Raw genomic sequence first — 136,788 nt, 5'->3', positions numbered from 1 at the left:
ATTTTTTGGGTAAATTTACTTTAAAGTTTCACTTAGTGACTGTATTTACATTTGAGTAACAAATAGAGTACCAAAATAATTACTTAGATAACTTGGGTTCCCAAACAACTTCTGGATTAAATGTGTCAGTAATAATTGGATAGAAATTACCAAATTGAGTGGTGACATGTTTTATCTTTGCTATCTTCACACTGTCTTTCTTAACTACTTTAATCATACTTAATCTTTAGACTATGCTTTGCCCACCTCCAGAATGCCTTCATGGGCAAGATTTTGCAAATAAAAAAAAAAGAAGGGAGCAAGGGAAGGAAGAAAGGAGGAAAGAAGGAAGGAAGAAAGAAAGGGGAAATTAGAATAAAATAAAATTAGTGGAATGAGTTTGCCATAATTAAATTCTAAAATCTTGACAGGATAATCATATTTGAATCAGAAATGCCATCAACCCAAGGCATTAGGCCCTGAAGAAGCGATAGGAAAGCCCTTCATCAGTGACACTCTCCTTTACTTGACTATGTTCATTTCTTCTGTTAGGGAGGTATTGCACCATGTGTCTAAAAGAAGCGCGTGCACACACACACACAAGCATACACACGTGGGAACGTACACACACATCAGATTTTGCTGTACAATTTCCATGGATTAAGCTGCTTTGAGGGCGGGGAGTTAGTGCGCTCCCCAGGCTCATCATCTTCATCTACGTTTTCACAGAAGCCGCAAAACTTCAAGTCCCACAATTCTTCATGTATGCACACATACATCTTTAACTCAAGTCAGTGTACTCCAAAGAATACCAATTTTCAAGTTCAACAAAGTGAGCTGAATTTTCATCAAAACTATCTTTATACCATTTCTTCCAAATTTCAAATTTGCATAAAAATAGTAAGAGTATTTGATCTTCACTACAATAACGTGACATGTGCAGAGAGAGAGATCATTGTGAGCCAATAATTTCCTTATTCTCCTACTGCACTTTAAGGTACTGCGCTTACACTTAGTTGTGTACCCACACTGCAAATGTACATGGAATCCCCAGGTCACTTTGGTCTCTCTTGGTGGAAGAACTGAGGACTTTCATAATTTCACAGGAGCTTATGTAAGAAGCCCCTAAGCCCCCACCATGGATACTTAGAGCAGTAGGATTCTATCTCCATTAGCATTCTGTCCACACATTCCTTCTTTTGGGTTTTTCACTTTTTACCTTACATCACAGATACTTAGGCACTCAATAAACACTCCCTAGATAAATACATGAATAAACACATAAACAACCTTCTGCCTGTAGAACACCATTCCTGCATTAATGGCAGATTGGAACTCTGTGTTAAATAAAATGTACATCAAATTTTATAAGATTTTATGCTTTAACTGATACTTAAGAAGTTTTACAACATTGCATAAACTCGGGAATATTTTTCCAAACCAGTTAAATTGCAACTGATCTTTGCTTAATGTTGCTCTATATTGGTGGCCTTTGGCCATTGGAAATTATCACAGATTTCAAAAGAAATTAAATAATGTTTAAGTAAAAGTTATTACTACTAAGAAAATTTCTTGAGCAAATAGGTCAGTGTTTCAGATTTTATGATGTTCTTCCTTCTCGTTCACCTTGGACTCAGATAAAAAATATTACCATCCATATTTCATGATCCCTTAATGGAAATGAGCAACTGTCTTTTAATGAGATTTTTCAGTTCCTACCCTAGTGCAAATAAACATTAAAAGCCACTCAAAATCAACAGAAATGTCAGTAGCCTTGAAAACATGTTGAATCTACTAAATGATGTGAAAATGATGTGAGCTGTCTTAGTGATAAATCCAGCAACAAAATAATAAAATTTATCAACGGATTATCAGACATCATTTTCATGTTTACTGCTACCATTTAATGTAGTGAAAATAACACAGGACTGATTGTCAAATAATGCAATATAGCTGGGAATTATTTACTAGCATACTGTTTTCCATAAATATAAAAGGATGCTTTAATATCTAAGACAAATAATCTATTTAATGGCAAAGTCTTGAGTTTTTTATCAATTCCATTAAAACTATGCCCTTTAATGTGTTTCTAGCCCCCACATATACCTTGATATTTGATGCAATTGCCCTTAACTCAGTCTTTTTCTTCACATTCATTTTTAAGCATAACAAAGTTTGTTTGAAATTATAGATTTGTAATCTGAAAGTGAAATAAAAATAATTCGAGAACAAAAATAAAAACCTTATACCATGTTCTTAGGTAATTCTTTTTCTCTCTTTGAGTCCGAGTTTTCTCTTCTACCTAAATGAGATCTAGCTGTTTAAGGAAGGCACTTCTAATTCTGAAGTCTTTGAATCTATATTTTCTCACAATTCTTTACTGAATACCCTGCTCCCAATGTCTCTTCAGTCCAAACTAGGCTTCTCATAATATTGCTGTCAAGCTCAAAATCCTTTAGTGGCTTCCTAGTGCCTAAGAATTTGATATTTATAGCTTTCTACAATCCAACCTACATGACCAACCTTACAACTTACATCTTCCATCACTACTCAGTATATTATCTTCTAAATATACAACAAACATATTTCCTTTTGTTCATTGTAAATATGCCTACCTGAAAGGCCCTTTCTCTTTTCTCTTTTTTTTCCTAAATGCTGCTCAACCTTCTAGACTCAACTCAAATCCCACCTCCATGGACTGAGCATCCCAGTCCAAAGTGCCCTCTTCTCTCAACTTCCTCCTCTAAATTCTCACATGGTCAGGACCATTTTAGTATTTATCACATAATACCTAAGGTTGTTAGTTAAGTGTTGTAGAGAGATATAAAATCCAGAAACCCAACTAGATTGTGTGTTCCCTGCCATCCAGGACCATGAATTACACAGACCTGTATAAACACCATGATGTTAAGCCTGTCTCATGTACGGTAGACATCAAAAAATATTTCTGGATTAGTATATTTCTGATGAGTTGGGAAGGAAGACGATGAAAAGCAACAGAACTACTCCTATTTGAACGATTATTCTATTGATCTAAAACCACTCATGTTAATATTTTTAATGCCTCTCAGCATTTCTTATTAATCTGAGAAGGATCCATGTTTACTTCCAGATGGATCATGGCTGTAACATAGACATATAAACTAACTTACACCTTTTATTTTAGCTCTAAAACTAGGCATTTGCCTTCAAAGAGCTTAGAATCCTCTGAAGAGTTAAAGAGACACAAATGCATAAGAAGTTAAATCATGACCAAAGATTTTAATAACAGTCAACAACAAAGGAGATGTCATAATTCCTAACACACATAGCCAGGCAAATGCACTGACATTAATTGCTGTACAAAGTTAAAGAGGGAAAGGTGATTTCAAGCTAAAGTGACTAGATGGAAAGAGGACAATTTATGTGGAGGAAGTGAAAATAAGACCATGAAGAAAGTGTCTGGAGAGAAGGTGGGAAAGGTAAGTTGGAGCTCAACTGGCGATAGTTTCAATGTCTGGATGTGGTACCTGGGGCATCAAGGAGCCATTTGCCAGGACAGTAAAAGGATCAAAAGAGTTCTGTTGACTAAGTCTTAAGATTATGTGTTTCACTGTCAGTTTATTTACAAAATACAATGAAGCAATCAGCACAGTTTTCTTGTGAGAAATTAATTTAATATTCAAATAAATAAGATAGAGCATTTGTGGTATATTTGTTGATGAGTGAAAACAGTGGGTTTTCACCCAAGTGTCAGAGTGGCCAGGGATGTAGACTCTGGAACCAGACTGATTAGATTTTCATCCCACTTCTGCTACTTAACAGCCATGAGAAGTTGCATAACTTCTCTCTGCCTCAGTTTTCTGATCTGTGAAATACAGATAATATTATAGTATCTTCCTTATGGGGATGCTGTGAAAATTAAAGTGAGTTAATATATGTAAAGCATTTATTACAGTCCTAGGCACATAATAAAATTTATATAGATTTTAGCTATTTTATCAATAATGTTATTTAAGTATTAGATACTGGATCCTTATATTAAGTTCCTATACAAATGAGTTGATAGCAATAAAAATAAAGTACTGTCCTTCAGATATGAAGTCATACAGTATGAGCATGCAATATCAATGATAGCAACAAATTTGCTCTCATAATAAGGTTCTTTTGTCCGATTATGACCCTGGGGTTAGATTTTCAGGTCAAAGTATGGTCTGTGACTTGAACCTGCTGAGTAAGTCTGAAAGCTGTTTAGGCAGGGATCAAACCCAGACTTTGACCTCTTTGGTAATGCCGTCCAACCAAAAACTGGGTGGATGGTGGTGCCACGCGTTACCTCATGAGAGCTATTAACTCTTCCAGGTCCCTTTGAGAGCCCTGCACAAGGCTGCACCTCCCTGAACACCGAGGAGAAGTCAGCTTGCTACACATTATAAATAAACACATCAAAGGCCTAACACAGTGCTGTGCCCCAAGCACACTCTCCATAGTTGTTTGTCAAATTGTTGAAGAGAGACTTAAGACATTAGAGTAACAATTAGGCTTCAGTTTTTTGCTAGGCCACCTCCTTCCCCTTCTAACTATCACATTTCATCTCGAGAAAGCAGATCTCCAAATGAAAAAAAAAGCATAAAATATAGTTTTTGAAAAACCCTTTGAAAACACTTTCCTGGCTTTTTGGGAAGTAGAAAATATTTTCTAATTTTTTTTCCCTAGAATGTCTGACAATAGTTCTTTGTTTGGAACTGAAAATATATCCTGCATTTCGTATAGAGTCAGACGTGATTCCTATTTTTACATAAGCCAGATAGCTCTGGGCAGGTTTTACTTATCACACACTAATTTGGGGGAAATTATTTTAGGGATAAAACTTGCCACTGAACTTGAGGAAATGATTTCCTAACCGAAGATAATCTATAGGTTATAATGTTGACTTGATTTTCTGAAACTGTATCTGTCATTGGCCAAAAATATTTATTTCATGTATTAGAATAGAAATTGGTTTCAGTAGACTTCTTTCTTCTCTCTCTGAACCCTTTTTAAATTGAATATTAAATAGGAAAAAAAAGTCTATAGAATTTATTATGTGGCAGGTATTTTTCTAAGGATTTTACATTAATTAATTCATTTTTTCCCTCACAACCCATTATATTAGTAACTCCTTTGCATAAATGGACTTTTTTATCCTCACAACATCTGTCACATTATTATCCAACCATTTTACAGATAAGAAACTGAGCCACAAAGAAGGCTAGCAAGTTGCTTCTATTAAGGGACAGAGCTGGGATTTGATTCCAGGTGTTGTATACTCCAGAGCCTTTGCTCTGAGGAAACAGTCCCTCGTCGAGGAATACACCCAGCACAGCAGCAAATCAGGGTGACGTCTGAGGTCATGCAAATGAATAACCCATAACTCATCTACAGGGGAGCGCGACACTGCCCCTGGTCTCATCAGCACTGAGCCTAACTGATCAGCTGCAGGCTCCTGGATTTCTTCAGACAATGTTACCAGAAGGCCCCATCTACTTGCAGAGCCATCGAAAGCTTTGAATTGTTAGGCCAGCCCTCACTTTCTACTAAATGACACTTAACCATTCCTCAGGCATGAGGCAATTCACTTATTTATTCAACAAGCGATCAACAAAGATTTCTTAAGCACCACATGCTGCCAGGCACTAGGAATACCATGATGAATCACAAGGATTCCTATGCTCGAGGACATTATAGTTTATTTGTGAACATAGAAATTAAATTTGTAAATATTGATAGGTTTTAGTATCTATAGTTGCAAATATTATCCTGAGAGTTAGATACAAGACTTCTGGGGTAGGGATGAACTATTTGTACTTGTAGTAAGAACTGCATCAGCTCCCCTGGCCCCAATCTTCCTCCCTTTTCAGATGATAGAATTAGAGCCAGATGTCACCTTACACATACCGGGATCTGTACTATAGGTGAAGAGCCCCAAAAGAATCTGAGAGTTTATGTAGAAGAGGGATGGCTGTTCCCCTCTTTCCCCTCGTGAGATAGTAAGAGAAAACTTTGCTCCCTAATATACACAAATTCACCTTTGAGAGAGAATAGGAAGGATCCTGAGTTACTCTTTGGAATGTAAATACATGCTTCCAGGGGAGGCATAAGACAAGTTTCTCTGAAATGAACTTCACACAAGGTCTTATTCCAAAACAACTCTGTGGTTCCCGATCTTATCATCTCTCCTCTCAAGGGAAGCATGTCTCTTACTATCTATTCAGTTATCTTTAAGTTTCAAGATATGCCCTTTAACCCAAGTCGCAGCAAAATTTGCCCCAAGAGCCCTAACTATGCAGAGACATAAAATATTCACTCTTTGACAATTATGAGGATAATGACCAGCACAAATGAGACACTCAGAGTGTTCTAGAAGGGTCGAAAAAGACCTAATCTACTCTGTGGTGGGAGAGAGGTGAGTCATGGAAGACATCCCTGAAGAATGACATTTAGCCTGAGGCGTGGAGAAGAAATTAAAGGCAGTCTGGCAAAAAGCAGAGCTAGTGGTGGTGGGGTGAGGGGAGTGCAGCACGAAGGGTGCAGCCAGTGGGGTGATTAAGGCAGATAACTAATTGGTGGTTTCAGTGAAATGAAAGAAGGACTGTGCTGAAATCTGGAATAGAAGTGAAATTGGCAGGTGACGACATTGGAGACATTAGTAGAGACCAAACTGTGAAAGGCCTAGTAAGCCTCAAACATTTCTTTTATAGTCTGTCAACAACAGGTCGTGAAAAGCATTTAGGTGGGGATAGTGGCATGATTTCTGGTTACTGTAAAAAGTCACTTGGAGCTACATTGTGTAGAGTGGATTTGAGAGAAAACAGAGAGAAAAATCTGTAGAGGTCGGGGGCAGTTAGCAGCAGTACACTTGTGGAATAAAGTGAGAATAAAGAAATGCAGCCAGATTTGAGAAATGTATGAGAACTAGACTAAACAGAGTTTGGTAATTGACTAGATAAGAAAGAAAAATTGAGAAAGAGTATTGCAATAATCTGAGCACATGGGTGGATAGTTGTCCCATTCACTGAGAGGCCAATACCCTGAGGAGAGGCAGGTTTCAGGGCGGAGGTTTAAAATCAGTTACTTTCATGTTGGTTTTGAAGTGCTTAAGAAACATCTAGGTGGGCGTGTCAAAGAGGCAATCACATAGGTGAAAGCTAAAACTCAGAAGAGAGACCTTGCTCAGGATCTAAACTTGGGAGTGTCAGAGTAAAGATGGCCACAGAAGCCCCAGGGGTGTGGGTCTGAGAAAAAGTTTGGAATGAAAAGAGGAGGGATAGAAACCAAAAAGGACTTGTAGTTAGTGGTTGAGTAGGAGGCTTTGAGTGAGACTGACAAGCAGTAAGTCACAAAGTTAAGAGGAAAAATCAGAAGAATCCAAGAAGAGAGAGTATTTCAAGAAGCATAGTGGAGTCAATGATGTAAATCAGATCACATTTCTTGCCAGCAAAAACCCGACAATTCTTTCCCACTTTTCTTGGAATAAAATCAAAACTCTTTGCTGTTTTCAAGATCTAACCCACATCTCCCTCTTCAGACTCATCCCCAGCACTCTCCCCTGACTCTTTCCACTCCAGCCACACTGGCTTTCTTGCTGCTTCTTGAGTTGGCCACATTTGTTCCCACCTTTGCAGGTCTCTTCTGCCTTGGAATGTCCTTCTCCAGAACTTCACGTGGTGCTTCTTCACTTCCTTCTGGTATTTGCTCTTCAGAGAGGCCCTTCAAGAGGAAAAGATAGTGCCATCTTCCCCAGGAAAGAGACAAGGCCCAGCTTTGGTCAGACACCTTTTTTGAAATCAATCATTGTAAAGATGAGGGTGGAATATTTGAATTGCCTAAGCTGGCTCATGTGCCTCCCCATGGGGCTAGAAGAATGGGAGTGTGGTGACAGTTGGCCCAATTTGAACCAGATAGATGGAGCAGGATAACATGGATAACATCCCAAAGAAAAGGATGGTAGCAAACCAAATCATATTGATGCAGGCTTAGTGAGCCGAGGAGTCGAAAGAAAGATTTCTTGGACTCTCAAGGTCTGGCAGTAGTGCTCTTTTATTTAGGGAATAGTATGGAATAGCAGAGGGACAGGACCCATGGGCAGTAAAGTGCTGCTGCCATGGGGACAGGATCCATGGGCAGTAAGAGCTGCTGCCAACATGGATTGAGGGTAGGGCTAAATTTAAGGCATAGGTATGTGAGTTATCTCTTTACAAGACAAAGGAAAGAATATGTAAAAAAAAGTCATTAAAATGGTATCACTGCAGATGGGGTCTGGTTATTGGGTGGTCCTATAACTTTAGATAAGAATCAGATCAGATTAAGTAAATGGCTGAAGCCACCTCCTTAAATATCATCTTCAGCTAAAGACAAAGAAGGATATTGGGGGGAGGAGGGGTCAGTTACATGAGGTTACCAGACAAGCACAGTCGTCTCCATTAAGAGTTTCTAGAGATAAGTTCATACCCCCTTCTTCCTGGTGCAGAGAGGGAGACACCCCCACAGATGGAGACTTCCTTCACAAATGGAAATGTCTCTCATCAAAGGGCAAGCAAATGCCACCTTTCAGAGTCTCTTTCCTGTCTGCAGCTTTCAAAAGTAACCAGCCCCAAATAATCCTCATCAATATGTCCACTCCAGCAGGAAAGGATGAGGTCAGAGCACAGGTGGAGGGACTTTTACTAGCTAGGGAGAGAAACACGTTCTCCATTATAACAAGAGGAAATGCTTTGAGTTGTAGATAGATCATATTTTTGGCTATAAAACTTATCTGTAGAGAAGGGGAAAGATGAGAGGATCAGAGGTTTGAGGACAGAGAATAGCTTGGAAATAATGTCAGAGAGTAGGAGGATAAGCTGATAAGAGAACATATAGTTGGTTCAGTGGGGAGAAGAGAGTGGTTGTTGATTAATCTGCTCAATTGTGTGATTTTCCCCATTATGTACTCAATAGTCTGAATTAGGGGTCAGCAAATTTTTTATTATTTTTGTAAAAGGCCAGATAGCAAATATTTTAGGCTTTGTGCACCATATGTGGTCTTTTTCACATATTTTTCTTGGCTTTTTAACAACTCTTTAAAAATGTAAAAACTTTTCTTAGCTCCTTGACTGGACTATAGTTTTCTGACCCCTCGTCTACATGCAGGCAAGGAAAGCATGAAAAGTAACACTTATCTAAGGTTGTGGATTCATCCAGTAGGTAAGATAAAAGTAAAAAGAGACAATAAAGTTTAGAGTATTGTGAAGAACTGATTGCAACAGAGTCTACTAGACACTGAAGTCATCAATCATTCATTCTTTATAAATAAATTCAATTAACACTGGTTAGGTGTCCATCATGTGCCAAATACAAAGCTAAGCTCTGGGAATACAATGGTAATCAAAAGCAAAACTGGTCTCTATTCTCACGGGGCTTAGCATATAGCGGGCAAATACAGAGATTGGTTTTAAAATAACACAAATAAAAATATAATTATATATTGATCAGTGTATAGTGTGTACAAATTTTGCATCATAAGAAATTCAAGAAATATAACATTATTCCACTCTTCCAAATCAAATTTAACTTGCTCTAAGTCCCAATACTATGTCAAATTTTATCCCAAATCATTATGAGTTCCTATTTCTTTAGGGTTGTACAATGATCCAGGAGTCTTTCACATTCCAAAACAGTCAACTACAGCCCTTAGGCCTTTGGAGTACACAAGTAACTGCTGTTCTATCTGTTTTCCAAACCTTTTACAGACTGATGACTGTAAAAGAGAGAGAAGGGATGGAAGAGATCTGTGCCTGCTATGCAAAGCTTGAACTTGGACATCTTTGCTAGTGATCTCATAGCAATTTCCTAGGTACAAATGTTTAGTCACTCAAGAATTGTCTACCTCTACTGAATCTGGCCAAGAAGTCAGCTGTTTCTATCTCAGAAACTTCAGTTCTTGTTTCCACCATACCCAACTCTGGTACAGTGCCACATAAGTCTAATCAATAGTCAAATATTTCTTAAACGGAAAACAACAGGAGGAAACAACACTATGCCATCAAATTTGATGACTAAGAGGAAATTGACCAATTCTTTGAAAGACAAAAATTACCAAAATTCATACTAGTTGAAATAGATAATCTGATAGCTATACATCCAGTAAAGAAATTGGATAATTAACAACCTACTTAATAACTTTTCAAAAAAGAATGCACCAAGTGCACATGATTTTACTAGTGCATTCCACCAAACACCTAAGAAAAAAACAGCATCAATTGTCAAACAACCTCTTTCATAAGTTAGAAGCAGAGGGAACTCTTTCTAATTCATTCTGTGAGAGCAGTATTAACCTATAACCAAAACGAGACAAAAGCATTATAAGAAAAGAAAACAGTCTAATATCTGTCATGAATATAAATGCAAAAATCATCAATAAAATATTACCAAGTTGTATTCAATCACGTATAAAAAGAGCTATAACCACAGCCAAGTGAGATACTCTCTAGGCATGCAAAGCTGGTACAACACTCAAAAATCAATCAGTGTCATCTACCATACCAACACACTAAAGAAGAAAAACTCATGTAATCATATCAACTGATTGAAGAAGAACAAAGTTGAAGGACTTATACTACTTGATTTCAAGACTGTAAGACTCTAAAGCTGCAGTAAGCAAGACAGTGTGATATTGGTAAAAGCACAGACACACACATCAATTGATAATAGAGAGCCCTCAAAACATACCCAAATAAATATATTAACTGATTTTTGACAAATGTGTAAAAGCAATTCCATGGAGAAAAGACAGTCTTTTCAACAATTAATGCTGGAATAATTAAACATCTATATGCAAAAAAAACCCCCAAGATTAACTAAGACACAGATCTTATGCCTTTCACAAAAAATAATTCAAAGTGGATCATAGACCTAAATGTAAAACACAAAATTGTAAATATTTTAAAAAGAAAACATAAAAGAAAATCTTGGTGGCCTTGGGTTTGGTGGTGAGTTTTTAAATATAACACAAAAAATATGACCTCGGAAGGAATAAAACTGAAAAGCCAGACTTTATTAAAATTAAAACTTTGGTTCTGTGCAAGACAATGTTAAGAGAAAGAAAAGACGTCATAGACTGGAAGAGTGTGCTTGCAAAACACATATTTGATAAAGGACTTAAATTCAAAATATACAAGGAACCCTTAAAATTCAATAATAAGAAAGCAAACACATTTAAAAATAGGTAACATACACGAAGAGACGCTTCATCAAAGAAGATACACAAATGACAAATAAGCATATGAAAAGATACTCAACATTATTTGTCATGAGGGAAATGCAAATTAAAATAAGATACCACTGCATGCTTATTAGAATGGCTAAAGTCCAAAACACTGACAATACTATGTGCTGACAACAATGTAGAGCAACAGCACTTCTCATGGTACAGTCACTTTGAAAGACAGAGAGCAATTTCTTACAAAGCTAAACATAATCTAACCATATGATCCAGCAATCATGCTCTTAGGTATTAAACCAACTGATTTGAAAACTATGGCTGCACAAAAACCTGTTTGTGAATGTTTATAACAGCTTTATTGATGACAGCCAAAAATTGAAAGTTGCCAAAATGTCTTTCAATAGGTGAATGAATAAACAAACTGTGGTACATTTATAAGATGGAATACTACTAAACAGCGAAAAGGAGTGAGTTCTCAAGACGTGGATGACTCAAATGCATATCGCAAAGTGAAAGAAGTCAATTTGAAAAGTCAGCATACTGTATGATTCTATTTAGATGACATCTGTAAAAGGCAAAACTTTAGAGACAGTAAACAGATCAGTGATTGCCAGGGATTTGGGGGTGAGGGCAGGGAGAGTTGAATAAGTGAAGCACAGGACTTTTTAGGGTAATGAAACTACTTTGTATGATAGTGTAATGATGGACACATGACGATGCATTTGGCAAAGACCATAGAACTTTATAACACAAAGAGTGAATCTTATTGTAGGCAAATTTAAAAAATCATTTAGGTCAGAGGAATCCCAGGATGGAATGCAGAATATGACAGAAGAATCTAACTGCATTACTAATGTCTGGAACAACCTCACGGAAGAGGGTGGAGGAAAAGGTGCTGACCTACATGACTTTGGAAATGAGGAGAGTCTGTAAGACCAAAGGCAAAAAGAATGGAATATAAGCACTGCACTCTAGGTGATAAAGTTGTTTCAATTCTGAAACCACTCTACGTGTCCAGTGAAATTAAACAATTGAGTAAATGGATGACAGATGGTGGGAGACATTTCTCACTGTTGCTGTAGGAAGTTACAGAGAAGCAAGGGAAGAAAATTAAGATTAGAGTTGAAGACAGAAATATGAACTCATAATTAGTGTAATATAGATACAGATGGATATGTGTAGAAATATTCATATATATGTCAATAGATACATGTGAGTATACACACATATTTCCTTGCTCAGTCAGCTATGAGGGCCTAGAATTAATGCCACTCCAATAGCAATGAGCACTCCTAGCACCCAAATCTTAGTTACTTACTTTCTTTCTTCTTCTTCTTCTTCTTTTTTTTGGTGAGGAAGATTGGCCCTGAGTTAACATCTGTGCCAATCTTCCTCTGTCTTCCATGTGAGACACCACCACAGGATGGCTTAATAAGCAGTGTATAGGTCCACACCTGGAATACGAACCCGTGAGCCCCAGGCCACCAAAGCGGAGCACACGAACTTGACCACCGTGCCACCAGGCTGGCCCCAAAATCTTAGTTTGTAATCGGATTTTAGTTAGTAATAATGTATCAATATATCAACATTGGTTCAGTGGTGAGGAATGTACCGTAAAAATGTAAAATGTTAATAACCGGGGAGAAACTGAGTGTGAGGTATGGGAACTATGTACGCACTTCAAAACCTTTCTATAAATCTAAAACACTATAACATAAAAAGGTTACTTAAAAAATAAAATACCGGAACTCTCTGTACCTTCCTCTCAATTTTGCTGTGAACATAAAATTGCCCTAAACAAAAGAGTCTATTTAACACAAAATAAAATAAAACTAGAGGAAGCTTAAGTTCTCCAGCCTGGTAACTCCCCTCTTAATTCAGCAATATAAAAGTCCCAGAAGTTTGACCATGTTCTTGATTGAGACAGGGTGAGAAATCCCTATAGACATAAGAGTAACACAAACATTATTAATATATTTTTCTGCCTTTAGCTACAAAACAAAAAGTGCACTTTTCTCTGATCTTGCCTGAAGGGGCTCCTAACCTAGTCATTGGTGGCCAGGGAAAGCTTCCCTAAGAACGTATGAACAGAAGTTAACCAGGAAAAGCAGGGCTTGGGGAAAGTGTTCCTGGTATAAGGGGAGAGCACACATCTGAGGTAGAATTGGGAAGAATCGCGGTAACTCAGAGGTACTTAACTGTGGACAGTGTGGCTAAAATGCAAAGTAGGGCAAGATGGGAGCCTGAGAAATTTTAAGCAGACACCCAATCCTATGTGGCTGAGTTGACCAAATTCAGCAATGGTCTTTACCAGAAAAGCAATAGGAATCCATTTATGGGTTTTAAGGAGGGAGAATGACATGATCCATTTTGAGGTTGGAAGATAGCACCCTGGCTGCACCACAGAGAAGGAATTGGAGCTGGGCCAGGCGAAGCATTAGGAGGTTAGTTTAAAGTGCTCCTGATGACAGAATATGGTGACTTGAAATAGGATAGCAGTGATAACTACGGAGGAAGATGAAGGATTCAATGGCTATTTAGGAGTTAAAATTGAAAGGACTTAGGATCAGGAGGAAGGCTAGGAGGTGTACTTTTACCACTTCTATTTAATATGGTGCTGTGTGCTCCTACCAGTGCAACGCGTCACAAAAAACATTAAAAGGGCATACAATTGGAAAGGAAGAAATAAAACTGTCTTTATTCACAGATGACATGATTATGTATATAGGAAACCCAATGGAATCTACAAAATAAATCTTTTGGAACTAATAAGTGAGTTTAACAATGTTGCAGAAAACAAAATCAACATATAAAGATCAATTGTATTTCTATGGTCAGTGAACAATCAGAAATTAAAATTTTTAAAAATACAGTTTAAATAGCATCAAGAAATACAAACTACTTCAGGATAACTTTGATGAAAAATGTACAAGATCTGTACATTGAAAACTATAAAACATTGCTGAGATAAAATAAACATGACCCAAATAAACAGAGATATGTTTATAGATCAAAAACCTATATATTTTTAAGGAGTCAATTCTCTCCCAATTGATCTATAGATTCAGTGCAACCCTAATCAAAATTCTAGTAAGCTTTTTAGTGAAAATTGACAAGTACAATTCAAATGGAAATACAAGGGATCTAAAATAGCCAAAACAAACTTGAAAAAGGAGAACACATTTGAAGGACTAACAGCATTTGACTTTGACTTATTACAAAGCTATAGTAGTAAAGACCATGCGGTTTTGGCATCAAGACAGAAAAATAAATCAATTGATGAAAATAGGGAGTTTTTCAGAGTGGGTGGCCAGGTTCTTCTTTCTAGACTGTCTTAGTCTGGAATCTCTGCTGAAACCTGTCCACCATGGGTGATCCTGCTGGTATCTGAAATACTGGTGGCATAGCTTTCAGCAGCACAGCAACACACCGTCACCACAGTCTGACAACCATAGGCAGGTGATGTGGTTCCCTGAGTGGGAAACAAACAGGGCTGCAGCAGTGAGAGTGCCGAATCTTAACCACCAGACTACCAATGCTGACTATTCATATGTATATTTAATATATATATATCAAATTGTGCACTTTAACTATGTACAGTTTATTATGAGTTAATTTTTTTAAAGTACTTATTTCAAAATTTTTTAAAAGACTTGATGATAGACTGAATATCCTTGATAACAAAAAAGAAGATATCAAGGATGATTTCCAGGCATCTGGCTTATACATCCAACTGAATGATGGAACCATTTCTGAGATAAGAATGAATGGAATAGAATCTTTGGAAGTTCTAAGAATGAGAATGAAGATTATAAGTTATGTTTGGGATAACATGATGCTAGATTTATGGTGGAGAGGAATATAATGAGCATGTCCTTATAGTGACAGAGAGGGGTTTCCCAGAGATTGACGGAAGAGAGAAAAAAGAGAGAATGGCATATAAGCAGCAAAGATATAGGGCTTTTTCATGAAAGGGTGGAGCTGTGCCATTGGGAAATAAGAAGGAGATGAACCATGGACCCAGCCTTCTAACCCTGAGGTATCTGTGTTATGAGACCTTTAGGAAAAGTAATTTGGAAATACTCAAGTTTATATGAATGTAAAGAAGTAAAGGAATGTTCAGTTAGTCAGTGTGTTGGGCTGAGTTTCAGACAACACAATGAAAGAGCTTGGAAAAGAAGGGAAAGGAATGATAGTGTCAAAGGAGCTGAGTAGTATTAAGGTCAGAACACAGAACATGATAAATTGAAGGTTTTGCATTAAAGGATGACAGAGGAGAATAAGGATATGAATAATTATTATTTTATAAAGCTAATGCATTATTAAAGATACAAAGGTGGGGGAGGTTATTTCTTCTCTTCTTGATCCCTGGGGATGGTGATGGCTATGGTGGCTGCCAGTGGGCCTGATTGCCTACCTAGCAGAAGGGAATTGGTAGGCATTTTGGCAACTAGGGTTCCTCATATATGAATGCTTTGCTTCAAGTCATTGCTGTAGCACGCTACAGAGAGGTGGAAAGGGGGCTGTTGAAATGGAATGTTTGTTTATTAGGCTCCAGCAAGTGCCTAGGACTGTGAGAGATGCAAAGGAAGCTTAAAAATTATAACACAGCTGAAGGTGTTCAAGGTGGACTGCAGGAAGAGCCTGAACTTAGCTTCTCCCATGGCCACAACAACTATACAGCTACTTATGGATTAATTCCCTCTGAAAAGAAACTGAGAGCTATCTGAACATCTACTCCACAATAAAGGATTAAAAGGACCACATCGAAATGGGTAGGAGAGGCAGATAAATGAGTGCCAATACCACCCCTCCAGGTGTGGTGGCACACAACAGGGGGGATCTCATCATATGGGTGCTTCTCCTGGAGGAGCTAGGGTTTGCACCCCACATCAGGTGTCCCAACCCCTGGGATCTTTACTAGAGAAGAGCCCCCAAAACATCTGGATTAAAAACGAACTGAGCTGATGACCAACGGTCCCAAAGTGCTATAGGAAACTGAGATTCCTTTCTTAAAGGACCTGCATGTAGTCTCATTGCCCAGACATCCAGGGAAATAATGCAGCTTGAAAAGTGCCAAGACTATATGTGAAGGAAAATTATTTGCTAATCTAAAAGCTTTGGCTGGAGGGGCAGGGGATGGTGGAAACACTCCCCAGGACGGAGTCCCTGGTGGACGCTGTTGTTGTGCTACCCACTTAACCTGCCAGTACCAGCCAGTGAGCTCAGATGCTGAGGCCAGCAGCTCTGGCACTATCCCACTGCCCACTTTGCTGAAACCCTGTAGTTGCAGCACACCCCTGCAGTCTGGCTGGAGCAGGCTGGCATGAACCTATGCAGCATTCTATTGTTTCCTAGCTAAAATGTGAGAGCACAGGTGGCTGCAACACTCCTCCCTCTGGCTGGGGCTGGGGAGTGAGCAGTAGTGGCATTACCCGACTCCTAGCCTAAAACCCTTGCCACCTGGTTGAGCATGAGCAGTTATGACATTTTCCCTCTCTCAGCCTAAAACTGACACAAGCTCAGAGACAAGGCACTCTCTTGCTGCACTGCTGAAGCCCACTGGTGCATGCATTCAAGTCACCCCCCACCCACACACACACACACTCTCGAGCTGCCTAGCTAAAGCCAGCTGCACATGCAATGCACACAGGGGACACCCCTTGATTGCTGGCCCCGGTGGCCAAAGGGGCTGGTGTTCCTGAGCTCAACAGGACTGTAACAATCAGAAAGACAGTTCCTGTCAGGCCACCAGCCCAGCACACTGTACAGACAACAAGACCAAAAAACAACCCTGTGAAAAAGACCTCTTTATTTAGCTTGGAGCTTCACCCTGAGGGACATGCTTCAGGTTCCCACATATCTAGAGGCTAAGGAGGTGTTCCTAGGGAATATGAGCAGGGAGACACCAACATTGCACTCCTTGGCCTCGCTATAGCTCAATGAAACTCTCCAGAAAAAAGCTTATACAGTCATCAGGAGCCTAGATATTTGCAATTATCACTCAGGGGACACCTCTAGATCTCCTGGTCTGCAAGCCAGCAGGGATTATGATTGAGGCCCCATAGGACTATATATATTTGCATACTTTAAAATCTGCTGCCTGAGGGGCTGGCTTCCAATCAGTCTGAAACTAGGTACTAAATGAGATTCCTCCCTTTGGAGCACTGACAGCTCTTGATGCACCTTCAACAACAGGGGCAATAAAAAATAAATCAGAAGGTTTAGATAGCCACAAAGGTTTGAGAGACAACCAAGAGCTAAGAAAGGGTTGAATGAGAAGGATCATCACCTACACAAGGCCACTCTTTCAAGACTGAGAGAGGTAGCAGTTTCCCCTAATACATAGAAATAAACAGAGAGCCAAGCAAAATGAAAAAACAAAGAAATATACTCCAAATGAAGGAATAAAACAAAACCTCAGAAAAAGATCTCATGATATGGAGATAAGTAATCTACCTGATTAGGAGTTCAAAGTAATGGTCATAAGGATGCTCACTGAGTGTGGGAGAAGAATGGATAAATACAGTGATAAATTCAACAAAAAGTTAGAAAATATAAGAAAGAACCAATCAGAGATGAAGAATACACAACTGAAATGAAAAAATATACAAGAAGGAGCCCACAACTGATTAGATGATACAGAAGTACAGATCAGCAAGCTGGAGACAAAATAGTAGAAATCCCCAAATCAGAACAGCAAAAAGAAAAAAAAAGGAATGTTAAAAAGTGAGTATAATTTAAGGGACCTCTGGGACAACATCAAGTGTACTAACATTCTCATTATAGGGGTCCCAGAAGGAGAAAAAAGAGAGAAAGGAGTAGAAAACCTATTTGAAGAAATAATGGCAGAAAACCTCCCTAACCTGGGGAAGGAAACAGATATCCAGGTCTGGGATGAACACAGAGTCCCAAATAAGATGAACTCAAGAAGATCCACACCAAGATAGTTTATAATTAAAATGTCAAAAGTTAAAGATAAAGAGAGAATCTTAAAAGCAGCAAGAGTAAAACAACTAGTCATGTACAAGGAAACCCCCATGAGGCTACGAGCTGATGTTTCAGCAGAAACTTCACAAGTCAGAAGGAAATGGCTTATATTCAAAGTACTAAAAAGAAAAAACTTACAACTGAGATACTCTTCCTGACAAGGTTATCCTTCAGAATTGAAGGAGAAATAAAGAGTTTCCTAGAGAAGCAAAAACTAAAGAAGTTCATCACCAGTAAACTGGCCTTACAAGAAATGTTAAAGGGACTTCTTTAAGCAGAAAAAAAAGGCCAAAATTAGAAATAAGAAAATATATGAAAGAGGAAATCTCACTGGTAAAAACAATTATATAGTAAAGGTAGTAGATCAATCACTTTTAAAACTAATACAAAGGTTAAAAGGCAAAAGTAGTAAAATCAACTACAATAAGTAGTTAAGGGATACACAAAATAAAAAGATGTAAAATATGATGTCAAAAAGATAAAATGTGGGAGGGAAAAGTCCAAATGTAGAGCCTTTATAATTCATTCAAACGTAAGCAACTTTCAACTTAAAATAGACTGCTATATATATAGATTGTTATATATGAACCTGATGGCAACTGCAAACCAAAAACATACAATAGATCATCAGGCAAAATAGATTTTGAAACAAAGACTGTAACAAAAGACAAAGAAGGGCATTACATAATGATAAAGTAGTCAATCTGAGAAGATATAACATTCATAAATATTTATGCACCCAAAATGGGGCACTTAAATATATAAAGCAAATATTAACAGACGTAAAGGGAGAAATTGACAGTAATAGAATACAATAATAGTAGTCGACTTTAACAGCCCACTTACATCAGAGGATAGATCATCCAGACAGAGAGTCAATAAGGGAACGTTGGCCCTAAGTGACATACTAGACCAGTTGGACTTAATAGATGTATGCAGAATATTCTTTCCAAAAACTGTAGAATATAGTTTCTTTTGTGCACATGAAACATTCTAGAGGATAGATCACATGTTAGGCCACAGAACAAGTCTTAATAGATTTAAGAAGATTGAAATCACATCAAGCAGCTTTCCCAACTACAATAGTATGAAACTAGAAGTCAATTGCAAGAAGAAAACTGGAAAAAACACAAACACATGTAGGCTAAACAACATGCTACTAAATAACAAATGGGTCAATGAAGAAGTCAAAGAAGAAATAAAAAAAATACCTTGAGACAGGTGAAAATGGAAACACAACTTTCCAAAATCTGTGGGATGCAGCAAAAGCAGTTCTAAGAGGAAAATTCACAGTGATCCAGGCCTACATCAAGAAACAAGAAAAATCTCAAATAAACAATCTAACTTTACACCTAAAGGAACTAGAAAAAAGAATAACAAAGACCAAAGTTAGTAGAAGGAAGGAAATAATAAAGATCAGAGTGGGACTACATGAAACAGAGACTAAAAAGCAATAGAAAAGATCAATGAAACTAAAGAACTGGTTCTTTGAAAAGATAAACAAGATTGATAAACCTTTAGCCAGATTCATCAAGAAAAAAAGAGGGCCCAAATAAATAAAATCAGAAATGAGGGGACAGGCCCCGTGGCCAAATGGTTAACTTCATGTGCTCCCCTTTGGCGGCCCAGGTTTCACCTGTTCAGATCCTGGGCACAGACATGGCACAGCTCATCAGGTCAAGTTGAGGCGGCATCCCATGTAGTACAGCCAGAGGCACTCACAACTAGAATATACAACTATGTACTGGGGGACTTTAGGGAGAAGAAGAAGAAAAAAAAAGATTGGCAACAGATGTTAGCGCAAGTGCCAATCTTTAAAAAGAAAAATCAGAAATGAAAGAGAAGTTACAACTGATACCATGGAAATACGAAGAATCACAAGGACTACCATAAACAATTATACATCAACAAATTTGGACAACTTAGAAGAAATCTTCCAGACTGAATTATGGAGAAATAGAAAATATGACTAGATCGATTACTGGTAATGAAATTGAATCAGTAATTTTAAAACTCCTAAAAAACAAAAGTCCAGGACCAGAGAGCTTCAGAGGTGAACTCTATCAAACATTTAAAGAAAAGTTAATATCCCTCAAATTATTCAAAAAAGTTAAAGAGGAAGGAATGCTTCCAAACTCATTTTATGAGGCCAGCATTACCCTCAGCATTACCAAAGCCAGACAAGGACACTGCATGAAAAGAAAATCACAGAGCAATATATCTGATGAACATAGATCCAAAAATCCTCAACAAAATATTAGCAAACCAAATCCAACAATGCATCAAATGACCATATACCATAATCAAGTGGGATTTATCTCAGAGATAAAGGATGGTTCAACACCAATCAATGTGATACACCACATTAACAACACAAAGGATAAAAATCATATGATCATCTCAACAGGAGCAGAAAAAGCATTTGACAAAATTCAACATCCATTTATGATAAAAACTCAACAAAATGGGTATAGAGGGAACTTATCTTGACATAATAAAGGTCATATGTGACAAGACCACAGCTAATATCATAATCAACAATGAAAAGAGGAAAGCTTTTCCTCTAAGATCAGGAACAAGACAAGGATGCCCACTATCACCACTTTTATTCAATATAGTGTTGGAAGTCCTAGCCACAGCAACTAGGCAACAAAAAGAAATAAAAGACATCCAAATTGGAAAGGATGAAGTAAAACTGTCACTATTTGCAGATGATTTGATACTAAATGTAGAAAACCCTAAAGACTCCACCAAAAAATATTTGAAGTAATAAATGAATTCAGTAAAGTCGCAGGATACAAAATTAATATACAGAAATCAGTTGCATTTCTATACACTAATAACAAGCTATTAGAAAGAGAAATTAAGAAAGTAATCCCATTTATAACTGCATCAAAAAGAATAAAATACTTAGAAACAACTTTAACCAAAACGATGAAAGACCTATACTCTGAAAACTATAAGACATTGATGAAAAAAATGGAAGATGATACAAATAAATGAAAAGACGTACTATCCTCATGGATTGGAAGAATTAATATTGTTAAAATGTCCATAATACCAAAGCAATCTACAAATTCAGTGCAATCTCTGTCAAAATACCAATGGCATTTTCCACAGAACTAGAGAAAACAATCCTAAAATTTGTATGAAACCACAAAAGACCCCAAATAGCAAAAGCAATCTTGAGAAAGAAGAACAAAGCTGGAGGTATCATGCTCCCTGATTTCAAACTATACTACAAAGCTATAGTAATCAAAACAGTATGATACTGACATGAAAACAGACACATAGATCAATGTCATAATAGAAAGCCCAAAAATGAACTCATGACTGAAACAGGACCACTATCTTAGACCATATACAAATTTAAATTAAAAATGGATTAAAGGCTTGAATGTAAGACTTGAAACCATAAAACTCTTAGAAGAAAACATAGGCAGCATGCTCTTTGACATTGGTCTTAGTAATATTTTTTGGAATATGTCTCCCCAGGCAAGGAAAACAAAAGTAAAAATAAACAAATGGGACTACATCAAACTTGCATAGCAAAGGAAACCATCAACCAAACAAAAAGGCAACCTACCAAATGGGAGAAGATATTTGCAAATCAGATATCTGATAAGAAATTAATATCCAAAATATATAAGGACTTTCTACAACTCAATATCAAAACAACAACCTGATTAAAAAAATGAGCAGAGGACCTAAATAGACATTTTTCCAAAGATGATATACAGATGGCCAACAAGCACATGAAAAGATTCCCAACATCACTAATCATCAGGGAATTGCAAATCAAAACCACAATGAGATATCACCTCACATCGATAAGAATGGCTATTACCAAAAAGATAAAAAATAACAAGTTTTGATGAGGTTGTGGAGAAAAGAGAACCATTGTATACTGTTAGTAGAAATGCAAATTGATACAACCACTATGGAAAACAATATGGAGGTTCCTCAAAAAATTAAAAATAGAACTACCATATGATCTAGCAATACCACCTCTAAGTATTCAAAAATACTAATTTGAAAAAATATCTGCACCCCATGTTCATTACAGCGTTATTTACAATAGACAAGATATGAAAGTAATGTAAGTGTCCATTGTTAGATTAATGGATAAAGAAGATGTGGTATATATATTTTATATACAATGGAATATTATTAAGCCATAAAAAAATGAAATTCTCCCATTTGCAACAACATGGATGGATCAAGAAGGTATTATGCTAAGTGAAATAAGCCAGACAGAGAAAGAAGAATACAATATGATTTCACTTATAGGTGGTATCTGAAAAAAAGAAAAAACCAAACTAAAACAAAACAGAAATAGACTCATAGATGCAGAGAACAAACTGGTGGTTGCCAGAAAGGAGGGGAGTGGAGGCAAGGTCAAAACAAGTGAAGAGAATTAAAAGGTACAATCTTCCAGTTATAAAATAAATGTCATAGGGATGTAATGTACAGCATAGGGAATATAGTCAATGATATTGTAATAACTTTGTATGATGACAGATGGTAGCTAGTCTTATCAGGGTAATCATTTTATAATATAATTAAATGTCAAATCACTAAGTTGCACACCTAAAACTAATACAATTTTATATGTCAACTATACTTCGATAAATAAAATAATACCCCCAAAACCACAAGCAAACTGAAAAAAGAGATCTCGTCAAGATGGTGGCATAGGCAGACTCTGAACTCACTCCTTCCCACAAACACAACCAGGTTACAACTATTCTTGGAAAAATTACCCTGAAGAGAGAATTGAAAATTGGATAAAAAGAACTCCCACAACAAGGAACAGTCTTGACCGAGGTAGAAGAGGAAGAAATTCCTTCTGGAGAGAAAAAAAATCCACCATCGTGAGCAGCAGAGCTTCACAGCTGGCCAGGCGGGAGATACTCTAAGGTACACAGCCTTCCCTGGAGAAGTGGCAACCTTAGTGGGGGCACATTACTGCTATAAGCATGCTTCAGACTCAGCACAACTGAGATGAGTGTTCTAGTATGTGCCTTCACTGGCTACTAACTGCAATGGGGGAATATTCTTGGAAAAGCTATGGGATAAAAGCCAAAAAACCCTAGCTCTTAAAGGACCCATGCACAAATTCACCTGTCTCAGAGAGCAACATAAAATCACCAAAAAGAAAGCTGCACAGTCCTTTGGTGAAAAGAGACTCACTTGGTAGGCTCTGGGTGCATCTCAGTGAGAGGTGAGACCTCTCTAGAGACTGAAACATTGGTGGCCACCATTGCTGTGACCTAGCACAGGTGTGGTGACATAGATGCTGGCAGACATCATTGAAGTTCTTCCCCTGGCCTGATAGCCCAGGGGTCTGCCACACCCACTAGAGTGCAGATTTAAGCCAGCTGAACCAGGACAGGAGCCAGCCCCACCCAACAGCAAGCTCTCAGGCTACTTGTCTGCCTGCATAGACTGGGTGCCTTGATCCTCTACAGGCAGGCAATTGTGTCCACTTCTGTGGGGCAGGGCCTGTGTGAGGACAAGGTTAACTGTGGGGGGTGTTGGTGGAGAGGTGAGGGCCTCTGCAGTTGGGTGCCTGGGTATGCTCCAGGGGGTCAGGAAGTTTGGGCAGACCAGGGCTGTGTTGATGGTGTGTGTGAACTGGTGGGGGGTGGAGCTTATCAGTGGCAGAAGACCTGTGTTTCACAAACAGCCACAAAGAGGATTGGCCCCACCTTCCAAAGCCTGAAACAATTGAGTGCTGCTGTGCTTAGGGCTAGCCCCACTCAGGTGCAATCCTAAGAGAGCTGACTTAAGCCTTGCAGGCCTGAGGCCTACAGCAATGGTAAGCCCCAGAGCCTAGCAACCAGCTACACTGGCTACATACTCAATTAACAAAAATACTAAAACAGGAGTGTGCTATTAGGCCTTGTAGCCAATGGTGCTGGGGCTCCCCAAATGTGATTTACAAACAGCCAGCCAGGGAGGAAAAGACTAGACTTCCTGGGTATCTGCAGTAAGAGCAACCCTCCCACAGCAGAAGGACATGAGTAGCCCACACAGGTGCCACTCCTGGATCATTTGGGATGATAACAAGAGGGAAGCACACTGCTGGGCCTCAAAAGGCATCTCTTACATAAGGCCAGTTCTCCAAGATCAAGAGACATAGCTGACCCACCTAATACACAGATATAAGCACAGAGAAAAAGGCATAATGAGGAGGCAAAGTAATATATTCCAAGCAAGGGAACAGGACAAAACTCCAGAAAAAGAACTAAATGAAACAGAAATAAGCAATCTACCTGACAAAGTGTTCAAACAAAAACTCATAAGGATGCTCACTGATATTCAGGGAAGACTGGATGAACACAGCGAGAACATCAACAAACAATTGGAAAATATAAAAAAAGAACCAATCAGGGGCTGGCCCCATGGCCGAGTGGTTAAGTTCGTGCACTCTGCTGCAGGCGGCCCAGTGTTTCGTCAGTTCGAATCCTGGGCGCGGACATGGCACTGCTCATCAGACCACGCTGAGGCAGCGTCCCACATGCCACAACTAGAAGAACCCACAACGAAGAATACACAACTGTGTACCGGGGGGCTTTGGGGAGAAAAAGGAAAAAATAAAATCTTTAAAAAAAAAAAAAAAGAACCAATCAGAAATGAAGAATACAGAACTGGAAATGAAAAATTCACTAGAGGGACTCAATAGCAGAGTAGATGACAGAGTAGAATGGATCAGTGAGCTGGAAGAAAGACTACAGGAAATCACCCAAGCTGAACAGATAAACGAAAAAAGAATTAGACAGCATGAGAACAGTCTAAGGGAACTCTGGGACAATATCAAGTGCACTAACATTCATATTATAGGTGTCCCAGAAGGAGAAGAGAGAGACAAAGGGGCAGAGAATCTATTTAAAGAAATAATAGCTGAAAACTTTCCTAACCTAAGGAAGGAAAGAGACATCCAAGTACAGGAAGCACAGAGAGCACCAATCAAGATGAACACCAACAGACCCAGACCAAGACACATTATAATTAAAAAGTCCAAAATTAAAGATAAAGAGAGAATCCTAAGAGCAGCAAGAAAAGGACAACAAGTGACATACAAAGGAAAGCCCATAGGCTATTGGCAGACTTCTCAGCCAAAGCCCTACAGGTTTGAAGAGAGTGGCATGATGTATTTAAAGTGTTTAAAGGAAAAAATCTACAGCCAAGAATACTCTATCTAGCAAAGTTATAATTCAGAATGGAAGGAGAGATAAAGACCTTCCAAAACAAGCAAAAATTAAAAGAGTTTATCACCAAGAAACCAGTTTTACAAGAAATGCTGAAGGGACTTAGTTAAGTGGAAAGAGAAAACCACAAATAGGGATAAGAAAATTATCTTAAAAAACCCACAACACACCAGGCAATAAAATCACTGGTAAAGGCAAAAATACAATAAAGGTAGCAGATCAACCACCTACAAAGATAATATGTAGGTTAAAAGACATACCTATTTCAAAGATAAGAGGGTAATGGATAGACACACACAAAATGAGAGATTAGATATGATTTCAAAAACATAAAATGTGAGAGGAGGGGAGTGCTTTTAGAAAGAGGTCAAGCTAAAGAGACTATCAACTCAATACAGATTGCTATATATGTAGAATCTTATATAGGAGTGTCATGGTAGTCACAAACGAGAAATCTGTAATAAGTAAACAAACAAGTAAGAGGAAAGAAATCAAACATATTGCTAAAGAAAGTCATCAAAACACAAAGTAAGAGAACAAAAGAAGAAGAAAGGAACAGAGAAGAACTACCAAAACACCCAGAAAAAAAGTAAGAAAATGTCAATAAATACATATTTATGAATAGTTACTTTAAATGTCAATGGACTAAATGCTCCAATCAAAAGACATAGGGTGGCCAATTGGATAGAAAAATGAGATCCATATATATGCTGCATACAAGAGACACACTTCAGACCTAAAGACACTTACAAACTGAAAGTGAAAAGATAGATAAAGATACTCCATGCAAATAGCATAGCAAAGAAAGTAGGGGTATCAATACTTATATCAAACAAAATAGAATTTAAAACAAAAACTGTAACAAGAGACAAAAAGGGCACTACATAATGGTAAAGGGAACAAACCAACAAGAAGATGTAACACTTGTAAATATCTATACACCCAACATAGGAGTACCTAAATATATAAAGCAATTATTAACAGACATAAAAGGAGAAATAGACAGTGGCACAATATAGTAGGGGACTTTAGCACTCTACTTACACCAACGAATAGATCACCCAAAGAAAGATCAATAAGGAAACATGGCCTTAAATGACACATTAGACCAGATGGACTTAGTAGATACATACAGAACATTCCATCCAAAAACCGCAGAATACACATCCTTTTCAAATGCACATGGAACATTCTCCAGGGTTGATCACGTATTAGGCTGCAAAACAAGTTTCAATAAATTTAAGAAGATTGAAATAATACCAAGCATCTTTTCTGACCACAAAGGTATAAAACTAGAAACCAACTACAGGAAGAAAATCATAAAAGCCACAAAAATGTGGAGATCAAACAAAATGCTACTGAACAACGATTGGGTCAATGAAGAAATCAAAGGAGAAGTCAAAAACTACCTCAAGACAAGTGAAAATGAAAATATGACATGCCAAAATCTGAGATACAGCAAAAGCAGTTCTAAGAGGGAAGTTTATAGCAATTCAGGCCTACTTCAACAAACAATAAAAATCCCATATAAACAATCTAACAGTGCACCTAAAGGAACTCGAAAAAGAAGAACAAACAGAGCCCCAAATCAGCAGAAGGAAGGAAATAATAAAAATCAGAGCAGAAATAAAACAAAATAGAGACTAAAAAACAAGAAAAAATTAATGGAACCAAGAGCTGGTTCTTTGAAAAGATAAATGAAATTGACAAACCCTTAGCTAGACTCACCAGGAAAAAAAGAAAGAAGGCTCAAATAAATAAAATTAGAAATGAAAGAGAAGAAATTACAACAGACACCTCAGAAATACAAAAGATTATAGAGAATACTGTGAAAAGCTATATGCCAAGAAATTGGATAATCTAGAAGAAACGGATAAATTCTTAGAATCATACAACCTTCCAAAACTGGATCAAGAAGAAGTAGAGAATTTGAATAGACCAATCACCAGTAAGGAGATAGAAACAATAATCAAAAACCTCTCGAAAAATAAGCGGCTGGCCTGGTAGCAGAGCAGTTAAGTTTGCACATTCTGCTTTGGCGCCCAGTGTTTGCTAGTTTGGATCCCAGGTGAGGACCTATGCACCACTTGGCAAGCCATGCTGCGGCAGGCATTCCACATATAAAGCAGAGGCAGATGGGCACAGATGTTAGCTCAGGGCCAGTCTTCCTCAGCAAAAAGAGGAGGATTGGTGGCAGATGTTAGCTCAGGGTTAATCTTCCCTCCCCCCCAAAAAAAGAAAAACCTCCCCAAAAATAAAAGTCCAGGAACAGATGGCTTCTCTGATGAATTCTGTCAAACATTCAAAGAAGATAATACTTACCCTTCTCAAACTGTTCCAAAAAATTGAAGAGGAAAGGAGCCTTCCTAGCTCATTCCACAAAGCCAACATTATCTTGATACCAAAACCAGACAAGGACAACACAAAAAAAGAAAATTACAGACCAATATCACTGATGAACATCGATGCAAAAGTCCTCAACAAAATACTAGCAAATCGAATACAACAATACATTAAAAAGATCATACATCATGATCAAGTGGGTTTTATTCCAGGGATACAGGGATGGTTCAACATCCACAAATCAATCAACGTGACATACCACATTAACAAAATGAAGAATAAAAATCACATGATCATCTCAAAAGATGCAGAGAAAGCATTTGACAAGATATAGCATCCAATCTCCAATGCTATGTGTGTTTTTTATTGTCGTTTTTATCTTCTACTTATGAGTGAGATCATATGGTAATTCACTTTCTCCCTCTGACTTATTTCACTCAGCATTATACCCTCAAGGTCCATCCATGTTGTCACAAATGGCCGGATTTCATCATTTCTTATGGCTGAGTAGTAGTCCATCGTGTATAAATACCACATCTTCTTTATCCATTCATCCCTTGATGGGCACTAGGTTGCTTCCACATCTTGGCTATTGTGTATAATGCCGCAATGAACAAAATATACAAAGAGCTCATACATCTCAACAACAATAAAACCAACAACTCAATTAAAAGATGGGCAAAAGATCCGAACAGAGATTTCTCCAAAGATGATATACGGACAGCCAGCAGGCACATGAAACATGTTCAACATCATTAACTATCAGGGAAATGCAAATCAAAACTACAATGAGGTATCACCTCACTCCACTCAGAACGGCTATAATTAACAAGACAGGAGACAACAAATGTTGAAGAGGATGTGGAGAGAAGGGAACCCTCGTACACTGCTGGTGGGAGTGCCAACTGGTACAGCCACTACAGAAAACAGCACAGAGTTTCCTCAGAAAATTAAGGATAGATCTACCGTATGATCCAGCTATCCCACTGCTTGGTATTTACCCAAAGAACTTGAAAACACAAAAGCATAAAGATACATGCACCCCTATGTTCATTGCAGCATTATTCATAATAGCCAAGACTTGGAAGCAACCTAAGTGCCCATGAAGGGACAAATGGATAAAGAAGATGTGGTATTTATACACGATGGAATACTACTCAGCCATAAGAAATGATGAAATCCAGCCATTTGTGCCAACATGGATGGACCTGGAGGGTATTATGCTAAGTGAAATGTCAGAGGGAGAAAGGCAAATACTATATGATCTCGCTCATAAATGGAAGATAAACACAACCACAAACAAACACATAGCAACAGAGATTGGATTGGTGATTACCAGAAGGAAAGGCAGGAGGGAGGAGGGCGAAAGGGGGTCATTAGGCTCACATGTGCCTAATTATAATTAGTCTTTGGGTGGTGAACATGATGTAATCTACACAGAATTCGAAATATATTATGATGTACACCTGAAAGCTATATAATATTATAATCCAATGTTACTGCAAGTAAAAAAACAGTTAAGCAAGATAGATGTTATTTCCATTTATAGATTAAAAACTTGAAGCGTAAAAAAAAAATGGAGGGGCCAGCCCAGTGGCACAGCAGTTAAGTTTGCCCGTTCCACTTTGGCGGCCTGGGGTTCACTGGTTCAGATCCCGGGTGCAGACCTATGCACCGCTTGTCAAGCCATGCTGTGGCAGGCATCCCACATATAAAGTAGAGGAAGATGGGCATGGATGTTAGCTCAGGGCCAGTCTTCCTCAGCAAAAAGAGGAGGACTAGCAGCAGATGTTAGCTCAGGGCTAATCTTCCTCAAAAAATACAAAAAAGGAAAAGAATTATAACACAACCTATGTGCTCATAGCAAAAATTAGAAAGCACTATAAAATGGTATTTAACCAAGAGCCAGATAGTGTCATACTGAATAAGTATCAGGGATACGACAATGGATGGATAATGTAGGTGAAGTCATCAGGGGAGCTTCATAGAAGGAGATGATACTTCCTAGAAGGAAATGGAGATTTTAAAGAAGTTTAGAATCTAGCTAGGAGAAAAAGATATCAACAGATAGCAGAAAAGAGAAAAAATGTAACTAAAAATCTCAGGATCAAAATATGTATAGTGCGTGTGTGTGTGTGTGTGTGTTTTGAGTGAGTATTGTGTGTGTAACCCCATATGTGTTGGAGTTGACTAGAGAAAAAAAGGCAACAAAATGAAAGCAATAATTTTATGATAGGAAGATATGAAACAAAATTTGGGATAGACCAGGTGGATACAGATTATCAAGGATCTTGAAAAGTGTAGACATGACCTGACACAGAGTGGGAAGCCATAATCCATTTGACCAAGGAGCTGAATGATCAAAGTAGCATTCTATAAAAATTAGAACTGTATTTGCATCCAGGATAGTCTGGAGAGGAGACAGGCAGTTGTACAGCTCTGTAAAAGTACCTTTGAAAGTCAAAACATTTTTATGTCTTTGTAGAGCTAAATTGAAGAACTCTCAACAACGTATCATTTTCTTTCTTTCCTTTCAAAGGAATGTTGATATGGCAAGCAAAATAGTTTCACCATGTCTTTGTCCTTTCTTTTGAAAAGGAATATTAAAGAATTGCTATGCTCTCTTAATCTGAGGAACTCAGTGTACGGGGACTGCAACTTCTATTTAGAAATTTTATTGTGGGAAGTTTTCCTTTCAACGTGCACACTAGTCATCTTCACTTGATACATTAAAAATTCATTTCCAGTTTGGTGATTTATATCTTAACATGGAGAAACTGATGAGGGATCCCTCCTTAAAAATCCAAATGACTAAAAGTTAAAAGCTAAAATCTTTAAGATTAGAATTACTAGCATTATTTAGTGAAGACTAGTGAATAACTTAAAACTTTTTCCCTCAATAGGCAAAATTTTATCTTATCACATAGTTTTTATCTCTGCTAAAGATAATGCAAGAACAAATACATTTGTTTTGAACTATGGTTTCAAGGGGAACCCAAACAGAATTTTCTTATGGTAAATGATACACTGGAGCAGATTATTAAGGTAAGTTATAGATCTTTCTAGAAGAGTTTTGCTAAGGTTGTGGAGGTCCAATTTGAGTTTAGGTGAGATTCAAACATGTTATATGTAGGGGCAGCAGAAGTCTAGGGAAATTAGGGTTAAAGAAATATTAAAGCATGTATCTATAAATATTAAAATAGATATTTATTTTAATATTTAAAGTAAAATAACTTTTGAGCTTTACATTTAAGACTCAAAGTTATCAGGGAGTGACTGGCAGGCTGATGAGGTGGACATCAGAAAAACATATTCTTCAGGATGAATCCAGGTGTAACACGTCAGTTCAGGAGTAAGGAATTGCAGTAAAGGGAAGACATGTTTGAAATTTTGAGTATGTTTGCTGTCACTCAGATTTGTTTTCTAGCTCAGTTCCTACAAATATATTTTTTAAAGATTAATATTAAAAAATACTATGACTGCTTTGACTTCAGCTTTTAAGCACTGGGTTCCATGCCTCACTGCTCTGGAACTCTCTCTCAGAATATAACCATGAAAGTTCTCCCCCAGTGTAGGAGTTTCCGAGTCTGCTCTAAGAAGGTACCACAATTTGGTGGCTTCAGCAACAAAAACTGATTGTCTCACAGTTCTGAAAGCTAGAAGTCCAAAATCATGGTGTCAGAAATGTTGATTCTTTCTGAGGGATGTGAGGGAGATTCTGTCCCTTGCCTCCTTGGGGTTTTCCGGGCTTCTAGATGGCATTATCTCTGTGTCTTCACATTGTCTTCCCTCTGTTTCTATGTTCACACTTCCTGTTTTTATAAGGACGCAGTCTTATTGGATTAGGAGTCACTCTAACGACTTCTTGATGTAATCATCTGCAAAGACCTTCTTTCCAAATAAGGTGACATTCATAGGTACTTGGAGTTAGGCCTTCAACATCTTTTGGGGGGACACAACTCAGCCTTTAACACCCACCGTCACTGACCTCACCACTCTCTGTAGTTCAGCTTTAGCACCAAAAGAGTTCAGTGCTTCTGATGTGGAGCAAATCCAAGTGTGGGAGCAGTGTAAGGTGGAATAGGAACAGAGGAATTGCTGGCAACAAATTCCGATTTTTGAAAACATTGAGTGGAATAAAATCATTTGCTGGATATCTATGGACTATCAAAGCCCACCAGCTTGAAAAGTCTGCGCCAAATTTTGCCTCAAATCTACCAGACCTAAAATACTACGAATGTTAATTCAATATTTCTCTTGTAATGTTCCTATTTTCCTCACAGACCTACATGTGACTTTTCTTTAATCCTTTATTTAAAATACAGTATGAGGAAATTGATCTTAATTCAGCATAAGATTTTGTTTACCTTGAAAAAGAAGGTCATTGCTTCAAAAGAAAATCTTGCTAAAGCCTTAATCTTCTTTTTAATCCTCAAAAGCGAAAGAAAAATCACTGTATTCATCAAAAATATGCTATTGGGAAGAGACCATAATTAAACCTAATTTATAGGAAACAGCAGCTAGGAAAACATCTGACTTTCTAGAAAGTTTGAGGAAATCTCTATACTTACATAAAGGAAAATCTCCAGAACTTAGCTCATTTTCCTCTTTTTTGCCAGAAAAGTAGACACTTACCTTGTACATAGAGGAGCCAAAGTTGCTGTACAGCAAGGTTTGCGATTTTGCATAGCTAAGAGGAATAGAGGTCAATATGGAATCCAGGTCTCTACCATTGTATGTGGCCTCACTACTTCGTGCCAAAACCACTCGAACTTACAGAGTAATTCTTGGACTCTAATAAGCCCTTCTTACATACCAGCTAGGAATACTTTCAATAGCAAATACCAATAAAGTAGATTAACAATATCTGTAAATAGATAGGTTTGCAAAGGCGAGGAGTAGTTTTTGCTTTCTTTTCTTTTTTGTTTTGCTTTGTTTTTCCATACCCTGAACTCTGGAAATAGCCTGGTGATTCCATCTTGTCATTAGGAACTGAGCTCTTTCTACTCTTCTTCTCTACCATTCTCAGCAAGTTGACTTTTTCCATTCCTTATTTTTATCACTTCACGGTTTCAAGATGGCTTTCACAGCACCAGGTCTCCTGTCTGTTTGAGCTGAAAGAAGGAATCACAGGGGCCAGTGAGCTGCCTTTTCATGTCCGTTGTTTTTACAGGGTAGCAAAGACTTTCTCATAAGCCTCCAGCTTATCCCTTTTGGTCAGATTTCAATCACATTGTCACCCTTGGTTATAAATGAGGATAGGAAATTGAGTATATGGTAAAGGGAAATAGATCGATCATCATGATTTGCTTAGACTAGGGTTAAAAAGATTGACACTGAACCAAATCATGCTTCTGTAAGCAAGGAAGAATGGAGAAAAGAGCATTGGGTCTGCCGGAACAACCTAGCAGGGTATGTCAGAAAGCTTTTGAGAATCCCTAAATGATAACCCATCAATGGAGACTGAAAAACAAAAAAAAAGATGAATAAAACAATTAGCTGCAAGAACAAATAAGGAAAAATAGGGACTATTTATCACTTTAGGAAGCACAAGAAATACCACTGGATAAAATCAAGGTCCTTATGCTAACAAGAAACATTGACTAAATTAATAAGCCATGTAACACATAACCCACGTAACAGTAGCATCGATAGAGACACACACACATAAGAATTTGCTGATCCTTAATGGACATTTGCCATAACACATTTACATGCTGAGTGGAATCATTTCAACAAGTAGCTCAATGAACAATTTTGTAATATCAAGAATGGGATTTTGAGGAGCCAGCCTTGTGGCCCAGCGGTTAAGTTCGTAGGTTCCGCTTCAGTGGCCTGGGGTTTGCTGGTTCCGATCCCGGGTGGGGATCTATGCACCGGAACATTGTTAAAATGTAGATTTCTGTTTCAGTAGCCGGGGGTGGGGCCAGGAACTGAATTTCTAACAATTTCTCAGGTAGTGCTAGTGGCTCTGATCCAGGAGCCGTGCTTTGAATAAAAAGGATCTAGAAAACAATTCATATCTTTTTAATTATTTCAGTATGGGTCTGTATGAAGTTTACTATTGGTTGAGATTTTTGCAAATAATCATCCTTGCTTTTGATGAGAAAAATAAAGATTTGCCCCCGGAATGTTAATAAAGACGATTTTAAATGGTTAGTTGTCATAAGCATCACTTTTCCTTCTTTCACGTAGCTTCAGTCTCAAGTACCAGGGACGGTGCACATTTTATTAAGGTTCTCTTAATGTCAGATGTTGATTGAGGAGTCAAATGCATTTAGATACCTTCAAGGTCCTGTGTTTCTTCATGGGTAGTATCTATATGAGCAGGTGCTGAAAGCGACAGATTTAATCACTATGGACACTGAATTGCACAGTACCTAAGAGCCAGAATTAATCTCTTTTTCTGTCTGTGTGTCAAGGACTGAATATTTGTGTGCCCCCCAGATTCATATGTTGAATCTCTACCTGTCAGTGTGATATCTCCCCGGCCCCCGTCTCTCTCTCTCACTTCCTTTCTCTCTTCCTCTCTCTTTCTCTCCTAACGACTTAAAAAATATTATAAGTATGTCAATAGTCATTTCCTCACAACAGGATTCACTCTAGCTGGTTTAAGCAAAAGAACGTAGTTTTTTTCTTAAATAGAGCATTACAAGGCTTACAAATTAATTGAGAGAGAAAAGCAGCCTCTAGGTTGAGCATCCAGGAGAAATCTCCAGAGCCACACCAAACAGTCGGGCCACCTGGGTGCTGTAGGCCCTGCCGTGATAGGAAGTGTCCTCATGGCTACACACTACACACCCAGCGGCTGCTACAATTGCATCTTAAGCCTCTTTCCCCACTTGCTTCAGTTCTGAATTCAGGTTTCTCATGAGTGCATCTCTTTGGCAGAACCTGAAACATTTCCAGAACTCCAGTGCACTGGAGTCTGAAAAGTGTTACTTTCAGCTCCAGCCTCTGAAGTTTAGGAAGGAGGTTCAAAAGATTATTGAAAAGGCAAAACCATAATATTAGCCATAAGAAGCACAACAAATTGGGCACAAATTTCAAATTCACTCAAATCGACCTATGAAATCCTAGATTTTGGCCCTTCATGGACTGTCACCCAAGTGATACACTAAGTCACACATTTGTCTAGGCTCCATTTCCTCTAGACATGTTTAGTTTTTCCCTATCCATTTTCATCCCTGTATAGACCTACCTCATAAGCCTCCTCAGGGCCACTAGGATTCACCTGACCACCATCCAAGAGTGCTGCTTGCCCTGATTCCTCATAAGAGCAGGCCAGCAATGATTGACAGACTCATGCTGTTCCAATGGTCATAACACCCTGAAGACATTGTTTAACACTCTGGTTATCTCAGTCTCCCCCGCAAATTTTAGGGGAAAAAGGTTAGGTTTTGACCTGGCTTCCATCACTGTGGTAATGGCAGAAAGCACAGCAGCTCCAGTGACTAAGTCCAATCCCAGCAGCTGTCTGGAGGGAAGATGGGACAGTTAACACCTGGGCTAACCGGAGATAAGAAACTGGAGACAGAAAGAAGTCAGTAGATAGATTATTCACTCTTCTTTCCACCAAAGGACTGTGAATTTATGAAGTCCCTCTGGAGATATTCTGTCTTACTGAGCAAGCTTTCTAATTTCTTGTAAGTAAAGCTCAGTAACACGATTTTTCATTTGTTTCTATCCCTCCTTCTTCCTCACTCTTGCTCCTCTGGGATTGCACTCCACAAGAAAGCATGCGCTCATAAAATTAAACTCAGACTCTCTTCTCAGGAACCCAGGCTAAGACAATACCTTTGCACATAGCATTCTCTCAGTGTGGAAAGACATTGACTCTTTATCAACCCACATCCAACTTCTCCTCAAAATCCGGCTCAAAATATCTCTCTCCATAGGAATCCATACTTCACTAATCATTTCATTTCTTCTTATCTCACCTCATTCACTCTATTTTTTTCCTGAGTATTTTCTGTGACTATATTAACTTGTGCTTTTCTTCACTTATTTTGCACATCCTATGTATGATCTTCCCCCTTCCTCAAGTTGTTAAGAACATGGGCTGTCTCTTTTTTAAGATATATCTTCTTGGTCGAACTTAATTCAAGGGCTGTTCAAGAAGAGAATATCCAGGGGCCAGCCCAGTGGTGCAGCAGTTAAGTTCTCATGTTCTGCTTCGGCCCCTGGGGTTCACTGGTTCAGATCCTGGGTGCAGACCTATGCACCGCTCAGGAGGCCAGGCTATGGCAGGCGTCCCACATACAAAGTGGAGGAGATGGGCATGGATGTTAGCTCAGGGCCAATCTTCCTCAGCAAAAAGAGGGGGATTGGCAGTGGATGTTAGCTCGGGGCTAATCTTCCTCAAAAAACAAAAAAAAAAGAAGAAGAGAGTATCCAGTGCAGATGTGGTGGTGGAGATGAGGTGTCTGTCTATCCTCTGGCCCCTGCCCCACCTCCATCAGCATTTCTTCCAAGCCCACGTTACCTTCCTGAGTCAACCCCAGGCTTTCCAGGGACAATCTACTGTACTCCCTTGCTGGATCCTCCCCTACAGCTGTAGCTATCCTCCTTGCATGTAGTTCTCTTTCTCCTCCTCAGCCTCAAAACACAATAGGCATCTTCTGGTTCCTATTCTTGACTACGTGGCTGATAAACAATTTATGCCAAGTTATTAACGACTAAAGGGAGAATACCTTGGATGTATTCATATATTTAAGGATATCCTATAAACAGTTGTCTTAAATCAACATGGACTTCTAAAAATGGAACCTAGACACTAATGTAGCTTAATGGAGGAAAACTTTCTAGGGAAGATGATTTTTTTTTTTTTTTTTGGAGGAAGATTAGCCCTGAACTAACTACTGCCAGTCCTCCTCTTTTTTGCTGAGGAAGCCTGGTCCTGAGCTAACATCCGTGCCCATCTTTCTCTACTTTATACGTGGGATACCTACCACAGCATGGCTTGACAAGTGGTGCCATGTCCACACCTGGGATCTGAACCGGCAAACCCCGGGCCACCAAGAAGCAGAACATGCGAACTTAACCGCTTACCACTGGGCCAGCCCCTGGGCAAGATGATTTTAATTAGTGATTACAGTGTCAGCCTTCGACATTCTTGACCTCATGCTTCACTGTTAAGTACCAAAGCACCAGGATTTTTGTTGGTGTGCTATCGTTATTTCAGTAGTTTAAAAATCTGAAATCTGAATTATTTATGCTTTGAGAAGTACCCAGAGAGTTAAATTCAGCATTAAAAGAGAGGCCTTATGGGGCTGGCCCCGTGGCCGAGTGGTTAAGTTTGCACACTCCGTTGCAGGCGGCCCAGTGTTTCGTTGGTTCGAATCCTGGGCGCGGACATGGCGCTGCTCATCAAACCAAGCTGAGGCAGCGTCCCATGTGCCACAACTAGAAGGACCCACCACGAAGAATATACAACTATGTACTGGGGGGCTTTGGGGAGAAAAAGGAAAAAAATTAAATCTTTAAAAAAAAACAAGAGAGGCCTTATGATCTCTCAAAGTTTCGGGGCTAGTAAATAAAAAACACTGAAACACTCACTCCAGTTCCACTTCTTGAAAGTATTTTTTCTTTCCTTTTAGCTTTCCTTAAATAGGTAAAGAATGAGAGCCTCCCTAAAAGAAAATTATGAGGAACAAAGACTCAATCTTCAACTCAAGATCTCAGCACTTCGAATGGGATCAGATTGATAGGGAAAACAATCCATGTTTAATGGTGGAAACCCCTTATCTAGCTGATTGACTCATTTTGTTTGTTTGAACAAAGGTTGTTTCATAGCAGAAACTAAGAACCAGGCACCTTGCAAACTGACCGCTGAGCATTAGTAACAAAAACTAGCCCACTGTCAATATTGAAGTCTTCAATAAAAATAAAATTTGTAAAAGGTTATCTTTCTATTATCACAGGGAGATGAGATTATTTGTAAATAAAAGATCCAGAGAAAGATATTTGGATTTAGTTTATATTTATCTCTTCACTATTCCTCTGACTAGTATAAAATATGAAAAAAACTTTTCTAGTGGCTGGAAAAATTTGGCCCCAAACTAGGTTCACCATAAAAGATAACACCATTGATATACATTTTTCTTAAGATCATACTGGCAAAAAAATCAAATAATTTAATTCATTTTCAATATTCAGGATTAATTTTCTTCACTTGATGTTATGTTTAGTTTGTATATTTATTTTTATTGTTTTTTTTCCCCTGCTGTTAATTCAAATTAGAAAGATAATATATGTTTAATATTTATGTTTTTGAAAGTTGTTTCATTCAATGTTACGTAATATGTTTATATATTTTACATGTGAAATATACCAAATATGTAGTTTCAATGATTTTTTAAAATTTTCAGAATTCTGAACACTGTTTTTAAATAAACCATGGATATTAATACCATGATATCAATACATTATGAAATAAATACAAAAACACCCATATGTCATTCTGCTCCAATATGTCATGATTTTCTGTGTCTCTTCTTAACAATGCCACATAAATGACCACCAGCTCTAGTCAGTTGGGTGTGCCAATGAATCTTCAGTGCATTTTTCTGATGCTCCCCACCCCAGTGGCTCTCTTCTGACCTACGCCTTACCTCTTCTTCCTGGGGGCATCTTCTGACCCTGCAACCTTGGAAAAGGGAAAAGAGCTGTTTCTTGAGCATCATCTGTGCTAACACTGCGCACATGCTTTACATAATCATCTCGCTTCATCTTCACAATTGCTCAGTGTGGTGCTTGTCAAATGCCCCATTTTACAGCTGAGGAAATGGATGCTAAACGGGGTTAAATAACACATGAAATATCACATTGCTGGGAGTCATCTGGCTCCTCTGCGCCAAGTCCAACGTCCTCTCCTTTCTGCTTCACCACAGCGGGACTCTTGGTCTCCTCCTTGTGTAATGAGCCTGCGGAAATTGATTTGCTAACACATCTACACAAGATACATTGTTTTTAAGAACTGAAAGCATTTTATCAATAATTAAATAGTATTTTATCTTCAACTAAATTAGAGGTGAAAATAAATGACCTTTATGATCTCCTCAGTCCCTGGGGATAGGGATCTACAAAATGACAAAGAAGGCAAATGCCTAGAACAGCAAAGAAATGTAGTGAAACAGCTCAGAAAAAATTCTGAGAAGCTCCTCATGAGGAAAATGGAAACCTGAAGACACAATGAACCCGTTATGCTTTCTCCTAAACCAAAAACGCAAATTGAACATCTTACTTGCACTTTGATATTGCAACATACATAGACATTTTCTGAATGTTTATTCCCTTTAGGTGACTAGGAATAATAACATCTTCCATGTGTGTAGCTCCTACTGTTTGCTAAGCACTTTGCGCTTGTCAGCAGTTTATTGAACACTGTGAACTCAGCAGGGTTCAAACTCCATAAGGTTTTATTTTTCTCCAATCACTGCTTTAAAACATGCTTCATCAAATCTCCCCTACCCGAGATTTTGTGGCAACTCCAGCAGATGCCAGTTTTCTGACCATTTCAGGTTGTAAAAGATATAATCCAGTGCTGTCCACTTCAGTTTTTCACCCAATTTAAATATCCATCTCCTCCCCGAGACCCAAGAACAGGCGTGAGGCATGGATGGAGGCAAGGAGAGAAAGTTTCTCCCCATGATCCCTGACTCATCTTCTAGGTCCCTCTCCCTGTTGAGGACAGGGAGACAGAATTCGCAAAGGGAGCAGAAAGGGTTTTACTTACCAGTTGCTGTAGTGATCTCTGCCCTCACCCATGGTAGCCACCCACCCCAATGCTGCACCTCTTGAGAGACACCTGATGATTCTTTGGAAGGCCTCTTCACTGCGTGGCCACCTCTCATAGGAAAGCAGCTCCAGTAGACCTCTTCCAATCTCCCTCAGCTCCCAGCCCCATATAATCCACCCTACAGACTTTCGCTCCTGGGGTCTCTTCTCTTAGCGAGTCACAGTTAAGGGTGGGGGTTCCATCTCAATAGTTCAAGCCTTCCATGGTGTCCACAAGACTCAAGCAACTTTCTTCTACCAGACAATGGGAGTGTGCCCTGTTCCCCTACCACTCATTTTCTCTACCCTGAGTTCTCTCCCTAAATCTCTTTCCCATTGCTCAAATAGGCACAAAGGGCAGTTCAGCAAATCCATGGCACAGGTAGGTATCCAACTGAAAAATGAGATTCCGGGCTCAACTTCTTGCTGGAACCCCTCCCCCGAATCTCTACAAGTCATTCTCTTAGAACACCCCATTGGCTTATTTTAGAAGGGGCACTTCCCAAGAGTGGAAGGAAAAAACATGGAACTCTTTCTGAGGCTGAAGATTTACAATTCAATAGTTCCCTCAAGATTAGATTAGTGAGTAGAGACTGAAAACTGGGGCAACAGAAGGAATTTGCCACTTAATAAATCCCAATCATCTGTTTATCCTCTAATTATCATCTGTTTGTTCCCAACTTTGAAGCCAAGTTGCCAGTTCTGAGACAATAAGAGAAGTTCCACTCTGTATCTTATCACACATATAGTGTATATGAATTCCACGCAACTCCGCAAGATACATAGTCTTATGCCTTAGGAAAGTGAAGCTCAAAGAATAATTAACGCAATGCTACCAGGGCAGGGAAATTTCCGTCACCTCATGTAATGCTTGGCACGTAATAGGGCTCAATAAATATTTACTGAATAAATAAATGACATGAATGAATAGCCCAAGGTCATACTTTGGAAATGGTGAAATGGGATTCCAACTCAGTTTTTTTTGACCATCAATACCTCCCTAAATAAAGTGTCCTCTTCACACAAATGCTGATTACAGCCACAGCCCAGTGTCATAACAGCTCCTTCAGTCTGATTCAGACGTTTATTTCAGTGAAATATGTCATTTCTCTCCCCATATTGGAATCTAGCCCCCTGAGGGTTCCATCCACATGCTTATGAAACCAATTAGCAGGTCCCCAGCCCAGAATGAGCTTATCTTGCCTGGGCTTGGCTTTCTATATTTTGCAGTTGCATATGGTTGGTAAAATCTCTCCATAGCAGAATCCTGAACGTTCACACAGATCATTCTCCCCTGAGCTTTTCTATTTTTAGTTGCTTAATAAGCAATATGGATCAATGTGACATTTATCATCTCTTAATTACTGCGTGTTCTCAACTTCAGTGCTATATAGGCTGGTTAGGTACTTGTAGGGACTTTAAACTCAAAAAGTATTGGATGGGGAGATGGATGGATGGATGAATTGGGTGAATGCCTGCATTTCAAGTAGTTGACTCTGTGAGAATGCATCTTGGTTAACGTCAATTTCATAAGCCAAAAAAGGAGTTGAATCTTAGAGACTTAGAGAACTATGAAAAACCATTTTGAAACAAAAGTTATGCCCTATACAAATATGGGGAATATACCAAAAGTTCCCCTAACAATGTTTACTTAAAAATTGACACGCTTCTTGCAGGTATTACAGAGAAGAAGAAACCTTTTTAAATATTTGGTTTTAGAGCTGGGTCAAGATGGAGACACAGGATTTAGGAAGAGTCTGTGGAAGAGGGTAAAGAGGCCTCTAGTACCTCTGAGGAAGATTAAGATTTGCTCTCCACTTTGCCAGGACTGGTTGAATTTCAAGTAACCTTTGCGTTTCTTGCTGAAGCTGGAGCAGATGGCTAACTTGGGAGGACAGCCACTCAAACTCTGCATGTATCTGTTTGAAGTGGGAAAGGTTGGTAACCTATTCTCCATGAGTGCTGCCTCCAAGGTCCATGGCCTGAGGCTCTGAGATGCAAAACAAATGACAGCAGAAGGAACAATTTGTATTTGCCTTCGGATAGCCTGATTATAGCTGCCCAAGGATATATAGTGTTCTTTAGTAATCATTTAAAAACAAACCAAGGGGTGAAAAGTCCAGGGAAACAGTTGTAGGCTTGGTTTGGAAGGCTAGAGGAGCACCGAGGGGCCGAAGCACCCTAGCACCACATAGCTTCCCCTTCTGAGGCAGGAGAGAGGCCTTGCTGTCTATTCTTGGCTTTGATCTGACTCTCTTATAAGTTTCTGGCAACCTCCCAGAGAGAACAGCGTGTTCTCTGCTGAGTGTATAAAGGGCTTCAAAACATGTTTGTGTGTGCAGCCCAGTAGGCAGGGCCTGCCTAGTCACTCCGTGTCACCTACTGCCTCTGTGGAGAGTCCGGGGAAGTCTTTGGCTTGGACCTGCTGTGCACGCCCTCACAATCTGGACTGACCCCTGGGTCCAGGCTGGGCACATGGCTGGTGTTTCTATGATGCCCACATAATCAGTGCAGAGATCAATTTTTAGGGAACCTGAACATTCCTGCAGACTGTGGTCCCAAAAATGTTCAGTTGCAAGGAGTAAATATAGATTGAGTTTCAGCTAACTTCCTGTTGTGGCCACAAAGGCCTCCTTTGGAAACTTGCACCTGTTTTCCAGGGTTAGATCTTCTGATTCAACATGATTACTCACCCTGGGGGAGCTGAGATAATGCAGATTAACACCAGCTCTGGGCACTGCCAGTTTGAAGGGATTAGTCACTCCCTGCTCCTCACACTCCCTTTCAGGAAAGTGAAATCTGAGCAGAAGGAAGGATGAGTCAGCCTGGCCTAAAGGACCCTTGAGGGGGCTGCTGGGCTTTCCAGTAAATAGAAAAAGGGCTGTCAGAATGACCATGAGCCCCCAGCTCCATCAGTAGGCAACCAAGGCCCACTTGTCTTGGACTCTATTAGCAAACAGCAGCCAAAATATTATGAAGTATCTTAGGGACAAACTGTCGGCTGTCATAAGATTTCATCATTACAGGCCTATTCTTGTGGATAAAGTAGGTCCATAAAAAATGGGGTCCACCATAGAACTTTCCAAAATCAAACTTGGAATTTCTCCATCTTCAAATATATTCATCACTTTCTTTAACCACTCCTAACACACCTTTCCTAGTATGTTCCTAAAAGTCAAAACATGAAACACAGAATTTGGGAAGCACAGAGTCGAGTGACAATTTTAACAGTTAGCAAGTAGGTGACCTTGGTGAAGTCGTTTCTGATCCTCATTTCCTCATTCCTATTTTATTCCTATAAAATAGGGATGGTACTAATAGCTACCACTTGTTGGCTGCTGACTATGTATCAGGCATTATGCTGAGCACTTTATAAGTGTTGCAAATAACTAGACAAAGATTTAATAATCACATCAGAATAATCACTGATGATAGATGATATAACACTCATTCATTCATTGAATAGTTATGTACTGAGTAACCACTAAATGCTAGGAATTGAGATTCAAAAGGGAAGAAATTGCAAAATATTTGAACAGGTGGTCTACCAAAGAAAACATATAAATAGCTAATAAGCACATGAAAAGTGTTTAACATCATTAGCCCTCAGAGAAACGCAAATTAGAACTACAGAGACAGATCACTACACATCCTTCAAAATAACTGAAGCTAATAAGACTGGCACACTCAATAGCGACAAGAATGTGCAGCAACCAGAACTCTCATATATTGCTGATGGAAGTGAGAAAAATGTACACCATTCTGGAAAACTGTTTGGCACTTTCTTATAAAGTTAAATATACGCCTACTGACTGGCCTTTCGATTTCACTTCTAAATATTTACCCAAGGGAATTGGAAACATTCCTACAAAAATATTTGAGCAAGAATGTTTATAGCAAGTTTGTCCATTGTATTAGTCAAGGTTCTCCAGAGACAGAGAACCAATAGGCTGTGTATGTATAGAGAGGGAAAAATTTATTTTAAGGAATTGGCTCGTGAGATTGTAGGAGCTGGAAAGTTTGAAATCTGCAGGGCAGCTGACAAGCTGGATACCTAGTGAAAAGCCAATGCTTCAGTCATGAACCTGGAGGCTGTCTGGAGGCAGAATCCCTTCTTCCTCTGAGAACCTCAGTCTTTTTCTCATAAGGCCTTCAACTGATTGAATGAGGCCCACCCATATTATAGAGGGTAATCTGCCTCCATTATATGGAGTATTATGAATTGGAGTAAACTCAAAGTCTACTGATTTAAATGTTAATCACTTCTGAAAACTACCTTCACAGCACCATCTAGATTGGTGTTTGACCAAATATCTGAGTACTACAGCCTAGCTAAGTTAACACATAAAATCAACCATCACACTATCATTTTCCTAAACTGGAAATAACACAAATGTCTATCAACGGGACAATGGATAAACATATTGTGGTACATTCATACAATTGAATACCACTAAGCAATAAAGAGGTACAAACTATTGATACATGCAAAAACATGGATGAATCGCCAATATATTATGTTAAGAGAAAGAAGCCGGACACAAAAGAGTATATGGTGTATAATTTCATTTCTGTGAAGTTCAAGAACAAGCAAGTTTAATTTCTGGTGATAGAAATAGTATTGCCTATGAGAGGTGAGGTTTACTGGAAAGAGGCAGAAAGGAACATTCTGGGGTAATAAATGTATTGTTTATTTTGATTAGAGTGTTGATTACACAGGTATATACATTTGCAAACATTCACCCAACTATGTATTTAAAGGTTGTGCATTTTGCTGTATGTAAATTTTACCTTAATTTTTTAAAAAAGTAAAGAGAGTACACTTCTTTCCTTTAAGGAGGTTACAGCCTAGCTGGGGAGACAGATAGGCAGACAGACATTTACAACGTGATATGATGAGTGAGGCGCTTAACATCTTTAGCTTATTAAGGCTTTTACATGAGTAGGTGGGGAGTGGGCACTAGTATTTCTTAAGGCGCCCCAGATGTCCTAATGCGTAGTCCAGAGTGAGAATCACAGCCTTATCAGTGCCCAGGAGGTCTGGGACTTTGTCTGCCCTTATTCACCTTTGTTCAGCTCAACAATCTTTGTTGAGTAAATTCTATGCTTCCTGCCACCAAAAAAAAAAGAAAAAGACCCTGTGCCAGAAATCATCACCTACCTTCTAATTATTCCAGCTTTTTATTTATGTTATGCCTGACCATGAGTCTGTGAGAACCTTGAGAAAAGAACCCAGAAATGACAAATAGATTTCATCTTGCCCATCAGCTACAAGCACTTGGCAGTGGCAGTCTAGAAACTGCGCTGAGGAGGATTCTGAGATTGAGTCTAGGTTCAACAGGAGAGAATATCTCGATTGGTTTGTCTTGCCTGCTATAGATGTGAAAAGTGACATGCCACACTTTTGCCATCTCGAGAAAGCTCAAATTTAAGTGTCATGTAATAAGAAAGGTAAGCTATACAGATAGAGGGAGCACATGTTAAAGGGGTCAGTCAGCCCTGTCACAAGGGAGAAAAAATATTTAAAGACTATTGAAAACCAACCCAAATATGAGCACATTGCGAGAGGGCCTATCTTGATTTGTTTCACCATGTCCAATGTCCACAAGTGGGCACATTCCTCCTGTAGGCTGCAGCACATGCAGAGGGCATGTCATTGAATTGATATGTCCACACATTCTAGTCACTTCTGTTTGCTACAAGTGTGTTTAAACTTTTTTGGCATGTATGAGGTCTATAAGTCACTTATAGAAATCTTGAATTCAGCTGGAAGAATCCCTCAGGGTAGGACTATAACAGTAATCACCATTTATTAGAAGTTAAACATGTGTCTGGCAAAGCTCAAGATATTTTACTTATTCTCCCATCAACTCTGTGATGTGGCAATTATTTCTCCTTAGTTGCAAAGGGGGAAACTGTCTCACAGAGACTAAGAGGCAGAGAGGAATTTGCACTCGGACTTTGCTGGCTCCATTTGTTAGTCTGAGTGACCATCTATTATGCTAGGTAATCTTGGGAAGTAATTATTTTGGGCTTTTCCAAAAAGCAGCATCTCTGAGAGCTTACTGGTAGAGTTGTCTGACTGTGCAGCAATATGTGGGACACTAGGACCCTGGATCGGATGACTAACCCCTTCCCTTCTTGCTTCTTGTTTGGCCCTGATCCCTCACCGCTAATCTATTGCTAAAAGAAAATGAACTCTTCCATGATTGTAGCTTTCAAACTGGGAACAAAGAATCGAAGAATTAGAGAGGGAGAAAGAAGCATCAAATTTCCAGTTTCTGGATGACTTAAGTGTCATTGTCATGCATCCAAAGCAAAGTTTTGCAGAAGACACTGTCCCATCACTTGTTGACACTCCCCAGGAGCACGCTAACATGGCTCCTGCGTTGCCCCCACTGAGATCCTGGGCAAGCAAATGGAGGCAAAGAAAATATGCCAAGAATGAGGACAAGAGACAACAGGGAAGGAAGAAGAGAGGAAGGAGGAGAGAGAGAGAGAGAAAGGGAAGTAGGACAGAAAGAAGGGAAATTAAATGAATACAATTCTAATGAAGTTGTTTATTTCAGTGCTACACAGAAAGGAGCTAACTGCATTTTTTTTCTTCCAGATTCTGCAAACACAGGATAGAAACCCGTGGTTCTAAAATCTCTTCCTGATTCCCAGATCTCTTTCCAATGAAGGGCAGAGCAGATTTCTTTGAAACTGTAACCAGGAGATGAATGAAAGTTGTCTCAGAATATCTTTTGCCTTCCTTGAGCTTTCTGATTTAATCTTCTTCAGGGCTGCATTTTAGAATTGAGAGCCACCACGAGTTCCACAGCTCTAATTCATGGCAGGGAGAAAGTTCTCCTCTGCTACCTTCTTCAAGCCAGACTGCCAAGATAAGAGAAGCGTTAAGGAAGAAGGCTTGGAACCGTTGGCCTCAGAGAGTTTGTACCACAGGGAAATCATTGTAGTCAAAATGCAGTACAAAACACAAATCACTTCTCTGGCCTGCGCACATGAGTAGCTTAGAAACTCTCTAAGTCTTCTGGCATGTTCTGCATAATCCCCCCCACATAGCAGATGCATGCGCCATCTGAGCATTTATTGGGGTTCAGCTACATACAAGACACTGCTTTAGATGCTTTACAGGCATCAATTCATTAAGTTCCCCCAAAAGCCCTGTAAATCAGGTACTTTACTACTACCATCCAAATAAAGAAAGTGACACTCGGGTTGAGAAACTGGCTCAAGTTCACATGAATATTAAGTGGCACTATCAAGATTAAAGTCTAAACTATTGAATTCAAAAATCCATATTTTTTCCCTTCTGCCACACTACATTGCTAATACATGGGAGCAAACGCTTAGTAGTTTCTTTGGATGTATTTTTATCATAGAACTAGCCAAAGGTTACTTAGAAACAATTTCCTGCTGCCTAAGCGTTCCCAGATGGATCATCCGAAGAAGAGGCCTTTCATTGTCCCTCTGACTTCAGCAGTATTGGGAGTTCTGGGAGCCCTGAAGAACTGTGATTATGTCAGTGCTTCTGTAAACAATATATCACTTGAACACTGCTGTGGGGAGAATTATAAGCAGTCCTAGAACTCAAAATTTTGCCTTTGTTCCTTCATCCTCTTATGCCCTGGAAGAAATATTTCCTTTTTTTCCCATGCAATTAAAAAAATTCTGTAGCTTTTGATAATAAAAAGAAATGCAAGGCTATACTTCCTTTTTTGCTTGCGTAAATCATTCCATATGATTGGAAGGTTTTACATGAGAAGAAAATGATTAATTAATGTCATGTTTAGATATTTTTTCCCATCTAAATCTTCAGAATTGGGGGATATTTTTTGGCATGGAAGAAGAGTTGAGGGTAATGGTAAATGCAATTATCTGCATTAAGCATCATGAAGATGCTCTGAAAATTATAAAATACCATATAAACGTTATGTAGTTGCATCATAGTTATTACTACAAAAGTTATAGGATTGGAAAAAGAGTAATTATGATAGCAATGTATTCCATTGCTTTCCCATACTGTTTTCCCATGTTTTAAAACATTTCCTAATTTGATTCCACTCAGCCCTACCAGCTTCATCCTCTACTCTCTACAACAAATCTTCATCTTCTACCTCCATCAAGTTTGTCTAATTGGTAAAAGTGAATGTTCATTGTACATTCCGGCTCTAACCCTTCACTAAGGCTACTCACTGACCATAAATGACATCCCTTCCACTGCCCTTCTCTTGCTCGAATTATTACCCAGACCCCACCCTTCTTCAGGTCACAGTCCAAGTCACCTCCCTGACCACTGGTCCACGGTGACCTCTATCTTCCCTCAACACCGATATCATTTACCATCCAGACCACCACCCAGGCTCTCACTGACTTGTCACAGTCCTATGTGTGTTTGCGCATCTGTGAAGATCCCTAGAGGAGATGAATTACCTACTCAATAAGGGTGATTGAAGAGAATTTCATTAAGGAAATTCATTTTTATAGAAATGTAGATAGCAAGAAATGATGAAGCACCTGGGACAAAGGCAACAGGAGGAAGCCTCGACTACCCCTAGGTCTGAAGGAACAAGTGGAGGAAGAGGTTATTATAAACCAGTAAGAACAGTAGCTTAGAAGAAGAGCTCCTAGCAGGAACTGTGGCTTGGGAAAGGGATTCAGCCATTATCAAGAGGACGCCCAACAGGGAAGAGTCAGGAAGTGTCCAAAGCTCCGTCTCCTCCTGCCCTTTAGTCTCCCGCTGGTCTTCCCATTCCCTGAACCCACAGCTCATGCAGCCTATGGAAGTCATCCTGCCAGGACCCAGAGCAGGGCAGAGAGTTTGTGTTTGAAAGGGCAGCTCAATTTGTATGTCTTGCTTCCTGAATTGAATTGATTGTAATCTCCATTGGTTCCCTCCTCTTGTCAATCAAACACTGACTTTCGAGTTCCCCCAAATCTAGAAAGAGGCAGTGTGTAAAAGTCTTCCCTTTTCACTCAGGGCAGTGTCTGGACTCCTGGACTTTGAGAAGGCCGCCAGTCCCTATTTTCTGCTTCCAAGATCACCTTAAATGCCCCATGATGTTAGTTCTATTTTGTCAACTCTTCCATGCCTAACAAGCACTAAGAACTAATGCACCAGTGGCTTTAATTTAGGAGTACAAGATGGCATCGTTACTTTATTTCCTTGGCTGGATTAGCATATGTTTGCATAGTTGTTATCCAATATCATTGAGGCATACCTCTAGCTGAGAAAACCAACTACCAATCCACTTAGTGTCAATAAAAAAAATTAAAAGAAAACGAAAAGAAAGCAAACAACTATTTCTTGGAGGATGGTTTTGCATATTTCATGCATTGCTTCTCATTGGTGACAAGTGTGACCAAACATATGAAGAAGGCAATTTATCACTGACATATGTGTTTTGAAAATCATTTCTAATCAACCATTTTATGGCAAGCTGACAGAAAAATAGCCCAGTTACTTGGTATCTAATTTTTTTAAAAAACCCAATGTATATTTTTTATTCTTACTTCTCGGTGAAAACAAACAAAAACTGAGCCACTGAAAGTGAATCTTGCCATGACTTGGTATCAGCACTCCCCTCTTCCGGCCACATTTTGCACAGAGCCACACACGTACTAGTACCGAATAAACTCTTGAAGGTGAAAGAATAATTGAATGAAATCCTCCATGCCTCCACATTCATTCATTCTGATGTGCAACAACCCTCACTGCCGGGAATCTCATTACTCACCTGCACTCCTCCTGCGACAAAGTCAACCTCCTCCCACTCTTCCCCTCTTTGGAGATGGAAACAGCTGATAAACCCTCTCGGTCCACACAATAAATTTTAAAGTGACTACACAGCCTTCATGAAATAGTAAAAAGAGTCATGGCGTCCTTGCTAAACCTACTTACAAAGGGCAAAGCTTCCAAAATGAATCAATTTACTTGTTTGCTAATCCTCCAAATCAATGTTATTTCCCCCTCCATCACCCACCTCATAAAAGCCCAAGAAGGTCAGGGACCTGATTTGTCTTATTCCCCCATTGATTGCAGCCATCAGCAAAGTGCCTGGCACATAGTAGGAGCTTAATAAATATTTCCAAAAATGAACAGAAATCTACCATGTATCACCTTCAGCTACAGCTTCACTCTAAGTATGGATTACCCCACTGATAGAAACCTTTCCCTAAATAATAATGACTACGGTAATAACAAGGACAATAATAACAATAAAATGCTTACTAAATGTTATGCTCTGTTTTATGTGTTTTCATGTATTAACAATTTAACCCTCTGATAGAGTTCAGGACATGCTACCCCAAAATATGGCGCCTTGGTATATTGACTATTTTAAGCTGAAGGAGTTCGAGAAAATGGCAGATCCAGGAAGGTCACTCTGATCCACCCTCCACCTTCTCCCCTGAAACAGGTCATAAAACCCTCCTGTGGGAGGTGCCCTCCCTATACTTGGAGGAAAGGAGCATCTTTCTCTCTGAAGACACAGGGACACCAGAGAAGAATCCTAACAGGCCTCGCTAAGTTTCCCCAGTTTACTACCCTTACCTGTTTCCCCTTAAAGACCTATCAAATTTCTTCTTGACTACTCACTCTTCATCAAACCTACCATAGAAATACTCAAGTCTAACTGTTTCTTCAGGTCTTCATTTCCTTATGAAGGCCTCTGTGTCATGGGTTTATATTAAATAAATCATGTCATTTATATTAAATAAATTTGCATGTTTTTCTCCTGTAATCTGTCTTTGTCAGTTTGATTTTCAGATGCAGCCAGGGACCCTAAGAGGTTGCCTAGAGGGTCAAGGAAAACTTGCTCCTCCCCTACACCTCTAAGCAACCATATAACAGTCCTATGAGCTAGGTCCTATGATTACTCCCATTTCACAACTAAGGAAACTGAGGCATGGAACACGTGTGCCATTTTCCCTGGCTACTGGGTCAAGTAAGGTTGGGAATCAAGATATAAACCCAGATATACAGGCACTAGAGCCAAAACTTTTAATGTCTAACTGCAGTGCATCTGTTTATACTCCTAAAGAAAGTGAGAATGAATTCCTTCCAGCTACCAGCTATGGTGTCTATGTTTCAAAGAAAAACAATGAATAATTGGATTCTTTTTAAAAAGTTTTGAAAGTGTGCCAGTTTAAAACTTCATGAATTCTTCACAATCAGATGAGTCACAAAAATATAAGGCTCAGCTGTTTTTTCCAACATTAATAACCCACTGCAAATGTTTTGTAATTTTTCCTATGCCTACAATCAGCTTTGACTGCTGTGTTTTTTATTAGATGCCACTGGGTTCAGGATGGAAGGACTAACACTAGGTGATTAAAAAACAGAACACAAGTGTCTAGATCCTGAGAAGGAGAGAAAACTTTAAGGTGGTCTTTCCTTCAAATCAAAGATCCTTCCTCACATGTAACTTACAAAAGAGGAGATTTATTTTTCCAGGCCATTAAATGTCTATTTACAGAAAGTAACAAAGGTATCACGAGGACGTAATTTCCTCTGTTGCTCTTGCCCAGGGTTGTGTGAATGGTAAAAATGAAAGGAAATGAAAAACCCAGGAGGACAGAGATGGCGGTAGGCGGAAGAGAAGGATTCAGTACAATTTCTTTATTATTATGAAAACACTCTTGTTCCTATAGCAATACCCTGCATTTTATTTGTGTTTTCCCTTTACTTTCTTTTGAAAATATTATTTACAGGCACATTTCCTTATTCTCTCTTTCTTTAAATGTTGAAGACAGGAATGAAATGTGTAGAGTTCTTCAGTCTAACTGCTGAAAAGTCAATTAGGAAAAAGTCTTACCGGTAAATAAACAACTCACAAAGATGAAATAAAATAGAAGAGCTTTATTTAAGTTCTCTAAATAAAAATTCAGAGATGGGGTTAGATAACTTTAACTCCACAAATAAACAATTCAACACAAGTAGTTGCGTCCTAGGTTAACACAAAATGTTTAAGCATAAACAGACTGAGAAACAATATTTCCCCATGCAAAATATTTCCCTCTCACTTTGTCTCCACTATCAGTTTTATTGCCTAAGTCAGTGCAACACAAACTTTTCTGCCACAATATTCCTGAAGGTGGAGGGCAACATACACCTCTACCCAGTATTCTAGGATGTGCTTTAGCAACTTCTTACAAGCAAACTATTTTTTGAAGGATCATGTTTTATATGAATAGTTCATACAAACACCAATATTCTATTCCATAATATAGGTCTTGTTTTAGTGCAAAATATTTCTCCCAAAATATTTGAGTAAAACTGATACTTCAGAAAGATTATGGTATCCACCTATGATTTTTCCTACACAGCATTGGGACTATGAGAATCCCAGTTTAGCGTAGTCTAGGTGGCAGGCTTGTGGAATATTTGACATCATCTCTACTCAAAACTCAAGCATCTAAAGTTAAGTAAGATGGAGAACTACACAGATAAAACAAACCTGCTCACAACTGGCAAATAGATTTGTTTGTGCTTAATTACTGCTGCTCTAACTGCTAGAAGCAATGCTAAGAGGCAATGAGCTTATCTAACAGTGATTAGCAAGAACAAAAAAGTGAAGCAAAGTGGGCCTCATAAACCGGGAGGTCCAGAGGTTAAGCATCTACATTTCTCTTTCTGCAAACTACTAACAAGCCTGATTAACACACTTATCTTTCCAAGTTTCTCAAACTTTCACCATTTTCAAAAAGTCTTTCTTTTTCTGGAGCCAGCCATTGCTAGCAAAGTGCTCCTTGTCTTCTGGCTAAAATGCTCTGAAATGTCTGTCTGTTATACAAAAAGACCAAAGTCATCAACTTAACTCTTTCCCTTTGCACACTTCTTTGCACGCATTTTTTTAAACGTTCTTGTCACATATATAGGAGCCACTGAGTGTGCAATACTCTTCCCAAGGAGTCTGGGAAAGCACTAAACGGGACATCATACTAAGATAAAACAACACTTAGATGTGCAGAGAGATTTCAAGTGAACACATTTACGCTCGCAGCAGCAGGAGATCACTCTACGTCACACAATCCCTTCACTCTTCGTCTTCAGGCTTAAAAGACAACCAGACCTCGTGTCAGAAACGTGACTTTGAAAGGCAAGCACTAAGAACGAGTCTGCACCTGTACTCTTGCCCCTGACATCTGACACGGCAGGTGCCTGCTTGTGTGTCCGGATCCTCTGCAAAATGGTGAGACCCTGGAGGGCAGGAGTTGCTTCAGACTCATGGTTGCATCTCCAGTCTCTGGCTCAAGGAGAGAGTGTTGAAATGTCCGTTTTCGATTGTTAAGTGGGCTGGTCTTTGTTTGCATTTCTAATTTGACTCAAAGATCTCCTTGTTTTGATTATGCACATGTGCTTTCTTCAATAAATATAAGTTGAAGAGCTTGGTGTGGGGATAGGAGTTTGCGAAACTAGCAACAGTAATTTCTGCGAAGTGGGAACTGGGGAAGACACCAAGATTAAGAGGCCGATCACAAAGGCTGCTATTTTGCCAACTGAACGGTAATGTAAACTTGTTACTGATAAGGGAGCGAATGAGATTGGTTGTAAGAAAATCTGGGTCCCCTTTCAAATGAGATAATATATGAAAATTTTTACAAAAATATATCAGGCACTTAGCAAGAGCACTATACATATCAGTTATTATTGTTATTTCAGTACTTTCTGGACACATTCTTGTCTCTAAGAATATCTTAACTTTACTTCTTGTTTGTTTCTCCTCACCATGATACTCTAGGATTAATGACATCGTGTTTGTAAAGTGTTTTAAAATCCCTGAAGTGTTATAATCAACCCAAGTACCATTTTATTTATGAAAACTGTGTCTACCCAGTGAGTCCACTTAAATATCTAGGACTGGAAACTTCTGTCTCATAAAGCTTAATAAATGATTCCCTCCGGCTCTAAAAGCAAGTACTTTTTCAATGACAATGGGAGGGAAAGCAAAGGAATTACTCTGTGACATCTGCTGTGTAATGTTTTTCGAATGGCGCATCTCGATAAATGCATGAGAGTCCTTGGAGAGTTACTGCACACGGTGAAGAGAGAGTGGTAAAAATCCCAGTGTCTCTGCAAAGGAAGGCAAGACAGGTTAAAGTCAGAAAAGCCCCACGGTTTACATCAATAGAAATCAACAATGATGCATGTAAGCTCGACTTGATGCACAAGGCAGCTTTCCAGGGTCTCGGATAGGAAGACAAAATTAAATTTAAAATTGAGATACGGAGCTAGGGGAGTGATATGTGAGGAGGGAAGAGAGAGGAGGGGATAAAATACTCCACACTACAATTCGGAACCCACGAAATGACATAAACTTATATGAACTGCCTGGACCTGTGTAAACCAAAATAGCAATTTCAAATTAGTCTAAATATTATTGTATACCCTTTATGTGCCTAGCGTGACTCATACATTCAGATAGTTAATCAATCAGTAAGCTAAGGCAGGTTAAGTAACTTTCGAAAGTTAAGATAGCTAATAAGTGGCAGAATAAGATTGCATCTAAGCCATCAGCCCCTAAGCCCAATGTACCTGATACCTGTCCGTGCACTGGAGACAGCCTGTGACTGCCAAACCCAAGAACAGGAGGCTCCATGGCAGGACTGGTTTACAAAGGCAGCAGAGTCCATGTATGGAGCGAGGACTCAGCTTTGCCAATGGCTCTCTGTTGGCCCATTAGATGGTATTCAGGACTTTGTTTCCTGCTACTAATGGTTTGAAGATATTTAAAAGTAAATGAAATAATCTACATGGAACACTTTAATCTTCTGGTAAAAATGCTGTATGAGCAATCCCAAATATTATTATTATTATTAATTCATCTAAATTGATGAGAAGAAAGTAAAACTGCCGCTTTTATATACTTGTTCAACTTGCCCTTAAATGGAGATCCCAAGACACTTGCAATGCTACATACTTGATGATCTATTTACTCCACACCCGCATTTTATAACCTTTTGTCTCATTGCATTTGAGTAGGTCTTACAAGCATTCTCAAAACCAATTTTTTGAATTATAATTTTCTGCACTTCCATTGCAGTCTGGAAGTACTTTATAGTGAAAACCACGGGAAGTGAATTGACTCTTTACCTCCAAGTCATCATCAGGGATAGCTCTTTTCCACTTTACGTTCCACCTGATGTGTTCATAGGCATTGACTACAACTTCGATTGCCCTGGGATAAGAATGGCAAGCCTGTATCACCTGCAGAGGGAGGAGAAAGTTCCATTTGTTCAAGGCACATATATGATTCATTCCTTCCGTTCACAGAGACATCAAGAATTCTTGGAGGGGCCGGCTCCGTGGCCGAGTGGTTAAGTTCGCGCTCTCCGCTGCAGCAGCCCAGGGTTCGGATCCTGGGTGTGGACATGGCACTGCTCGTCAGGCCACGTTGAGGCGGCATCCCACATCCCAGAACTAGAAGGACCTGCAACTAAGATATACAACCATGTACGGGGGTTTGGGAAGATAAAGCAGAAAAAAAAGAAAAAAAAAAGATTGGCAACAGTTGTTAGCTCAGGTGCCAATCTAAAAAAAAAAGAAAAAGAATTCATGGAGGGCCGGCCCAGTTGCGCAGTGGTTAAGTTCACACGTTCTGCTTCTCGGCAGCCCAGGGTTCGCCAGTTCGGATCCCAGGTGCGGACATGGCACCGCTTGGCAAAATCCATGCTGTGGTAGGTATCCCACATATAAAGTAGAGGAAGATGGGCATGGATGTTAGCTCAGGGCCAGTCTTCCTCAGCAAAAAGAGGAGGATTGGCAGTAGTTAGCTCAGGGCTAATCTTCCTCAAAAAAAAAAAAAAAGAATTCATGGATATGTAAGGCTCCTTGGAGCCCTGAAATGCTTTTGAGAAGTCTCATGCCTTTGAGTATTCAAACACACTGCCAGCCCCTATGGTGGATGGGAGGATTAATAAAATCAGACTAATTTCCTTCTCTGTCTAAAAGCAAGCAAAAAAGAGTTGCTAACAAAAAGGTGGGAGCCTCCGGAAATGCATGCCCTGCCCTTAATTGAAGCAATTTTGAGATAGGTTGGTCTCAGAATACACTCCCAGCTGCCTGCGAAACTCTTTTGGCTCGATGGAAAAATTTCTTATCAAAAAGCTGAATATTACTAATTCAAGAATTTCAGTCTACTGGTGACTGTGAGGTAAGTAAACAATTGAGTAACCTGAAGGTTAACCAAAGATGTCCACCCAGTATAACGCCTGAAGACAACTGATGTCACATACCACACACTCGTTGGAATTTTAACACTCATCAACAAATAAAAGAAATGTAGTTATTTCGTTAGCACACTCTGTTCGACCGTTCTTTGGCCAACCAAAAAAACTGGAAAGCGGAGTCAAGGTGGTCAGCCTTTCCCTCAGGAGACAGAAAGATTTAACTTTCGATTTTAGACCAAATTGGATGTTTAACCAACCTTTGACGTAACCATGAAATTTGGACCTACCTGATCAATGAATCATGCAGTGTTTATTAAGTGACAACAGAGGGATATATGAGACATACCCAAAAAGCAAAACACACTGGTTTCTGGTGCGAGGTTTACATAAGAATGAGAGGCAAAGACACATACATGAAGACCAACGGAGACACATGGTTGGTCCATATATTTAAGTGTTAGATTATATGGTTTAAAAAAATAGAAATTATAGAAATTCCAAGAGGAAGAGCTGTGGGAGTCTGGGCTAGCCAGGAAAGATTTCTTGGAGGAGATGAGTTCAACTTTAGATGCTAGATAGTAAAAATGTGTGTGTGTGCGCGCACCCATGCCTGGATGCATGCACTTACGTCCCTATCTACAAGTGCAGGATCAGCAAATGTAACAGTTATGTTGAAAGGGAGGTACTTGAAGGGGCACAACAAGAAAAAATCAGGTTTATTATTTCCCTTTCTCCTTCCTATACAAACCCGCTCCCTGGAATCCTTTTCCATTATTGGTGTGAATACTCAGGTAGGACCCTCACCAGTTTCTCATGTTTAATAATAAAAAGTCCTCCAACCATTCTAAACACAAGAACAATGTCATCTTGGTAATAAAAATGTTCATTTTAGTTGAATAATTGAAATTCCAAATTTTATTTAAATTAAAAGTTTCTCCTCTCTCGTAGCCCAAGACTGCTTCAAGCTCTAGTGGAAAAGGAGGTATTATGGGTATGACATAATAAGAAGTACATATTTGGTCTTTGTCCCTGGTTCCTGGCACAGAGCCCCCTAAACCTTGGAGTTTCTTGAGTGATAGGAGCATATTTTGTTATTCATAATACTCTCCTATTAATTATTTCAATTACGCTAAAGAGGTGACTCTCCGTGGGGACTCTAGATAGCTTCAAGATGTGGGCTGGTTCCTGGAAAGACCTGGCCTTGTTTAGAGGGTTGGAACTTTTACACCCTTCTTCTCCCACCTCCAGGGAAGGGGACAGAGGCTGCAGATTAAGTTCAATCACCAATGGCCAACGATTCCATTAATCACACCTAGGTAATGAAACCTCCAAAAAACCCTTAGTAGATGAGGTTTGGGGACCTTCCAGGCTGGTGAATACGTCAAAGTCCTGGGAGGGTGACACACCTGGAGAGGAGAGGGAAGCTCTGTGCACTATCCCCAGACCTTGCCCTATGCATCTCTTCCAATTGTCTGTTCCTCGGTTGCATCTTTTATAACAAACAAGTACTAGTAAGTAAAGCACTTTCCTGAGTTCTGTGAGTTGTTTAGCAAGTTATCAAACCCAAGGAGGGAGTTGTGGGAATCCCCAAATTTTTAGTCAGCCTGGTATAAATGTGACTAGCTTGGGTACCCCATTCATGGCTGGCATCTCAAGTGGGGTCTTGTGGGACTGAGACCTTAACTTGTGAAGTCTGACTCTAACACCAGATAGTTAGCATCAGAATTTAAATGAATTGTTGGACACCGAGCTGGTGTCAGAGAATGGGAGAATTGGTTGGTGTGAGAAAAAACATCTCAGTGGGCTTTTCTATTTCCCCACCTTGCCTTTTCCTCCTCTCCTCCTCCCACTTGCGCCTGGACTGCTCAGGGTTTGGAAGAGGGAGAAGGAGAGGAAAGGGGAAGCAAAGGTCTTGGCGGACTGGCACCAGCATGACCTCACATTGGTGCCCTCTGTGCTGATCTCTTCCCCATGTGGGGAGTTTTGTGGGTTCTACAGCAAGCTGCCCAATTTGGAATAACAACTCTTTAGACAAGGGCAATGTCTCTCTTCAGATTGGTCCCTTACAGCCCTTGTCCCTCCCCAACAGAGGTATCCACCAGAACACCTCCAGCTTCTTTCTGCCAAGATGGCCCTATCTCTGGAAGTCCTTTGGGTGTGGCCTATGTTTATGTCAAACTGATCCAGCTGACTCTCCAATGTGACCCACAACTGTCCACGGGGAACCTGCACCTCTGTCCCATTGTCAGCAAAAGTACTCTTGACCCCCAGTTTAGTCGCCTTTCTTTCCTTTGCCACCAGGCAAGCACCTCCAGCTACAAACTTTCTCCTTTAAATTTTCTTGTGATGAGTCATGCATCAGTTCCAGTTTTCCCTTGAAACTTCAGAGAACATATATCAAGCTCTCTGTGAAGTCCTCTTAAAGCCCCTCTCACTGGACATGAGATGAGGAAAAAGCCCCCATCCCCACCACTAGAAGGGAGGCACGCCTCTGCACTTAACTTTCTCCTAAGAAATTTTCTTCCTAATTTCCTGGTCCTTTTCAACCTCAACTTATTGTTAACAGTTGAGCAAAAGGTCATGCAACTGGTTTTCCCCACCCCTTTACAAGTCCTTCATAGGTGGTCTAGCTTTGCATTTTTCAATGTAGGGTGGTAAGTACCTAGTCTTGGGGCCTCAGGCAAAACTGAGACAGAAAGATTATCATTTTAATACCCAGTTAAGTACATGTGTGTGTGTGTACACACCAAGGTCACACAAACGAAGGGCCCATGTCAGAAAAGGGCTAAAGTTAAGAGCAGGTAAGATGGAGCCAGCTGACAGCACACCTGGAATGCCAGTCCAAAGAGCTTGGGATGGACTTAGGCAATAGGAGGCTATTACCCATTCTTAACAAGAAAGGGTTATATTCAATCAATGCATTCCATTCAGAAGCTTTCATCGAGCACTGTGTTTAGCACTGTGACAGTGATTCTGAGAAGTTTATGATCCAGTTTTTTGTCTTCAAGGAGTTTACAACCCAGGTGAAGAGAAAAGACATAGACATTTCAAAGAGTTAGAGAGCAATATAAGTCAGTAAATAATGAGACTAACTTAAAGATCACCAAGTGTCCCTTAAGGAACATGAGGCAAAGCACAAAGGAGAAAACAAGGATATTAAGGGCAGTGAGCAGTGAGGAGGCTGAACGGGAGTGCACCAAACGGCTTCACTGTCAGTCATGAGAATGCAGGGTAACCGAAGCTGAGAAGGAAGAAGTGGGGCTTAACGACTTCCATATCTATGGGAAGTAAAGAATGCAACTTTAAAGCCAAATGGGGTACCACTGATGGGAATGAGCAAATTGGAGGGGCGTACCAATTCGGGGACAGTTAGATACTGAGCAAGAGAATATTTCATATGCAATGTCCTAATGTCAGTCAAAAACGTGCATGATAGATGCTCTAAGGAGAAGGCCAAGACGGAGACAAAGATTTGTGCACCATCAAAGAGTGTGCCGGCTAAAGTTATGATACTCAATGTACTCCAAGAGGGTCTAAGTGGAAAAGGTAGAGGACCGTGGTCTGGAGCTTCAGGAATTCTAATAGGCAGGACAGAGGAAGAAGGAAAAAAATAGTACTTGTCATTTTTTAAGGACAACTTATGTGCTAGACACTATGTTAAATCTTTGCATATTTAGCTCGCTCAATCTTCAAACAATTCTATGAGGTTAGTCCTATGATTATCCCCATTTTATAGATTTAAAATCGAAGGCTGAGAAAATTTAAACTCAAGGTTATTTAACCAGTAAATGAGAGAGCTAGGATTCAAACTCAGGTCTGTGTGACTCCAACCAGACCAATCGGAATGAAAGACACCAAATGAGGAGAGCATTCAAAGCTGGGTGATCAACAGGGCCGAGAAGATCAGAGAGATGAAGACAGATTAAATACCACCAAATTTGATTATAAGGTCAAGGTACCAGAAGTTGGGTGGACTGAAACAGGTAAGGGCCAAATTGTGGGAAATAGATAGGTGATGGATGCCCACTGTAAGTAAGACTGACCTGTACTCATCTTTAAGACCAGTGGTGTCATAGCACAAAGGGTTTTAGGGGCCCCATAAATAACTTTCTCTCTTAAGTTTAGAAACCATTAAAAAATAAAATGAACATGACAATCAATTGGAGAAAACTGATTAAATATAATATGTTTAGTTATAGGGCCACATAGAGCTTCCTAACACTCTACCCCCAAAATTAAATTTGCACCCCAAAACTGCAGGCCTCTCTCCAGTAGATAGAGCTTGTTCCTGGAAGCTTACCACACAGAGGAACCAAGACTTCAGGTATCCTCTAGGCCCAAAGTTAAGCAAGCAAACTCAGTTCTTCCCCCCAACTCATCAATCTTTCAAGTGGATTAAGGAAAGGTTGGGGAAAGAGGTTGCTGGAGGTTTTATTTTAGCAGAATTTTCCTTACAAAAACATGAGACAAAGGAACTGGCAACTCTCTTCTAAAACACATCAAAACCCAGCTCCAATGGCCCAGACCCAATGGGAATCAGAAATAACAAAATATGGTGAGATGCAGCAAGGTCATCAGAATAGGGACTGTGGGAAAAAAAAATGGTTCTTAAGAATTCTCTGATGTGGAGAGAAGGGAACCCTCGTTCACTGCTGGTGGGAGTGCAAACTGGTGCAGTCACTATGGAAAGCAGTATGGTATATTCTCAGAAAATTAAGAATAGATCTACCATATGATCCAGCTATCCCACTGCTGGCTATTTATCCAAAGAACTTGAAAATGCAAAGGCATAAAGATACTTGCACCCCTATGTTCATTGCAGCATTATTCACAATAGCCAAGACTTGGAAGCAACCTAGTTGCCCATCAGGGGACGAATGGATAAAGAAGATGTGGTATATATACACAATGGAATACTACCCAGCCATAAGAAATGATGAAATCCGGCCATTTGTGACAACATGGATGGATCTTGAGGGTATTATGCTGAGTGAAATTAGTCAGAGGGAGAAAGTCAAATACCATATGATCTCACTCATAAGTAGAAGATAAAAACAACCACAAACAAACACATAGCAACAGAGAATGGATTGATGGTTACCATAGGGGAAGGGGGAGGAGGGCAAAAGGAGTGATTAGGTTCACGTATGAGGGGTGGTGAACATGATGTAATCTACACAGAATTTGAAATATATTACGATGTACATCTGAAAGCTATATAATGTTATAACCCAATGTTGCTGCAATAAAAAAAATTTAAAAAAAAAGAATTCTCTGGAGCACAATATCAAATCAGGAGGCGTGGCCTCAGCTGAGGACTGTGTCAGCCCAGCGAACGGGCCACCCAGAGGCAGCTCTGCTGACCAGAGGTTGGAGTCAACAGTGTGCTGGAAACTGTTCAAAAACAGCCATTCTGGAAAAAACTGTATGTATACTCATACATATATAAGTTTAGCATAAATTTTGTAGCCCACAATTTACAAATAATAAAACAACCAGTACTCTTTATTTCCTATTTTATATAGCCAGTTGGTTCTCACAGAATGCTTGCATTGCTTTTCGTATCAATTTTGTATGGATGTTGAGTTGTATTCCTAGCCAACCTGTGTCTGCGATTGAAGAGTACATGTGGTTCCTATGTAAAGGTTGGTTGATAATTGTATTACATTAAAGAGTAATTGTTTCATAAATGCGAAACAATGAAGATGTATGTTGGAACTTCACTCATTCATCAATGAATCAGTGATTTTTTTGTTGAAACATATAATAGTTTTTGAATATTGGAAGCACGTTTCCTCAATTTTTTGCGTTATTCGCAATGTAAGAGCTATAGACACCACACACTACATACTTTTAAGTTTAATCTGCATTAGTAACACTCTCTCTGTTAATTTCTTAAGTCTAGACATCAACAAAGCAATAAATCAAGGTCTGATTGGTAGCACTTGCTAATTTCTGTGGTGTAAATACTCCTATCATGGCCTGCTTGAAGCTACCAATGTGAGGTCACTGAATGTGTGGTTGGGAAGAGACGTGCAACAACATCATTATACAGTGTTTCCACCATACAGATATAATAGATGCAAATACTTTCAAGAGCATAGCTATGTAGAGTAAAATAATTAGGGGAGGTAATGTGTTTTGAATATTTATTATCTTTGTTTTTAGTATGCTTTATTTGTTGTTGGTTTATATGATTTAATTTTTAACAGTGGTTGTGTTTAACAATCAGCTCATAAAATTCCCGATAATTTAACAATCAGCTCTTGTGAGCTCCTGGGAGCCAATTCCAGCATACAAATGCTTTCAATTATCCCCCTATTTAATTAGCACAGTCATAAGCCACGGCAGACTACATGTATACATTGACGCTCCAAACCAGTGAAGGCATCAGAAACATCCTGCCGCGTGGTAGGGTCCAAATGAGCACAACGTAAATATGCGTTTAATGACAGGGTCCATTCACATACATATTCTGGGCACAGTGCACAAAGTCGAGCTGCTGACCATGACCTTTTCAGTCAGGTGTAAACAAATAAAGAGTAATTCTATACCATCAATCCATAAGGGGGTAGGCAGGTGGGCTGGAGCCAGAAATCCATTGCTATGGGACCTCTGAAGAATTAGCATTTCTGAGTCTACAGAAAGTGTAACTAGAAGGACTTCTATCTGGTACATGGCTGACAGGGTGGGCAGGTAATTTTCAGGACAATTGGAAAACTGAGGCAGACGGGGCTGCCCTTCCCTCTGTAACTGGGATGAAGATGGCAGATATGTAGCTCTATGTAAAAGAGACAGACAAAACCTGAGGCTGACTGGTTGCGTTGAACACGAGTTATAGTGTTATAACACTAGTTACAACCGAGAAGGTTAGAGTTGCAATGTCTCCTAGAAGCTATCCAATTCCCCTAATCTGAGGGTGAGGAAATTGAAACCCAGAGACACACAGTAAGAGGAAAGATGGTCCTGAATCTTCTTTATCTGAGTTTAGTGCTCTTGTAAATATATTCTAATGATCTTATTTTAATCCTTCAGTAATGACTAGTGAAATGAATGGTTTAAGGACACAAATTCCATTGCACAGATTTTAATATAAGAGATGCTCTTTATCATAAGTATTTTAGGCTGGATTTTGTTGAAATTACAAAAGAATTACCTTTTGAGTGCAAAGGTGTTGCTAACTACGAAAATAGCGCTCATTCAGACCTCCATACACATGGTACTCCACACTTTCCTTCTCTAAAAACCTACAGATACATCCTTTCTGGAAAGATGAGCCCTGGTGAGAAGTATATTTGTAATCAGTTGAGTAATGCAAAATAAAGACTTAAATTTAAGGGCTACCAGTACAGACATAATGGCTGAAATTCATCCAAGGCCTGAATCAAGAATATACTTATACTGGAATTAATTATGAAAACAAAAAAGCATTAAGAAGTCAGAAAGCTTATAATGAGGCTTTGCACATGGTTTAGGTGCCCACTCAGAAAACTGACCTCTGTGCTCTGCATTAATTCCCAGGCCACACTCGCTCTTCACGGAAGCCACACCGGTATATTTAAAGACACAACGCCCACATACCCAACACAGGTAATTTGTCCCTGGGTATCCCTTACCTCCCCCTTCTTGCCAACACCAAGAACACTGAAGAGATGGGGCTAAAAGTTACTCTCCTCTTAACAACACATTACCCACTTCTCAACTAGGGTCTCCAGATTTGCAAATAATAATAATAATAATACAGGCTGCCAGGCAAATTTGAATTTCAGAGAGACAAAAAATAATTGTTAGTATAAGTATGTCTGTAATATTGCATGAGACACACTCATACTAAAAATTACTTATAGTTTATCTGAGATCCAGTTTTAACTCAGCATCCTGTATTTTATCTGGCAAGCTTATTCTCAGCCCCTATTCAGAAACAGTTCAAACTAAGCCACAGATACAGAAATGTAATTCATTCATAGTTTAGGAGCCTAACTTCACACATTCGGTGCTTCAATTTGCACCTGGCATACTCCCATATATTATAGGGAGATCACTTCTTACCTTCCACTAGGGTGAAAAAAACCCAAGTAGCTCTTAACCTGTGGTCTTTAGATGCACAAAGTCCAAAGCTCCCACTGCTGTAATTAGGTATCACTGACACTGACTACCAAGTTTTCTGCTGACAGAAGACGGTTCTGGCAGCACGAAAGCCTCCTTTTATCCTGATAGCTTTCCAGCTCTCTTCACTGGCACGTCGGGCTTCTCCCAGAACAAACACAGCTGGACATACCTTCTTCAGGCCTCAGTAATTATTTCACAAGGCAATAATAATAAAAAAAAGGACCCTAAAGAGATAGCAAACTCTAAGTCACCACTATATGCCGACTACCAGGAACCTTGAGCATCAGAGGAGAAAGGAGTGGTACGGCCAGAAGGGAGAAGCTCTGCTTCCTCTTTGCCAGCCTGGGAAACAAGACGCCCAACGAACTTCACCTTCTGTGAGTCTCTGGTGTCTCTTATCTCCTGTAATGGAAGAACAATTTGACAAAAAAGCTCCTTCTACAGCGTTGGCAGCTGGAGACACCTTTAGACACTCCCCTCATCCTCCAACCTCTAAAGGCATAGATCAAAAATCAGACTGAAGATGAATCTCCCTGCCACCTGTCCAATACAAATGCTACCTGTAAGCCACTTGAGCAAAGAAATTTGAAAGGTAGCTCTGCACTTTCATATTGATATATTTGTGTGCAGAAAGGTATTTAATGATCAAAGAGACTGCTTGTATGCTGGCTTCATATACAGCATTGCTCAACGGCAGAAATCATCCTTACCTTACCCAAACCCTCACATATCTTTCTCTTCCCTAGAAAAATGTCTTTCCTGCCCTACAAGAAAACCCAATCTTGACTCCCTGGGGTGTCACTTCCCTCTGAATTATGCTGAGAAAAAAAAAATCAAATGTCCTTTTGTACCCTGGAAAGCAATTGCAGACCCTATCATTCTTTTTTTTCCCTTATGTAATTTATACATCGGCTTTCAGTGAAATACACCCTCTGCAAATTTGCTTTGTATGTGGAGGACAGCATCTTCGGCTCTGACCTTGTTCCTTGTAAATAAGGAAACTGAATTCCCCATCCACAGGAGAATAAATCACTTTATCTTCTGGATAAATGAGTCAGTCATTTACTTGTCTTAAAGATGACTTTCTCTTTGGCAAGTCCAGCTGTAGATCCGCTGTTCTGAATCACTTTGAAGCATGTGCATAGGAAATTGAATAGTTTTTTCAGTTTTCCTTTGGAAGGGGGCCAGGTCTCTTACATAGTCTATTGGGTAGCAACAAAAATGTTTATAATACCAGCCATCTACCAATAGCCAACTCTATCCTAAATCTCTTTAGCATACGGCCAAACTAGAGGAACTCAGAGGAGCAAAGCAGAAACGCATAAGAACATGCTAACTGTGGATAAAGTGTCCCTTGGAACACAGCACTGTATGCCTGTTTTACAGGCTAGTGGAGCCACCAAAGTAAGGTGAGTAAGAGAGACTCCTACAACAGACCAACAGTACACTTTGGGATGAGGAAGACAAAAGGAAACAATTTTGTCGAGCACCACTACTGGGTTCAATGATTTACATGCCTTACTCACTTACTCCTCAGACAATTCTGAAAAGTTGGCATTTTTACCTTCACCTTATAGATGATGAAATTGGGATCTAAGAGATTAAGGGACTTGTTAAAAAATCATACAGCAAGTAAATGGCCAAGGCAGAACTCAGACCCATGGTTACCAAGCCTCTGCTCCCAACCCTCCTTGTTATTACCTCTCGGAGAACTGCCTTTGTGAAAAGCACCTGGGGACCGTTCTCACATTCACAAGACCTCTTCCTGGGGAAGAAGAACTCCGTTTAAAGTCCCATTTCCCCTAGTGTGGCTCTTACAAGGGAATAAAGAGAAAGGCCTTTGGTTATCTTGGTAGAGACCTGTTTTATCCACAGTCAATCAGCAGTGAGTTTCACAGTAAAACTCAACATTTAGTCTCGAGGCAATCTCCCATATTATCTCTCCTGGTTGAGAAGGTTCCCATGGCTAAGCCAAGCCAAGGAACACTGATTCTACTGCTCAACAGATACGTAATAATAATAATAAGAGCTATATTAATTATTTGTTTAATGGTTACCATGCTAAACACTTCTCATATATTATCTTGCTTAATTCTCAAAACAATTTTATGAGAAGGCTATTATTACTCATGGATAAAGTGGTGAGGTATGTTTCTCTGGCACCTCCAAGCCCTTTGTCCCTCTCCGTTCTTTTCTCTGGAAGGACAGTAGCCTTAGAGCATAAATATACACAAAGTTATGCCTTGTGAACTGAGCTGTATTAGAAAGAGATTGAGGGGCTGGCCTCATGGCCTAGTGGTTAAGTTCGTGCACTCTGCTTCGGTAGCCTGGGGTTCACTGGTTGGGATCCTGGGTGCAAATCTACACACTGCTCACCAAGCCATGCTGTGGCCACGTCCCACATAAAAGAACCAGAATGACTTACAACTAGGATATACAATCAGGTACTGGGGCTTTAGGGGAAAAAAGAGAGGAAGACTGGCAACAGATGTTAGCTCAGGGCCAATCTTAAAAAAAAAAAAAGAGATAGATTGTCTTCTAGAGGTTCCCCTAGCAAGAATGGCCAGACCCTAGTGAGATGTGGGTGGAGAAAAAAGATGTAGGTGGACCAAAGGAGAGATATTTATAGACTAAGGCAGGGGCTTGGAGTGAGGAGCTGAGGGGGAGACTCTGCAAGGACTGAAAGCGACTCAAGAGAAAGAGTAACAAAATGTTTGGCACCATCCTTTGGGCTCTGGGTAAATGTGTGATCCGCTATGAGTAAGATTTATTTCCTTCTAGTGAAAGACTCCCTCTGCATATTATTGCCAAGGCATAAGGGCAGGGTAAATCCATTTCACAGGGGAGGAAACTGAGGCTCCAAAAGTAAGTAATTTATTCAAAACCACACTTTTAGGCAAGGAGCAGGACCCAAATTTGTCTGGCCCCAAAGTCCATGCTTCTCTATTCCTGACACGAGTAGCATGGCTAAGTCTAGAACGAATGAGTTATGGGTGACAAAACAGAGAAAAATTAAAAACAGTAACAATTTCATATGTAATTTAAAATACTGGATTGTATCCTCACTCTAGAGGTTGTTAATATTTGTTGTTTTAGCCAAATCCAGATACCACTGTATGATCTAGAAAATGGATGCAACCTAGGCAGTAGATATTCATAGCTACAAGCTGTGGATCACTGTACTTTTAACAAAAGTTGCTGAATTTTTCATAGGCTTTAACCATTTGTCTTTATTTCTGAGGCTGCAGTATATATAGCAGTTTGGGTATGAAAATATTCCTTGAGTCCAACCTTAACATGAAAATGTATTTAAAAATTCAAAAGTGTATTGACCAGTGAGGAACTCGCAAGGAAAGCGAGAATTCATAACCGAGATCAAACGGGAAGCTTCAATAGTATATTTCACAGAATATTTTTTCAGGCCATTTATGCAGCAGTCTTTCCTTAAAATTTATAGAGAAAATATAAGGTTAATCATTGTCATACTTCTGGACATCTTCAGACAAACCTGACCAAGATCCAGAGGCAAAAACAATTAGTACCTAAAAATTTGGGAGAAATACAAAATTTGGTTTGGGAGAAAAGAGAAGCCCTGGGTACAAACTGATACAAAGACGTAAAGATTTATTAGGATGCAGACAAGCTCTTCCAGGTCAGAAACAAGAAGTAGAGAATTAGCTTAGATAACTTACCAAAAAGAAAAAAAATGTGGGAGTGAGGGAGTGTTCCAACATCTAAGGTATACCCAAGCATGAGGATGCTGTAGAATCTGCCTTCATGGAGATTTGCAAATAGGACAAGAGCACTATTTCTGCCTAGAGCCTTGAGAATTAAATAAAATGACCTCTTCAGGTCTTTTCTTGTCTTGCGTTCCTTTAGGTTTAATTACATTTCCTGGTAATATTAGAAAATAATGGAAACCACTAAACCTAAGAGTTTAGGCTCTGAAGTCAAACAGACCTCACTCTGAATCAAACATATGACTACTAACCTCTAATGGGCTTGGGCCATCCAGCAATCTTATTACATTTTCTAAGTCCACTCATTCCCTAAGACAAACATCTCACACCTTCTCTTTTGCCCCCAAGCCTTCAAACCTCCTCTCTGTCCACTTCTCCTTCTTCACTGAGAAAATAGCAGCAATCATAAGAGAACTTCTACCAACTCCTATCAACATATCTACCAACATCCCTGCATCTTTAAACACAGGGGCTGCCTTCCCTCCTGTTATGATGGATGAACTGTCTATGAGTTGGAGACCAACACCTCCATTTGTCCACTAGATTCCCTCCTCTATCTTCAAATCAAAATGTCGATCCAGTAATCACCTACATCAAATTTTCTCCTTTTCCTGGAACATTTCCATAAGCAAAAAACATGCTGTAACATCAGCCATCATTCTCTTCCTGCCACTCCTCCATTTCAAGAAAATGCCTCTAAATCCTTCACTGTCTTCACTTCTTTTTCTCTCCTTTCCTTTGAACCCACTTCAGTCAACCTTTTCTCACCACCATTCCACCAAAATAACTCTTGTTGAGACCCCCAATAAAATTCACATTGTCTAGTCCAATGGTAACTTCTTAGCCCTCATCTTCTTTAAATTGTCACCTATGTTTGACCCAATTGATTCCACCTCTTCTTTTCTCATGTTCTCTCTTGGGTTCCAGGAAGACATTCTATCTTGATTTCCCTCTTATCTCAAGGTCTCTCTACAGTTTCTTCTACTGATTCCTTTATATCTCCCCAACCTCTAGGTGGAGTCCCCATGGCCCAGTCCCCTGGCCACTTGTCTTCTCTCTCTACACTCATGCTCTGGTTGATCTCATCTGGCCTCATAGCTTTTATATACCATATTCATGATGAAGACTTCCAAAGTTGTATCTCTGGCCATGATCTTTCCCTGAACACCAGATTCATACATGAAACTGCCGACTTGACATCTCCACCTGGATGACTAGTAGGCATCTCGAGCATGGTGGAACCTCTGATCTTCCCTTCTAAGTCAGCTCCTCCTGCATCAGTCTTGTCTCAGAAAATGGCCCCTTGATTTTTTCCTTTCTTTGGGCAAAAATGCTTGAAGTTATCCTCGACTCTTCTCTTTTTCTTACAGTCCACAAACAATCTATTAGCAAAACTCAATGACTCCCTCTTCAGAACATGCCCCAAACCTGACCACTTATCACCATCACCATTTGCACTGTGGGTCTAAGCCACCTTTATCTCTTATGTAGATTATTGCAATACTTTTGCCCCTCCTTGCATTATTCTCCAAAAGGCAGCCAAAAGATCCTCTTAGAATATAAATTAGATGTATATTTTCCAACTCAAAATCCTTCTGTGACTTCCTCTCTCATTCAAAGTGAAAAACCAAGGACATACCACAGTCTATGAGGCCATATTTATGGTCTCCAAACCACCTCATATATACCTCTCTGACTTCTCCTCCCACTTGCTCACTCCACTTAAGCCACTCTGGCTTCCTTGCTCCTCCTCAAACATACTTAACTCTCTCCTACCTCAGGATACTTGCACCTTCTTTTCTTTATGCCTGGAATGCTCTCTCCCCATCCCAGGTATTCACATGGCTTGCTCCTTCACATCCTTATTTTCTTGAATCAACCTTTATAAAGTAGCGCATACACACACACATACACACAAAACAAAGGCATTCTCTTATTTTCTTTTCCTTGCTTTACTTTTCTCCATAGAACCTACCATATCAGAGTATAGTTACTTGTTTTTTTGTTTTTATCCTGTCTCCCACTAGAAAGTATCTTCCATGAAGGCATTTTTTTTGGTTCACAGCTCTATCTCCAGCTCCTAGAAGCATGCCCAGCACATACCAGGTGCTCAGTAAACATTTGTCAAGTAAACAAACGAATGAACTTGACCACTAACTCTGTGTGACTTTAGGAAAATATCTTAATGCTATTACCTCTTGAATGAGGATAATGCCAGTGCCTCCATCAGAGGTTATTATAAAAATAAAATGAAATAATCTGTATAAAGCCTATTTAAAACTCAACAAAGGACACTATTATAGTATTTTATTTATTTTCTTATTTTTCCTCATCATAATCATTTGGAATTCTCTACAAAAGTTTTATAAAGTTCCAGGACATTATGAGTATTCCATATAATTTTAAGGGGAAAGAAATGACTTAATCTTCTATTAAAACACTGACAACCAAGAGAAAATCCCTTGCTGAGATCACAGGAATCACTGAACTGGTCATATCTTCATCAGAACATTCTCTAGGTTGTCCATCTGGAATTTGCCCTCACTGTGTGCCCTCCTCTTAAATTCTTCAGCAGATTTTTCTTCCAACTAACCCTCACACTGCAGGACTTCTGACAAGTCCCTGACATTTTCCCAAAGTAGGGGGTAGAGCTTGGCTGCGAATTCAGTAAAACTGCTGTACACTAGCTTTTCCAGGCCTTACATTAGTTATCTAGTTTATACTTGAAACTCTTCTGCTTCTTGTTAATTAATTTTTTAGAATGAATGGGATCCTAGGTACGGTGTCATTTGATTTTTTTATTTTAAGGTGAAATGCATTTAGGTTTCCAAATTAATTATCATCATCAATCTAATGCAAAAGTCTCTTCCATGTGCCCACGGGTCCCTTTGTTCCTCTACCTTGTCCTTTACCATGGCATATTAAAATGATCTCTTTATGCATTTGTCTCTCGCACTAGATTCTAAGCTACCTCAGGGTGGGCACCATGTCTTAGTCATATCAGTATTGTCAGCATCTGGCCCTTGCCAGCCCACTAGAGATTATCAAATAAATATTGTTAAAAATAAAGGCTGTGCAGTGTGATAGTACAAGAATGGACCCTAGCACCAAATGCTCTATGGTTGAAGCCCGGCATGGCCACTGTGTGAGATCAGGCAAGTTACTTAACTACTCTGTGCCTCAGTTTCCTTCTCTGTACAATAGGGATAATAATATTTACCTCTTCGGATTGTTGTAAGAATTAAGTTAATTAAATTAAGAAATGTAAAATGCCTATAACAGTGTGCTTAATAAATATAATTCATTACATATAATATATATATTCATTACATATAATAAATTACATTACATATAATAAACATAATTATTAGTACTTAATAAACTTAGCTTTCATCATACTGGAAAATTGAGTAGCCCTTTCGTCTACAAACTAATTCCAAAGTAGTCTCAGTCATCATTATATAAGACATTCTGCCTAAGAAGTGGCAAGTGCCTGCCTGTCTGACACCACTCACCTCTCCTGCAGACTTAATGTGGCCTTCTGATCCTTTTCAACTCAGTCCCTCAGGAAGCCACTACTAGTTCATTGGTGTTTACACAACACATGGAAAACTATCTGCCATTATTGTTGTCCTTTCTCCCTCTCAGCCCCAGATTTCAAACAAACTTGGATTAGGATGGGATAGCTAGGGGTATATGTGTAAATGGAAGGTCAGATAGAGGATCACCGGCAGTTAGCCCAAAGACTCAAGCCTCCAGCAAGCTTGAATTACTTGGAGATTTCAGACCAAGCCACTCTTTGAGTCTCCATTACCCTGCCGACTACTCAGGTCTCCGCTTGGCAACCCTGGACAAGCCTCACCTTATGGAACTGGGGAGGGTATATTCGGGCAGCCCCATGGTTCAATAGCAGTTGGTAGCAGATCTCAGGCTGGGCGGCAGGTCGCACAGAGGTGACCTTCAGCACATACTGGATGGCAGCACAGCCATTGATATCCATGAGATTGGCTTCGGCACCAGCTTCCAGCATCATGTGCATGAGCACGTGGTCACAGTTCCAGGCTGCCTTGTGGAGCGGAGATTTAAAGTCGTCATCCCGGGCGTTGACCTCGGCGTTGTAGTCGAGCAGCATGCGGCAGACGAGGTGGTGATCCCTGCTGTACTCCTGCTCTTTAAAGCGGAGGGCCCAGTAGGTTGCAATAGCCAATGGGGTCTCCATGTGGGCGTTCACACTGTCCACTATGGCCCCGTGCTCCACGTAGAAGGCCACCAGCTCCGCGAGGCCGAAGTGGGCAGCCGTGTGCAAAGGCGTCTCCTCATCCTGGTTGTTGGTCTTCATGTTTACGTTTGCCCCTAAAAGGGAGATTGAGGACGACAATTATTTAAACATATTTTGCCATTATTCTCGGGGTTCATTAAACAAGACTTTGCTTTTGCTTGCTTTTTAACCTATAACTGCCATACATTATCCGTTTTTTCCAAGTTCCATTTGTGGGTCCCATGGAAGCCACTCCTTTGAAACAACAGTGCCATCTCCTGGACAACCAGCAAACGTACGGGTCGGAGGCGCGGGGAAGCGGTGCTGGGAATCCGGGAAAGAACAAAGGATTTCCGCCGAGGGCTGAAGCGTTGTTTGTTGAGTTTTAGTTCTTACTCTAGGTGGATTTGGAAACACAAAGTGATCTCTACAGATAAATAGCTTTTATCAATAAAATAGTAAATGTTATTGAAAATAAAGGTTATATCGAAACCTTTGGAGCTCATATGAGTGGATTTAAAAATTATCACTTTCTTTGAATGTTTCACAACATTATGTTTTTCGTCTCTTTCAAAGCAGGAAAATCTGAAAGTTTAGTCCAAGCAAACTTTAGTGGTATGGAAATTGCCCAGCCTCTGACTGAAAAATGACCCTACCAGAGCCGCCCAAGTCAATGTGGATTCCTTGGAAGACAACTGGGGAAAAACAAAAAACCCAAACACTTTGACCACCAAACTAGCCTAAAGGCCATATTTTGCGTTGAAAGGGGTAGAAGCTAGTCATTGAAAGAAAGACGATGATTTAGAGATTAACATATTTGATTTAAGTTTGACAACTGCCTTTAGGAACCCAAATTCTTTGTGCTTGGAAAGCTCCTTAGAAGTCCTTTAATCCGACCCACTTATCTAACAGACCAGAAAACTGAAGTGAATTTTATTTTTCTAGTAGGGAATGTTAAGTACTAGAATGGTCAGCTTGAGAAGCTGAAATTTTCCCTCTCTGTCTAATTTAATGGGGTGAACTAAATGACTCCTAGGGAGCTTACTCTACAATCAATTCTACTGGAAATTTTTTATCTACTTCAAGTATAAATCTGGAAAGACTTTTATTATGATTATTATTATGCCAGCAATTTATATTTATTAAGCACTTAGCATGTGCAACATTCTGAGCTAAATGCTTTTCTTATGTTGCCTCATGGAGTACTCTAGCAGTAGCTAGGATGCTTCCAAGTGGGAGCATCCTGGCAGTACCTGGTAGGAGCATCGACTCACCTTTGCAGTAAGTGCAATTTTTATCCTAATTTTACAGATGAAGAAATTTGTACTTAGAGAGGCTAATTAACTACACCAAGCTAAGAAGCAACAGAATAGAGATTTGAAAGCAGACAGCCTGGCTTCAAAATTTGTTACCACTGTGCTATTCTACCTCATTACTTTTCTAGAAGAAAATTTTTCTGTACTTCGCTCTCTTTTGGTATTTGAAAACTTGAAAGTAGTAGCGAAATCACATTGCGTTTTATTAATTTAAAAAATCTGTTCTCCATGTATTGCCTCTTTATGCCCTTTTTTATGGTGTCCTCTGATCATATGGAACATATTTGAGAAAGGCAATATCCTTACACGCATGCTCACAATTCTATACAAAATCAACCCCCTAGTGAGGTTTCCGAGAGCACATTGCTCTGGAAACTCTGGGGCTGTACACCTAACTTGTGGAAAGGAGAATTATAACCAGAGATCATCTTTCACAGAGCCATCCATGTTCATCAGTATTCTGCCCGAAGAAGTTCTCAGTCAGGTCTCCTTTCAGGTCAGCCCTTCTTTGCTCTCGTGCGAAATGGAATGAATAAGAATGTCTTCCCAGAAGCCACATGCAGGGTCACTTCATACACTGGAGAATTTCCAGTAAGGAAGGGAATCAAAGGGTCAGGGTGAAAATTTTACAGGCCAACTTGGAACAAACCACATCCTTTATTTTTTAATGTACTTGAACATTTACAATTGATCCTCGACCTCTTGGTACAACTAGATATGCCAAGCAGTTTCCTTTTCTGAATAAAGACCCTTATTTTTATATTTGAATTGTGACTCTGAGTGTAACTTTTCCAGGGAGTACATAAAGTAGGATGATTTAACTACTTTTTTATTTTAGTTTTTATAATTTATTCAAGAAATTAGAGAGTATAAACATAAGTTCTTGGGAACTTTTTAAAAATATTTTTGATGCGAAAATACAATGTATTGGTTTCCTAGAGCTGCCTTAAAAAAGAACCATAAACTAGGTGGCTTCAAACACCAGAAATTTATTCACAGTGCTGCAGACAGGAAGTTCAAAATTGAGATGCCAGCAGGGTTGGCTCCTTCTGAGGGCTTTAAGCGACAGACTGTCTCATGCCTCTCGCCAAGCTTCTGGTGATGGCCGGCAATCCTTGGTGTTCCTGGGCTTGTCGATGTATCTCTCCAAGGTCTGCCTCTATCTTTAATGGCGTTCTCTCTGTGTCTCTGTGTCTTCACATGACTGTTTTCTTATAAGGACACCAGTCGTACTGCAACAGGGGTCCATCCTTCTCCTACTCAACTAGTTACATCTGCAACAACTCTTTCCAAACAAGGTCACATGCTGCAGTACTGGGGATTAGGACTTCAACGTATCTTCTTTTGGGGGTGGGGGATACAATTCAACCCGTGGCATATAACATGCCTTATGTAATATGTAAAAATACACATGTGTAGTTTAAAAAATTCGTAAAGCCTTCACCGATGTAATCATATTCCAGGTCAAGAAGCCAAACTTCCCCAGACCCAGAGAAGCCCTCCATGTTCCCGTGTATCCTTCCCCACCACAACGCCTCCATCCCGCCAGAGGTAACTATTATCCTGTCTATTATGATAATCACGTCCTTGCATTTCTTTATAGTTTTACCACCTTTGTATATATCTCTAAACAAGATAGTTTCATTTATTTTTGAACTTTTTATAAATGGAATAATAAACACATTCTCTTATGACTTGCTTCTTTCAATCAACATTATGTTGATGAAAATAATCTGTGTTGTGATGTTTAGCTCTCATTTATTCATTTTATTGTGTTCTGTCTCACAGCACATGTAAGCCACAATTCAATGATCCCACTGGTGATGGACATTTCCAGTTTCAGGCTATTCCAAACACTGCCATTAGCCTTTTTGCCCATTGTTGTCCCCTGGTGCCCATGTGCTGGGGTTTCTCTGGGTTCTATACATATGAGTAGAATTGCTGGGTCATTGGGTATGTATATCTTCAGCTTCATTAGATGGTGTCAAACAGCTGTTGAACCAGTTTACACTCTCATCAGCCATGCATGAGAGTTCTTGTTGTGCCACATTTTCAGCAACATTTGGTATTTTTAGTCTACTTAATTTTAGCCAATCTAGTGGATGCATAGTGGTATCTCACTGTTTGAATACTTGTTTCCTTAATAATTAGGTTAGACATATTTTAATATTTTTATTGACCAACATTACCTTTTGTTTACTATTATAAGCATTTCCATGTTTTTATATAATCATTTTAAATATCATTTAAAAATAACTACAAGGGCCGGCCCAGTGGCTCAGCGGTTAAGTTCACACATTCCACTTTGGTGGCCTGGGGTTCACCAGTTGGAATCCCAGGTGCCGACTTATGAACCACTTGTCAAGCCATGCTGTGGTAGGCATCCCACATATAAAGTAGAGGAAGATGGGCACAGGTGTTAGCTCAGGGCCAGCCTTCCTCAGCAAAAAAGAGAGGATTGGTGGCAGATGTTAGCTCAGGGCTAATCTTTCTCAAATAAAATAAATAAATAAATACATAATATTCCGCAGAGTGAGTTTATCCTTACTGTTGGTTGTGAAGATTTTTTTTCCAAAGTTTTGATCTTATGACTAATGCTACAGTTAAGAAATTTGTATGTAAATTTTAGGAGTATTTCCTTGGCATAAATTCCCCCAAGATAGAGTCATTAAGCTGAAACATCTGAACTATTTTAAGGTCCTTTATGAATAATTGCCAAAATATTTATATTTCTCTCTTTGACACATAAGAGTACTATTTCATTCACCGGTATGTTGTCATACATTTTTTAAAAGAATTTTTGCTAGTGTGAAGTAAAAAATAGTCTCTCTCTTTTTTTTTAATCTGAATTCATTTTATTATTCTAGTTTGAGCACTTTCTCTGTAATTATTAACTAGTGGTATTTCTTCTTTAGTTAATTGTCCAAATGTTTGTCCTTTTTTTTGAGGAATATTAGCCCTGAGCTAACTGCTGTCAATCTTCCTCTTTTCGCTGAGGAAGACTGGCCCTGAGCTAATGTCTGCGCCCATCATCCTCTACTTTATACATGGAATGCCTCCCACAGCATGGCGTGCCAAGCAGTGCCATGTCTGCGCCCGGGATCCGAACTGGTGAACCCCTGGCCGCCAAATCGGAACGTGCAAACCTTAACCACTGCGGCCCCAGGCTGGCCCCCAAATGTTTGTCCTTTTATACATTGAAGACATTCTGCATTGTTTACATTTATATGAGCCCTTCATTAAATTAAAATGTAAGCCTGTGCTATCATAATTGCTAAAAATTTTTAACCAGTTTATTTTGATTTTTTCTTACATACAGTGACGTTGACTTCAGGTAATCTAAGTCTTCCTTTTTTTTTTGGTGTTAGAATGTCCAACTCTTCTCAGAAGTTGCATAACTATCCAGATGCATGATAATTTAGTTTCTTATAGATTTTTAAAATGTTTAACATTTGATTCATCTCAAACTTATTTTGGTGTAGCCATCAATTTAGGAAGAATGGACATTCTTACAATCTAAAGTCTTTCCATGCAGAAACATGGTCTGTTTCTGTGAAAGTTTTTCTTTCATTTCTGTAAACTATACCCCCCAAAATTTGCAGCAATTTTCATTCTAGGGGAGCAAGGTAAATTGTTTCTGGGATAAAGTAACTTTTAATGAGAGAAAGCCCTTCAAGAATCCTTTAATTTATGCAAGTAATTTATGCAAGATGGTCTTCAGAAGCAGGCTGGAATGGTAGCAAATGAGATAGATAAAAATTTTAATTTGCACTGCTTGATAAAGAACAAGGACTTTTCAGATTTCATCTGAAAACGGAGACAGAGATTTGTGTGCACTGAGAATGGGATAAAGAGGGGAGAGGCGGTAAGAATGTGAACAGAAAGATTGCGAGTTGGCCACAAGAAATGGTGGCTGGCCATCAGGCCAGGCCCAGGGGAAAAGATAATCCTGATCCAGGATTACCGAGGGACATGGTGCCAGTCAATATTAAATTTTTTCTGTTCTCCCATACTGTGTGATAGTCTCCTTTCATTATCCCCCAACAGATAAAATCAGTTTCATGAATCATAGTTATGAGACTTCATATTTCCTTATTTTTTTTCAAGTAAAATTGAACAGCCTCCGAGTGCCCGTTTGTTAGGTTGGCCGATCCTCCTCGATCAGTCATTATTGTGGCGCCATCTTCTGGGCTTTGCTGCTCCCTACAGGCTATGCGTTGGCCCTCAGAGGCGTCCTCTCCAAAGCATCCACATTCCCAAGTCCTGTCACTTCAAGAGCTCCATGAGAATGAAAGCAGGGAGCACGTCTCTGTCACTGCAGAAACTGTCACCTCTCCGTCTCCCCAGACTCAGGGAATCCACATCCCCCACTTCATGTACCTAAACCAGCAGCTGCCTTCCTCGCTGTTCTGATGGACTTGATTTCTTGAAAAGACTGTGAGTAAGCGGAGAGATCAGTAGGGAGATGGAGGAGGAGAGAAGACAAGCGCTTCTCAACCCTTTCAGATACACCTTTCCCATTCTGCGATGAAGTCCATAGACAGTGTCACCTACCTTCGGAAATAATCTGTTAAAAATAAGTACAATGCCTAGCCAACATGTACAGGCAAAAACAAAGTGATTTCTGATAATTATAACTACATAGTTATTATTGTTACAAATAATATAAATAAATTACAGTGATGTAGTGTCAAATTCAATATGTTAATGACTAATTTAGATGTCATAATGAAATAGTGATTTGCTTGACCCCATAAGTAGAATCCTGACAGCTACATATTTGAACTGACAGAGGTATTTTGTATTGTAATTCAAATACCACAAATGTCATTGCCATGGTGAGTGGTATTCCAAAATAAGCAAGAATCTTGGTAAAATTCTGAATAAATTCAAGTCCAATCTTGTCTTGATTTATACCAGAGTTGCATTCCTGGAAATGTCCATATTTATTTACAACTCAAAAGTATTTTGTGTTTATGTATAAAATGGAGTTAGGTTAGAAATCCACAGTGTAGTAACATCTAAATAGCTATTATTACATCTGCACTAAATCTAAGATTTTTTACAAATTATGAAATAATTCAAATCTATAGAAAATTCTGGAAAAATATTATAACGGACATCTATATATCATTACTCATATTTGACAGATATTATTTTTGCCATATTTGCTTTAGTTTTCTTTTTTCCAAGATAAAATTTTACAGAAAGAAAACCAGCTCATTTCTCCTTTCTTCCTTCCCTTTCTTTCTCCTCAGAGATAACTACGACTCTAAAGTTGATTTTTGTCATTCCCCTGTAAATTTTTCTTCTTTTATTATTCATGTATGTATCCATAAGCAACACATATGCTATTATTTTGTGTTCTTAAAAACTATATGGGTAGTACCAATCAGCGGAAAAATAGTGGACTATTTAATAACAGTATTGGGACCAAAGACTAACAGTGTTGCAAAAGCACAAATTAGATTGTGTGTGTGTGTGTGTGTGTGTGTGTGTTAAATGTCAGATAAATAAAAGGCAAATGAAAAGCTAAATAATAAACTCCTAAAAATAAAAATTTAGGAGTTGGGATTGGAAGGGAATGGGCAGTCCTCCAGATTGAGTGACTCTGTTTCCAGAATACCCTCTCAGCTTATTAACTTCTGATGGAGGCAGTTTTATCCAAGACTTCTATTAGATCTATGAGATCCAAGCTTTCTTTAGATCTAAAACAACAGGGTGCTATCTTCTTGAATCTTCCACTTCTTTGAATTTCCCTCCAGCCATGTACCTTGTTTGTCCACTCTCCAGTAAATCTGAGCTTGGAGACAGTGTTGAATGTTTTCACCCCTTGGTTCAGTCTTGCAGCGGCTGGAAGAGGTAGGACCAGCTGAACAGCTGCTAGTGTTGTTTGTTGTTTCTGCTCTCTCTGTACGTAACATCCTGCATCGCAGAGCCTACCACCTCTGCCGGGGGACACTCTCAAGATTTAAATTATTCCTTGACTCAGGGATGCACCTTGTTATTTGATAGACTACCCCAGCACAAATTTCCCTGGGGATTGCTTTGTCACAGCCCTACATTTAAATCGTTTCTCTCTTCCTCGTCTTCAGTCCAGCCCCTTTCACCTTCCTCTAGATTAGAAGAGCAAAAATGAGGAATCCTATCATGTTTTCTGGATTCTCTAGGGGTTTTGACTTTCCCTTAAGCCACATACACCTTTGGTCCTAACTAGCCCAACATTGAACATTTCCTCCATTTTTTTAAATGAACTCTTCAATAAAAGGGATCGAATGTTCATCTCAAGACTCATTCATTCATTCTGCAAATATTTATTCTGTTTCTATTCTGTGTCAGGTACAGAGAGAGACCAGTGTATAAAATGATCAAGATTTCCGTACTAGTTGAGAGAGAGAAAATAAACGCACACGTAAATACGTGACAAGATAATTTCAGATAGTGACAAATACAATGAAGCAAATATAACAAGTTGTAATGATAGTGACCATGGGGGCTGGGAACTGAGGAAATGACCTCTGACCTGAGAGCAGCTGTGAACAATCTGGGAGGAAAGCACTCTAGGCTGAAGGAACAGCAAAAACAAAGGCCCAAGTCGGGGAGGAAAGCTTGGCACCTTCAAGGAACAGAAAAAAGTGAGGGGAAGAAAGACAGAAAGTAAAGTTGAAGCTACAAAGGTGATGTTGGACATTTTAGGCCATATAAGAAGTCTGGGTTTTATAATCTTTCATCTAAACCATTGTATTTTAATATGACACTTCTTAAAGTTTGTGGTAAAAAGTTAAAATATTCTTTTGGTTTTAGTATTGATGGCATATTTGATACCCTTTTTAAATGTTTTAATCCAATATCATTGTAAAAGAAAAACATTCACAGATAAACAAAAAAGCAGAGACTCTTTTTGTTGTTCTAATTTCATTTTTGTTTCGGGGGAAGGACGATGCCATCATCTTTCCTTGAAGACTTGCCTAATTTTCTATTCTGCTTACACATCCTGATGTATCTTCTCCTTCTGCTTTTGTTTCTAAGCTGTATCATTTTAGATTAGACATACTTTTAATAAGGTATTTTTTATCTAGTGATAGAGTATGCCTTTTAATAATTAATTTACATAGACTTTTGTTGTCGAGCAGCTGTACGGCTTCCAATAAGCTCTGCCCTCATGAGCACGAGGCACTGGGAACCAAAATAAGGGAATATGTATCTATTTTCATAGACTCATCTTCTTGAATAACCAAATTTATATCATATCTTTCTGTTGGAATAACTTACTCTGGTTTTTCAAAATTATTTTTATTAAATAACAAAGAACATGTTTTTAAAAAATCAAAAGTATAGAAGAATTTGATCCATAATTTTCTAGAATACATGCATTTACAAAGACATCTCTTTTAACTATGTTTGTTTTTACATCTTTTGGTAGTTATCTCCACAACCCCAGCTAATTTACTTATTTATAGATTTATTATCAAATTTTAGATAGTATTTTTTGCTTTCTGATATAAAAGGTAAGTTTTTACTTATTTATACTAATCCCTCCTTCTTTCAATAGTTAAATTTTCATCATGTTTTAATTCTTCTGTAGAAATACTAAAGTTTTATTACACTTAAATCCTATCCATAAATTTATTACACTATTTCTTGCTGCCTGTCTTATGAAATGAGGATATCTCCAAGCTATTTTTCTCCTATACTTACACATCTCATTTCTGACAGCTACAATTTACATTGTCAAAGTTGTTAAGGTGTTATATTCAGTTTTGCAACCTCAATCTAGCCTTGCATGTTTTATCGTTGGTTAATTATAAAAGTTTTTTCAACTAATAAACAGTATTTAAATTATTACAACTTGCAAGCTGAGGTCATTTTGGCCTTTAACTAGAAATGCAGAGATATGAGCTATACTGCAATGCAGCCAGCAATCCCCGACTACAGCTGGCTCAAAACAGGGCCCCGCACTTGGAATGACCCCACCCTTGGTTTAATGCTTTACTGTCATCATCTTGAAATTCCTACTAATATTTTTTAACAGGAGGCCCCACATTTTCATCCTGTGCTGGACCCCACAAATTATGTGGCCTGTCCTTCCTCCAACCCACCCTGGAAAAACTAAATTGAGTCCTTGCAGCCAGTGCATGATATATTATGAATCCTCTGTACAACTAGAAAAGTTTCAATTGGCTACCTACTATCTAAGAAAGGAAAAGGGTGGACTAGTAGCTAAACTTAAAATTTTACCTGCTGCCTGAAAGGTTCCACCTCAGTTAGAATATGCTGGGGTCCTGCAGTGGTGAGCTGACCCACATGCTCAAGGTAGGCAGCATGGCTGAACAGGCAGCCAGTGTGTGTCCCTGTAGGACAGCAATTAACGGAAAATAAGGAACTCATCCCATTGTTTCTCCCACGTACCATTTGCTCTTCTTTGTCCAAATTTATTAATTTAATCTGGGGCCGTTAATTTGTGTTCATTTCCAAAAATAATACGGAATCCTTCTTAAGCAATTTTAACTAATGCATTTGATTTTGTAATCACTAAACTACAGTTATTCTAATTATTCCTATGTATTTATCTGCTTGTAGTGCTTTAAACATCTGCCAAATCCAGAAGGTGGCCAAGCTGGATCCCTAGAAGAAAGAACTTCTCTGCTCTTCCGTCTCTCCTCTCTTTCCCTTGCACCAGCTCTGCAAGGGTTGGAACTCACCATTAGTCAGATGGATAAGAAGGACCAGAACTGCTCAGTGGGAAAAGAGACTATGTACCCCTTCCCCAACTGTATGCTTCCGGTCTGCAGCGTACTTGAGCAAGGGGAAAAGAGAATTTAAATAAAGTCTGAATTATTAGTCCTGCATGTCCAACTTTTGAGTTGAGGCTGACTTTTGAGATGTGAAGTGACAATTATGAATTTTTCTTACCTAAGGGTTACCAGAGAAGACATGGAGCCCCCCCAAGTTTTCCTCCCACAGTAGGGAGAAACTAGACTCTTTGAATAATTTAGAGAGACACTGGAAAACAAAAATAAAATTTTTTATGAATACATCCTATGTATTTTGCATGATTCAGTTAATAGTCATATGTGTCTAGTAAATTTTTCAGGCAGATACCCTTTGGCATATTTTCTAAGAACTCAAATACCTAAGACTAATTTTCTATTGTCATCATACATCAGAAATAACATTTAAAGAGTGTAAAATTCTAGGGTAATTTGCTTAAGAAAATTCCATAAGTTCATTCTACTCTTCTAATACCGAACATTGCGGAAAAATGGAAGCCTGCCCAGTTTTTTGTTCCTTTACAAGCAATCTACTTTTTGTTTGTTCATTTGTTTGTATACTTTTACCACTTTTATTATTAAAATTTGTTATTTTATTAAAGATATATCTAGGCTTGGATTTTTAAAATTTATTTTGCCAGGAACCAAACCTATCTATTTCATCTCCAAACAAATGTGTTTTTAAACAAGGAGTTTGTTCTTCTACTCTGTTTTAAATATTGGTCATATTCAAAAAGGAAACATTCCTTTATGAACTGAAAACTATAAAATCTTTTTTGTTTTAAAATGTTCCTTACCACTAATTATCAAGTTACAGACATTGACAAGAAATCCCCTCTCCCATTTTTTTTTTCCTTTGGGCTAACATCCACGCCCATCTCCCTCTACTTTATATGTGGGACGCCTGCCACAGCATGGCTTGATAAGCAGGGTGCAGGTCCATGCATGGATCTGAGCCGTTGAATCCTGGGCCGAGGAAGCAAAGCACCCAAACTTAACTGCTATGCCCCCGAGCTGGCCCCGTCACAATTTTTTAAACCCCAATCCTCCAGTGCATGAGTGACAACATGGTAAATTACTCATGGCTTTCTTTTTAACATCACCTTAAAAAGTTACACTTTTCTTAGAAAAACTACTAAGACAGTGAAAGTATTTAGTGTCCTTGTTTATAGGGCCTGCAAGATGTGTGAGAACAGAAGGAAACAAGGGGAAAGTATTATCACAGGTCATAGGAGCAAGGGTTGGAGAAGGAATTTGGTTCAATTTATTAACTTCAGGTAGAAATTTAGAATCCTTTTTAGCTACTTGTTTTGTCTGAGATGTCTTCATCCTCATCAGCTTGAACTTCACCTGCCTCAGCTCAAAACCATCCTAGGTTTGTATAGGCTTCTGTGCAAGCAAAAGACAGCCCATTTGTTCAGTGTTCCTTTATGAAAATATTAATAATGTCTGCTATTTTGTGAGCACTCATAGGAGTTTTACAAATATTGTCTTGCTTATTGTTAACAGTAAGCATTCTTTAGAAATATCTACTATTCAAAGATTAGATTTCTTTTTTCATATTCTGGGCTTTTCATTTTCTGCGTGTTCTGGGATTGTTTCTTCAAGTGTGCTTCTTTGTCAAGGAGGCAGTTTTGTGCCGTGTCAAGTTTGTTATTAACTATCACCAAAGCATATTTTCAGTAGGCTGCCTGGTTCTAGTTTCAATTTTGCCCTTTCAATTTACAATCTATGGCAAATATGTTTTCCTGTATCTTTCATAGTCTTGTCTTAAATGAAATGTTAAATGAAATCCCATTTTCCCTAAGTCCCCATTTCTCTAATACATTCTCCAGGGTCTGGACTTGAGAACCACCTTCTTCTAGATCAACAATGGTGCTTCTGAGCCATTACTCCCTTGTGTACACTCCTCGTCTTTTAGGGTTTATGTCACCCAATGAGGTTCCTCTTTATCCCTTCTTGTCTATGATCTCACAAATTCCCAGTCACTCTCCCTTTTTCACTGAAGACATAGGCCTCTGATGCAGTCCTTCTTTTATCTCTATCCTGACACCATCCTGCAATGTCTTTGCAGATGACCCATCCAATACATCCACACACACAATTCCTAAACCTTCTGGGGCAGACTGTCTTACCATTACCAAATATTTTATTGCCCTTCTTGCAGTGGCTTCCCTGTTGAAGGTTTACACATCTCTACCATGTTGAATTCAGTTCAAATTACTGGTTCTAGTAGCCCAGTTGCATTTCTATCCTTTCCTTAGCTAACTTACTCAACTCTTCCTTGATTGCCAATATATTCTAAATTTTCCTTAGGCTAGAATTTAATCAGGATATGCTAACTTATGCTGTTGTAACAACACTCAAATCTCAGTGACTTAATGCAATAAGTTTATTTCTCACTCTCACACAGTCCACTGTAGTTCCAGAACCGATTCCTCTATTTGACCTCTCAGGGATCCAGACTATCTCTGTCTTGTGGCTTCCCCATCTCTACCTGAAGTTTCTTCCACTATCACATCAGGGGGAGAAATAGACTTTAAAAATCCTACATGGGCTTTTCGCTGCCTAAGCCTGAAAGTGATTCATTTCTTCTGTTCACATGTCATTAGGAAGAAGAGTCCTATGACCCTGCTGAACTGCAAGGGGACTAGACTAGAAAATGTAGACTTCCATGAGCCTGGAGGGGAAGAGAACTAGATATTGATGAGCAGTAAGTATTTCTGCCATGGCTGAATTGTGTTTCTATGGGTTGCAGTAAGATAAACAAAAATGCTGACTAATTCAATACATACCTTTACCTTCTCCCTTTCATTTTAGAGAAGAGGAGTCTCTCCTCCAATTCAAGACCAACACCTCCATCTTTGCAATTGATCATATGCCCAGCAGTTGACTATTGCTCACAAATATCTCTTTACTATAAATCCAACATCTCCCTTTCCATCAGCTTTTTGCCCTCATCTTATTAGCATACTTAAGCTTCTCTCAATTCTTCTCTCCCCTTTAACTATGCTCCAATTGCTTTCAACCTCTTTTTAGCCAATCTTTTTGAAAGTGTGATCTCTGCTTTCTGCACCCACTTCTTCACGATCCGTGATCCCCTCAGCCCGTCCTAACCTGTCTTCTGTCTCCACCACTCCACCGAAACTGCTTGACAAAGGTCAACAGTGACTTCTAATTGATCAGTCCTGTCTACAATTTTAAATCCTCATCTTACAATACTTCTCTGCTATATCCAATGGTGTTGATGACTCACTTCTTAAAATCGTAGTTTTCAAACTTCCCTGAGATTTTCCTTCTCCCTCTCTAGCTATTCCTTCATGATTTTTCTATGATTCCCCTTCTTCTTCTCAGTCCCTAAATTGTTTCACACTGGCTATCATCATTTCATCCCTGCACTTCTTACTGTACATAACTTTCTTGAGCAGACATAACTACTCTTTTCATTTTATCTATGAACAGATGACTCTCAAAATTATATGAACAATCTGATAATGGACTTGTACCTAGAATATATAACTATTACAACTCAATAATACAAAAAGAAATAACCCATTTTTTAAAAAAGGCAAAGTATATAAATAGACATCTCTACAAAGAAGATACATAAATGGTCAGTAGCCACGTGAAAAGATGCTCAATGTCATTAACCGTCAGGGAAATGCAAATCAAAACCACAGTTTGATACCAGCTTACATCCACTAGGGTGGCTATGATTAAAAAGATAACAAGTGTTAATGAGAATGTGGAGAAAGAGGAATCCTCATACACTGATGGTGGTGTGGGGGATTGGAATTGGCTACCCCAAGATATGTCTCTTTGGCATGAGGATTATTTTGGGCTGGTTACTTTTAAAAACTGCAGACATGACAGGAACTCTGAAAAGTAGAAGTTACCCTTTGTAAGAGACATTTACATTTGTAAGAGAAATCTTCATCTGTAAAGGTGTCTCCCTCTCTGTACCAGGAAGAATGGAGGATGACCTTATCTCTAGAAATTCTCATCAATGCAGAAGGCAAGGACTTAAATCTGCATAATAACCTCACTCTTGTTTACTGTACTTTTCTGGTAATCTCCCATAACTGACTCCCCGACTCCCAACATCCTCCTTTGTAGCTGAAGATGGTATTTAAGATGAGAACCTCTGCCATTTTGGCTCAGTTTTCCTGAATCTCTCCCACGTATACATGTTATGAAGCTTTGTTTAATTTTCTACTGTTATTCTGTCTCCTGTGAATTTAATTCATAGCCCAGCCAGAAGGACCTAGACTGGATAGAGGAAATGTCTTCCTCCCCTACAGTGGGAATGTAAAATGGTGGAGTCACTTTGGAAAACAGTATGGCGGCTTCTCAAAAAGTTAAACACAGAGTTTGGGGCTGGCCTGGTGGTGTAGTGGTTAAATTCACGCACTCTGCTTTGGCAGCCCAGGGTTGTAGTTTGGATCCCAGGCACGGACCTGCACACTTCTCATCAAGCCATGCTGTGGCAGTGTCCCACATATAAAATAGAGAAAAATTGTCACAGATGTTAGCTCAGCAACAATCTTCCTCAAGCAAAAAGGGGAAGATTGGCAACAGATGTTAGTTCAGGACAAATCTTCCTCACCAAAAAAAAAAAAGTTAAACACAGAGTTACCATATGACCAAGCAATTCTACTCCTGGGTATATACCCAATAGAAATGAAAACAAATGTCCACACAAACATTTGTACGTGAACATTCATAGCAGCATTTTTCATAACAGCCAAAACATGGAAACAATCCAAACATACATCAACTGATAAATAGATGAGCAAAAATGTGGTATATCAACATAATGGAATATTATTCAACAATAAAAAGGAATGAACTACTAATACATTGTTTCATTTCACTTCAAAATACGTTGAAAACTTGCAAAGTGAAAGAAGCCAGAAGCCAGATAGAAAAGGCTACGTATTATATGATTCCATTTATATGAAAAGGCTATAATAGGCAAGTACACAGAGACAGAAAGTAGATTAGTGGTTGCCTAGGGCTAAGGGGCTGGGGATGAGAAATTGGAGGGTGATTGCTAAAAAGTACAAGTTTTTTGTTAGCTGATGAAATGTTCTAAAATTGGTTGTGGTGGTGGTTGTATAACTCAGTGAAAATACTAAAAGCCATTGAATCACACACTTTAAATGGGTGAATTATATGAAAGTGAATTATATTGTACTAAAGCTGCTAAGAAATATATAAACAGTCTTGAGCTGACCCCTGAGTTTCAGATCTATATGTGCAACAGCATTTGGAACAAATCCATTCGGAGGCCCATTGTGCACTAAAACTTAACCAAGTTTTATTCCCAAACTAAAGTCTTTTCCTTCTTAATCCTTTCACTCACATATGCTGTATTGCAATAAATAGCACTGCTGTGACTCTAGCACATCAAACTGCAGCTCAGAAATTCACCTTCCATTCCTCTTCTTCCTCATCGCCCTGCCCCTTCTCATCAACCACCGACTCTTGGCACTATTACTTCCATCCTATCACCACTGCCTAGTTTGTACATTTGCATTTCCCTCATAGGCTCTCATGTGCTCAAATTCACCCTTCATAATTCTGAAAGTAATGTATTTAAAAAGCATGTCTGACCAAATCGTTCTCTCTCTTAAAATCCTATAATAGCTTTCCATTTTCTATATGATACAGTCTAAACTTTTTCTCATAAGAGACAAGGCCACCCAAAATCCGCCTCCTACCTCTCCACGCTTCCATCCTGCTGTCCTTTGTCTCACACTTTGCTTTAATTACTGAGTGTCTGCAGTTCTCTGCAAACACCTACGTATCTTTGCTTATGTTGTTTCCTTGATCTGCAGTGACCTTCATTTCTTCTTTGACTGGTTAACGCCACTCATCCTTCAAGGGCCAGTGCTATGTTTTCCAGAAAACCCTCCCTTACCCCGCAGGCTGTGCTACTTGTCCCTCCACTGTAACAATTTTATTACCTCACTCTAATGAATAGCAGACTTAGGTATCTCTCTCCTCACTTTGAGATCCTTGAGAACAGATGCTGTTTCCAATTGTCTTTGAATCCCTGGTGCTCAGTACATTCATTTGTTCAACAAATATTTGTTGAGCCCCTGCTATGTAGCAGCTACTGTTCTAGGCTCTGGGGATACCATAGTAAATAAGACAGACAATATCCTTAACTTCATGGAATTTACATATATATATATATATATATATATATATATATACACATGAGACAAAGTTACAGGTAGTGAAGAAAAATAAAGCCGGGTAAGTGATGGAGAATGAGATGAGGGAAGAAGCAACTTTTCATGTAAAGGCTCTCTGAGGATGTGACATTCGTGCAGCAAGGAAGTAAACCATCTGAAGAGCATGGGGAAAGGCTTTCCTTACACAGGAAGCAGCAAGGGTAAAGGCTCTGAGGTAAGTAGGAGCAAGCTGGATGTGTTCAGAAAATGCAAAGAAGGTAAGCATCCAAAGACGTGAGTAAGATGAGGAGTAGTAGGTAGCAGCACTGGCCAGGCAGGCAGGGATCAGATGAGATCAGGCTCAGAAGGTCATGGGAAAGACTTCAGACATATTCTAAACATGAGGGGAAGCATGGGAGACAGAAATGGTCTGATTTACCTTTCGTAAAGATCACTTGGGCTGGCTGTGTTGAGGGTAGACTGTAAAAAGGGGAAGCATGAAAGCAGGGAAATTACTGAAAGTTTACTATTGTAGTCTAAGAAGAAATAACATAGCTTGGCTTAGGGGGTCGCAGTGTTTGAAGTAGTCAGACTGGAAATCTATTTTGATGGCACCAACAGGTTTTGAGGCTTGTGAGGTGTGAGGGAGAGTGAGGAAACACAGATGTCTTCTAGGCTTTTAGCTTGAGCAACTGGAAGAAGGAATTGTTATTTATTAAGATGGAGAGCATGGAGGCAGGGTCAGGAAACAGTTTCTGTCTGGACATGATAAGATTGAGAGGCTCATGCAACATCTAGTGGAGATGGGACATATGGAGCTGGATAGACGAGCTGGAGTTCAGAGGACAGGATCAGGCTGGGAGATACAAATCTGGGAGCAAACACCATCTGATGATATTTGAAGCCATGAGACTAGATAAGGTGAGTTTAGATGGGGAAAGTGTGCCTTTGACTGAGCTTTGGGGCCCACCATCGTTTAAACGTGGAAAAGAGAAACAAATCCAGGAAACAAGACTGAAGAAAGGCCAGTGAGGGAATAGAAAAACAGCTTGACTCTATAAATGCTTATTAAACTAAACCATTTTGCATGTGGTCTGTTCCCATAACAACTTTCTTCTTCATCTTCAACAGCTACCTGTATTTTTTTAAACATATTGAAAACAGGAAACAAATAACAAACTATTTCCTTCTTTCTCCTGAAGCGAATCTTTTTCATATCAAAGCTTAGCTGCCAACTCCTCAGATTATTGCTTCTCCTCCCTTGGGAGGCAGACTTTTTCTCATAGAGCCCATGTTTATTTATTCTTATGTTTATTTTTAATTTACTCAACCTTAAGGAAAAGGTATCTTTCTAGATGTGAACAATCAGATGCAGGCACTGAACTCAGTCACTTTATACTTGTTTTATTTTTTATCTTTTTAATTCCAAAAAGACATTGATTAGAATTTAGCAAAGTAACCATAGATAGGACTGCATAACTCAGACTTTGGAAAATGTAGTATTATCATACTATTTTGTGCTAATCTTGTTGGGCTCATGAAAGCAGACCATATCTTATGATTGGGATGATGTTTTTGCTGAAGAAAATGAATGCTGCCATTGTTATTCAACTGAAAAAGAGGTTAATCCTGGGGAAGTTTGCTGGGGTTTTTGTTTGTTTTTTTTTTTAAAAGGCCACAAATTTGGAGAAAGTGAATAATGACTTCTTTCTCTACCCAAGGACAAAATTTCCTTTGTTCTGGACTCAGAACTAGGGGAGCCCTGGATCAGCCTCAGGGGTGGAGGTGATGGCCCTGGCCACATGGAGGCAGGACTGGAATGAGACAGGGAGATGATGAGGTATGAATGGGAGTGGTACTCCCACTCCTGAGGCAGAATGAGAGGAGGAGGAGGAGCAGCAAGTGGGGCATTAGGTTAGCAGAAACCAACTGCATGAGAAGGAATTAATCAAGCAATAATGGGCCTTCCCCTTTCAGTGGCAGCAGCGCAGCAAAGCAATGGTGATGAAGCCCATCTCTGGAGCAACCAGCATTCTGGACCATGAGCGAGGAGTCCTTTAGCCCAGAGGGAACACCTGGGTTCTTTCTACAACCATTGGTTTACAGAAAGAACAGTTCATTGCTTGAACAGAGGTGACTGCTGGGGATTCAAATCAGGAAAGGAGATTTCGGGGAAAGACTTCTTGTAAGACAGTCTGTAGAGGATCAGAGTTGGTTTACCCTGGGGTACATATGTGTGATGTTGCCTATGTCCAAGCTGGTGAAACTGGAGGTGTGCCTACATAAAGGTTTAGGAGAGCCGCTGAGGTTGACAGAAGAGGGAAATTATTTCCGCAGCTCCCTTTGCATTGCTGCCTTTATCTCAGCCCGTTATCTGCTTAGCTTTCACAGAAGTCATGTCTCCTTCAAATTTTGGATGGAATTAAGCAGAGGGCTCCAAAATTTTTGTCTATTTCTTGCAGAAAGGCAGTTTCAGAATTATCCTCTCCCGAGTTGTCAGAGTAACGTTTCTTCCCTGTGGGCCAGTGTATTTTTCATAGACTCCCAGTTGGACTTCTTACCGTCTTCATACTTGAGAGCTCTGTAAGACAGGTAATGACTAATCGTCTGAGAATACAAGATCTTCTCCAATGCCTGACATGCTGCATGCCGTGAGGTATTCTCAATGGATGTAGACTGATAAAGAAGTTAAGGGGAGGGAGAATTTGCGCACCCTGAAGCCAGACACTGAATGTTAGTGTCAATCTCTCTCCCTAACTCTTGGGGGGCCACCTGTGCTGTTTTGTTTAAGAGGGTAGAGCATGCGGCATCTCATCAAAAATGTACATCCCAATCCATTCCCTTTGATGATGTAATTAATAGAAATGTCATTCATTCTTTGGTTTATAGTTTGTTCATATATTGAGTTTACATAGCTGTTGTTAAAGGATTTTGGGGGTTTTACTGTATTTTTATAGACACAACAGTAAATAGAGAGAGGTGTATCAGTCCAGAAGAACCCTGCCGTGGCAAAATCATAATGTTGGTGGGATAGCAGTGCAAGTCAACCAGGAAACCCAGACTGAGGAGGGAACGAAATGAAGCTATGAAGGATTGGCAGACCTGGCTAAAAAGAGGTGCAAGGAACTGGAGTCACCATGACATTGAAGAACTAGTAAGGTGTAACTGAGAGAATGATGGCTGAAAAGACAGGAAATAAAAATATTGGCGCAATATAAAGGGGCAGGATGTGATCATGTGAGTGGATGGCTGACCTAGAATGAGAGGAGCGTTGTTAGAGTTGTAGAGGTCCAGGAGATGGGAGGGTGAGTTCGTATTGGTAATCTACACCAGAATTAAAATCATTCCTGATGACGGAACAAGGGAAATGTACCAAAACCAAGAGACAGATGAGCAAGTCCTCAGTAGGAAATGGCTAGCATTACAGTAGACAATGTTTGGAGTGGGTAGAGCATGAGTGTAGTTTCTTATTGTTTCTGTAACAAATTACCACAAATTTAGTGGCCTAAAACACACAAATTTATTATCAGAAGTCCAATGCAGGTCTCAGTGGGTATGATGGTTAATTTTATGTGACAATTTGGTTGGGCCACAGTGCCCAGATATTTGGTCAAACATTATTCTGGCTGTTTCTGTGAAGGTGTTTCCTAGATGAGGTTAACTTTTAAATCAGTAGACTTTGAGTAAAGCAGATTATCCTCCATAATGTGAGTGGGCCTCATCCAATCAGTTGAAGGTCTTAATAGACCAAAGACTGGCCTCCCCTGAGCAAGAAGGAATTCGCCTTTGGATTCACACTGTAAGTCTTCCCGGAGTCTCCAGCCTGCTGGCCTACCCTGCAGATTTTGGACTTGTTTCTCCACAGAGATTTATTCCTTAAAATAAATCTCTCTCGGTCTCTCTCAATCTCTCTCTCTCTCTTAATCTCTGTCTCTCTCTGTTTGTTCTGTTTCTTTGGAAAACTCTGACTAATACAGTGGACTAAGATCAAGAGTCAGTGAGACTGTGGTCCTTCTGGATTCTTTTTAGGAGAATCTGTTTCCTTGCCTTTTCCAACTTCTAAAGTCCACCCACATTCCTTGGCTCATGGCCTCCTTCCTCCATCTTCAAGGCCAGCAATGGTGGGTAGAGTCTTTTTCGCATCAAATCTTTCTGACTTTCCTTTCATAATCACATTTCCTCTGACAACAGCCCAAAAAGTTTCTCCAGTTTTAAGGTGATCAGCTGACTGGAATAATCTAAAATAATCTCCCCATCTCAAAGCCACTAATTTAATCACATCTGCAAAATCCCTTTTGCCATATGAGGTAACACGGGCACAGGTTCCAGGGATAGGATATGGACGTCTTTGGAGAATCATTGTTCTGCCTGCTACAGTGAGATAGCATTTGCACCCAGACAGGGAGCTGGAGGGAAGACTGATATACACAGGGCTAAGATCTTGCTGCACCCAACGTGAGTTCCTCTTCCAGCTGTAAACCCCAATTTCATTCTTCTAAGCCAGTATTTCTCAGTCTATTCTGTGGCATATTAGTATTGTAAAATGCATTAAAAATAAAGGCTCTGTGGTTAAATAAAGTTGTAGATTCTGTGTACCTTTGTATATTTACAATTCACATTAGCATATGAAAGATTCTGAGAAGCCCTATGGTGAGGAAATCTGTCTAATTTAACGTGCATTTTCCCAAACTTATTTGACCAAGGAATTCTCTTTTTGAACGTCTGTTGACAGTCCCAGAGTCAGTGTTTAATATAACGGACTTAGGGACATGCGTTTCTAGACAATACAAAGGTAAGGGGTGGGGAAAGAGCCACACGTGAAGATCCATGAACCCTTGTTTGAGTTCCCTGGTATCCACTTGGATTGTTATCAATATCCCCATTACAAATGAGGGCTGAGATTTGAAGAGGTTAAATCTTGCCCTCACTCATGTAGGTAGGGAATGGAGGAAAGAGGTCAAGATTTCAACTCAGGAAATCTTACTCCAGACCCTACATGCTTAAGCACTATACTTGAGTTCCTCCCTTCCTATTATGCCATATTTGAGGCCCTCGGGTTGAATAACTGGTCTAGTTGGCTGTGGCAGGGAAGATGGGGTATTAGAGAACATAACCTAAGCTTTCCCTTCATCAGGAGCTGTGAACCAGGCAGTTCTAGAAGAAGGTGAGCAAGTGGTAGCCTTACTGACAACAGGTCCAGTCTACAATGGGGACAAAATTCACAGAACAAGGCAACGGGGCAGTCCCAAGACTAGTTACATTCCTGGCGGGATTCTGAGTAGCACAGGAGAGGCAGCACCACCTAGTGGAAAAGCAAGTTCTCTGTGTTGAAGTCAATCTGCGTTCAAAACCTGGTGTTATCATTCAGCAACTTGGTGTTCTAATCTGCAAATGGGGAAGATAGCATTAAGCTCAGGATAGTTGTGAGGATTAAATGAGAGTATGGATAAAGTGCCAGGCATGCAATAGAAATGCCATGTCCAGTTGTTACTATTATTAAGTCCAAGCAGACCTTTTCTCAGGACTCTTACTCAATCTTTTCCTCTGCCCTCCACCGGGTTAATTCAGCTTTGCTTGCAAGAAGTAATTAGCTTCCTGCCTTTCCACTCGGTTCTCTGGTTGGCGCCCCTCTTAATTGGAGAGCGTTTCTGAGGGCTGCCGGGACTTCTAAGGCCCCAGTAAACAAAGGCAAGGATGCTCTCAGGGCCTCCCCAGAAGTCTGAAGCCCTCAGTGGCTCTCAGTGGGGGGTGGCTAATACCTCTTCTGACTGCCAGAGGATGTTTTATCTCAGAAAAAAGAGGGGTCCACTTTTATTCTGTTCCCATTAGCTTTCTAATTAGTAGCAACTTCTTCAGGAAGCTGGCATATGTGCTTGGTTCTTAGCCTCCACTTCTGATGTTTTTGCCATTTCCCCTATTTGTGTGTTTTCTTGGTTAGCTTAATGGAAAACTGAGATGGCAGCCTAAGGCTTTTGTTTGATTTGACCATTTTACCTCCAAATCTGGGCCCTTGAGTCTCCTTCTGAAATTGTTTAAGTTATCTTCCATGAATTGTTGCTTATGGAAATTACAAAGAAAACAGTTGCATTTCTGCTTATAAATCTGATATCTTTTGCTAAATGGTGTTTAAAATGTTCAGTGGATAATAAGATCCAGGCTCCTCTAAGTAATAAACAAATTAGAGAAGTGCTGATAGAAAAAAAAAATAAAGTAGTACAAGCCCAAGGAAACTTCATCCTTCAATTTCTGGTTTCAGACTCTGCTAGTTGTAAAACAAAGATAACACAGCCAGACTGAACACTCACAACGCAAGTCACATATGGCCTCGGACAGAATTCAAAGTAGAGAGCCAGTCGGAGAAGGAAACTTGTAATACTAACAGGGGAAGAGAAGGCTGTAATTAACACTTTCCCTCTGATGCAACACGTGGGAATCATCTGGGGCAGCAGTAAGCAACCCAAATTTAAGAGAATAGACCTGGGACACTCATATAGGTGAGACCAAAACAATTCGTATTTGGATTAAAAAATCGCTCACAGCTGAGTTTAGTGACGGGGATCTTTAACTTGCACCTAGTTGTTTCTATATATTTTAAACCTTACTATATCACATTGTTAGAGGCAGAAATTAGACATTGATCAAAGTGTTGCTTTGAATTAAAGAGTTTAATTTTAAGGAAAACGAATTAATGAGTTTTTTTTTTTTTTTTTGAGGAAGATTAGCCCTGAGCTAACTGCTGCCAATCCTCCTCTTTTTTGCTGAGGAAGGCTGGCCCTGAGCTAACATCCATGCCCATCTTCCTCTACTTTATATGTGGGACACCTACCACAGCATGGCTTTTGCCAAGCGGTGCCATGTCCCCACCTGGGATCCAAATAGGCCAACCCCGGGCTGCTGAAGGGGAACATGCGAACTTAACCACTGCACCACCAGGCCGGCCCCAATGGGTTTTTGATATATCTTTTTTGATCATTTATCTACACCTTTGTGGGAGCACATCCAGTAAATCCAAATAAAGGCTTTATACTTAGAAGAAAAAAATCAGCTTCTGTGTTGAGGGTCAGCTTTGCAACATCAAACTTTCTATGCACTAGGAAATGGCAAAGTGGGGATAAATGATTGCTTTGGGGAGATTCATTTCGGAAGAAGCATTGACAGTTTTGCCATCTTTTAATTAAACATGCTTCTAATATACCCAGTTGTCTTCTCCTCTTTTTTTTTTTTTTCAAGAAAAGCATTTAAAAACATCGATGGTAGTGAATTTTTTTTTAAGCCAATGGAATTCTAATACAGCATTTAAACTTCTCTTTTATGTAGGCAGTGTCACCTTAGCAGAAACTTTTCTCCTAATTTTTTAATTAGCCAAATGTTCCAAAAGGAAAAGCAGTATACAATTTCCAACCAGGCATAGTAGGACCATCATGGACCCAAACCAGGCAGAATGGCACCTGCTTGAATCCTACCAATTGTGTGAATTGGGGCCTTACTTCTCTGCGTTTCTGATTCCTCATCTACGAAATGAAGAGAATAATATGCACCTCACACGGTTGTTGCAAGGACTAAATGAGACATTTTATTTCAAAGTACCTGACATTCCACATGGTAGATGCTTAATATATGTCATTTTCCTCTCCATTTTCTCCTTTATATGCATATATACAGGCAACATCAATTTCCTTTACATGTAAAGCCGATGCTGTTAACTTTATTAGGCTAGATTTTCCATTAAGCATTTATCCTTATTCATTAGCTAGGAGGACTGATGCACAAAGATATTGAATTATTTACTCAAGTTTAATGAATGAAATTGAAAACCTTTTTTCCCCTGCTTAACACGAACGTGCCCTTTTCAGTATGCAGAGCTTTGTTGCATTTATTCAGAAGCTATCGCTAAGTGCTTAGTTTGGAACACAGGATTAATGAGCCTGGAGACATGGCGTTGGTCACCATGGCAACCAAACTAGCTTTGCCCTATTCCAATCTCAAAGAACAGATGCGGGATGCTTAACTCTGGCCTGCAGTATACAGCTGGGTGTTCTTTTTCATATAGCTGACTCCCTATTGCTGCTTCCAATTACTCCCTAATTCTGTTGAAAAAATAAATAAAAATAAAAAGAACATCCCTGCTTCTTTGGGGCTCTGCTTTTTCATCTCTACCACGTACCCTCCTTCCTGAATACATATATCTCCACATCAGTTCCTGAAGATTTTGGCACCTGACTTACATTATTCCTCTCCACACAAATCCTGGGTGACATCGGTGCCCACAGGGACGACCACCCAATGCCCAGGTTCCTCAATGTATGGATCTCATTCTCTCCCATGACTTTCTCCTCCTTTCTGACCTGGTGACTCCCACCCACAGTCACACCTGACTGAGTCATTACCCTCAATTGATTAGTCTCCAGAAATCACGAATTCCTACATTCAATTCTCTGGCCATAACTGCCTGTTCTTGTATCTTAGTTTCATTAGAATCCCTCTCTCTGTTCTCTTTGTCCATTAGATGTTCCTTCTTTTCTCCCCTCTTTATCCAGCTTAATTCCATATTCCACCATTTCAATAACTCTTTTGCCAAAACCTTAAACTATCTCCAACTCCTCATAGCACCCACCTGATGCCATGAATGAACTCAATTAACTACTGTCTCAGCACCTGTACCCAACAGCTGAGAGCAATATGGCAAAAACCACACTACAGGTGAGGTGCCATCTGTACAAGACTGGTGCCACTGTAAAGTCAAAAACTAGGTCCTCAAGACTGCTCAGTAATCCAATGTTTCTCTTCTTACCTTATTCCCCCACTCTCCGTCATAATTATTTCAAGCCCGTTTCACTTCCTCAATCCTTTAACTCTTTTCCCTCTTGCTTTACGCTCGGATTTCCTCATGTCTTATTTTACACAGAAAATACCTTTCATATGGAAACTTCTTTATAGCCTTACTCTCACAGATATCATCTCCCATCCTCTCCCTTTTTGCCTCCAGCTACAATGGAACAGGTGTTCTCCTCCCTAGAACCAATACTTTACCTGGTTCTCGACATCATTCCCCACACTTCTCAGAATCCTCACACCACAGATTACCCCTCCTCTCTCCTTTGTCTTTACTGTCTGCCTATTAGTGGATTTTGCCATCAGTTTTTTTAAATGCTCATGTTTCTGTCATCTAAAAGAAAAGAATTCTCAACCTCATTTCCCTCTTCATCTGCCCTCTTGTCTCTTCTTCACAAATACTCTTTAAAAGCTTGTTCACATTCACAGACAAGCTTCTTTTTGGTTGTTAGTCTGCTCCATTCTGATTTTTGTGTCCATCACTCAACTGATTGCTATGATCTGTAAGTCCCTCCATGTTACTAAATCCAAATGAAACTTTTTAACTCTCAACTTACTGGATTTCTCGGCAGTATTTGACACTTCTGACAGCTCCCTCCTCCCTGACATACTCTCTTCATATAAGAAAAGAAGCAGAGTGCAATAGACTATGAACCGAGAGTCATTGTGCCAGTAATGGTGATGGAATTACTCTGGTTCAACCACACTCTCCTCCCTAGTTCTAGGACTTGTTCTTAAATGAACGTTCAACAAATATTCAACAATCAACAACTGATATGTACTATGTACTGGCCTATGCTAAGCAAAACTCTGCTCTCATGAAATTTATGATTTAGTGAGGGAGGCAATACTAATCAAAGAATTAAACAAATAAAATATAAATGTCACAAAGGAAATCTACAACGTGCTATGAGAATACAGAATAACATAGGGACCTAACTTCATTTAAGGGAATTCAGGAAGACTGATCTTTGGAACTGATGTCTGAACTAAGGCCTTAAGTAGGAGTAGAAGTTAGCTCAGCCAAGAGGAGAGGGCAGAGCATTCTAGACCACATGTATAATGGATTTGCATTCCCAGCCCTTTTCCCTAACTCAGCACCTAGAAAACCAGCACCCAGGCCATGACCCTCCAGGAAGAAACCAAGTAGAGTTTTCTTTGGAGAATCTGAGCAGCCTAAGAAAAAGATCTAAAGGAACTATGTCAAAGATTCCTCAAATAAAAAGTCCAGCCAGATCTCCTATAGGGAAGCTAACAGTCAGTGAACTCCACTGATACACTTAGATTCCAAATCAGCTTTCAGTCAGTCAATCTTAAACATCAGCAGACAGCAAAGGATTGTAAAATATTTAAGGAAAGCCTTTGATATGGTAGATAGAACCCATAAAAAAACAGAGAAAAAAGTCTGGAGTAAATCTCCCAGAAAATAAAGCATGAAGATAAAGAAATGTAAAACAGGAGACAATATAAGACAATTAGAGGAACAATTCAGGAGGTACAATGTCTAAATAATAGCAATTCAAGAAAGAGAGCATACAGAAAATAGAAGAAAAGAATTCATGCAGGAAATCATTCAGGAACATTTCTCAGAACTGATAGATATGCACTTTTGGGGGGTTGAAAGGACCCAGTACAACGGATGAAAATAAACCGCTAAAGGAGATCATCACAGAATGTCAGAACACCAAAGACAAAAAGAAAATTCTAACCCCACTGCTCCTGAGAGGAAGATAATAGGTCACATATAAATGAAGAGGAAATAAAATGGCTTCCAATTTTTCAGCAGCAGTACTGGAAACTACAAATCAATGGAGCAATGCCTTTACCATTCTAAAGGAAAATGATTATCCATCTAGAATTCTATGCCAAGCCAGGGTAGAATAAGTGCCTTCTGGGGCACATATAGCCCTTGCCCTCTTTCTCAGAAAGACGATATACTCAACCCAAACAGGCAATAAACCAAAACATAGGAAGACCCGGGATCCAGGAAATAGGAAATCCAACACAAGGAAGAGACAAAGGGAATCTCCAGGATGATGGAGAATGGAGATCGCAGGACAACAGTAGTTGGAGCAGGTCTGAAGGTTCCAGAAGGGACTTTTTCAAGAAAATGAAACTGATAAAATGCCCATTGAATTCTGAATATTTTCAGAAAAATTTAAAACTATTGGCTAGTGGTTTGAGGTTAAAATACTCTCTCTTTTGGGGAGACGTAGAAAACTAAGCAAAAGAATAAAACAAGACAACTAACTCCAGGGAAAACAAAATGTTATACAAGGAAAGAAAAGGTACTCCGGTTTGCCTCAAGCCTCATGGTTGTAATATATTTATAGTGTGAGGACAGATGCTAGGAGAGGTGCGTGGTAGGGCTTGGGGGGTGCGATCCAGATGCTCATCCTCCCTTAGACAAATCAATAGATTATCAGAAAACTGCTTATGTTTCTACTTATTCCTTCCAATTTTATGCATAAATAAATGGGATTTATTTAGCAATATGGAGATAAATATCAAACTAATCAGCTAAAAGAGGTGAAAGTGGTTGCCTTTGAGGAGGGAGTAATCAAGAACTACATTTTTCATAATAAACCTTGAATATAGTATCCTCTTAATGTCTTTTAATCAATTTTTATGTTTCTTCTACCCTTTTGTTGAATATATGTTTTAGGTCCCTTAAATTTCTTGTGATATTATAAATCTATCTTTTCTTGCATAATAATTTCTTGCCACTTGTTTCTGGTATATAGAAATGCAAAGATTTATTTTTGTATATTGATCTCAAATGCAGTACCTCTGCTGAATTCAATTACAAATTCTAACTGTTTGACCTTAGATTTTCTTGGGTTTTTTATGTAGATAAACACACTGTGTGAAATAATGGAAGTTTTGCTTCCTGCTTTCCAATCTTCATGCATCTTATTTCTTATTCTTTTCTCTTTGTGCCAGTGAGGACCTCCACGCCAGAGCTGAGGAGATGTGGTGTGAGCATCCAGCTTGTTTCACTGCTGATTCTAAAGGGGGTGCTTCTAAAATTCACCACTAAGTAGACCATCAACTTTGCAAAGCACTGCTTAAGGCAGAGTCTCCCCAAGTGTGCTATGATTTTATGTGGGACATTCTCTACCGGGCTGGACTACCTGCCACCTCGCTGGGTGTGAGAGACGACCTGCAAATACATTTCGGTTTCACTCATTTAGAGCAGAATGATTGGAGATGACGCTTCTAGAAAAAGCAGCGACTTTTTAGAGTGATTCTCTGCCATCTGAGAGAGGGTCTCGGGACAGACAGAGGTCAAGAATTTCATTGTCCATTATTTACTGTGACTATGACTTTCTACGTATGGCAAGGGATTTTGCCGTATTTTTTGTATAGTGATGAATCCATTTTTATAGTGGTATAAAGTTTACTTTAAAATTAAATTTAATAAGTAACGTTAATTTGAAGAAAATATTAAATTCATTGTACAGGTGGTACTAACAGTACAGCAGATGGGGCAAAAATGCCCCAGGTGGTTTTCAAATAACTAGGATGGCCAGATTTGTGCTATTACAACATGTAACGTAAGAGCCGGAAAGGGGAAGGTATGGATTGGTGAGAGAGATGGCTGTAAACAGGCATATCTATTTCTTGACTAAAATGAAGTCCAATGACATCTTGCCTTACTATGAATGCCTCATTGCATAGGGACTTTCCTACCGTTCGAGTAACTTGTGTCATTGTCACACCAAGTAGCAGGAGACAGTCTTTTAAAAGGCCCGGGCTCCTTTGCATTGTCCTCATACCACATTCTGCTAGGAAACATTTGAATTTTTATGGCTTTCCTGCAGTAACAAATTTCCCTCCAACTGCCAGGATTTGCTTCACACAGAGTAAAGCAAGCAGCTTTCATTTTCCTCTGACGAAAGGGAATAAGTAGAAATACTATGCTGCTTGTCAGCCAGCTAAACCTGACCTGACTCTCTTTATTCGTAGGGAAATGCAGGATTCAGGGAGAGGACATTTTCACTGAGGTAAATAAGCCCTCTCGACTGATGAACACTATTATACTAATACCAGAGGAAACAAAGGCCAGAAGATGGGGGGCATTAAGTAGAAAGGCAAACAGAAAAATAGCAGACAAATCCAGCATGGGGACAAAAGCAGGCTCTACAACATTGGAAAAATAGGGGAAAATCCTTTAAGAGAAAAATTGCATGCAATTTTTTGGCCTCAATTAGCCTTTTCCACAAAGAGCACTTTTCCACAAAGAACCCATTAAATAGCAAATGAAATTACATCGGTTTTCAGTTGCCATGGCATTGGTTTTTCCTCTAATGGACTTCTCTGGTCCCAAGTTTTATGTTAGCCTGACTTATTTTCCTTGTCTGTATGCTGTCTCAATTCCCTCTGTCCAGCCACGAAGTGACGTATGTGACTTCTCCTCAAAGTGCCTACCACATAGTCCAAGAGAGAAAATTCATCCCTCAGCTATGTCCCCAGAGACTCAGAGGGTAAAACTGACCATCAGCAGCATTTCGTTAACCAAGAACATAACCGTTTCCATTTATTAGATGGCGGCAGTTCCCATCCATGCACTCAGGGCCCCTGGAGTCATTCCCAGATCAGTCAGAGACCACTTACTGAGTACTCCTATATGCCAAGCACTGCTCAAGACGCTGAAGACATAAAAATGCAAAAAGAAAAGGATGCAAGATGCTCACAGTCTTCCAGAGTTTCCAGACTAGGAGACCTCCCTCCCAGCACTTAACCTTCTCCTTTTCTCTATTTCTCCATCCATAAAATGGGTGAAATTTTCCCCAACCATCCGATGCACCGTTTGTGTTTTGTTTTGATATATTTGCCAGGTACCATACTTAAAAAAAAAAAAAAAATTTGTTATGCAAGGAGCTAAGCATTAGCTATGATAGCAAGTTTGACTGATGATTTGGATAGTATTTTCTGATACACATAATCGTATATAATTTTTAGAAAAATAAGTCTACTCTGTACATACTCTCCTATAAACTTCTTTTTAAAACTCTTTCCATGTCAATGAACATTCTTTGCCAACATCATTTTTAATGTCTGTATGGTATGGAGGTAACACAGCTTAAAATTTTTTGGTTAGATATGCAAATATTTTTCAGTTTTTCAGTAATATAAATGGCTGCGGGTAAAAGAAGAAATCAGGCAATTTTTTGAGACTCTAAATATATTAAAAAATAAAAAAAATGCCGATATGTATATTTTTAAATTGTGACATATTTTAAATGTTTTCCTTAAACAGTCAAACCGTCTAATGCAAAAATGGAAGATAAAACACACTTATAACTGCCCTATTTTGAAGACTCATGGAATTAGGAGAAAGTCTCTTAATTTCTAGTGTTCTACAGTTTGTGTGACCAAGCACAATTCTGTTACCATGATAATTGTCTTCCTTCCTTCTTATCAGTTATCTCTTTGACTCAGTGTATAGCCTTCTTTGGAGATAATATCTAAAATCTGAATTTGAGGCCCTACCTAATGAGAGCCCTGAGCCAAAGGGTCAAATCAGTCTTAACCCAGGAGGTGGACTTTCTGAGGTCAAAAAGGTTTTCAGCTTTTGATACATCCCTCCCGACGGCACCCATTTACGCTCCACTGAGAGTGTATGAGAGTACTTTCCCGTGTGTTTGTCCACATATGTATTATCATCTTTTGTGTTCTTGTTAATGGAATGAACAACAATAAAAGCATCCAATTGCTATTTTAATTGATATTTACTTATTACCAATGAAGGTGATCATTATATTATCTTTATTCATTATTTATATGCTTGTTTTTTTCTGAAATACCTATTCCTGTTCCCATTTTTTGTCCTTTTGTTCTCTTCTTTTCCTTAGTTGTTAACTTCCTTACTTTACTTCTTAAGATTTAAGAATTAAGATGCGAGCCTTTTGTCATATAGTCTCAAATATTTTTTCCAGTTTTATGACTGCCTTTTAATTTTATGATCTGTTTGCCGCTCAGAAGTTGAACACTTTCACTTTCTCTAATTTATCTTTCTTTTCTTTATGGCTTTGGCCTTTGAGACCATGATGCCAAAGAGCAAATATGTTTTAATGGACTTCCATTCTTCCTCTCTGATCATCATCAGCCTAATTCATTAGTGTCAACCTCCAGGGAGCCTTGCTCTGCCTCCCCCTTGCTCTTCACTCCTTCTGATCACTAGGTAGTGCCCCTCTGTCAACCAAGACGTGGGAGGCAAGGAACAACAGCACCCTTTGGGAAAACTGTGTGGCAACGCTTCTAAGGAGTGAAAGGGTTGGCAGCTCTCTGTCAGTATGTAGTTGATGAAGTCACAAGAAAAGGTAGTGATATAAAAGGTCAATAATTAAACAAATACATAATTTCTTAACTCTCTAAAAATTTAAAACATAAAAAGCTTAAAAGTTTAAATTAATTAATTAAAATATAAATAAAAACTAAACCTAAAAATAAATGTATAAGTAAATGTGAAATCGGGTGATGAACACCAGTGGTTAGATGAGTCAGCTGGTGCCTATCCCTCATCATGCATCTCTGCGTTAGGCCCTTCCTCCTAGGGCAGGAGAGAAGGAGAATAAGCCAGGCTAATTTTTTTCTCCTTAATTCTCCCAGGTTGAGAAGACCATGGCATCTTTAAGCTTGTTCTCCCATACTTCCCCATGACCTTTTCATACCTTCTCTCTCATCAAAATTTCCTCCCTTTGTTCTCTCATTTTCGGCTCATACGTTATTGAAGGGGGAAAGCTATCAGATATGAACTCCCTCATCACTACCAAATCTATAAATGCTCTGGCATTTAAAGCCATCTTTTGCTTTGGCCAATGTGTTAAAAATGAGGATTTGTCTCCTGGTCTCTTGATTTCATCCTGTCTCAATTTCTCTAAGATCTGGAGCTTTCAGTTATCCTATCTCATGCACCGTCCACTGTTTTCTTTCTATAAGTCATTTCCTTCAGCACACAAACATTTCCTTTGATCTCCAGCTGTAAATAATACTCTTCTATGACACCCCCTCCCCCTTTAGCAATCATGCTATTCTTATGCTCATTTTTGCAGCCAAGCTTCTTTTAACAGTTGTCAACATTTGCCATCTCTAGTTTCTAACCTCCCATTCACACCTTCTAATCTGGCTTCTACACCCACCATTTCACCAAAGCTATTTTTGTTGACGATAATTCTTTCAATTAATCTAATGAACATCTAATTAAACCTCTCAGTAGCTGTCAATATAGGTGACCACTTCCTCCTTCTTGAACCTGCCTCTTTCTTAGTCCCTGTGATGCCAAAAATGCTCTTGAGTTTTCTCCAACTTGACTTAGCAATCCATTTCAGTCTCCTTTTTTGGCTCCTGTCCATCCTGCTAACAGCTAAATGTAAGAATTTATTGGGGCTTGGTCCTAGATTCTCTTTTCTCTGCTACCTTCTTTATCCAGGTGATTTCATTGCTTTCAAATACAGTCTACAAGCCAATAGTTTTTAACTTATAGCATTAATCCAGAACTTTCTTCTGAAAGCTATACTTTTATATCAAGTGCAACCTTGACGTATTCACCTTGATGTCTCAAAGAGATCTGAAACTTCTCAGGTTTAAAATTGATCTATGAGGACTCACTCTGATTTTGAGACAATGTAAAGCTATTGCAAGCAAGTCAGTGGAGTATTAGCAAAAGATAGACATGTAGATCCCTGGATCCATCCATATTTGGCCAATTGATTTTTTCTCTCTTTCCTTCTTTTTTTGTGAGGAAGATTGTCCCTGAACTAACATCTGTTGCCAATCTTCCTCTTTTTGCTTGAGGAAGATTGTCACTGAGCTAATAGCTGAGCCAATCTTTTTCCACTTTGTATGTGGGACACCGCCATAGCAGGGCTTGATTAGCAGTGTGTAGGTCCGTGCCTGCCATCTGAACCCGTAAGCCCCAGGCAACTGAAGTGGAGCACATGAACTTAACCACTATGCCACAGGGCTGGCCCTGGCCAATTGATTTTTGACAAAGATATCAAGGCAATTCAAGAGTAAAGGAATAGTCTTTTCAACAAATGATGTTGAAACAATTGGACATCTGTATATAAAAAAGATGAACCTCAATCTGTACCTTATGCCATATATAAAAATTAACTCAAAATGAATCAAAAGCCCAAAAGTAAAACCTGAAATCATAAAACTTCTAGACAAAAACATAGGAGAAAATCTTTGTTACTTGAGCTAGTCTTAGATACAGCACAAAAAAGCACAAACCAAAACAGGTAAAAATCGATAAATCGAACTTATCAAAATCAAATACTTCTGCTCTTTTAAAGACACTGTTAGGAAAATAAAAAGTCAAAGGATGAATAAAAATATTTGCGAATCACATATCTGATAAAGGGCTAGTATCCAGAATATATAAAGAACTCTCACAAATCAATAATAAGAAAACAAGCAACCCATTTAAAAAGAAAGAAGAAAAGATACGAAAAGACATTTCACTAAAGTGAATATACAGCTGACAAATAAATACATGAAAAAATACTTAATATCCTTGGTCAACAGGGAAATTCAAATTAAGATCATAATGAGATACTATAATATACCTTTTTGAATGGCTAAAATAATTTTTTTTTTAATCTGACATTACCAGGTTCTGGAAAGGATGGAGAGCAACTGAACTCATACACTGCTGGTGGGAATGCAGAATGGTACAACCACTTTGAAAAACAGTTCAGCAGTTTCTTATAAATTTACTATACAGCCCATCATCCTACTCCTACATATTTACCCAAGAGAAATGGAAACATGTCCATACAAGAACCCGCATGCAGGGCTGGCCCGATGGCGCAGCAGTTAAGTGTGCGTGTCCTGCTTCTCAGCAGCCCAGGGTTCACCGGTTCGGATCCCGGGTGTGGACATGGCACCGCTTGGCAAGCCATGCTGTAGCAGGTGTCCCACGTATAAAGTAGAGGAAGATGGGCACGGATGTTAGCTCAGGGCCAGTCTTCCTCAGCAAAAAGGGGAGGATTGCAGGCAGTTAGCTCAGGGCTAATCTTCCTTGAAACAAAGAAAAAAGAACTTGCATATAAATGTTTATATCAGCTTTTTTTTCAAAGTTGCCAAAAACTAGAAACAAGCCAAATGCCCCTATACTGAGGAGTAGATAAATTGTGTTACACCTGTACAAGGAATACTGCTCAGCAATAAAAGTTCTGGTTTCCTGGTGAGTGCAACCACACAGATGCATCTCAAATGGATTATGTTAAGTAGGAAAAACCAGACTCAAATGCTGCATATTATATAATTTAATTTGCATAGCATTCCAAAAAAGACAAAACTCTAGGGACAGAAAACAAATTGGTGGTTCTTGGAGGTGAGACAGAGTGAGGGCATCAACTACAAAGGGCATCAGGGAACTTTTTGAGATGATTGTGGTGATGGTTTCATGACTATGTGTTTCTCAAAAATAGTAAATTTTACTGTGTGTAAATTTTACCTCTATAAATCTGACTTTAAAAAAAGACTAATTTAGCTATCTTCTCCACATACATGCTTCATCCTCAACTCTCCCCATCTTAAGAAAAGACATCGCTATTTACTGATTTTCTAATGCCAGAAAACTGCAATGATACCTGAAACTTCCTTTCCCTTCATTCCCACCCATATCTAATCCATCTCCAAATGCTAGCAATTCTGCTTCCAAAATATATTACAAACTCATCTTCTCATCTTCCTATCCAGGTTTGCTCCTTAGTGCAAATCACCATCCCTTCTCACCTACAAGATTGCAATAGCTTCCCTTAGGGTCTCCCTGCTCCCACTCTGGGCCTCCTCCAATCCAATGCCTGCATCAATACAGAATCATGCTTTCAAGTGAAAACGAAACCATGTTTTTGCCCTTCTCAAAACTTTCCAGTGGCTCCATTTCTAAACCCCATCCTATGGCCCCCAGCAAGCCGTATATGATCTAACACGTGCAATGTCATCTTGTGGCAGTCCCCTCTCCCCTCCTCTCTCCCACCCCACCCACAGCAGTGACACTCTGGCCCCACTGGCCTTCTTCCATCTGTTGAATAGTCCAAGATTTTTGCTCTCCTGGGAACTTTGCACATGCTGTTCCCTGTACCTAGATTCTTCTTCCTCTTGGCTCCTTCTTTTAATGGTTAGCTCCTTCTCATTCTTAAAATTTGGCTTACATATCATATGTTTAGAGAAATCTTTATACATTTTATAATAGTTCACTCCTGACATTCTCTTTCATAACACCTTGTTTTTCTCCTTTCCAAATTTACAATTATATATTTATGAATCTGTTTTGCTAATAGTTATCTCCTCTATTAGAATATAAGCTTCTTCAGGGCAGATACTATTTTCTCTTTTCACTTACTTAGCATATTACCTAACATATCATATGCGCTAAATAAATATGTGTCAAATAAATGTGTAAATTAATGAGCCTCCTACAATTAAAAAATTATCAGACTCTAATGTGATCATCACTAAATGACCTGGGCCAGCACACACATATATATACATGTATGTGTGTGTATGTATATATGTACATATATGGGTATTTTTGGGTCCCTTGAATGAGGCTTAATGCATCGGGATACCTACTATATTGCCTGAGTTCAGTAAATATCACCAAGTTTCAAAACCATGAGTGTGCAAGTGATAACAGTGTCAGCCACCCAGAAAGGCTTACCTCTCCAGACCAATTGCTTGGCACAGAGAACGGAGCTTGGAGTTGTACAGAAGTGTAAAGCTGTGTGTCCACTTAAGGAATAGCAATTGAGCTTTGCTCCACGGTCACAGAGGATCTTAACACAATCCAAGTTGGCCATTTCACAAGCCACATGAAGAGGGGTTTTCCCATTAGGCCTACAGTTGATTGTAGCATTGTGGTCCAGTAGCACCAGAAGACACTCCACGTGACCAAACAAGACAGAGAGATGCAGGCCTGTTGCCCAGGAAGACTTTAATTTATAACTAGGCAACCAGTACCCTGAAAAAGAAAAGAAAAGAAAGTTGAACTTCTTGGCCTAGAATTTCTCCCTACTTTGCGAGGATTTTTACAAAGTATTTTACTTTGGTCACGTTTATAAAATTGGGGAGGAATGATTCAGAAGCCGTAAACTAGTAGCTGGTGGGTCTGCAAATGTTTAGTTTAGTAGCATATCTGGATGTTTTTAAGAGGGACAGCCACTCTTGACTTCTCACTGTCTCTTCTGCTCTCTGTTATCTCGTTCCTTTATTTACTTTACCTTCCTGGCATTCCAAGGCATTTGAGCTTGAGATCTTCGTTTACGTGATTGCATTTTATTTTAACTGGTGAGTTACAGGAAACTCTTATTAAAGAATTTTTTAACTCCCAACTATTGTCTTGAATGATTCCAAAGCTGTTAGTTACAAGCTTATAATTTTTATTCCGTCACAGTTCTTTTTCCCTACAGTTGTGGCTGTTATTGTCAATCTAAGGTGTGAATGTATTTGATGTCTTTAAAAAATTTGTCACACCAAGATTTTATTTGCCAGCCTGTCAGTTTATACAATATCTCTTTCGAAAGAAGACTTGACAGCAACTCACAAGATTTACACAATACAGGATTTTCTAATGATCTAGAAAATAAGGGCAAAGAAAAAGTAAGGTAGGAAAATAAAAAGAGGTCAAAGATAAGTACACAAAATGTAAACTGTGTCGTGTACACTAGAACAACATTGCAAAATTAGCCTTTGAACTTCCTAGCACCCAGAATAAACAGGAAAGCATGATGTGTTGCACAGTTAACTATGTCCACAAGCTATATACAAATTAATTGTTGAGAAGAATCATAGTTGTTCCTAGAACTGAGATCTTTGATAAATTTTTCCCATTAGTTGTTGGAAATGTCCTCTTCTCTCTCCTGTCTTGCCTTTTTCCCCCTGACCTTTGACTTCTAAACAATGAGCTAGCCCCTTTTATCCAAGCCTCTAACAATTGCCATATTTGACAAGGTATAAAAGAGATAACTTTATAAACCTTCTTTCAGTCTCAATGCTAGAGCCATGGCATTAAGCTCACCGTAAGTGGAGAATGGAAGATAGATACAGAAAGATGAACTATTGATGGCAAGATGAGATGGAGAGAGAGCTCAACAGCTTAGAAGAGACTCTAGGGCTGAAACAACAAAATAAATTTTAACACGGATAAATCATAAGTTTGCTTTTAAGTTATAAAAATCCCACTATACAAGTACAAGGCAAGCAGAATATGGTTTAATGGTAATTTATTTGAGAAAAGACCTAGGGATTTGACTTGACAGTAATCTCAAAATGAGCTGACAGTGGGATGGAGCTGCCAAAAAGCTAATACAATCTTAAGCCACATTAACAAAAGTGCAGTGCCCAGAACAAGAGAAGTAAAAGTTGTATTATTCACTGATTAGATGGGGTCAGAATAAATCTAGAATATTTTGAATACTTCTGGGCACCAATGATGAGCATCTGGAGGGCACTCAGAGGATGATGACCACATTAAAAGTGGGCCTGGGGATCAGATCTTAAAATTTCCTCATTTAGGTGAAAAACACTACACACATGCCACTCCTGGGTATTAATCCTACAAGTATAATCGCTCATGTGTGAAATGCCCTATAAGTGCCATTGTATTGCAGAACTCCCAGGAACACCTCTTGCATTGAACTCTTTGTGAAGAGTATAAAGTTCCCAGGAGTTGTGAATCCTGGCAACTCAGCCTATGGACAAGAACATGCACTGCACCACAGCATTGTTCTCAAAGGTTAACGATTGGAAACATCAGTCCTATCTTCATCAATAGGAGACTGTTTAAATAAATTACGGTGTATCTATACAATCGAATACTATCAGCCATTATAAAGAAGGGGGCATTTCTATGTATACTGATAGGGAAAAATCTCAAGATATGTTATTATCGGGTAAGAGAAGCAGGAAGCTGGACAGTGCGCATAACATGCCATCATATGCAAACATATTTATAAACACCTAGAACAAGAAACTGGTTGCAGTAGTGACTCCAAGAACTGGGGGACTGGGAAACAAGAACACGGATTTACTTGTCCTTGAATGCCCCATTTGAGCTTTTATATTTAGTACCTTGTGCATGTATTACTATTTATAAAAATAAGCAAAATTAAAATAAGCTATTGTCTCCCTGTCCAGAGGGGGAAAAATAATTTAGTTTAAAGAGGCCATATAATATAGGGTGATACACAATGCTGATTAATCCTGGAGGAATGAATGAACCCAACCCAAAGTTTATTTTTCTGCAGCCCACTTTCCAACGTAGACACACACACACACACACACACACACACACGCATACACTTTAATCCCTTTTTCCTCCTGTTCAGAATTCTAGGGCCATTTTGCTTTCTCTTCCTCCCAACTCTCCCCCTATCCAAATCTGCTCTTTGTAAAGAAATCCAAGGTTAATTCACACCAAGGTCTAGAAAACAGAGGATAGTTCAAAGGGTGACCCTCTTGGGATTATCTGAATTTATCTAGGAATGTATATTCAACTAATAGAATTAAGTTCTAAGATACTAATTCGAAATTCCAGACACTGAGAAGGCGACATATTTGGTGATACGGACTTTCCTTAGCAGAGATAAATAGAATCACAGACAACTTGAGCTGGAGTATTAACCCCGTGCCTGTAATTTGTGTATATGTGTAGTGTGTGTGTGTGTGTGTGTGTGTGTGTAAATAGATATGCACACACGATATATGTGTATATATCCATTTATACATTTCTACTTAGCTATGTACACTGAATATGCCTTCCAAGCAAAGTTTTTAAACTCTATGGTATGCAATCTGCTTTTGATAATGAATGAATCACATTATCACCGATTCTTAGTCATTTTAATACTCAAAATCCTTCAACAAGCAATTTGCAAAGACAGACTCTTCTAATTGTCTTGGAAAGAAGCTGGTTCCAGATCTGAAAACAGAAGTGTGTTTTGCCCACCGATTAGCAGCAAAGATTAGGCAGCTCTGTGCAGCCACTGATCGGAAACTCAGGCCTGCTTCTGCAATGGGAAGAAAAATGACCTCAAAAAGGAAGCAGCAGGGAGCTGATTAAGAAAACAGCATTTTGATGCAAAATCAGAAACATAGAATGTTAGCACTAAGGGGAAGATTATCCACTCCAAGCCTTTTATTTTCCAGATGAAAAAACTGCTACTTTTTCAGCCTGGTAGAGCCATGACTTGCCTGCCTCAGCCCAAGCGAATGGACTGAGGACATGTGCAGTGCAGGATTTCCATCTGTCTTTGTCTTTGTGGACGCAGAATAGGTTTAGTGCCAAGCCTGCCTCACAAATCACGAGGAAGGAAAGAAGACCCCAAATTCATCTATAATATATGTCACATCTCTGATATGGAAATGCATTTGCTTGTTGATTTTTTTCTTCCTCCTAAATTCCCAGTAGCACCTGGAGAATCTATCCTGCGCATTTATGACATGAATCAGTCATCCTTGACCTCTCAGTCAGTTTCATCTTCTTTTCCTATAATCATAATCATTAGCCAGTATTTACTGAGCTCGGAGATCGCCAAGGTCTGGAATTCAGCCAATGCCCCAAATGGAATCGTGCCTACAACTCACCTCTCCTAGATAGGAATGTGTGTAGGTGGGTGGCAACAAGACACCTTAGCTGAGTAGACAGCTCCCTGGCTCAGGAAATATGGTAAGGAGGGAAGTGTTCGGCCATCTTTTGGAAGGGAGCTGAGTGGAGAAATAGGAAGAGGACAGGCTGTTGCATATGGATCAGGGTCTGCTGAAGTGCATCTTGACACTGTGTTGCAGGATTTGGTGGTGGTGTTTGAAGAAGAGTTTCTGGGTAATTCAACCCTGAGCATAGCAGGAAGACCATCTGCAGAGAAAGGAGCAGCTCACAGCAAGGAGGCTACCCACAGATAATCACCACCTGAAAGTGAGGCTGCGGCCACAGGTCACTGTGTACCATGTGTGGAAATGAGTAAGTGTCCTTCCACCACACCTCCCCTCACTGAGGACCAAACCTGAGGAAAATCCATCTTCAAAAACCACAGCGACACAGCACCTATTAACATACTTGTGTCAATACTGACATGTCCAGAGATCAGAATTTGTCCTCCAAAATACAACCGCCAATAATCACAGAATGATAGAAATAGAGTTAAGTAATCAGGCAGATTCATTTCTTCATATTCTCCCTTTTTTCCTCAGCAGAGTTGTCCCAGGGCTTCAGAACCTAGAATGTGATTTATTCTTAGCATTTATCTTTCAAAGGGCCTCCCTCCGCTCACTTCTGCAGATGCCAGGCTGCCCTTTGACCTCGTGCTCAAACTGCACAAAGCACAAGGGTGGAGCAGAACCTAGGAACAAAGCCCTCGAGGGGGTGGTGAAGAACCCTCTGCCTCCCCTGAAGTAAACCATGCACACTCTCGCCCCAGGTCTGCAGTCCGTGAGTAGTGACAGCTCCTTGCACAAGAGTTCTGCTTGAGCAAGGAGCTTAACTAGGAAGAAGAGAAGAAAATACAGATTCTTGGGGCCCGGCCCCGTGGCTGAGTGGTTAAGTTGGTGCGTTCTGCTGTGGTGGCCCAGGGTTTCACCAGTTTGGATCCTGGGTGTGGACATGGCACTACTCCTCAGGCCATGTTGAGGCAGCGTCCCACATGCCACCACTAGAAGGACCTGCAACTAAGATATACAGCTATGTACCAGGGGAGATTTGGGGAGATAAAGCAGGAAAAAAAAAGATTGACAACAGTTGTTAGCTCAGGTGCCAATCTTTAAAAAAAAAAAGAAAATACAGACTCTTTCTCCTATGCAAAAATCCCACAAAGAACTCTCAAATACAGGCCATGCTCATGTGGATTTATAGTATCTACAGTTACTTTGTACCTTCTCCAGACCATAATCTGTTTACATAATTTTCCCTTCATAACATCGTAGATTATCAGCATGCAGGGGATTTAGAGCGGGTCTTGACAAAGCCTCCACTTTACAAATGAGGATAAAGATCTTGTAGAGATTAAGTAGCGTAAATGCCCATGTTTGTGTAACTAGTACTGACAGAGGTCAACTCAATCTCTGGTCTCCCTCAGATCTTCAAATAGCCATCAGTGATCTGCAGGCTACACATAGTTCACTTCCAAACCAGCATTACTTGTAGGCAAATGTTCTAAAGGGATTTTAGAAGTTTTACCCCAAACAAAAATATGCAGGGTAATCCTGTGTGTGTTTAATTTAAATCTGAAACCAAAGAGATATGCCTGAGTAGCTGAGTAGACAGCTCCCTGACTCAGGAAATATGGTAAGGAGGGAAGTGTCTGGCCATCTTTTGGAAGAGAGGATTGATTCGGCTCCAGTGCCGAGGGGGATGTACGCATCTCTGGTAAACCTTCCGCTAAGCCTGGGCTCTGAGACAGTTATCAGTTATAATGTTATCTGAGTCCAAAGAACCCCACACATGAGAAGCCTCTGTTATTACAGCCAAAGGTTACACACGCTGCTTGGGGCTGGATTAGCAGACATTTGCTCTGCCTGGGTCCACGTATTTACACAGTCCTGAAGGATTATAGACTGAAGCACAATTCTTGGCTATTTTTTAATAGCTAATATTTTGAGAATAAATCTCAGAATTCTCCCAGGAGAGAAAAAAAAGTAAGCTTGCAATGTAAAATTTAAAGAAAAAAGTTTGAACTTCTAAGAAGGGAAAAGAACGCTAGGCTGGTTCGTAGGAAAGTAGGAGAGCAGATTTCTGGCAAAGAGGAAAATTAGGTGATAAAGAGATTATTCATTAAGAGAGTGGAAATAAGAGCTTTCAAGATATTTGGACGACAGTTGCTACCTAGTAAAGTAGACAGAGGACCTGCCAGAAAGTTTTCCAGTGAAATTATTCATTGGTTATTTTAATTAAAAATATGACTACCAACCACAGACCCTGCAGCTGTGGGCCGTTAACGAAGTACTTAAAGTGCATTACACTGATTAATAGAAGGACTCTGATTAACCTTGCTGACTAGGGAATTTCATATCAAAGAGATAAGTGTGATGTTCTGCCTGTATCGTTAACGAGCCAAGGCTCATAGGTCTGAAGGAGAATCAAAATACGCAGTTGGAAAAACCTTTGGAAACAGCTCTAGAGACGTTCACGGTTCCAGTATGGAGATGACGAGCCAGAACCAATATCAACAGCCCTTGAGCTTTCTTCAAAATCCAGCTTTCACTCTGAAGACTGTGTGCTTGGGTCATAATAAACTTTATATCATTGACATCCCTTGACTATTCAATTATTTATTGCTTTTGGCTGTTAAAAAGTTGTTCACGTATTTAGCTTTTCTTCCTGTCATTCCCATTTTAAATGGGTGTGATTTGGCTTATTCATTTTTGCTTTTAAGACTCATATCTCTGCCCTTCCCTAGGAGATAACTCAAATGCCAAACGGGATGTTTTTAATGCTTACTTTACAAAGTGTGAGAGAAGGTTTTTTCAAAATTGTTTATTATTTATTTATTTGTTTGTTTATTTTTGTGTGTGCATGTGAGGAAGATTGGCCCTGAGCTAACATCCATTGCCAATGTTCCTCTTTTCTCTTGAGGAAGATTGTCACTGAGCTAACATCTGTGCCCATCTTCCTCTATTTTATGTGAGACACCGCCACAACATGGCTTGACAAGCAGTGCTGAGTCCACACCTAGGATCCAAACCTGCAAACCCCAGACCACTAAAGCAGAGCATGCAAACTTAACCACTACACCACTGGGCCAGCCACAATGAGAGGTTTTCTTTAATTAATAAAATATGATTTTATCTGAAGATTTAATTACAAAGGTTAAAATAACTTGAAAAAATCAAATTAGATCTCAACTTTAAGAATCATTACTAGGTGTGGGGGCTGGGCAGGACCCACTTTTTGAATGTGAGCTCTGGAAGCTGGCTTCTAAATCTGTTCTCTATTGCACAGGTAAGAGACGCTACTCAGTGAGATGGGAAAGCAGAAGTGGCTTTCCAGATGCTTTGTTCTAACTTCCTCACAAAATCCACATTTTCTATTTGCTTAGGAGGTCAACCTTTGATTATTAGTCTACCAATTAGATTGTGGGTTTGGGGGAGCAACATTTAGATCTCAAGTTGATTTTTTTCATCAACAGAGTTCTGAGTTGCCTTTCCAAAAATTATAAACTGACTTTCATACTGGCTTAGATATGCTATATTTAGGGAAAAAATGTGGTTACTTTTTGAAATCCTATGAAAAATGCTTTGCTATGTCCTAACAAAAGAATAAAAATGGTTTGAGATTAATTGTAATACTGTTGATCTCCTGCAAGGCAATCAAATGTTGAATATAGGTTATTTTATTATTTATACAAGCAAATTTAAAGGTAGCATGGTATCTGTTATAGGCTTTACACATTGTCTCGCTTATTAAGCCAAAAATACCTAAAACCTGAAGATTCCCACACTTTAAAAGTGAACAGGTAATGTTCTATTTCCTCCTCTGAATGCTAGTCCCATAGGTTTGTTTATTTTGTGAAAATTAATCAAGCTGCACACTTATGGTTTGTACTCTTTTCCGTATAAAACTTTTCAAAAGTGCTTTAAAAAAATCAAAAACTAGTGCATAGCAACACAACAGCATTCAACGTTCAAGAACCTGCTGTGGTTTGATAAAGTCTCACAAAGTTTAATCCCTCAGGGCCACACAGAAAATGATCTCATTCCTTAGAATTATTCAGAAAGGACTAATTAACCCTAACTAATTAACTAACTTACTAACCAGTGTAGCTTGCTCAGCTGTACAGTTTCCTGGGAATTCCTTTGTGACTTAAGAACTTGCTATACCCACTTAGGTCTGCTTTGCTTGGCTAGCAATTAGGATTCTATTTATCACTTCCATTTCTGACTGAAACATGAAAAGGTTTGATAATGGGGTTGGAGGACGTGTGAAAAAGTTTCAGGAAACTTTGAAGAAAGATGAGGCTTTAATCCAGGTTTAAGACTGAAGAGACAGCTTCTTATACCCATATTCACGTTAAACAAAGAGTAAGCACATATCTTTCTGTGTACACACATGTGCATGCGCGAGCGCCCACGCACACACATACACACACACACACAATTTCTTGTACAAACCCCAAAGATATGACCACAAATCCTATTATTTCTGTGCATACTTCCACCTGGCATGCATAAGAGTGGAATTGTTCTCTTCCTCTTTTTCTTGTCTCCCTAATTGAAAGCCACATCCCACAGTCCTAACACTATGAAAACACTTATTAGTGTGAGTGAAATTTAGCTCTATGAGGACCATAGAAGTCAACTCATATTGACAGAAAGAATTTAAAATGCATTTCTTCTCATTCAGGGCGGATGACACCATTGGAAGCAGAAGAAACAACTCCTTCCCTCTCCGGAGCCTGCCCCTAAAACTTTCTCACAACCTAAGAACCTTCGCGTGATCTGTGCAATTTGGCACACTCAGGAGAGGAAAAAGGCAGTCTTCACAACTCAGGTCAGTTCAATTAGCCGCTGGCTTGGACCTAAGTTATTTTACATTGGGCACAAAGGTAAGTTTTAAAAAGTACCTTAAAGATGTGTTTAGCATTCGGACAGTCTTTCACTGAACGAATCCATAAGATGAAAGTAATCTAATTATATAGTATACATATTTTCTTTTCCGCAGAGCCCCCATGAACTACTTTTTAAAAAACAGACCTCTTCTTTACCTTCCTGTCAAAATTGCAATGCCAATTTATTATAAAGCCTTCAAGTAAAAATCATAAACATGGTAACTGGCCTCAACTATTCTGTCTTTCTCTTAGAACTGACAATCAGAGCATGGTAAATTAACGTAGAAATATATATCATTAGCATTAGTTTCTGCAAACGATGGTGCCGATGATTTATATATGAATGGAAGGTATTTCAAACATGAAAAAAGAATTACTGTGTCTCTCTAAATGCTGCACACAAGCCCTCATCATCTGTTTTGTTTAAACTGATGTCGAACACGATGTTTGTTCGCAGTCCGCTCACCAGATGGCCCTGCGACTCAAGTTCTCCCATTAACTAGCTGATTTGAGAAATAAGAATTCGAGCAGTTCTAATTTATTTCTGATTTATTAGGCATGAGTTCCAGAAAATCTCTTGATAAAAACAAATTCTATTCTAATTTTGTTATCCTTAGTTTTTTGTAAGGCAGATACTCTGTTCAAGTATACCTACAATTTTGATCTATTGTTGTAGTCAAGGAAAAGAAGTTAACTTTTTGGTTTTTCTGGTTTCAGCTTTTGTGCCTGAACTGCAAATTCATTACAATGATGAGGACCCTCAAGGTGCATAATGACATTAACCATTCATTAACCCCCAAAATGGGGGCAAAAATCCTCTTGTTCTCCAGATGGACATAGAGATGATATATCTTTAAATGGCTGTGTTAACTGAGAGTTGGCTGCCTGTCCCTAAGCCAGTCCCTCTGTCTGAATTAGGTCTCAGCAGCCTATTTAGCCATAATCTAGATATGTTTTCTTTATTTTATGTCATTATAGGGAGAAGAGAAGTTAGAAGAAAAGTGCGTTACTAAATATGAGCGTCCAGGATTTTAAATTCCAGGCACAGGGATAGAGAAAGAGAAGAAAAAGGAGAAAAAGAAATAAAAATATATATATATATATGATTTATATATGATATATCATGTATAGATATCAGCCCATGATGTGGTCTAGTTTAAAAAGAAAGAAAAGATTAAATTAGAAAGATTTTGAAAATACATACTTAAAGAAACTATAAGAGCTATGGCTTTAGAGTGGGTGACTGACACTGCATTAAAAAAAATCCATTTTCTATCAATTTTACAATTACACCTATAATTTTTACCTTGTTTATAAGATGCCAAAACCATATTCTCATCTTCAACTTCAAAAACCGTGTCCACATCTATTTGCCTTTGGATTAAAATGGCCTTCAATTTTCCGAAGTCGTTTAACTTTAGAGCCTCAAGGAAATTTCTCTTAACTAGCTTGGCAGCTGCAGATTTCGTCCTCGGGGCAGCCGCACCGTCCATCCTTCCTCTCCCTCTGAGCTTTGTTGTGGTTTACCAGGAGAGCGGCACCAAGCAAACAGGCACATGCTGGAGAGCCACAAACTGTCGGCTAATTTTATCCCAAAGTTATGCGGATCCGTTCTATTTATATAGGGATCATTTCAAACTTCAAAATATCCTTCTTGGCTGTCACTGTATTTTCAGGGCTTTCAAACTGGTTCTATACTAACCGATTCATTGAATAATATATCGTGTCAATATGAAGGAAAACCCTTGCCATAATTTTCAGAGAATGAAAGGTCGCTATTATTCCTTATATGATCAAAGTAATAATGTAAGATTTAAAAGCTCTGAATGCTTTTTCTTTTTCGTCAGTAAAAACATCTGGTGCCCAACTGGAGATCCAGTGTCTAGCTCTGATTAACCAATAGCTGAAAATGAAAATTTGTTACAGTTGCTGATGCATGTGCTTCTGAAAACCTATAATTTTATAATCTGAGCCTGCAAAATCAAGCGTGGTCATGCACATTTGAAAACAAAGAGAAGGTTTTAAGTGACCCAGACTTGACAGTCTTCAATGTCACGAAAGAGAGCAGAGTCATGACGGTGGCAGGGACTGTGTTGGTAAAGAGAGACCAAAGAGACCAAACAGCTAAAGGCAGTAAGTGAATGGGCTTTATTTAATCCTGTACTATTTTTTTAAAAATCAATTAAAAAAGACTATATTTGGACAATTGTGGATTTGTGAATATGGACTAGATATTACTTGATAATATGAAATTATGGTTAATTTTTTAAGGTGTGGTAAAGATAGTGCGGTTATGTAAAAGAATATTCTTATTCTTAAGTGATGCATTGAGGGGTAAATTGTCATGAGGTCTAAAACTTCTTTTCAAATAGTTCAGAAATATAACAATAAATGTGTATATACATATACACATACGTGTGAGTATGTAAATAGAGACAGAGAACGCAAATGTGGCAAAAACTTAAAAGTTGGCAAATCTGATGAAGGATCTATGGGTGTCCATTATATTATTCTTCCAGCTTTTCTATAGCTTTGAAATTTTTCCAAATAAAAAGTTAGAGAGAAAAGTAAATACTCCATTTTGTAATTTATAAATTATTAAAAATCAGAAAAATGACAGTAAGCACTAATTTGAATGCAAAGAAATCACATTTTGTATGTTGTTGGTGGGAGTCAAAACTGGTGCAAACTTTAGGCAAAATAATTAGCAACATGAATTTTGAAAAACTTAAAATGATAATAGTATTTGATTCTTAAAATTTACCTAAGAATGTAAACATAGATGCAAATCATAACATAATTTTTGAACTTATTTCCTTGATGCATAACATAAATGCAAGAAAGTAGAAAGTGACAAGTCTAAGTATATAGCTTGTCAAAGTTTTACAAAGTGAACACACCCATGTAACCAACCCCAGGTCAAACCATAGAACAGTTCAAGTACACTTGGGACCCATTTAGGTCCCCATCCAATCAAAACACTCACCTGACCCCCAACGACAACCATTATCTTGACTTCTAATACTGTAGATTAGTTTTGCTTGTTTTTTAATGTTTAAAACATTTTGTTAATAATCTTAATTTTTAAATCTCCAAGAAGATAAAATTTCAAGCTTGAGAGGCCAGCCACATGGCCTAGTGGTTAAGTTGAGTGCACTCTGCTTTGGCAGCTGGGCTTCAGTCCCTAGGACGTGACCTACCCCACTTGTTGGCGGCCATGCTGTGGCAGCATCCCACATACAAAATGGAGGGGGATTGGCACAGATGTTAGCTCAGGGCAAATCTTCCTCAGGAAAAAAAAAATCAAGATTTAACATAGTGTAAAATATGTGTTCTGAAAAAAAGTATGGATAAATGAATAAAAATCTATGTGAGGATGATTACATTAATAATAATAAAAAGTTTGGAAGCAATTAAATGATTAACAGCAGAAAATCTGATAAACAATTCATGGCATATCCATATAATGGAATACTCCTCAGTCATTATGACTTAGTAGATCTATATTTATTAAAAAATATCTGTGAGATAAATTATAAAATAGTATGTGTAGTATAAATATCTTTAAGAAATATCCTTACTTGTATAAGGTACAAATATACATTTGTATATACCTAATAATTTGTCTATACTTACATAATTTGTATATATTTATATAATGTTCAAATGTATGAATATATGTACCATGTGCACACATAGGAAGAAAAGTCTGTACGCATCCATTCCCAAACATCATCAGATTTTATCTCCTAGTGGTAGGATTACATCTTATTTCTTATTTATCCCTTTCTCATTTTCTAAATTTATCTACAATGAGCATATATTACATTTATGACAAAAAGGTATTTCTGTACTGAATATATTAATAAGGATAACTTGTTAAATCAGAATAGCTACAGAATTCTAGAGTCCATGAAGTAAGGAGCTGAACCATTCTCGTGTCCTCAGTGCCTAGCAGGAATGAATAAATGAATAATGAATGAATAAAGAATTATTCATTGATTATGTACAATGTCCTTAGCACTGTGCTCAGTGGCAAGTAAGACACTGTTCCTTTTATGTCCACGTGGGGAACTCAACTGGAAGTATAGTGTTTACTGATACAGTTTGTCCCTTTTCAATAAAACTAAGAGAAAAAAAAGCACTCCCAATAGAAGAAACAGATCCAGAAGTTTTACATTATTGGAGGATAATTAGTGCTAGAAAGGCCACTAAAATTGACTCTACTTAAAATGAAGACCAAATTTCACAAAATGGGGTGAAAATTCTTTTTTAATTCATCTTGAAAAATAAAAGCAAAAATTACTGGGAACATTTTTTTTGTCTAATATTTAACAAAATTTAGGTTGACAGCAGCTATACGTAATTCATAGAACCATAAAATAAAATGTTTACTGTTTTCTGAGGAAGATAATTTTTCTGATCCAATTTCATAATAATCTGAGACAGTATCCTTTACCTTTTGAATGACTTTTGTCAAACTAATGTAAAAAGGATCATATTTACAAAAGCATTCAAGAACCTCAGTAGTTTTGCCAAGGGCCTCTCTTCAGCCTTTGATAGTCCAACGATATTCAAACTCAACGGCTGGAGTTCCCACTGGAACACTTATAAAATCCTCATGTTTTCCAACTTTTCTTATTAAATTGTTAACAGAAATAACTCAGCCAAATTCTCATTAGGAAATTATTTTGTATGTGATTTGGGCAGTTCTCCAACATTTTCACCAACTTCATGAAATCTTACCTCATTGAAAAATTTGCAATTACACTTTGTGATGGACATCAGATAATCAGAGTAAGATATAGACTAAATAGTCAAGGATATTTTCTCATATTTGAGTTTGCCACTTTGTGGCCTTAGGGACTGAGATAGTGGATAATTAGTTAATAGGCCTCATAATTCTTTTCTTTTTTTGGGGGGGGAAGATTAGCTCTGAATTAACATCCGCTGCCAATCCTCCTCTTTTGGCTGAGAAAGACTGGCCCTGAGCTAAGATCCGTGCCCATTCTTCTCTATTTTATATATGGGACACCTGCCACAGTATGGCTCAACAAGCAGTGCGTAGGTCTACACGTGGGATCTGAACCAGTGAACCCTGGGCTGCCGAAGCGGAACATGCAAACTTAACCACTGTGTCACCAGGCTGGCCCCAGGCCTCATAATTCTTAACGGTAAAGTTTTAAATAAATAAAAATAAAGTTTTAAATCAACCCTACCATTCCAAATTTTACATTTCCTGCTTTCAAGAATATACAAACAAATCGATGACGGAGCCAAATACTGATGAATATTGAGAAGAAAACACAAGACAATAATTAATTAATTAAATAATTAAATCTCACATCTTTGTTTACAAAGCAATCCATCCCATTACAGTCATGCATCACTTAAGGATGGGGATATGTTCTAAGAAATGCGTCACTAGGCAATTTCATCATTGTGTGAACATCACAGAGCGTACTTACACAAACCTAGATGGCATAGCCTACTACACACCTAGGCTGTATGGTACTAATCTTATGGGACCACTGTTATATATGCAATCCTTCATTGACCAAAATGTTGTGATGTGGTACATGACTATACCGAAAAATTAGTCAGAAGTTTCTGTGTAACATTGAGTCAAAATTTGCCTGTCCATAATTTCTTCCCACTGGCTCTAATTATGAACATGCAATCATATATTTATTCCAGACTTGTCCTTGATGAAGGTCTTTCTAACATTTGACAATAGCATCGTATCTCCAATCGATCATTTTTTTCTTCAAGTAGTGTCAACTGTTCCTTATTTTGGGTAGTTTTCAGAATTCTCTGGTCTTGCCTGCTATCTCCTGGATCTTCTCTATTTTACTTGATGAACACCCCTCCTAAATTTGGTGCCTAAAATGAAACACAATATTTTTAGGGGGTGCTGACAGCTACAGATTATGATGGATGACACTAGGGACACTGCTTTTGTTGACATTTTGTTGGGATTCTTAGGGGGCACTCTGCAAGTCTGCCTCATGATATAGTTGTAATTCCTTCAGCAAATACCTATGGAGCACCCACCATGTGCCAGACACATTCAGAGCACTGGAGATACGGCAGTGAACAAAAAAAGACAAAAATCCCTGTCTGTGTGGAACTCAGCAGGCTAATGGATTTAAGTGGTAATGGAAGCCCCCAGATCTTTCCAATCTCCTGTACACTAGAATTTGTCACAATTGTAAGTTTACTGAATTTCATACAGAAATAATAGAGTTTGTTTGCACCCAATTAATTGATTTGATCCCCCTTGTGGGTTCTTCACCTTACTTACAAAGGGAAGGACAACTTAATTTTAGTCCAACCTGATATGTTTAGTCTGATCCAAATATTTAGCAGTCTCTTTAGGTAAATGCTCAGTCTCTTTGGATACAATCCTCTATCTTCAAGACTTCTGAATTTCCCTCTAAAATGGTTTATGGAAATATGGGATATGTGTAGGAGCAATACTTAAAATATTGATATCTAACAACCAGTATCAATTAGAAGAGACTTTGGCCGTAAATAACCAATACGGCCAGGCCAGTATACACTCAATCAGGGGTAGGACCTCATGAGGGGAGACAGGGTCCTCAGACGGACTCATTGTCCTCTGGACTTTTCCTGATCTCCATGGCAGAGTGGCAGAATGGCTCCTCTAAATTAGTTCTATCTGGTATTCATATTTCTAGCTCCGGCTGCTGGAGCACATGATCCTGGTCATTTGTTTGTAATCTCTATGTCCTCGAAACAGTTCAGCCTCTTGGCCAAGTTAGTCCACTGGATAATCAGAAACCCTATGTCCTCTCCCCAGGCACACTGCACTCCCTCACACTTCATACAAAAACCATGAAGAACCAACAGCTTTCTGTAGCCACCTTCTTGCCATCCTTTTAGGACCAGAATGCAGTGGACTGGAGTTCTAGCTAGGGAGGGACTTCTCCAAGGGGCTATATCCTCCCTGATGCTGGGCCACTAATCTCAGCGTCCTCAGACCTCCTCAGGTAAATCTAGTTGCTTCTAAGTCCCTCCTCCCTCCACTGCTCCACCAAAGTTCAACCCTGGAAGGACATCTTTGAACAGGGACGAGAACATGGCATCTAACGTTTCAATCAACCTCTATCTGCTTTCATAATCCCTCAAGACTTCCCGCCTTTCTGGCTAGAAGGATCCAGTTTTGAACTCTTTACTTCTCTAACTTTTCCTTTTTCTCCCTGGGTCAGCAAGCCTGTTGACCTCGTTCTGTAAGTGGAAGAGTTGTAATCTTTGCATTGTGGAAGAAACTCCATGATCCCGAATCCTTCAGGCATGGTTCTTGAAATCTGCGTTAAAAAGGACATAAAATGATTTAGAAAAATCCTCATTTTCTTAGTGCTTGACCTTCACAGCTATTGTCTTTCTAAAAGTCAGCATTGAGACTTAAGCTTAATCAATGGCCGATTGTCCTAGGGTGCTCCCATACTGTCTGTCCTCGGGCTACTAAGCCTCAAGACTTGGCACTGAAGGCTGAAGGCTACAAGGAACATGATTTAAGAAGGAAATAAAAAAGCATTCCTTTAATTTTTGGAGAGAAATTTACAATTTTAACCTAAAGACAAGACTTTAATTTTTCCCACAGAAGCTATTTCAGTCCCGTCTAAACTTTGTGGAATAATTTGAGAAAACAAAGCAAATTTCCATGAAGAAATGTATAAAATTGAGAAAGTTATCTACATTGTTGTGCTAAAAAGTCCATTATTGACCGATTTATCTGATCAGCAGAGGATAAAACTAAGAGATTATTATTTGCACTTACAACACAAATGGCAGCTTAATTAAATTGCCCATCAAAGTCATTCTAACGTATAGAAAGTAATGTGACCAATGCTAATAAAACAGATTGGAGACCTGCCTACATTATCTGGACCATGGCTTCAAGTCACCATCTCTCTAGGCCTCAGGAGGCCAAATTACACAGTGGCCATGTTTCATGCTATCTATTCAGGCCTATCAGAAATTCCTGTCTCCTCAGCTCTTAAAGATGAAAACTCTCCACCCCATAAGATGAGTTTTCTGTTAGTATTTCATGACATGCCCAGAACAGTGTCTTCTGCTCTTGGAACAAAATAATGAGCTTTCTGACAAGGCAAAGATATTGTGGCAAGTGGCCTGTAAGAACCTCTTGTACTCTCTGGGGACCCATGGGAGTGGCAGCAGGCACAGGAGCTCAGCTGTCCGCTTTCTTGATGTCTGTGTACAACACAGTCTGGCCACTTGGAGTATCTTCTCTGGAACACAAATAGCTCCCTGGTCCCTTATGGCATTTAAAACTGAATTTGATGCTACTAAGCCAGCAATTATTTATCAAATGTAACCATAGAGAAGAAATCAGAGGCCAAAGCTTCTAAAATATACCTACAGAAACCAAAATTTCTGTGAAAACAGAATCCCTTGGGCCTCCCTGACTTTCCCAGGCAGATGAATTAGTCTGTCCTTGCCATCAGCTCACAAAAATGGTTCATAAGGTGGTCTGACCCTTTCTTCTTAGCTGTTATACTTAAGTCTACCATGTAGCATCTTACTCATTACATGTCATCTTGTTTTGTTTCTATTATTTCATATAGTTTAATGGTGTTTCATAGTGTTAATGCTTTGTATAAAGATGCTTTGGGTTGTAGATAACACCAACAACTGGAACTGACTTAATGGTAAGGAAGATTTATTGGATCACATAATGGACAATTCCAGTTGTAACATGGGTTTCAGAAGAGCTCTGATCCAGGGATCTACAGTGTCAGCAGGACTCTTGCAGGTTGGCGGTCCTCTTAGCAGTATAATTATAATTATTATCATTATTTCTAGTTTACCTATTAGGAAAACTAGGAGCCAAAACTATAAGTGAATTACACAAGGTCAAATGGCAAATAAGTAACAGAGCCAAGATTCAAGCCTGCGTCTTGAGACTCCAAGCCAACGTTGCTGTTGAGCAAGGACTTTTTATACATTTTTGTTTAGATTAATAACAGACATTATATTAGGATCACTGAGTAACCTAGAAAAAAATCTGCTTACATTTATCCCTTCATTCAGTAAATATTTATTGGGAACTTACAATGGGCCAGGCACTGTATTAGTTATCTTTTGCTACATAACAAATAACCCCAAAATGTATTGGCTTAAAGCAACAATAATCATTTATTCTCTCTCCTGGTTTCTGTGAGTCAGGAATTCAGACAGGGAACAGTGGGAAAAGCTTGTCTCTGCTACATGATATTTGAGGCCTCAGCTGAAAGACTCAACGGCTAGGAATTAGAAGATCTCCTTTCAAGATGGCTCAGTCGCTTGGCTAACAAGTTGGTGCTGGCAGTTCAGTCCTATCCACGTACTCCATGGGGCTACTTGAACGTCCTCATGACATGGCAGCTGGCTTCTTCCAGAATGAAAAATCCAAGACAGCAAGTTGGAAGCTGCAATGCCTTTTATTACCTAAACTAGGAAGTCATACCCCACCACGTCTCCATAGTCCATTGGTCACACTGAGCAGCCCTGATTCAATGTGAGATGGGGATAAAAGAAAGGCATGAACAGCAGGAAGTAGGAATCACGGGGGTCCATCTTAGCTCCTGCTGGTGATTTCCTAAGCACTTTGGATACGTGAAGAAAATCCCTACCTTTATGGAGCTTGTATCTAGTGGAGGGGCTGTGGGGAATCAGACAATTAAAAGACAGACAGTGAAGTAGATAGTTTGTCAGGTAGTAACAGGTGTCAGGGAGAAGAATAAACTAGGAAAGGTCCAGGGCCACAGTTACCCATAAGTCACCCTTGCACAATCAGAAAAAAGTGTACTCCTCTGGGTCAATAAATTGGAAAAGCATCCTCCACTTCCAGGCTGGTCCTGGGAAGGTGTTATAGCCCTGGAAAGCATTGTAATTTCAAATATACGGTCAGTGAAGTCCTCGCTCTCCCTCAGCAAAAACTTATTAAGGAAGTGTGAGAGCAAGTCATGCTGATATCTGAGGGAAGAGCTTTCTAGGCCACCGGAGCAGGAGATGCTAAGGCCCTGAGATAAGGAAAAAGAGGTAACCCTAAGAGGCCATCTCATTCAGATGCCTCCACCTCATTTCACATATTTTTTGAAGCTCAAGAAAGCTTAGGAGTGGAACCGATCGATATCCATTGATTTCATTTCTTCCACTTCTTGAATCCAAGTCCAATTCTCTTGAAGTTAAGCAAAGAGCTGCATCTTCATATTTGCTGTGTGTCTAGCCTGATACATAGTAGATTCTCACAAAGGGATTGATGATAGTTTTATATTTTCCATAGATAAGCAGTAAAGTGCACCTTATATTTCTTTGTGGATATTCAAAATTGAAGTGGAGCAAAATCCCCAAATTTCCAAACCATATTAGGGTTTCAATTCTCTCTCCTCCAAGGCCACTATATTGCCCTTGATGTTGGGGCACAGTAATAGGATTACAATAGAGATTATAATAAACGAGTAGAATTAGAACTAAACTTTTGTAACAATGCAGATCAATTCTGTGTGCTAAGCATACTACTTCATAAGAATAATTCCTACACTTATAAGAATTAAATGAAAGAATGTATATAAACATGCTTTGTAAAGCATTCCAGAAACGTTACAGGATTACCATTGCTGCTGTTCGTATCAGTGGGCTAACAGAACATCACAACTCTCCTGAGAAAGACTAGACGGTGTCACTATAAAAGAGCACTGGACTGGGAAACCTGGACTGTGTCCCCAGCTCTGGTGATAATTAGCCGTGTGTTTCAAACACCTCTTAGTGACTCAGTTTCCTCTAAGTAAAATGAGACCTACTAGACCCACCCCCCAGAGTTTGCGTTTTTTTTTCTCTCATCGAATGTAGTGTCTCCTGGATACTGGGCAAAACTTGACAGTGTTTTATAAGGGCAGGAGGGTCCTTGCCCTGCCTTTCTGAACGGACTGCTCGTGGTCCTTGCCCACAGACAGGCTCAGGTTCTGTCTTCAACCAGTTGGGGGCTCTGAAAGAACTCTCAAAATGCTGCCACTTCTAAAGTTCTGCACAGCTATTCTCTTGGTGGTAATTACAAACCGAAGGCGTTGTTTGGCATAAAATCTATTTTTAAGAATCCCATACATGGCTGAAATGATTGCTTTGTAAACAGCCGGGTCCAAAGTCCTACACAAGCACATCTTCACATAAAGCTCTCTGTGTCCTGGCGTCCTTCTCTTTGGAAAGCTGAAGCGACTCTTTAGCCGCTACTGCACACTTCTTGGAACTCATATCAGTGAACAAACCAGCCGCTTTTCATGTAAGAGTATTTTAACTGAGATTTGTAGAGAATCACTGAGTTTTTTGGAGCATCTTGGTCACTGGCACGACGTTACATTGTTCTTTGTCATTTGCTTCCTTTCTGGGGGCGGATGACAGAATGGTTGGACTGACACACACAATAACCAAGCACTGGTCCACCTGAATTTTGACAGACTATACTTTTAATGTCATCATTGACTGTGAAAGACAAGGTTTCTTGAGATAAAATATCGCTGTGCACACGGGGGGCTGGGGGGGGGGCATTAGCTCTGTGCTCGAGGTCTCCTAGCAACTGACCTGCATTTACATGCCCTTCCAGCACAGTTTAAACATCAACACCAGCTTGTATTTCCATCCCTCACCCTGTTACACACTTCACAAAATCGACTCAAGGGAATAATTTACCATAATTTTGTCTCATCAGAACATGAATCTCACAATTGGACTCCAAGCAGCATCTGCATCCTATTTGTACTTTTGACAAATTTATAAAGCAGAAGGTGTAGTTAGGGAAGAAAATTGCCCTTGCCTTTCTGATGTTAAAGACATCAGACTGTTCTGAATTGTTCTAACATTATGGAATGTCCTTTAACACCTACAGCTCTCAGAAGCCAGTAAGCTGATTACGAGTTGCAAAGATTCATCAACTTCATTTTATGTTTGTGGAGATGCCTACACTGTGAACACCCACAAAATACGTGAAAGCCCTTTGTGCCAGAGCAATGCTGAACATAATACATAATCTCTGGGTTCTTGCAGAGAAAATTTTGCATGATGACAAAGCTTCAGTTAGGGTTGAGGGAGTCGGATAGAGAGGTAGGAAGAGCATATTTACAGGAAAACCATAGGGAAATAATCTACCTAAAGAAAACAACATTCTTGCTTTTTTAAAAACTTGTTTACTTGTCAAGTAGAACCGCAGAATTATAAACTGGACCCGGTTTTGACTTCAGTGACTCAAACCTGCTCATTTAAGAAAGAAAGTACTGAGACCAGATAGCCTATGTGACTCGCTCAAGCTCACATAGTTAATTAGTAGCAAAGTGGAGACTCCAACCTAGTGTCAAGCTTCATACTCCAGTTTTTGAACTACACAATGCTGCCTGCCTTCAGTCTGGTTGCTCAGCTCCTCTCCCGAAACACTTATTAGTGTGGAGAAAAAATAAGCAGCCACATTAGTGTACATGAGAAAGGTATTCTACTCTTTTTAAAGTGGATAGATTTATGAAAACTTTACACATTTATCAAATAAGCAGTGCTCAGTTATAACTTCATAATCTATGTGATATGATTGATGTGGTCACTATATTCTTGGGGGATTCAGAAGCTGACACAGAGCTCATCCTCTGGCAAGTGTTTTAAGAATGCTGCTTTAGAAAGGAATCAACGAATACAGCTTCAAACAGTAAGGCACATTTTAAAGCCGCAAACCTTCCCCCACCCCCACCCCCACCCCCACCCCCACCCAGAGAGAATCAAAATTAAAACCATGATGCTAGTCGTCTTTTTGGAGCTGTCTTTAACACATCTGGCCGCATGATGGCAGTGTTCCTCGGGGAATGAAGTTGGTGGAAGCAGCGCTGCAGTACCCCGGGGGGAAAAATCTAACCCAGTGCAGATAAAACGTGCTCTAGATCAAATCACAAATATGGATTAAAAATTTGGGAGTTTTGTACACATAAACTGTATCTTTTCTGATCAGATTTTCTTACAATGAATTTCTCTGTTCGGAATTTGCCGTGGGTTTATGATGTTATAGAATGAACTTCAAGACATGAGTGGCTAACAAACACATACCTATAAACGTTGTTTGGAGGGGCAGGGGTTGTCTGTTTATTGTCTGTTTTCACTGCAATGATATAAGAAGAGCACTTAAAATAATAAACTTAATATGTTTTGTACTGCGTGGCTTCAGATCCTTTCCACACCGTTATTGTCTTATGAGTCTCTGTCTTTGGGTGTGGGAAAGCATAATGAGCTGGCTTCTCATGCTCACAATTTTCCTCTTAGGCTGAAAATATTCCCTATAAGACCCGAGTGAGATTTCCTGAGTCTCTTCTAAAAAGGCGTGAAGCCACAGATGGAGGTTAAAGCAGCAGCTACTGTCAGTCAAGGCCTCAGGCAAGACTGTGAAATCAAAGATTTGTTCCTGTTTCCCAGCCCTGGCCTTTTTTAGTGTCTATACGCTGCTGCCCCTTGATAGCTCCAGGGGGTAGAAGAGCTAGGCTCGTCCTCCAGATCTTCCTTCTGTTTCTTGATCCCTCCTAGGTGGACTTTGTATTTTAAAAATGGCTTGTGAAATTTCTATAAATCTTAAAAGAATGAATATCAGTCACCTGCAAGGGAATATTTTGGGACAGGCATACAATGTACACCTAACTCATACACATAATAGCCTTGGCCAAAAGCTATCCAACGACTCTCTGAGCTTGGCTGGCAGCCCTGCCACTGCAGACCACAATTCAACAACTATTGACAGACTCGTTATTATGTGTCTAACACTGCCATAGGCGTGGCAGAAAGAGGAGTAGGATGCAGAACCTGATCTTAAGAACTTATAGTCTAATCAAAGAAATTAGACAATACTGACTATGCAACAAGGCAGAATAGGATACACTGTGAGAGAAATATACAACACAGGAAGTGAGGGTCTGGGGCATTATAGAAGGGAGAGCTCACACTTTCCAGTTGAAGAATCAAGAAAGATTTAGGACTGGCCCCGTGGCGCAGCAGTTAAGTTCGCACGTTCTGCTTCTCAGAGGCCCGGGGTTTGCTGACCCAGATCCAGGGTGCAGACATGGCACCGCTTGGCAAATGCCACACTGTGGTAGGCATCCCACATATAAAGTAGAGGAAGATGGGCATGGATGTTAGCTCAGGGCCAGTCTTCCTCAGCAAAAAGAAGAGGATTGGCAGTAGTTTGGTCAGGGCTTATTCTTCCTAAAAAAAAAAAAAAAGAAAGTAGAGGAAGAGGGGCATGGATGTTAGCTCAGGGCCAGTCTTCCTCAGCAAAAAGACGAGGATTGGCAGCAGATGTTAGCTCAGGGTTAATCTTCCTCAAAAAAAAAAAAATTTCTTAGAGGAAATAGTATTTTACGTAAGATTTTGATAGAAAGCAAGAAGGTTGGTTGACCTGATGTGTTTGATTACACCATGGCACCATCCAGGCATGTACTCTCCCCTACATCTCCACTTATCAAAGGCCCTTTTCTGTCTTAACCTATGTCAACTGTCCCTCATGGCAGGAAGTGAGGGCACTGGGAATAGAATGGTAATCCAGTTTCACTAAAATAAAAAGAACATGAACAGCAGTAGAAGATAACATTGGAAATGTGATTGCGTCTATTCTCCAGAAGGCCTTGAATGCAAATAGAGCAGTTCCTGTTCAGTTCAACCTGCAGTGGGAATCAGTTCAAACTGCCAATACTCTGGGTTGCAATTTTACTTCCAAATCCTATCCAGCCTGGGCATGGGGAGGGACTATGTAAAGAAGGATAGTCATTAAATATATTTGATGAGGGCCGGCCCAGTGGCGTAATGGTTAAGTTCATGCATTCCACTTCAGCGGCACAGGGTTCACGAGTTCAGAGCCAAGGTGCAGACCCACAGCTGGTTCATTGAGCCACACTGTGGCAGCATCCCATATGCAAAAAGACAGAGGAAGCTTGGCACAGATGTCAGCTCAGGGACAATCTTCCTCAAGCAAAAAGAAGAAGACTGGCTACAGATATTAGCTCAGAGTCAATCTTCCTCACCAAAAAATTATATTTATATTATATATATGTATATATATAATTGATAATCTATCTTATTCCATTGGCAGCTTGGATTATGATAGTGGTTCTCAAACTTAGAGGTACTTCAGAATCATCTGGAAGGCTTGTCACATCACAGGCTGCTGGGCCTCACCTCTCGAAGTTCTGATTAAATTTGAGTGAGACCTGAGAATTTGTTCAATGCCAATGCTGCTGCTCTGGGGACCCCACTTAAAGAACAACTGGCTTATGGGCTCTATAAGATATTTGCCAAGTTAGAGACAGCCACCTCATGCTAAGGATCATAGGGCAAAAATACCTTCTAACTAACTCTTCCTTAATTATTCTTTCTATATTTCAATCATCTGGATCATCAGGTAATTTTTTATCTTAACCCCATGCCCATCTGCGATAAAAGCCATTTCACTGTTGAAAACATGGTATGTGTATAATGATATGAAAACAAATTTTTAAAATTTGTTTAATCTCTGTCACAGACCTCATCAATTTGAAACTGTGTGTTAAGCAATCATAACCAGTTATTGGGAGCTAGAATAACTTAGAATGTTGAAAGAAGTAGACAAAAACAATGAAGAAATAAGAAAAAATTTTAGATGATAATGAGCAAGATGACTGATTATCCCACTTGGTAAATTTTATTTCTTTAAAATATCAAAACATACAAGTTATTATTAAGTGCTACAGTCTATGTATATTCTATTTTTATATTTTGGCCCAAAGAAAGAAAAATACAAATAGCCAGGAAAAAAAAAAATATATATATATATATATATAAATGGCTGGGGCAATCATTAAAATGAATAGTCAAGAAAAGCTAAAAGGCTAAAGTTCCAGACACGTGTGCTCTTGGGAGCCACAGTGAGGTTGGCAAACTGTATCAACCAGACCACGTGATCTTCAGTCTGGGCCATATCAGTTATGCATGTGCCTCGAGTTTTAGCAAATACCACCCATAAAAATCGAGCTTTACAGGAAAGGTCAGGATTCCTTGACTATTAAAGCTGGAGAGAGTCTTTGAGATAATGTATGGTTTTATTTTACAGTTGAGGAAGGTGAAGTCTAAAGATTAAGAAATGTGCCCAAAGCCACCCAGTTTCTTCTTTCCATCCCCCGTGCCCCCTAACTCGATAGCCGGTGAGTGAATACCCTTCCCTTCTCTCATTTCCCACACCATTCACGGGCTAAGACCACAGTGCGGCTTTTGCTTACATCAGCCCTTGAGTCTCTCACTATTGTTCCCCATCTGTTGGCTCTGTCTCTCCAACAATGATTGCAAATGCCTCAAAAACAGGAGCCGCTTCTTCATCCCTCTCCTGAATTCCCTACGGATACATTAAGGGGCTGATTATTCCGTTTGTAAAAAAAAAAAAAAAACGGAATCTCCAAATTACAAAAGCATTCACAATAGGATCTGTATTCTATAGGCTCTTTCAGGTTGCGAGAGCAAGGGAGACCAATCGTGCTTCCCTCGTTAATAGGGGTTTATTGTGCGGACAAACAGGACGCAGACTCAGCAGCTGCACACATAGCCGGCCCCACTGGGCACTCCTCTCTGCCTGCTATTGTCCTGGATGAACCTGTAGCTCCTGTGGCCTTGCAGCTGCTCTCCTGACTTAACAGCTTACCCTCTGTGGGCCTCAGGGCCCTCACCTTTAAAACGGAGATAATAATAATACCTACCTTACTGGCTTGTTGTGAGGATTAACTAGGTTAACATGTATAAAGCCTTACAAGGATGTCTAGGGCCTAGTAAATAGTAGAAGATGTTAGCCATCATTATTAATTCAGTGTAGCCCCACTGATCTTCTTGAATATGAGGGTTCTGTCTCCTCTGAACGACAAAGGCACGAAATTCCCTTTTTGTCTTCTTTCAGTTAGCTTTTTCCCCCCTCATAGTTTCTGCTCACTGGTATCATTACTGCCCTGGTGGAGAAAATCAGCTCACTACCCTTCACTTCAGAAAAGGCCTCGGGGGCAACTGATGCCGTGGAAACTTGCCGCTGTGGAGCAATCACTTATTCTAGTGCCAAACTGCTCAGCATTGAGAGAAGAAAGAGAGGACTTATCAGGTTGGCTTCCTCCTACTGAGGCAGTTTGATTTTCTCTACAAATTTAGGCAAATCTTGACTTAACTAAAGCATGCCTAAGTTATGCAAACACTGTGGGATGGGAAATACAAATTTTCAGGAGGACTCGAGCTGGCATTTTTATATAGAGACTGGTGTTACTCTGCAGGAGCCCTCCTTGGGCTTCAGCAAAGCTAGCTGAAGTTAACAATGTTTTATCTTTCTGTAAAGAGGCTCTGTTGTAGTTAACCCCGCTGTTGAATTTGGAGCCTGTCCTGGGCCTCTTTCCTCAAGGCTATGCACGTGGACCTTGGCAGAGCATCATTAAAGCCCCTATTAGTGAGAGCTGACTGCTTTCCCCTGTGAGGAAAAGTATTACGTTGCAGTAAAATGCAAATCCACTAACAGGCAACTCCAGATTTACAGCACTGCAGTTCCAGAGGAACCACAGGGAAATAGAATCTTATCTCCCCAGGTAGACAGGAGCTACGAAGTTCTCCAGATTGCTCAGGATTCCACTCAGCACTGGCTACATAATTTGTGGGGCCCAGTGCAAAACAAAAACGTGAGGCCTCTTGTTGAAAAGTTATTAAGACTTTCAAGATGGTGACAATACAGCATTAATCCAAGTGCTGGGTCATTCAGAGCACAGGGTTCCGGGCGACTGCCCAAGTTGCGTGCCCATGAAGCTGGATCTGATTCATTGAAAAACGGCACTTTCCATTGTGATTTGAACACATCGTACAGCTATGGGAGAGAATATGAGTATAGATACCAACCTTGTTTGCCCGATTCCTTCAGCTCTGGTGCCAATCATGGGCTGAAGGGGAAGAATCAAAATAGTACGTGTTGCTAAGCCCTCATCTAGCTTTACTGCTTGTATCTGAAGTCCCCCTGCCCCCGCCACCACATCTCCACTCACCTGCCTTTGCTGTGAGTCTGAGGACGCTCCCATTTGCACTCTGGTCCTTGTATTTTCTGCTTTGTATGCAGTAAGAGATTGAATGGCACAGTGCATAAGAGCATGGATTCAATTCCACTGCTAGCTGTGCAAATTTGGGCAAGTTATTTAATCTTTCTGTGCCTCAGTTTCTTCATGTATAAAAATGTGCATAACAACATTGCCTGCCTAAGAAAGCGTAATATTAGCACACATAAAATATTTAGAATTGTCTGTGGCACACAGTAAATGTTCTGGAGGTATTAGTGTCATTAAGCTGCCACCTTTGCCCCAATTGCATTAACTTCTCTGGGGCTATCTCTGCTTTCTCTGGATCCCTTAAGCTCACGTTGGGGCGTTCTTCTATTGAGACAAAAGGGCATTGGGTCAGGACTTCAAATTCATTAAGGGCCAAAAATGTAGACATTTGCTTTTATTTCCAAATGAGTTTAGATACATATATTCACAGAAACATACTAACAGTATCGGAAGGTCTTCTGTTCCTCCTAAAAATGTATCTGCTAAGTGTAAATATTTTAAGTTCAATACAATCTTACTTTGTCATTTCTTCATTTTTAAATATACTGAAGCCTGAAAAAATGGAGGGGGCATGCTCAGCAGTGTCAAAGGTCATTGAGACAGCCACTCCTAACCTTCCTCCTCGTTCCACTGGTTAGACAGGCAGGAACTATAATCCACATTGTTTTGCAAATAAGGGAGCCCACAGGAAAGAGATGGGAGGACAACATGGGTCCTGGAACAGGAGCTCTGCAGATCAGACCCAACTCTAACGCCAACCCTATTTTCTGTGGGGCAAGCCACGTCCATTGAAGGGACCACATGTCTGTTTTTCTGTAGAATGGAATCAAGAATGTGTCCCAGCTAAGTAAGTCACAGGGCTGCTGGCAGTCAGGCAAGATATATACTTTAGAAAATACAGTAAGAATGGAGCCAAAGGAGAAAGGAAAAAGGGAGACGTTTTGAAGAGTTCATAAGGAATTAAATGACTCTGTGATAGCAAGGAGGTATCACAGATGGCTGTAAACGGAAATACGGCATAAAATAGGAGTGAATTTAAGGCTCTAGAAGAAAACAAAAAGTTGAGCTTACTTTATAAATAGGGTACCACACTATGAGTTATTGTGTAAATTTCTTTCTCCTGTTTGGTGATAGATTAGAAAGGAATTTTCTTTTTTTTTAGGAAGATTAGCCCTGAGCTAACATCTGCTACCAATCCTCCTCTTTTTGCTGAGGAAGACTGGCCCTGAGCTAACATCCATGCCCATCTTCCTCTACTTTGTATGTGGGACGCCTACCACAGCATGGCTTGACAAGCAGTGCCATGTCTGCACCTGGGATCCGAACCAGCAAACGCCTGGCCACTGAAGCGGAACGTGTGAACTTAACCTCTGTGCCACCAGGCCAGCTAGAAAGGAATTTTAAATAACACACATAAATATCTTTCCTAAGGGAGGCAAAAATGAAAACCATACCGTTAGTTTCAAACGCCATACTGGATGGGCTTTGAGATGTCCTATTACATAACTGCCAGCATTGGCCGCCTCCTTCTACACTCAGTCACCACAGCTGCAAGGCCTGTCCAAACAGCAAACAGGAAATGAAAAAGTCGCTGCTGCAGCCTCCTGGAGGCGAGGGCAGGCAGGGATTCCGGAGGAAATCTGCTTACTCTCTGCTTGAGAGGTAAAAAAGAGAATTTTATTGTGCAAGGTTTATAAACGTGGCCCTTGCCACGTGTGTTTGTTCATTTAAAAAAAATTTAATGGAAAAATAGTATTTGATTTGCTTAGATCTCTGCATTTTAAGAGTCTTTACAATAAGCGTATATGAGCTCTTCTTGCTGCATAAAGATCAAAGAGAGTTGATTTCTTCCGATAGCTATTTCTGCAGGTGTTTTTTATTCTGAAATGTTATTTTCATCTTCTTTTCAAAATGGTGCCCCGAATGGCAAGCAATCTGTATTTAAATGTTTGCATTATATTTCCTTGGCTATTCAAGGAATTGTGTGTGCCCAGACATTGGGTAGTCAGATTATACCTATAAGAAAATATATACCTATACAGAACAAATACTCACAAATTGGATACCTGTAATTGGGGGAAATGTATTTAAAATTTAAAAAAAAAAAAAAGAAAGAAAACTTTTCCCCAGAAGAGACTGTGCACAGTATTAGGATGGGGCTACTCTGATTCAGAATCTGTTGCCATGGTGACTGACCTGGGTGC

General features: G+C 39.4%; 1 protein-coding gene across 1 annotated transcript; it reads right to left on the bottom strand.

Moving 5' to 3' along the window:
- Window positions 1-51,365: 51,365 nt before the first annotated feature.
- Window positions 51,366-117,972, bottom strand: ASB4 (ankyrin repeat and SOCS box containing 4). The gene is made up of 5 exons (XM_046669535.1): window positions 117,763-117,972; window positions 107,582-107,881; window positions 71,407-71,897; window positions 54,620-54,733; window positions 51,366-53,599 (listed from the first exon to the last, which is right to left on the bottom strand). Exons 1-5 carry the CDS (start codon window positions 117,947-117,949, stop codon window positions 53,411-53,413), a joined length of 1,281 nt encoding a protein of 426 aa, XP_046525491.1. The 5' UTR covers window positions 117,950-117,972; the 3' UTR covers window positions 51,366-53,410.
- Window positions 117,973-136,788: the final 18,816 nt, after the last annotated feature.

The sequence above is a fragment of the Equus quagga genome, chromosome 8 (genome assembly GCF_021613505.1).
Source record: "Equus quagga isolate Etosha38 chromosome 8, UCLA_HA_Equagga_1.0, whole genome shotgun sequence".
NCBI classification, from domain to species: Eukaryota; Metazoa; Chordata; class Mammalia; order Perissodactyla; family Equidae; genus Equus; species Equus quagga.
This window is presented reverse-complemented; position numbering and strand designations above follow the sequence as displayed.

Excerpts from the sequence above, each read along its gene's own strand:
- ASB4 (XM_046669535.1), bottom strand. The coding sequence starts at position 117,949 with ATGGACGGTGCGGCTGCCCCGAGGACGAAATCTGCAGCTGCCAAGCTA. Across the intron at positions 107,882-117,762 it reads TTTGGCATCTTATAAACAAG|GGTACTGGTTGCCTAGTTAT; the intron begins GTAAAAATTATA and ends TTTCTTTTTCAG. Across the intron at positions 53,600-54,619 it reads TCCCTGATGATGACTTGGAG|AGACACTGGGATTTTTACCA; the intron begins GTAAAGAGTCAA and ends CTTCCTTTGCAG.